The following is a 136,800-nucleotide window of genomic DNA, read 5'->3' on the forward strand; positions in this document are numbered from 1 at the left end:
GCAGACTTCAGTACATACGTAGCAAGCAGGGGTTGTGGTCACCACCGTTCCCGTGAAACAGGTCATACCCACAATGTAAAATCCCACTCAGGCTGCAGGACAGCCAGGGGCTGGGGAGGAGGCGCCGCTCATGCCACCCACAACCTTGCCTCCAGGGGAAGATTGGACCCAGGCACCCCTCCAGTGCCGCCCTCCTCTGGCATCTCCACTTGGTGGCAGTATTGGCCCAGAAGCCGAACTCCAGCAGGCAGCCGCCAACTGGCCCCTAAGAGCCGCTGTGGCAGCAACAGCAACTCTTCCCACAGGAAAGTCTGGGGAGTCTAATGCCCTCATTTCACAGGAAAACAAGGTTGGCCTGGGAGCCAGGATTCTGGACAATTAATCTGTAGGATTCCAGAACTCCATGATACTGTGATTTTTTTTTTTTTTTTTTTTTGAGACATGGTCTCAATCAGTCACCCAGGCTGGAGTTTGGTGGCACAGTAATAGCTCACTGCAGCCTCAAACTTGTGACCTCAACGTATCCTCCCACCTCAGCCTCCTGAGTAGCTGAGACTGCAGGTGCATGCCACCATACTCAGCTAATTTTTTATAGAGATGGTGTCTTACTATGTTGCCCAGGCTGGTCTCAAACTCCTGGGTTCGAGAGACCTGTTGGCCTCTGCCTCCCAAAGCACTAGAATTACAGGTGTGAGCGACCTATCGGGCCCGCTGTGACTTTTTTTAATCACCAAATTTGATTTTCTTATGGTTCTAAGATTCTCCATCTATGGGTCTGTGCTTGGAGAATCGTAAGATTCCAAGATCTTATGATTTTTTGTAGTTTCTAACCTCTGGGCTCAAGGCATCCTCCTGCCTCGACTGACTCAGTTCCTCTGCCCTATGATTCTGTGTTTGGGCGATTCCAGCATTTCACTGCCATTTCATGGGATCAGCCAGGATTTACCCCATGGCCAAAGGGAGAGGCCAAAGAGCTTCGACGATTCCCGGATTCCATCATCTCTTCCCCATGGGGAGGTCCACAATTCCCCACACATCACCAGGCCACCTGCAAGGAGAAGTCACCTTGCAATGAGAATGAGATGTCTCCTACATCATGCCCTAAGGGTGGTGGATGGCTGGGGGTGTCAAGTGAGAAAGACATGCCTGCTGGATCCCAGAGCTGACTTCCATGGATTACAGGAGCTGCCTGTGAGAACACACACGGCTCGGTGTGGTAAGGGATGTTCACGCAACATTGTGGGTCATGCTTCTCAAAGGTGGCATCCACGGCGCAGCGTGTGAAGGGCTCTGAGTCCACAGACATTCCTGAAAGGAAAGCGGTCCAGGGAGGCTGGGACCCCGGAGACCAGGGTGGGGCCTGAGGGCCCATTGCCCCTTCCACTTGCCTTGAGACCGGTCCTTCTGTCGAAGGAGGGGCTGACCTAAGGCTGCAGTTGCTTTCATCAGGTGGGATCTGGAGAAGGGTCAAAATGGAGCTCTCAGGCGGGTAGTTGAAGGGGTGACACCTGGGAAGAGAGTGATGTCTTGGAACAGACTGAACTTTATCTCAGAGGTTCCCCAAGCCCCTGCGTATGCACTCCAGGGAGCCTGGCTGCTGGACCTCATCCCACAGGGCAGCTCAGAGAGACAAGCTCATGAGGACCAGCTTGCGACCTCATTGTCCACAAGGACTCCCAAGTACGTCTCCCATCCTGGCTCGATCTTCCACCCTGGAGCAAGGAAGGGATGGCCTTCTGAGTTGGAGTCTTGCAATCATTGTCTTCCAGTCTTGGAGAGAAACACATATTCTACACATGGTGAGCCTCAGAGAGAGCCCAGCCCCGCTGTGCTGCCTCCGGGAGGTCTGGTCAGCTGTGCCTCCTCACTAAGCCTCCCTGAGCCTCAGAGAGAGCCTGGCCCCACTGTGCTGCCTCTGGGAGGCCCGGGCAGCTGTGCCTCCTCACTCAGCCTTACTGAGCGTTTCCACTCCCCGAACAAGGTGAAATTTGCTTCCGTCTGACCAGACAGTGCTTGGTGCAGCACTGGGTACAGTGCGCATGGTAGTCACTGTCATCGCTCGGCTCCAGGAGCCTTCAAGAAATCATCTCATCCGACAACCCATGTTTACCATAAGGGCCTTTTGGAGGCTGGGAGCAGGGGCTCACCCCTGTAACCCCACACTTTGGGAGGCCAAGACAGGAGGATGCCTTGAGCCCAGGGGTTAGAAACTGCAGTGAGCTATGATTGCACCACTGCACTCCAGCCTGGGTGACAGAGTGAGACCCTGTCTCAAAAAAACAAACAAACAAAAAAGAACCTTCCAGAGAACTGAGGGAAAGTGGAAATTTGATAAGAGATCTGGGCTGGAGAGAAGAGGCTTTTAAAGTATAAATATAATGGCAGGCTAAGAAAGATAGATACAGCCAATGGTAAGAAGCAGACAGGTAATTAGATTGGGCTGCTGGGAGGCGCTCAGGGAGACAAGCAGCGCAGGGGTGTGCCACTGTGAGGGGGAAACCGGGAAGCCCCCGCAACTGGTGTGCACAGCACAGGGGCAGAGCAACAACCTCTGCAGGCTGGACCTGCCCTGGGCAGGGGCCCCAGGGAGCCCTGTCCAGATAAACGCACAGCAGGAACCCAAAGCTGCAGATACACAGACCCCACACACAGCCTCCCACAGGGGGCAGGTGACCTGCAATCACAGCTCGCTGCAGCCTTCAACTCCTCGGCCCAGGTGATCCTCCCATCTCAGCCTCCCAAAGCGCTGGGATCACAGGTGTGCGCCACTGCACCTGGCCCATTGAAAGTTTTGACCTCAAGAACCCACTCCTCGTGGAAGAGGCGTTTAAAGAGTGACCCCCACAAGAAGGGTCCGGGAAGCTTCTAGAAGGGACCAACTTCCAGTGGAGCCGAGGGTGAGTGTGGAGGACACTGTCTTCTGACCCTAGACCACTACCCCGTCCGGCTGCAGTTCCTTCTGGGGTCCCTCAGCCAGATAGCCCCCAGAGCCTGGAACTCTCTTTCTGCCCAAACCCCTTCCCTGCTTTTCCCCACTTCTTTTTTCTCAAAGGAGGAAAATGAAGGAAGCAAAAGATAACCAGTGAGTGGCTGAAATCCTGCCTTGCCCCACCCATAACAGGGATTCACCGCCGCTGAGACAGGGAACTCGCTACCTCACACAACCTGCCCAGCACAGGCGCCTTCCCTCCTGGCTCATCCCACCCAAGCAGGGGTCTTCCAGAGCTCCTGGGGTGGGCAGCACCTCTCTCCCCAGAAGGACTGTTCTGGAAGGAGCACCTCCCTGGGCCCTCCAGTGGGCCCGAAAAGTTCCCTCCGGCACCATCCATACATGGGGAGTTTTGCTTCATCAAACGCGTGGCTGGCGGCTCAGGGCTCAGCTCCAGACCTGCCCGGCTGTCTGGCCTTCTCACACCACCCCTCTCTCAGGACCATGGCCCTTTCTGATGTCGGCTTGTAGGGTCTCAGCCACCTCCCCGACCCGCCTGTCGGAATGCGGGTCTGTGTCCCGGCCAACAGGGAAGTCTGTGGAGACAGGGCCGAGTCTCAGCACCCAGTCGGCATGCCCCCGGACACCAGCGCCCTCCCAGTCCCAGGGTCAGTGCTCAGGTGGGACTCAGACCTCGCAGGCTGGTCAGGGACAGCTCCCGTTAGGAGCCAGCAGAGGGCGCTTCCAGGGAGGCCCCTCACCTTCTGCTGCACCCCAAGCAAGGGACCAGAGGTGCTGTCCCAGCACCACCCGAGCCTCGAAGACACTCAGGGCAGCCCCTCAGGCCCCTGCCACCCAGCTGGGGTCACACCCTTGCTCACCGCTCTGCTCTCCACCCCACCCAGCCCAGCCCCACTGACTTGGCTGCTCAGGAGCGGAGGCTCCCAGGAGGCTCCCAGGGGAAGGAGCCCCGCCTGGTGCAGGCAGGTGCCGCGAGCTGGCCCCGGAAGCCCCCACTCGCTCCTCCACGCAGCCTGCCCCGGCTCCCGGTACCCTGAGGCACCTTGCTGAGGCCGAGTCTTCAGAAACAGGAGCACTCGCCCGAGAGCCTCTGCCTAGGGCCTCGGCCACTGCCCCTCCCTTCATCTTCTGCAGCCTGGGAAGCGGCTGGCTCTCAGTGTGCCAACTACCAGGTGGCACGGGCAGAGGACGGGGCCTGATGGGGGAGAAGAAAGCAGCCAGGAGGAGGGGCTTGGCAAGCCAAGGGGCAGGAGAGCAGGACGGAGCAGGCTGCGCTCAGTCGCCGGGTCACGGAGGCCCATCCTGCCTGTGGGCACGGCCGTGCCCATCCTCAGGTGGTCCTTTGTGTGTGCAGAGCTGCCATCCTCTGGGGGGCTCCCCATCACCAAGGCTCTAATCCCAGAGCCCCATTGCTGGGGAGGTGGGGGTGGCAAGAGTCTGCGTGCCTCAGGCTGCGCTGGGGCACCCACCCCACCCGCAGCCCAGGTTTCCCCCAGTAATGCCATAATTGGGTGGGATTTTTGCTGCAAGGCAAGGTCCAGAGGAGCACAAACACGCTCCCTCCCCTCCCCTCCCGCCCCCACCGCGGCTTCATTCCAGAGCTCTTCCCTCCTTCCCTCAGAGGGTAGGGGCCTGCAGTACCTCGGAGAAGGGGGTAGGCGGCTGGGCATGCGTAGAGGGAACTGGATTCCCCAGGCAGTGAGGAGCAAAAGGAACTTTTCTTCAGAGAGAACGGCTGTCATTCTGAATTCAGGAAGGGACCCCTGACATAGTCACCAGGTGACCCCCCAGGCCGGTGTCCCCAGGATCACAGGCTCCCTCTGCAGATGCAGAACCAGCTGTGAGTGGGGCACACCGTGGAAAGTGCCTGCCTTGGTCCCCCAGCCAGTGACACAGCTGAGGACAGACATCTCAGCCACCCCGGCCCTGAGAAGCTGCACAGAAGCAGCCCCATATCCTCCCTGCCTCTCCACGCACCTCCCTCCCGCAACACACACTGCAGCCGCGCTCGAGGCCTGGCCCACGGGCTGGGCAGTGCAGGATCCCCAGAGAACACAGCACTGACGAGCGCGGGGCTGCTCCTAGCTCTCAGAAGCTCCTGGAGCCTCCTCCCTCAATACCTACGCGGCAACCAAGATTCCTGCTGAGATTAGGTCACAGAGTGACTGCGGGAGGACCAGCCGCGGTGGGAGAGTGCCTCTCACCACCCCTGTTATCAGGTGCCCCGGGGGGAGACTGGGGACACTTCCCCTCCGCAAATTACAACCTCCCTGGGCTGCACAGGGATATGCAAATGACTGGGAGCTGTAGAGTGGGCTGGTCGCTGGTGACCTTGGGCAAGTCACTTTCCCGCTCTGGTCTCCCCTCTGTCAGCAGACTCCTCCAGCGAACCTCGATAATCAGAAATCCCTCTGGCTGAACAGGCTGCGTAGCCCGGGAACACCTGGAGGTCGGTGCTCCCAGAACCCGGGGCAGCGCTGCGCTTCCCCACAGACCCAGAGCGCCAGGGGCTTCCCTGGTGTAGGGAGGGGGAGAAAAATGGAGGGGTCAATCCCTGTGCCACACAGTCCCACTCGCCCCCAACTGTGACTCAGAGGCGCGTGGCTGCACCTTGGAGGTCCACCCGGCGGCTCTCCCCACTGCAGGCTGCACCCCTTCCGGCCTCTCTCTGTCCGCCGCACGCGCGGGCAGCCTGGTCTCAGGGGAAGAAGGAGTCGGTCCTCAGGCAGACGGGGCCAAAGGACGTGCACCCGACAAACGCTGGCTCGCGCCCCAACGCTGCGCCCGGGCAGGGTGACGGATGAAGGGAGCCTTAGCCCAGCCACCTCCAGGCCAACAGACGCAGGTCGCCATAGACCAGGGGCGGGAGGAGGACTGCGTGTCCCACGGTGAGCGCAGGGCGCGCGGGGCTGGAAACCGAGTACGCGGCCCCAGAGTCCTGAGGGGCGCGGCCCGGGAGCTCCAGGAGGGCGCCTGCGGACCGCGCAGCCCCGGGCCGGCCGCCTGGCCATCTGGCGCGCCCCAGCGCCACGCGCACACCTGGGCGCCCGCACACCCGCACGCCCTTGGGCACCCCCGCACCCACAGCCACGGGAGGGGGCCGCCGCCGCCGCCGCCGCCGCTCGGGTTCCCAGGGCCCCGCCCGCCCCGGCCCGCCCCGCCCGGGCCCCGGCCCCGGCGGGCGCCCCCCGCGGCGCTGCCCCGCCCCCGCCGCCCCGCGCCGCCCCGGGCCTCGGCCCGCAGCCCGGCCGCCGGCCCACCTGGCGCAGCGCCGCCCTCGGAGCCCGCGCACACCCGCGCACCCGCGGCCGCAGGAGGCCCCAGCGACGCCGCCGCGCCAGCTCCCAGGGCCCGGCCCGCCCCGGCGCTCACGCTCTCGGGGCGGACTCCAGGCCCTCCGCGCCCTCCCGCGCGGCGATGGCCCCGCTCGGATACTTCTTACTTCTCTGCAGCCTGAAGCAGGTTCTGGGCAGCTACCCGATCTGGTGGTGAGTGAGGCTCCTCGCGTTCGCCCCTGCCCCCGTGCGCCGCGCCCGCAGCAGACCGCCTCTCGGGCAGGGACCCGGCGGTGGCCCGAGCCCGCGCCCTCCTGCTCCCGCCCGGCGTGTCGGCCGCTCGCGGTTGGTTTTCCTGGACGGCCACGTTGGACCTGTTCAGGCCAGGCTGGGACGCGTGGGTGGCGGGGCTTCCGCAGACAGTGATTCCCGGGCGGGGGTGGGGGCGATTTCGGAGAAGGTCCCAGCTGCCCCTGGCGTCGGACGGGGCGAGCAGTGGGCTGGGGAGAGGCAGAAAGAAGGTCGGCACGCGCGGTCGCCGAGGCCAGGGGACAGGCGAGGAAAGAGGGCCAGAGAGAGGGAATTCGCTGGAGACGTTCCTCAAAAACCGTATCTTACACACAAACACACACACGTTTTAAAACAAAGTCGGTGAGACAAGACTGAACAGCTCGGAGCCGCGTGGTTACGTAAAGAAAGCTGGGACCCGGCGGGGAGTGGCGCAGAGCCGGCGGCGGGGCGCACTGGGGGCCCCTCTCTGCCAGCCCTCCGCCTGGGTCCGCCTGGCAAGGAGGGGCTGCTGGAGAGAGAGGTAAGGGGAAGCTCAGCGCCGGGTGTGAGGGACTCCAGGACCCTCAATCAGAAAGCTCTGGGCTGCGCCCTCCACGCCGGAAAAGGCGCGTTCCGTGAGACCCTCCCCAGCCGGGCGATGGAAGTGCAGACAAATCAAAGGAAGGGTCCCCAAAGGTCTCTCCCAGGCCTCCAGCCTCCACCGCACACATCCTGTGGAAAGGGAAACGGGGGCCACACTTTCCTAAGTGCTTGTGATCCCTCAGAGCCCTCACCAAGCAAGGGTCACCCCAGTTCCGAATTAAGGGCGCTCTGAGATACCCAAGATTGAGGAACACAAGTGGGAGGACTGTGGACACGCGGGGCCAGGCGCAGCGCTGTAGGACCCACAGTTGGAGAGACGCCTCTCCACAAGCATGCACACTCCCCCATCCTTCTCCGACGGCAGCCTGGAATTATAATAATTATGCCGAGGGGAAGGGGGGAGACCCAGCGAGCTGAGGTACATCTAATCCGATAATAATTTTTCTCTTCGAGATGGTTCAGGAGCGGGGGCTCCCGCGGTAGGGGCGCCGGGCCAGGAGCAGCCGGGCGGGGAAGGGGCAGCCCTAGGCGGCCGAAGGGCCTGGAAGAGGCCATGGGAACGCGCTTCAGGGACCCCCCCCTACCCCCGCGCGCCCTGACTTCCGCGTGCCCGTTTCCCGTGCAACACCTGCGGCGCTCGGTGGCCCACCTGAGCTCCAGGCTCCAGGCGCGCCTTGGGGCGCAGGGATACTGACAGGCGTCCAGACGGCCGCAGGGGGCCAGGGCAGCGAGTCCCCTGAGAGAGCCCCGAGGGCCGCCTCACGCACCAGGCTTCTAATTAGAACTCGCCGCCGCGTTCCTGAGCGCAAAAGGAAGCGCCTTCGCCCCCGCGCCCTTCCCATCAATGTCACCAGCCTCCTGTCAACCCCGCGCCCTAGGATCCTTGTCTTGTCGGCCCCGAGGGTTTCTAGCCTCCGTCCCCACCCACCTCATACCCAAGTACACCTCGCTTTCACCCGGGCCCCCTGTGTTCCGCCCCGAACGCACTCTGAGACACCCTCGGGACAGTCAGACATTCTTCAGGGGAGCCAGGAGGAGCAGAGAAGTGAAGTCCCTGGACTCTCTCCGCCCTCCCATCAAGAGACCAGGACAGCCCTTTGGCCACACAGGGAAGGGGGGCCTGGAACCCCACCTGACACTGACGGGGGTGGGTGGTGAGGACCCCTCCCCTGTCCCCACCCCCACTTTGTTCTCAGTAGGGTTCTCACACTTGGGGATTCTCTACTTCCTGAGAAGCAGCATCTTCTTCAGGGTTGCTGGCTCCCTGGGGACGAGACTGCCCCCTTCTTGATCCCCTCTCTGCCCCCAGGCAGGCTCTGGGGCGGGAGCAAGGACATGCCTTCCCCGGAGGGAGGGGGGAGCCTGAGTAGTACACAGGCACCCCAGCAGGGAGACTCACAGGACCCAGCGCTACAGGACCCCTGCTGCTGAGGGCCTGCAGTTTAATAGCGGGAAGCTTCTCTCTCTTCCTCTGCATCTTCTACCCAGCACAGTGTCTCCTTTCTCCTGCCTCCTCACATCCACCCCAGATTAAGCATCACCGGGGAGGAGGGGGAACTTGGCCCCTGCCAGGTGGACTGCTGGTGAGCCCCAGTGCAGCAGAGCCGGCTAGGGTGGGGGCCTCTCTCTAACCTGCGCCCCCAGCCCCTCCCGAACAGGCACCACTGGCCCCTTCGCTTCTCCGGGGGCTCCACCATCCCCGAACACAAAAGTGAAAGTGAAGGAGAATCTCCTCACCTGGAGAAACAAACCAGGAAACATCCCAAATCAGGGTAATTAGGCTTTCGAAGTCGGCAGAGGGAGAGGCAAAGGTGTTGCAGGGGTGGCCAGTAGCCCTGCTAGAGTGTGAAGGGCCACCTGCCTCCCCAGGGCTGGTGGCCCAGAGGTATCTTACACCACGCAGCAGATGCCAGTGGTCCCAAGGCCCAGTGGGTCTGAAATGCAGAGAGGTGGGCCTGGCCTGAGACTGAATGGCCCAGAGCTGTGCAGACATCCCGGAGAGTTCCTTCTGAGCTGGTCCAGCAACAGAGAAGAGCCAGGCAGGGGACCAGACAGGCCTGGGCACCTGACCATCTGCGTCCCATTAGGCCACAGACGGCAGGGACGAAGTGGCCCCGCTTCCCTGCACGCCCCTTCCAAGCTGAGTTCTCGGGAACCAGAATTCACAGAAGAGCCCACGTGGACAGAAGACAGGGCAGTTGAGCTGCAAGACCACAACCCCATCTGAGGATAATCCCCGTCGCCCGCCCTCCATTGTGCTCCCAGCACCTCTCCCTCCTTCTTCCCGTGTCTGGGTTAATGGCATCTTGTTATCTCCCCAGGGACTCCACCAGGACCCTAGAGGTCTGCCTGTGCCTCCTGCCACCGCCTCCTGAGGGTCCAAGCTTTGGGGCTGGGGACTGGATGTTGTTTATCTTTCAAGTCCCCCCGCGGCCATCACCAGACTGGGCTGTGGCAGTCCCGCCACGGCCCCCTCCCAATTCCGTTCTCAGTGGTGGCCACACTCTCTCCCCTGGGACCCACACCCTCCCAGCCACCTGGAGTTGCTGCCAGGCCTGGACATGGCTACCGCCGCCACCTGGCCGAGCACAGCAAGCTCTGTTCCTCACCTACGCCCGGTCTCCCTCTCAGGCCCTTCCCTCTGCCGGGCCTCACCAGCTCCTGCTGCACGGTGGGCTCCTGAGCCGCCTGCAGATGACCACCCAGACGTCCCAGGGAGGCACAGTGTGAGCCGTGCCCAGCCTTTTCCCTGCCCCTGGCCTGCTCCACAGCCTGGCTCATGCTCCCTGCAGGGTCCCCTCACGTCCCTCTGGGCCTCAAGCTTGTAAAACACATTGTGGCCCCCATTTTTATTGGGTCTCTCACACAGTCCTTGGCAGAGCATGTACGCCCTTTCAGGCCCCCACTCCCCTGCACGCTCAGGGGTGCAAACAACCTGGGCACAGGGCTCAGCCCCTTCTCCCACCCCTTCATGGGCTGGAGGGCCGGCACTCCTGGAAACCCTGCTCAGAGGCGTCTGCACCCCCGACCAGGAGCCTGGCCGGTGTCCTCAGTCCGGGTGGGCCTCACTGCAGTGGGAGACAGCCTGAGTGGAACGCGGGGCAGGTGAAGAGCGGCTGGGGTGGGGTGGGGCAGGAGCTGGGAGGCGGGGTGTAGAGAGGGAAGGAACCTGGCTAGAATGATGGGGCAGGCAGAGGTGTGCAGCGGGCGGGCAGGAGGCTGCAGCACGGCTGTTTCAGGGACTGAGAGGGGCCAGTTGGACAGGGCAGGGACATGGCCCAGGGTACCCCGAAGCTCAGATGGGAAGGGCCTTGTGACAGGAGGGATGGGTGCCACTCTCAGAGCCACTCTGCCTCCACGCTAGCGTGAGACATGCGCTCCTACCCAGGCCTGGCCTCGTCCCTTCTTCCTTCTCCCTTCCCTTTCACCTGTCTGTGTCTCTGTCTCTGCTTCTCTCTTGCCTGTCTCTGTCTCTGTCTCTGTCTCCGTCTCATCTGTATACCTTTGTGTCTCAGTCTCTCCCTGTCCATCTCTCTCTCTTCCTTGTCTCTGTCTGCCCGTCTGTATCTCTAGCTCTCTGTATCTGTCTCTGCCTTTGTCACTCTTTGTCCCTCTCTCCCTGCCTGTCTCTGTCACTGTATCTCTTTTCATCTCTGTCTCTTGTGTCTCTGCCTCTCTGTCTCTGTGCCTCTGGCCCTGAGGACAGCAGTCATTAGCAAATAAAACTCATGAAATGAGCTGAGTGGAGCCACCAGGCCAGCCCTTCTAGAGCTGTGGGCTCAGGTACCTGGGGGCGGCATTGCCCCTCAGAGCTGCCTACACAAACCCCTCCTGAGGGTAATGACCAGGAGTGGCCACACGTCAACTGTCTGCAGCCAGACATCAGCCCTGCATGACCGCCAGGGTCTGTAGCCACTGCAGGGACCCACAGCACCTTTCTGAGCGGAGCACAAAGCTCCTTCTGCCTGGAGCTCACATCACAGGCACTGGCTGGCTTGGGCCCTTGAGGCTGGCTGCCCCTCCAACCCCCGGGGCTTGTTCTAAGGGCATTTGCTTGGCATAGGCCTCCTGGAATCCTCTGTGGGGGATAAGCACATACAGTCATAGAGCCCAATCTTAGGGGTGGTGACCGCTGGGGGCTGCTTCTTCCCCCGGGTCCCTTGTGGCCACCAGCGGCTCTCGGGGAGGGAAGCCATGGTGTCCAGCAACCCTCCCAAGACGGCCAGCTCCCTCCAGGGACCCCGCTGGGGCTACTCAAGGAGGGCTTAATGTGAACGCTTGGTCACCTGTCCATGAAGAAATCGGAACAGAAATGGGAATTTTAAAAGGATTTGGTGACCTTGTAGTGGTTTGACAGTGCTCCAGTTATTTCTGTGGATTTTTATAATAATGGAAATTTAAAAACAAACCAGCAACATCCCTCTGTTGAGTCTCTATTCTGAGAAAGCCAGCCTGAAGCCACACCTGGAGTGATGGGGGCAGGGGGGGCTCTCCCTGTGTACCACCCCCTGCAGCCCTTGCCCATTGGAGTTTTGAACCAAACGTGAGACTTCTAACTTGTCCCCTTTAAGAGCAGTTGAAGGGCTGTCTGGGCTGCTGTTTCTGCTCAGAAGACCGCGTCATGTCTCTGAAGGCTGTTGGTTGGGGAAGGAGGATTAGACTCTGGCTCAAGGGATGGACTGGGGCAGAGGCTGCAGGTGCCAAGGAGGCTGGTTCTGGCTCTGGACTGGAGAAGCCCACTAGGAATGAGAGCCAGTGCCTGGAGCGGTGCCTGGGAGGTGCTGAGCTGCAGCCACCGAGGCTGAAGGGAAGGCCCCACAGACAGACAGGCTCTCGCTCTGTCACCCAGGCTGGAGTGCAGTGATGTGATCTTGGCTCACCACAGCCTCCACCCTCATGGGCTCAATCGATCCTCTCACCTCAGCCTCCCAAGTAGCTGGGAGCACAGGCGCACACCACCATGCCCAGCTAATTTGGTGTTTTTAGGTACAGGTTTCGCCATCTCGCCCAGGCTGGTCTCCACCTCCTGGGCTCAAGCAATCCTCCTGACTTGGCATTGTGAGTAGCTGAGGTCACAGGCTCACGCCACCAGGCCTGCCCAATGTTTCTATTTTTTGTTGAGATGGGGTCTTGCTCCGTGGTCCAGGCTGTGCACTTGAATGCTGGGCAGTCCCCCACCCCACCACTCACTGGGTTACAGCCCTGAGGCCGGTGAGGGGCACACGGTCTCTGCCTCGGCCTCCCTCCTGGCTTCCCCAGGTGACGCCCTGGAGGTGTCTCTCACGTTGCTGCTTCCACATTCCTTCCCCAGCAAAACGTGCCGCTGCCGCCCAGGGAAACTGGCAAGTGCGTGGCCGCGGGCACAGGAGCCGCTGCGCCTGCTGGGACTCGCTCAAAGTATGTGTCAGTAATCCCAGCTGGGCCGGCGGCAGGAGGAGGTGCCGGCTGGGAGGGCTCCAGGCAGGGCCAGGCAGCCTGGACTGGGAAGGGGCACAGACACCCGGGAGGGACCTTGGAGCCTGAGGTCCCGGGAACCCCGCCCCAGCTCACAAGGTACTCGAGCTGCCAAGAGTGGTCTCCAGGCAGCTGCAGTCCCACCACTGGGTGTGAGGAGAAACCAGAGCCCTGGGCATCTCCCGGGCGGGTGGGCACCCTCGGGCAGTCGCAGCCCTGGGCAGCTGGGAGGTTGTCCACCGACAGGCAAACCCCCTGAGCCTCCGGTCTGAGGGTGGAAGCCTAACCCCCACCCATGGAGCCAGTCTGATCTTAGAAAGACAAGGCTTGGGAACAGGATGTTTGCTCCAGTGGCCGCAGCAGAGGGGAAGCCCACCTGCCCAAGGAGGACCCTCCGTGGCAGAGACACCCCCTGCCCTGGTCCTCCACACTCTCCAGCATTTCGGCTGTGCCGCAGCCAGAGGGGTCCCAGGAGGCAGCCAGCTGGACTCAGGGCACAAATCGCATCTTGGAGGGGCGGCCCTGTCAGGCTGGCAAGTTGGATGCGCTGGGCCACTCTCAGGTCAGGAGGAGGCTGAGGTGACATCCAGCAGAGCAACAGGGCCTGGGAGCGGCACTCCTGTTCGACGCACTGCTCCCCTCCTGTCTCAGAGCTTCAGGTAGGAGAGGGGCCCCTTACCCCATTTGACAGATGGGAAAACTGAGGCCCAGGTTGGGGGAGAGCGAAATAGCAAACAGACGAGCGAGTGACGGGGCCCGGGCTGGAGCCCATGTCCACCTCCCAGGCCTCCTCTCCACACACCTGCGTGGAGTGTCACTGTGAGGTCCCCACACCCCCAGCAGACCTGCAAGCACAGAGGCGTGCCCTTGGGGCCTGGGTGCTCTGCGTTTGCTAAATTTTACTGCTGAAAGACACCAGGCCTGGACTTGAGAAACCTAAGAGCCTGCCAGCCTCAGAAGGACTTGCGCGGGAACAGTGGAGGCCGGATCTGGTGGGCACTCAGGACCCCCATCGCTATGTGCCTGCGAGAAGGGGCCGTGGCCACAGCCCCTTGCTTTGCCCTGCGCCTCCATCCACGGGGTTTAGGTAGCACCTCCAGTGCCACCACACAAGACGGGAAATTGCATGTGGGACCAAACCCAGCCGGAGAGGCCAGCGTGGCCCAGGCTGGGCTGGCCTGCCGCCCGCCTTGTGGTCCTGGGCCAGCCTCCTTCCTCCCCTGCATGTCACGGCCGTATCCCTGGCGAGCTGCCCGGCCTTTCAACAGAAGCGAGGGAGTGGGGAAGGAAAACGATTAGTGCTTGCGGGCTGCTGTGACTCCGGCCACAGGCGTGAGCCGTGGGTCTAGAGACTGGGGCCATTCTGCAAAACTGCATTAGTGTGTGTTCTGAGTGCAAGATGACAGCCTTTCAAAACAAAGCATTATTAGGAAAAACAAGCAGACAGCTTTAGTGGAAATCTGGAAGGAAAGATGAGTCTGTGATCTTACCAACTTTTTGTTTTTCTAAGGATAGCCACACTTTGTGTTCTGGTTTTGAAAACTCACTAAGCCTCATCTCCATTTCTGGGGCCTTCTGGATGATCACACGTGTGCATCCCCCAGGCCCCCGTGGTGCCGGAGCTTGTGGTCTGCTAGCTCAGCCCTGCCCTTCCTTCCAGAGCTGGGATTCCAGGGAGAGGGGACAGAGTGGGAGAGGCAGGAGATATCCAGGAGCAGGGGCAAGTTCCCTGGGGACACTGATTTTGTATGGCTGGAGGGATATCTGGCGTCCCATCCAGTTGGGTAGTTAGGATTCCAGCCACTCAGCTGGGTGGCAGCTGGACGTGGGAAACATGGACTCTTCCTGGGACACCGTGGTGTTGGCAGTGAGGGAAGAGGGAATAAATCCCTCATCCGGTGAATCACAGGCTCAGGGTACAAGGCATGGGGGCGGGGAGGGCGGGCCGGACTCAGCCTCTCCCGGGGGACAGAGCCCAGCCTTCCTGCCCCTGCTGTTCCCACCACCCAGAGGCAAGGCCTGGACCTCCCTGTGACCCAGATTGATGACAGGAAGTGAGCGGGGAATGACGGATGATGAGATCACCCCCACCCCAGTGCTCACCTGTGGTTCCTTGTGTGAATGACCCTCAGCGAGGACCTTCGTCCCTGACCGGACACTTGTTTGCGCGCCTGCAAAGCGTGGGAGAGGTCAGGGTGGAGATGGGAGAATTCACGAGAAGCCAGAGTGGGAGCCCCTGGCCCTGACTGCCAGCGGGGGCCATGCTTGCCTCAAGGCACCCGTCAGGGCAAAGGTCACCCATGAGCAGACAGGAGCCACGGACTGTCAGCCAGGGCTCAGGGTCTGGCCTCGCCCGTCCCTTTCTGGGCACCGGATGTTGTGCCTTTCTGTCCCCCACACGTACTTCAAGCATCTGCTAGACCTTGCTCTTTTGAGGACCCTTCTGACTAGAGGGTGGAGGTAGGTCCCTGACCTTGCAGGGTAAATATCAGCAAGGCTGACTCCCTGGAGACTGGGCTCAACGGAGCCCCCCAGGACGCTCAGAGTCCCCGTGAAGACAGACAGGGGGAAGGAAGCCATAGAAGTTTCCCCATCAGCCTTAGAATGTCTAAGCCAGAGGCGGCACTTGCTGAGTTCACGCAAGAGCTGGTTGTTAGGAGGAGCCTGGCACCCTCCGCTGCTCCCTCTACCACATGTGACAAACCTACCCACCCCTCCCTTCCACCATGAGTGGAAGCCCCCTGAGGCCAGCAGTGAACCCAGCACACATTCCCCATGGCACTCATGCTCCAGGGTGCCATCCTGGGAGGACCCTGATCTAATCCACGACTGCCCAGTACAGCTGGGGAAACTGAGGCTCTGAGAGTCCCAAAGCTGCAGGTGCAACAGTTAGGGTTACACCCTCATCCCCCTGGGTGGCCTCCTTGGGTGGAAAAGGGGCTGCATTGCGGACAGGAGGCCCTGTGATGTCCTGTGTCCTCAGCTACAAGGAGGCTGCCCAGGCTCTGTGTGACTGGTGCCATTTATCTCTGACTCGTTTATAAATGGGGCTTCATACACGTATTAGTCTATTCGACGTTGCTATAAAGGAATGCCTGAGACTGGATAATCTATAAAGAAAAGAGGTTTCATTGGCTCACGGTTCTGCAGGCTGTGCACGCATGGCACCAGCATCTACCAGCATCTGCTTCTGCTGAGGCCTCATGGTGGAAGGCAATGGGGGGGGGTACGTTTGTCACACGAGGCAGAGGGAGTGGCGGAGGGTGCTAGGTTCCTTCTAACAACCAGCTCTTGCACCAACTCAGAGGGAGAAGTCCCTCATTACCACAGGGAGGGCCCAGGCCATTAGCAGAGGATCCACCTCTGAGACCTAAATGGGTGGGGTCTACCAGGCCCCACCTCCAACACTGGGGTTCGCATTTCAACATGGAGGAGACACACGTCCAAACTACATGAACACACTTGAATGCCATTGTAGGCTCTTAGGGAGGCCGACATGCCAGCCCTGTTCTGCTGTGTTAGCCAGTGACCATGGCAAAGCTCCATTCCCTGAGCCTCGGCTTCCTGCTCTGGAAAGTCCCAGTGCCACCTCTCCAGGTCATGTGGGTTTCGGGGAGCCACATAACAGAGCCTGTGGGCAGGGCACCAGTGAGCTCCACCCAGGAGGTGGAGGCAGGTAAGGGGCTGGGTGGTGGCAGTGAGAGGAGCTGTGCTGGGTGGTAGAAGGAGAGGTGACCGGCTTCAGCAGGGCTTCCTTCCAGAGACAAGAGCGCTGGAAAGGTGGGGAGGCCCCAGGAGGGAAGAGGAGGGGCGAGCTCACTAAAGACCATGGTGGCCGGGATCGGAGGCTCACACCTGCAATCTCAGCATTTTGGAAGCTGAGGTGGGAGGATGGCTTGAGCCCAGGAGCTCAAGACCAACCTGGGCAGCATAGCAAGACCCCATCTCTATAAAAAATACAAAAATTAGTCTGGCATCATGGTACTCGCCTGTGGTTCCAGTTGCTTGGGAGGCTGAGGCTAAGATGGGAGGATCCCTTGAGTCCGGGAAGTCTAGGCTGCAGTGAGCCCTCAGCCTGGGCCACAGAGCAAGACCTCATGTCTGAAAAACTAAATTAAGGCCGGGCATGGTGGCTTACGCCTGTAATCCCAGCACTTTGGGAGGCCAAGACTGGCAGATCATGAGGTCAGGAGTTCAAGACCAGCATGGCCAACACAGTGAAACCCCATTTCTACCAAAAACATAAAAAGTTAGCCGGGCATGGTGGCTGACACCTGTAATCTCAGCTACTCCAGAGGCTGAGGCAGGAGAATTGCTTGAACCCAGGAGATGGAGGTTGCAGTGAGCAGAGATCACGCCACTGCACTCCAGCCTGGGCAACAGAGCAAGACTCGGTCTCAAAAAAAAAGTATTAAAATTTTAATTTAAATGTTATAATTTTTATAAGTTAAAATAATTTATTTTACAAATTAAAATATTATAATTTTAATAAAAGTTTACAAATAATAAAGGCCATGGTGATGGGCTGATGGAGACGGTGGTGGCCAGGTCCCTGGAGCTTACACAGCAGGATGCCCAAGGTGGTGGTCTGGCCCTTAGATCCTTCCCCTTCTCTGGGTCTGAGGAGCTTAGGTGTTGGAATTCAGAGGTGGTCAGGAAAAGCCAGTGTGAGCAGGGAAGGGAGAGGCAGGGTCTGCCGGTTCCCGGTTCTGCAGGACCCCAGCTCTACAAAAAATACAAAGCTAGAGAGCAGCACTGCGGCACGACACCGGCTAAGCAGACCCACCTCCCCAGTGTGAGCGTGAATGTCCTTTTCACGTTCCAAAGTCAGATCCGGGAGCCCAGGTTTTGTCGCATTTGATGCATCCTGAGAACGGGACCCTGGGAACACACGACCCTGAGGAGGAGGACTGGGTATCCCGTTCACTCGCCGTTTGCAAAGCCCGTCCCCGACTTGCTGCAGTGACTAGGCCCTGGCGAGACCCTGAGACAGGCCTGTCTGTCCCTTGCCCCAGGCAAGCCTGGCTCACAGGGTGTGGGAGGAGGAGGAAGTTACAGGTCGGGGTTTCCCAAGCATGGATGGATTCCGGTTATCTGCATTCTCCTTGGGTCAAAAACTTGGTTCCTAGGAACTTTTCGAGGTTGAGGTGGGGATAGTGCATGTGCGGTGGTTTAAGTGTTTAGGTTTTCTTTCTTGTGTTTTTAGAGACCGGGTCTCGCTCTGTCACCCAGTCTGGCTTAATCACAGCTCACTGTAGCCTTGACTTCCTGGGCTCAAGTGATCCTCCCGCCTCAGCCTCCCGAGCAGCTGGGACTACAGGCATGCGCCACCCCACCCAGCTAACTCTTGTGTCTTTTGTAGAGATGGAGTCTTGCTATGTTACCCAGGTTGGTCGTGAACTCCTGGCCTCAAGCAATCCACCTGCCTCAGCCTTGCAAAGTGCTGAGATCACAGGCATGAGCCACCGTGCCCAGCCTTACATTTGATTTTTTTTTTTAATGACCCAGCTGACTCTTCAAGGCCCAGGCGAAATCTGGCAGCCAGTGGGCCTCCCCTGCGCTGCTCCCTGGTACCTGCCAGCTTGCCAGCCTCCTCAGGCAGGCTCTGTGTGGCCCAGCCCTTCTGGCGGCCTGGTGCTGTCAGAAGGAGAAATCTCTCAGAAATCTCTCAAGGAACTGGAGAGGCCCTCTAGTCCACAGGAGGCAGGAGAACCCACCCGACCCCAGGTCCACAAGGGCCGGTCCAGGGAAGGGTCGCATCAGGGTTGGCAGAGGCCAGGGATACTGGAGCCGCCTCTGGGCTGGCAGCTGGCCACCTGCACCCTGGCCACATTCAGGAAGGTGGTAGGTGAGGGCTGGCCCAGGAGAAGGGTGAGAGGGGGACAGAGCTGGCTGGCTGACTCAGCGCCCTGAGGACGGAGGCTTCAGACTTGGGAGTCTCCCTCTCTGCTTTCCCTAGAGACCGGGGACAAGGCCACCCCTCTGAACCCCAAACCTGTGAGCTGAGGTAGCCCCGGCACCATGCTGGTCATGCTGTTCTGGGGGTGGGCAGAGTGGCAGTCCCCAGAGTGAATCCAGCGTCTAGCCATGGAGCTGTGCCTTGGAAGTGACCGCATCCCACATCCCCCGGGCAGTCCCTATTTTGAAAGCAGCGACCTGCAACTGCATTCCTTTGTCTCTCCTCATCCTGCCTCCAAGTAAACAAGACATTCAGCTACCCAGGCCTTTCCTTCTTTCTGACACCTTTGGCTCACTTCCCCAGCTGTGAGTCAGGCTGACCCCAGAGCCTAACCAGCCCTTCTCAGACACACTCCCTGGCCTCAGCCATGACACTCAGATGCTTGTCCCCTACAGCATTCCATTAGGAAGATTTTCAAACATCTGGAAAAGAGCAGCCTTTGGACATCAAAGCCTCGTCTCACCCCGAGGTCTGCCTGCTTTATCTCACAGCCGCTGCTCTCCATTCTCCATCTACCCATGTCACCTTTTTATGCTGACGTCAGTCTGCTCTGTCCCAAGCACTGCAGCAGGCACAGCCTGAACCAGCGCTGGATGGTGTTTTTGTTGTTGTTTTTGGTTTTTCTTGAGATGGAGTCTCGCTCTGTTGCCCAGGCTGGAAGTGCAATGGCACGATGTCGGCTCACTGCAACCTCTGCCTCCTGGGTTCAAGTGATTCTCCTGCCTCAGCCTCCAAAGTAGCTGGGACTACAGGCACGCGCCACCACACCTGGCTAATTTTTTGTATTTTTAGTAGGGACAGGTTTCACCATGTTGGCCAGGCTGGTTTCGAACTCCTGACCTCATGATCCGCCCACCTTGGCCTCCCAAAGTGCGGGGATTACAGGCGTGAGCCACCGTGCTCGGCGAGTGCTGGATGTTTTGCAAGTAACACCCCATGTGGAGTCACACCATAGAATGGGTGAAGGGGGAGTGTCTGGGTTCATGGAATGGAGGCACCTCACCTGGAGCAACCACCTCACTCTGGCTTAAAAATGAAAAGGCCCTTGTCTTGGCGCAGTGGCTCACACCTGTAATCCCAGCACTTTGGGAGGCTGAGGTAGGTGGCTCACCTGAGGTCAGGAGTTTGAGACCAGCCTGGCCAACGTGGCTAAATCCTGTCGCTACTAAAAATACAAGAAATAGTTGGGCGTGGTGGTGCATGCCTGTAACCCCAGCTATTCAGGAGGCTGAAGCAGGAGAGTCACTTGAGCCAGGAGAGGAAGGTTGCGGGGAGCCAAGATTGCGCCATTGCACTCCAGCCTGGAAGCCCCTGCAAGAGTCCTGGGTGAAGCGGACAGTTGGTCTCCCAGCCTCACCCTACATGGGCACCCGAGGCCCCTTTGCTGGGGCTCCTGGGCGTTCTGAGGTGCATGGGTTGAAAACCCTATGGGCACCTCTCTGGCCTGGTTCAACCTGTCTTCTCCTGTCCAGAGGCCTCTCTCCCATAGTCCAGGTCAGAAACAGCTGACCCTGGCCACCACACCACTGGGCAGGGAGCTTTCCTGCCACCCCCATGTGGCAGTGCAGACCATACCCTAGGGATCCCGGACAGCCATCCAGTGGTCAGGATTCAAAGAAAGAGAGAGGATAGGGGAGGGGAACAGAGAAAAAAAGCGCCCACCTAGCTACCTATATCAGGGGCATCAACCCAGCCTACATCAGGGCTGGCCTTCCTGGGAGCACTGGGATCTGCAGCATGGTGGAGAGGGTGCACACGGTCACCTGGGGTGGGGCACCTGTGTATAGTGAACGAATGAGGGAGTGAGTGAGCGTGTAGTGAACGAATGAGGGAGGGAACGAGCGTGTAGTGAATGAATGAGGGAGTGAGTGAGCGTGTAGTGAATGAATGAGGGAGGGAACGAGCGTGTAGTGAATGAATGAGGGAGTGAGTGAGCGTGTAGTGAACGAATGAGGGAGTGAGTGAGCGTGTAGTGAACGAATGAGGGAGGGAACGAGCGTGTAGTGAACGAATGAGGGAGGGAACGAGTGTGTAGTGAATGAATGAGGGAGTGAGTGAGCGTGTAGTGAATGAATGAGGGAGTGAGCGTGTAGTGAACGAATGAGGGAGGGAACGAGCGTGTAGTGAATGAATGAGGGAGTGAGTGAGCGTGTAGTGAACGAATGAGGGAGGGAACGACCGTGTAGTGAATGAATGAGGGAGTGAGTGAGCGTGTAGTGAACGAATGAGGGAGGGAACGACCGTGTAGTGAATGAATGAGGGAGTGAGTGAGTGTGTAGTGAACGAATGAGGGAGTGAGTGAGCGTGTAGTGAATGAATGAGGGAGTGAGTGAGCGTGTAGTGAATGAATGAGGGAGTGAGCGAGCGTGTAGTGAATGAATGAGGGAGGGAGCGAGCATGTAGTGAATGAGGGAGTGAGTGAGCGTGTAGTGAATGAATGAGGGAGTGAGTGAGTGTGTAGTGAACGAATGAGGGAGTGAACGAGCGTGTAGTGAATGAATGAGGGAGTGAGTGAGCGTGTAGTGAATGAATGAGGGAGTGAGTGAGTGTGTAGTGAATGAATGAGGGAGTGAGTGAGCGTGTAGTGAATGAATGAGGGAGTGAGTGAGCGTGTAGTGAATGAGGGAGTGAGTGAGCGTGTAGTGAATGAATGAGGGAGTGAGTGAGTGTGTAGTGAACGAATGAGGGAGTGAACGAGCGTGTAGTGAATGAATGAGGGAGTGAGTGAGCGTGTAGTGAATGAATGAGGGAGTGAGTGAGTGTGTAGTGAATGAATGAGGGAGTGAGTGAGCGTGTAGTGAATGAATGAGGGAGTGAGTGAGCGTGTAGTGAATGAGGGAGTGAGTGAGCGTGTAGTGAATGAATGAGGGAGTGAGTGAGTGTGTAGTGAACGAATGAGGGAGTGAACGAGCGTGTAGTGAATGAATGAGGGAGTGAGTGAGCGTGTAGTGAATGAATGAGGGAGTGAGTGAGTGTGTAGTGAATGAATGAGGGAGGGAGTGAGCGTGTAGTGAATGAGGGAGTGAGTGAGCGTGTAGTGAATGAATGAGGGAGTGAGTGAGCATGTAGTGAATGAATGAGGGAGGGAGCGAGCATGTAGTGAATGAATGAGGAAGTGAGTGAGCGTGTAGTGAATGAATGAGGGAGTGAGCGAGCGTGTAGTGAATGAATGAGGGAGGGAGGAGCTTGTAGTGAATGAATGAGGGAGGGAGCGAGCGTGTAGTGAATGAGAGAGTGAGTGAGCGTGTAGTGAATGAATGAGGGAGTGAGTGAGTGTGTAGTGAATGAATGAGGGAGTGAACGAGGAGCTCACTCTGCAGGCACCGACTGCAGGAACACAGGCTTGGGTGGGGGCTGGGGATGCCCATGGGGTCTGGTGCGAGGTTATGCACTCAGATGGGGGCCAGGCATGAGGGAGGGTGGCCAGGAAGAGGGAGGCCAGGTCTCCAGGGTGTGGATGTGCTGGGGACGCTGAACGTTGGGAGTCCAGTCCGGAGGCCAAACTGGTAGGATCCAGTGGACACATTGACAGGTGGTCGTGACTATGAGGAACCCTCTCCCTCCACCCACCTCCACCGATACCCAAAAGGACCTGGCGATTCCTTCCAATTGAGGTGTATTTTGTACAGCAAAATGGAAGCCCCTACGTCATGGCTCAATTCATTCTGATGTGAAGCACTCAGGTAACCAGCATCCCAGAACGCTTCGGCCAGGCTGGCGGGGCATAGCTTCCCTGACGACAGGCGCATTCCCTGTCTAACTGTCCCACTCAGGGGAGCCACGGGGCCACACATGAAGCATGGCTGGTGCCACTGAAAGACTGAACTTTACGTTTCTTGTATTTTAATTAATTTTAAACTTAATTGCATCAATGTAAAAGGCACAGGTGTGGAATGGCTTTCACCAAAGCAGAGCACAGCCTGGGAGCTGCTGCCATCTGGAGCCGTGGAGTGAGGTGGCCACGGTGCTGACCTTGCCCTCGGATGGGTGTTGCCTGCTCTTGGGCTCAGATTAGGGGGTTCGGAGGGCCCCAGGAGCATCTCATGGTTGAGCGCCCCTCCTCCCTATGTGCGCACCCGAGCCCAGGCCTTGGTTTCTGAGCAGCATGGCACCCTAGAGGCAGCCTTCATTTGTTTATTCATGCTCCTATTGATGGATGGTTGGGTGGCTTCCAAGTTCCTGCTCTCAGGCTCAAAGGCCTGGGAAGATTCCTGAACACGTCTCATTGTGGACACGTGTTTACATCTGGGGGTACATAGCCAAGTGCAGGCCTGTGGGCTGGCCAGATGGTCCTGAATTTCACAGCGATTTCTGCACTGGGTCACCCCTACGCCCCAGAAGCCAGGCCTCCTCCTCCAATCCCTGAGCCAAGGCCACCCCTCCTCCGGGCAGCCCCCACCTGACCCAGTCCCCGGCCTTGAGTCTGCCCGTGGCTCCAGGTCAGCCTGGTGTGAACATGGCCCGTGCAGTTGTGCTGGGCAGGAACCTAGGGCTGCGTCATTTCCTGTTGCAGATCTGGACAACTTAGATTCTGAGCTGAGTGTTGGGGATAGGGCCGGGCAGGGTCCTGGCCTCCTCATAAAATCAGACTTCCAGATAAGACATGTAGAAAAACACATGGATGATATCAAAACATCTAGAAAAAAATGAAATAGGCAGCACTGAGTGTTTGTTCAGCACAACATACAGGCTTAAGGGCTGGGCAGGGGGGCTCATGCCTGTAATCCCAGCACTTTGGGAGGCTCCGGCCGGAGAGTCGCTTAAGGCCGGAAGTTTGGGGCTGGCCTGGGCCACAGAGCAGGGCCTCGCCTCTACAAAATGTGGAAATGAAAGTTAGCTGGCTGTGCCGGTCCCTGTGGTCCCAGCAAATCTCAGGCTGCCGTGAGCCGAGATCGCACCGTTGCACTCCAGCCTGGGCAACAGAGTGAGATCCTGTCTCAAAACAAGTTTAGAAGGCATGGTTTATAGACATTATTTTAGAAGCCGTAGGGAATCTTTAATAGGGATTTTTTTTTTTTTTTTTGAGTCAGAGCCTTGCTCTTGTTGCCCAGGCTGGAGTGCAGTGGTGCGATCTCAGCTCACTGCAACCTCCGTCTCCCGGGTTCAAGCAGTTCTCCTGTCTCAGCCTCCCACGTAGCTGGGACTACAGGCTACCGCACCCAGCCTCTGATCAGGATTTTAAGTAAAAATTCTCTTACTTGCAAAATAAAACAATCATATTTCCTTCATGATGAAAGCTGCATCTCGCCCCCCAAATGCGCTGGAGCCCCCGGAGCAGGTCTGGGGCCTGCTCGTCTGTGCTGCCGTCCCAGTGCCACACTCACCGCTGGCTCTTGCCCTCACAGGTCACTGGCGGTCGGGCCGCAGTACTCCTCCCTGGGCTCGCAGCCCATCCTGTGTGCCAGCATCCCGGGCCTGGTCCCCAAGCAGCTGCGCTTCTGCAGGAACTACGTGGAGATCATGCCCAGCGTGGCCGAGGGCATCAAGATCAGCATCCAGGAGTGCCAGCACCAGTTCCGAGGTCGCCGGTGGAACTGCACCACCGTCCACGACAGCCTGGCCATCTTTGGACCCGTGCTGGACAAAGGTACGGGGTGGTCTCGGGGAGGGCAGGAGAGTTTGGAGCGGGACGGAGTCTCCTGCCTGGTGCTCCCTGGCATTCTCGTCTGTGCACACAGAGGGAACGGCGCCTCACACGGGCGCTGGGGTCTTTCCCTCTTACCTTGGGGAGGCTGGTCTGAGGCTGGAGCAGGACTGAGCCTGCGGGGTCATTCAGGTATCCCTCCTCCTTCTGCTCCCTGGAGAGGAAAGCAGGCGTTCTTAGGGTGATTCCACCGCCCCAGCAGCGGGGCTGCTCTCAGGAGCCAGGGAACAGGCCAGGCTTGCAGAGGAAATACACAAACTTAAAGACCCACAAGAAGGGAGAGGTTTGGGGACACCCTGAGGAAGAAAGAGCGACAGAAAGAGAGACAGACAGAGACACAGAGAGAGAGGAACGGAGAGATGGAGAAAGATAGAGACACGGCCATGCAGAGAGAGCAGAGAGAGAGACACACACAGAGACAGACAAACACAGAGAGAGACAGAGAGGGACAGAGAGACTGAAGGAGAAAGATACAGAGGAATAGAGAGACAGAGCCACAAAGATGCAGAGAGAGACAGAGAGACACAGAAATAGAAAGAGAGACAGAGTGACAGAGAGAGACACGCAGAGAGAAACTGAGACACAGACACAGAGAGAGACAGACACAGAAAGAGAGACAAAGAGTGACAGAGACACACAGAGAGAAACAGAGACAGAGAGACGCAGAGACAGACAGAACAGGCACAGGATTACAAAGTTGGCATGTTTTTTTAAAAAGTTGAAGTGAAATTCACATAACAGAAAGTCCACAACTTTAAAGTATTCAACTCAGTAGCTTTCGGTCTACTCACAGAACTGGCAGCCATCACCTCTGCCCAGTTCCAAAATATCCTCATCACTTGAAAAGGAAACCCATGCCCCTTTAAGCAGCCGTTCCGGTTCCTCACCCCTCCATAGCCCCTGGCACCCACCGCCTGCCTTCTCCCCTGGGACTTAGCTACTCTTCGGGTTTAAGAAACGGCGTCACTAAATACCTGTCTTTTGCACCTGGCTTTTTTCACTGAGCTGTGGAAAGTTGATTCGCCTGCACTGCCGACAGTTTCAGCACTTATGCCTGTTCCTGGCTGAATAATATTCCATTTATGGATAGTCTGCTTTGGTTTATTCATTCTTCAGCAGATGCACGTGAGCGTGGTCCCCACCTTCTGGCTGCTGTGAGTAACGCTGCTGCAGCCTTCTTGGACATACGTGTGTCTGAACGCCTGTTTTCACACCTTTTGGTGTCTGTATCTAGGAGTGGAATTGCTGGGTCACAGGGGAATTCTGTTTCACTTTGAACCTGGGAGGTGAATGCTGGAATGGGCTGGAACCATCACACTCCTTTTTCCACAGCGCTGCGCAGTTTTATGTTCCCGCAGCTTTGTCTGAGGGTTCCCGCTCCTCCACATCCTCACGGACACACTGTTTTCTGGGGTTTGTACTTTTCACTTCTAGCCATCCTCGAGTGTGATGTTGAACCTCCTGATTTCAGTGTGTGCTTCCCCGATGACTGATGACGCCAAGCACTGTTTCATGGACTTTGGGGCCATTCTTAGACCTTCTTCGAAATGTTTGGTCAAGTCCTTTGCCCATTTTTTTTTTTTTTTTTGAGACAGAGTTTCGCTCTTGTTACCCAGGCTGGAGTGCAATGGCGCGATCTCGGCTCACCGCAACCTCCGTCTCCTGGGTTCAGGCAATTCTCCTGCCTCAGCCTCCTGAGTAGCTGGGATTACAGGCACGCGCCACCATGCCCAGCTAATTTTTTGTATTTTTAGTAGAGACAGGGTTTCACCATGTTGACCAGGATGGTCTCAATCTCTTGACCTCGTGATCCACCCGCCTCGGCCTCCCAAAGTGCTGGGATTACAGGCATGAGCCACCGCGCCCGGCCCAGTTTGCCCATTTTTAAACTGGATTCTTTGTGTTTTCGTTGCTGAATTGTGAGTGTTCTTTATATATTCTGGATACTGGGTGCACATCAGAGGTGTAATTGGTGAATAGTTCTCTCTCATCGTGTAGGTTTCTTCATTTTCCGGAGATGTCCTTTGATACATTAAAATTAAATTTTTTAATTTTAGTGAAATCCAACTTATTTAGATGTCATACTAAAGCAAGAAATCTCTAACCTAAGGTCACAAAGATTCACATCTATGTTTTCTTCTAAGAACCTAATAGTTCATCTTTATTTTGAAGTGTCTGACCTAATATTTGTATAAGGTATGAGGTAGGAATCCAACACATTCTTTTGCATATGGAAATTCAGTTGTTCCAGTACCTTCTATTGAAAAAGCTGTTCTTTTTCCATCAAATGGTCTTAGCACCCTTGTTGAAAATCAATTGGCCATAGATATGTAGGTGTATTTCTGGACTCTCAATTCCAGTCCATTGGTCTGTATGTCCTGTCATCAATAACACACTATTCTGATTGTTGTAGCTTTGTGGTATGTTTTAAAATTGGGAAGAGTAAGTTTTCCATCTTTGTTTAAGATTCCAGATTGTTTATGGGGGGCAGAAAAAAAGACTGTTTTGGCTATTTCGGGTCCCTTTCAACTCTATATAAATTTTAGAAGCGGTTTTTCCATTTGCGAAAAAGAAAAGGCTGTTGGGATATTCTTGGGGATTGCATTTACTCTGCGGGTTGCCTTGGGGAGTCTCGCCTCCTTAACGATATTAAGTCCTTTAATCCAGGAGCTCGGGATCTTTCCATTTATTCATTTCTTTAGGTCTTCTTCCTTAATTTTTTTCTTTTTGAGGCAGGGTCTCACTCATTGCTCAGGCTGGAGTGCAGTGGTGCCACCTCCCAGGATCAAGTGATTCTCCCGCCTCCGCCTCTGAGTAGTGCCACCACGCTTGGCTATATTTTTGTATTTTTTGTTTTGTTTTGTAGCGATGAGGTCTCTCTGCGTTGCCCAGGCTGGTCTTGAACTCCTGGGCTCAAGTGATCCTCCCACTTTCCAAAGTGCTGGGATTACCGGCATGAACCACTGTGACAAGCTTGGAATTGTTTTCTTAATATTTTTTTAGATTTTTCTTTGCTAATATATAGAAATGCAACTTTTTAATCAAAAAATACATTTTTGTAGTTTTGGTCCTCAACTGTAACCCTGGTTAAGTTGTCAGCTTTGAGAAGGTTTCGTTGAGTCGCAGAATTGTCTGCACAGGCTAATGTCGTCTGTGGCTGGAGAGCACCGCATTCCTGCCTTTCTGATTTGCTTACCTCTAATTTCTTTCTTTCCTCATTGCTCTGGCTAGGACTTCCGGTCCCATGTTGAGCAGAAATGGTCAGAGCAGACCCCCTTGCTCCTGACCTTGGGTGAAAAGTTTCAGCTGCCTGCATGTATGGTATTGGCTGCAGGTTTTTCATTCTTTCTTTTTATTTATTTATTTTTAATTTTTATTCCAATAACTTTTGGGGCACAAGGTTTTTTTGTTACTTGGATGAATGGTTAGTGGTCTGCTGAGATTTTAGTGAACCCCTCACCTAGATCATGTACATTGTACCCAATATGTGGTGTTTTATATCTGGCTTCCCTCCCAGCCTCCCCCTTCTGAGCTTCCAGAGTCCATGATATCACTCTGTATGCCTTTGTGTGTCCATAGCTTACCTCCCACTTATAAGTGAGAACATAGGATATTTGGTTTTTTCACTCCTGAGTTATTTCACTTAGAACAATGGCCTCCACTTCCATCCAAATTGCTGCAAAAGACATTATTTCATTCCCTTTAATGGCTGAGTAGTATTCCACGGTGTATCTATACCACATTTTCTTTATTTTATTTTAGTTTTTTGAGACAAGGTCTCACTCTGTCCTCCAGGCTGGAGTGCAGTGGCACAATCTCAGCTCACTGCAACCTTCACCTCCCGGGTTCAAGTGATTCTCCTGCCTCACCCTCCCAAACAGCTGGGACTACAGGCACCCGCCACCCAGCCGCACTAATTCTTTTTTTTTTTTTTTTTAAGACGGAGTTTCACCCTTGTTACCCAGGCTGGAGTGCAATGGCACGATCTCGGCTCACTGCAACCTCCGCCTCCTGGGTTCAGGCAATTCTCCTGCCTTAGCCGCCTGAGAAGCTGGGATTACAGACATGCGCCACCATGCCCAGCTAATTTTTTGTATCTTTGGTAGAGATGGGGTTTCACCATGTTGACCAGGATGGTCTCGATCTGTTGACCTCGTGATCCACCCGCCTCGGCCTCCCAAAGTGCTGGGATTACAGGCTTGAGCCACCGCGCCCGGCCTAATTTTTGTTTTTTAGTAGAGACGTGGTTGCACCATATTGGCCAGACTGGTCTTGAACTCCTCACCTCAGGTGATCTGTCCACCTCGGCCTCCCAAAGTGTTGGGATTACAAGTGTGAGCCACCGTGCCTGGCCTCATATACCACATTTTCTTTGTCCACTCATGAGTTGATGGGCACTTAGGCTCATTCTGTGTCTTTGCAGTTGGGAATTGTGCTGCTGTGAACATATGTGTGCAAGTGTCTTTTTCATATAACGACTTCTTTTCCTTTGGGTAGATACCCAGCAACAGGATTGCTAGATTGAATGGCAGAATGACTTTCAGCTCTTTAAGGAGTCTCCGTACTGTTTTCCAAAGTGGCTGAACTGATTGACATTCCTACCAGTGGTGTATAAGCATCCACCACATCCACGCCGACACCTATTATTTTCTGATTTTTTAATAATGGCCATCCTTGCAAAAGTAAGGTGGTAGCTCACTGTGGTTTTGACTTGCATTTCCCTGATGATTAGGGATGTTGAGCATTTTTTCTTCTGTCTGTTGGTCATTTGTATATCTTCTTTTGAGAATGTGCACCGTGGGATACTACTACATTAAAGGCAAGGAAATAATGTCTTTTTCAGCAATTTGGATGGAGCTGGAGGCCATTATTCTAAGTGAAACCTTCTCGTGTCCCTTACTCACTTTTTAGTGGGATTATTCGTTTTTTCTTGCCGGTTTGTTTGAGTTCCTTGTGGATTCTGTTTATCAGTAATCTGTCAAACGCATAGTTTGCGAGTGTTTGCTCCCACTCTGTGGGTTGTCTGTTCACTCTGGCGATGATTTCTCTTCCTGTGCAGAAGCTTTTTTGTTCAATTAGGTCCCATTTATTTATTTTTGTTTTTGTCGCATTTGTTTTGGGGCTCCCAGTCACAAATTCTTTGCCTAGGTTGATGCCTAGAAGAGTTTTTCCAATGTTGTCTTCTGGAATTTTTTTAGTTTCAGAATTTTTATAGAATTATTTTTCCAGATCTCACTACTGGGTATCCACCCAAAGGAAAAGAAGTCGTTATATGAAAAAGACACTTGCACACGCATGTTCACAGCAGTGCAATTCCTGACTGCAAAGACGTGGAGCCAGCCTACGTGCCCATCAACTCATGAGTGGACAAAGAAAACGTGGTATATAAGGTCAGGTGTAGTGGCTCGCACCTGTAATCCCCGCACTTTGGGAGGCCGAGGTGGACAGATCACCTGAGTCAGGAGTTCGAGACCAGCCTGGCCAACAGACTTCAAGACTTAGACTGAAGTCTTTGATCCATCTGGAGTTGATTTAGTGTAAAGTGAGAGATGGGCATTGAGCTTCATGCTCCTACATGTGGTTTGCCAGTTTCCCCAGTAGGATGTCCTTTTTCCAATGTATGTTTTTGTTTACTTTGTCAAAGATCAGTCGGCTGTATGTATTTGGCTTTATTTCTGGGTTCTTTCTCTATTCTGTTCCATTGGTCTGTGTGCACACGTTTATACCAGTGCCGTGCTGTTTCAGTCACTATAGCCTGGTAGTATAGTTTCAAGTTGGGTAATGTGATACTTCCATATTTGTTTTTGCTTAGAATTGCTTTGGCTATTTGGACTCTTTTTTGGTTCCCTATGAATTTTTTTTTTTTTTTTTTTGAAACAGATTCTCACTCTGTTGCTTAGGCTGGAGTGTAGTGGAACGATCTCAGCTCACTGCAACCTCTGCCTTCTGGGTTTAAGCATCCTCCAGATTCTCCTGCCTCAGCCTCCCAAGTGGCTGGGATTACAGGCATGTGCCACAATACCCGGCTAATTTATTTTTATTTTTATTGTATTTTTACTAGAGATGGGGTTTCGCCATGGTGGCCAGGCTGGTCTTGAACTCCTGACCTCAAGTGATCCAACCACCTTGGCCTCCCAAATTGCTGGGATTACAGACTTGAGTCACCATGCCTGGCCGATTCTATATAAATTTTAGGATTGTTTTTCTAATTCTGTGAAACATGATGTTGGGAATGGTATCGAAGCTGTAGATTGCTTTGGGCAGCACCGTCATTTCCACAATATTGATTCTTTCTGTCCGGGAGCATGGGATGTGTTTCTGTTTGTTCGTGTCTGAGTTTTTTAAGCAGTATCGGCTGCAGGTTTTCACAAATGCCCTTTATCCGGTTGCCCCAGGTGGCAGTGGCTTTTGTTTAACTTTCAGAGTTTTCAAAGCCCCCCCTCGGATTGGCCACTGCTCCATCCCGAGAGAGTTCTGAGTCAGGCAAAATGAATTTTTTTGACCCAGACAGGTTAAAACAGACAACAATTCCTTGGGGAAAAGGTCCGCTCTGCTCCCTCCAGAACTATCTGGAGGTGGGTTCCCCTCCGCTGTGGGAACGCCAGCCCCATCTGTCTTCAGGACGTCACTGTCCCGGAGGCTTGTGGGCACCACCACATGAAAACACTGCTTGGCTCTCCCAGCAGGGCGAGGTCTCTGCTTCCTCGATTTGACGTTCGCTGGGTTACGGTGGCCCTTCGACTACCCTCCAGAGATCTAGCAGTGTTGGTACTAACCATTTGTGTCTAATTTTTGGGAGGGCCCTGGAGCTTCCTCCTGGGTTCCAGGCTGCGTTCTGTGAAAAGGACACCGATCCCACCACTTGATGGAGCGTCAAGGTTGCTTTGGGAGGCCAGCATGTAGGGTGGAATTGCATAGCACCATCCACCCCAGGGTGGGCCAGCGCAGTCCTGGGACACAGGGGACCACAGCTGTGCTGAGCATGTGGTCAGTAGGTCCAGGAGACCTGGGAAGCCATGGTGCTGAAGGAAGGGTGCTCAGACACAGGCGAGGAGGTCACTCTGGGAAAGTCCTCCCATGGACCTTGCCGTCCTGGGGATGCTGCTGGCAGGATGCCCAAGGCCGCAGTTCATCTCACTTCTCCACAAGTTGGCTGGTTCCCTCATTTTATAACAGACAACTCCAGATCTCTGTTGCTCAGGTTAAAAATCCTGGGCCCCTGGCTGCCACCTTATTCTCCGTCCTCCCTGCAACGGCATGAATGTCTGCGCCCCACCCCCCCTCAATACGTACATTGAAATCCTCACCCACAGGTGACTGGGTTAGGAGGTGCCTCTGGGAGGTGGTCAGGTCGCGAGTGTGAAGCCTTATGAGTGGGATCAGTGCCACTGAGGCTGAGGTGGGAGGATTGCTTGAGGCCAGGAGTTCAAGACCAGCCTGGGAGACACATCAAGACCCCATCTCTGGAAATATAAAATATGTTAGCCAAGCATGGTGGTGCATGCCTGTAGTTCTAGGTACTCAGGTATGGTCACTTGAGCCCAAGAGGTGGAGGCTACAGTGAGCCATGATGGCACCACTGCCCTCCGGCCTGGGCAACAGAATGAGACCCTGTCTCTAAAAAATTTAAAATAAAAATAGATAGGCTAGACACGGTGACTCACACCTGAAATCCCAGTACTTTGGGAGGCCGAGGTGGGCAGATCAGTTGAGGTCAGGAGTCCGAAACCAGCTAATATAGTGAAACCCCATCTCTACTAAAATACAAAAAAATTCACCAAGGGTTGTGGCGGGCACCTGTAATCCCAGCTAGTTAGGAAGCTGAGGCATGAGAATCACGTGAACCTGAGAGGCGGCGGTTATAGTGAGCTGAGATCGCACCACAGGCTCCCTCAGGAGTGTCCCCCACACTCACTCCTACGCCCTCACCCCACCTTGCAGCCTCCGCTCAGCCCCATGAGCTGATGATGCTGTGGAAGGTGAGCGTGGTCTTGCTCAGCCCCTGCAGCCAAATGCGAAGGAAGACCATGGTCCTCTGGAGTGGAGGGTCTGGCAGACCACGGTCCTCTGTAGGGGAGGGCCCGGTTCTGGGGACCATGCCATGCATGGCGGACTAGGAGAGTCTCTGTGCAGCTGACACTGCCTCCAGGGGTGGCGGGGCCTGGCTGAGGCCATCCAGGGGCAGAAGCCCTCCAGCATCCGGCAGTCCTGGCCATGCCCCAGCCCCCATCACAGGCCTGTGTTCTTCAGGCGTCAAGGCGGTTATAGTGGGGCAGAGAGTGGGGACGAGAGAGGGTCAGGCTTAGAGCCCAGGCACTGGTCACTGGGACGTCTCTGAGGAACACGTTAGGGTGTTTGTAGGAAAAGAAACCGGAGCGCAGGGAGGTTGGGTGGTGGCCTTCCTGTGACCTTGAGTGAGGAGCAGCTCACATCCTGGAGCATCAGCGCCTCATTTATAAAATGGAAGAAGACTTAAGCTTGTCAGACTACACAGAGCTGCTGGTTGGGGCAGTACCCAGCGCAGCTCACCTGGGCACAGCTGCCAGGGTGCACAGGGGTCAGGTCCCAGGGCTGTGCAGCTCATCCAGTGTGTTGGAGGGTGTGTGTGGCAGGTGGTGCATTGTGTGTACATGAGTGTGCACATGTGTGGGAATGTGGTGTGAAGTAGTGTCATGTGTGCACAACATGCACGTGTGTGGTGTGGGGTGTGTGGGTGTGGATGTGCATGCATGCATATGGTTGTGGTGTGTGCGTGTACACGTGGCTGTGGTTACATGCGTGCATGTCGCTGTGGTGTGCATGTGCGTGTGCCTGTGCGTGTGCATGCCTATGTGTGCATGTGGCTGTGGTGTGTGCATGTGTGTGTGCCTGTGCGTGTGCATGCCTGTGTGCATGTCGCTGTGGTGTGCATGTGCGTGTGCCTGTGCGTGTGCATGCCTATGTGTGCATGTGGCTGTGGTGTGTGCATGTACATGTGGCTGTGGTTACATGCGTGCATGTCGCTGTGGTGTGCATCGGTGTGTGCCTGTGCGTGTGCATGCCTATGTGTGCATGTGATACGGTTGCTGCCCGCTAGGATTCTCGGGCTGTGCTGCAGCCGGTGGTGGTGTGGAAGGAGACATGGTCAACACATACACTGCAGAAGGCCAAGAGGCACCAGACTGGCCCTGTGCCCTGTGGCTGCTGGCTCCAGAGCCGGGATGGGGTGCTTAGGGCTGAGAAGGAAGCAGGGATTTTTAGGAAGAAAGCAGGACCCTGTTGTGCTTGGAGACATAGCAGGTGATGGAGGAAGGCTGTGCTGCATGAGGTCAGAGGGGAACCCGCCATTCCCAAAAGGCCTGCTACCTTCAGGAGTCTTTAGGGTATTCCACTGCCCTGCAGAATGTCAGAGTGTCCCTTGCTTGTGGAAGTGGGGAGGACACCTGCATCAGCTCGCTGACTCCCACCCTGGGCAGCTGAACCCAGCTGGGGGCCAGGAGGAAGCTAGCCTCATGAGTCACACCATTCAGGAATCCTTGGGTCTGCCCTCCAAGCTGAGCCTTTGGGAGCCTGTGCTGTTGCTGTCTGGATTGAACTACTCCCATGGAAAGCACAGATCTGCACAGGTGGGAGTCCTGGTCAGCAGACAAGCGCTGGGGTCAGGCAGCTGAATGCAAACCCCAAAGTTGGTGAATATCACTGGGTCCTAAATCTGATGGCACCTCCAGCTGCTTCGAGGAGAGGCCTTTGAACGAGTCCTGCTCTGGAGCCCCTGAATCTATGGCCTAGGAGCCTGGTCATATACCAGAACGTCCTTCTTTTCATGGCTGAGTAATATTCCATTGTATGGCTAGACCGTATTTTGTTTATCCATTAACTCATTGATAGGCATTGGGGTTGTTTCGATTACTTGACTACTATAAATAATCCTTTTTGTGTGAATGTGTATTTCCAGTTCTCTCTGGCATATCCCTAGGAGCAGAACTGGGTCATAGAGGAACTCTGTGCTTAGCTTTTTGAGGAACTGTGAAACTACTGCACTGTGTGCCCCGTGGTGCCTTCCCGCCAGTAGGGTCTGAGGGCTCTGGGTTCTGTGTGCTCCGTGGTGCCTTCCCGCCAGCAGGGTCTGAGGGCTCTGGGTTCTGTGTGCACCGTGGTGCCTTCCCGCCAGTAGGGTCTGAGGGCTCTGGGTTCTGTGTGCACCGTGGTGCCTTCCCGCCAGTAGGGTCTGAGGGCGCTGGGTTCTGTGTGCACCGTGGTGCCTTCCCACCAGTAGGGTCTGAGGGCTCTGGGTTCTGTGTGCTCCGTGGTGCCTTCCCGCCAGTAGGGTCTGAGGGCTCTGGGTTCTGTGTGCTCCGTGGTACCTTCCCGCCAGCAGGGTCTGAGGGCACTGGGTTCTGTGTGCACCGTGGTGCATTCCCGCCAGCAGGGTCTGAGGGCGCTGGGTTCTGTGTGCACCGTGGTGCCTTCCCGCCAGCAGGGTCTGAGGGCGCTGGGTTCTGACATCCCCACCAGCACTTGTTCTTTTCCGCCTGTCGGTTTTGTTCTGGCCGTCTTGGTGGGTGTGAGCCGTGTGTCACTGAGTTTTCATTTGCACTTCCCTGACATCTGAGGCCACTGAGCATCTTTTCATGTGCTCATTGGCCACTTGCCTCTCCTCCTTGGCGTAACGTCTGCTCCATTCTTCTGCCTACATATAAATTGGGTTATTTGTCTTTTTGTCGTTGAGTCATAAGAGTGCTTTATATAGTCTGCATACAAGTCCCTTATCCAATATGTGACTTGCAAATATTTTCGCCCATTCTGTGGGTCATCTTTTCACTGACTGGATGGTGTCCTTAATGCAAGATTTTAATTTTGACAAATTCCAATTTATCAACTTGTTCTTTGGTTCCTTGGCTTTTGATGCCATATCTAAGAGACCATTGCCTCACCCAAGATCATAAAGATCTACTCTTAATTAAGTTTTTTTAAATAAGAATTTTACAGTTTTAGGGCAGGCGCGGTGGCTCACATTTATAATCCCAGCACTCTGTGAGACTGAGGTGGGTGGATCACTTGAGGTCCGGAATTCGAGACCAGCCTGACCAACATGGAGAAACCCTCTCTCTCCTAAAAATACGAAATTAGCCATTTTGTATTTTTAGTAGAGAGAGGGTTTCTCCATGTTTGTCAGGAGAGTAGAGACCATGCTGGTCAGGTTTAGTAGAGAGAGGGTTTCTCCATGTTGGTCATGCTAATCTGGGTGTGGTGGCACGTGCCTGTAATCCCAGCTACTCAGGAGGCTAAGACAGAATTGCTTGAACTCAGGAGGTGGAGGTTTCAGTGAGCCAAGATCAGGCCATTGCACTGCAGCCTGGGCAACCAAAGTGAAACCCCGACACACGCGTGCACACACACACACACACACACACACACACAAGAATTTTACAGTTTTAGCTCTTACATCTCGGTCTTTATTTTAATTTTCATAGACGATGTGAGGCAGGGATTTAGTCACAGTCTTTTACATGTGGAAATCCAGTTCTTCCAGCACCATCTGCTGCAGGCTGTTCTTTCCCCTTTGAATAGTCTTGGCACCCTTACTGCAAATCATTTGGCCCTAGATGTATGAATTTATTTCTGGGCTCTTTTTTTTTTTTTTTTTGAGACAGAGTCTTGCTCTGCGCCAAGCTGGAATGCAATGGTGCAATCTTGGCTCATTGCAGCCTCTACCATCTGGTTCAAGTGATTTTCCTGCCTCAGCCTCCCAAGTAGCTGGGGCTACAGATGCGCACCACCATGCCCAGCTAATTTTTTTGTATTTTAGTAGAAATGGGGTTTCACCATGTTGGCCAGGATAATCTCAATCTCCTGACCTCATGATCTGCCCGCCTTGGCCTCCCAAAGTGCTGGGATTACAGGCATGAGCCACCGAGCCCAGCCCTAAAACTGTAGGGCTGTTTATTCTATTCCATTATTCCATATGTCTGTTTTTATATTGTAGTTTTGTAGTGTTTTGAAATTAGAATATGTAAGTCCTCCAGCTTGTCTTTCTTTTCAAGGTTATTTTGGCTATTTGGAGGCCCTTACAGTTCCATATGAATTTTAAGATTAGCTCATCAACTTCTGCAAAAAAAAAAAAAGCTTAGATTTTTAGAAATTGCATTGAACGTGTAGATCAATTTAGAAAATATTGTTCTACTAATATTATGCCTTCTGGTCCATGAACATAGGATATCTTCCCATTTATTTAGGTCTTTAATTTCTTTCATGACATTTTGTAGTTTTCAGCATACAAATCTCGCACTTCTTTTGTTAAATGTATTCCTAAGTGTTTTACTCTTTTTGATGCTGTTGTGAATGAAATTGTTTTATTAATCTCATTTTTGGATTGTTTGTCACTAGTGTATAGAAATGCAAATGAGGCCAGGCGTGGTGGCTCATGCCTGTAATCCCAGTACTTTGGGAGGCTGAGATAGGGAGATCACTTGAGGTCAGGGGTTCAAGACCAGGCTGGACAACATGGTAAAACCTTGTCTCTACTAAAAATACAAAGACTAGCCAGGGATGGTGGCACATACCTGTAGTCCCAGCTACTCAGGAGGCTGAGGAACTAGAGTCACTTAAGCCCAAGAGGTGGAGATTGCAGTGAGCTGAGATCGCACCACTGCATTCCAGCCTGGGCAACAAAGCAAGACTCTGTCTGAAACAGACACACACACACACACACACACACACACACACACAAAACTCTGTCTGAAACACACACACACAACTCTGAAACACACACACACACAACTCTGAAACACACACACACAATTCTGTCTGACACACACACACACCTCTGTCTGAAACACACACACACAACTCTGAAACACACACACACCTCTGTCTGAAACACACACACACACAACTCTGAAACACACACACACACAACTCTGAAACACACACACACAAACTGTCTGAAACACACACACACACAAACTGTCTGAAACACACACACACACACACACAAATGATTTTTCATACGGATCTTATACTCTGTAACCTTGCTGGAGTTGTTTATCAGTTCTAATAGATTTTTTATTTGTGGATTCCTTAGGGCTTTCTACAAATAAGATAGTTTTATTTCTTCCTTCCAATATGGATGCACCTTTTCATCAAAACAAACAGCTTTCAGTCTTTTAATTCACTGAGTAGGGTATTAGCTGCAGGTAGGGCCATCTTGCTTTTAAACTTTATAGATCTAGGTGTGGGAAAAGCTTTGTTCACATAAATAAATAGATAAAATGGGAGCACTTAGTTGTCACGCACTGCTCAATTCTTTGACTTTTTCCAGTGTTATGTAGCCCAGACTCACATGGTGGTCTAGCATCAAAATGTTGAAAAGGCCTTTCAGTACGTGACTCAGTTAGGCGCTCCTTAAATCCTTAGAGTTTGTGGAAAACAGAATGGAAGGTGCCTGATTTTCCCAAGTCCCAGTCATTATCAACGGCTCCCACTCTTGGTTTCTGGGAGAAACTCCCTAGGGTTTGGCACGCTCCAGGAACATTCAGGAATCTCCTGAATCAAGAGCCAGGACCTCTGGGGGTCTCCCATGGGTCTATTATGTGACAGCATCCCTCTAGCACATGTCACAGGTATGCATGTGGTGCAGATATACACAGTCTGTCCCCTGGGAAAGCATGGAGATGCGCTCTGCCACATAGCACATGCTTAGAAAGGATAAATTAAGCAAGTGACCCAAGGACAATGGTGCATGCCTTGGGGAATCCCAGGAGGGCTTCCCAGGGGAGGTGGCCCCCGAGCTGAATCTTGAAGGATTTTCTTTCTTTAAAACACACATATCCAGTGCTTTCTAGGCACTATTTAAGTGTTTGACACGCTGTGGCCAGTTGAATCCTATTGCCCATCTGATGGGACCAGCACTGAGGTGGCCTTGCTTTACAAATGAGGAAACCGAAGCTCTGTGATGAAACAGAGACTTCAGCCTTGTCAGTCTGGCTCCAATGTCCCCAGGCAGCGGGGACAGCCCATATGAAGATTGGGACTGTGGTGGAGGTGAGCAGAGCCCCCAGGCAGGCCCAGCAGTGACAAGGCCTAGCTGGAAGGTACAGTTTAGGAATCAATGGAGGAGCCCAGAGCCCACAGGGAGGGCAAGTGCAGCCTGGGAAGAAGTAGAGGGTAGGACTCCAGAGGATGCCCCATCCCTGCGTCCCATTCGAGCATCCCTCCAGGCAGGGCAGGGATGGATCAGCAAGGTCACTGAGAATTTCTCAAGGGGGCTCTTGGATTAATGCCTCAGACTCTCCAGGGGCAAGTGGGCCCCAAAGTTGCCCAGGTCCTGCCCTAAAGTGCTGGGGTTGGGTGGGGGCGGTGGGAGCAGGAAGCTGCATTTCAGGTTGCTTTCCTGCTGCTGTGCTGGCCTCTCTGCAAAAGGCTGAGTTCCTGCTGCACTTCCAGCCTCCCTCCCATCCCACCCACATCCCCTCCACCCTCTCCTTCTCCCTTTCTCTGATCCTACTACCCCTTTCTCCTCCCCTTTCTGATGGAGGAACAGAGTCTGGGACCCCTCCTACCTCCTCATGGTTTAAATAGGTTTGAATAGGAAGGGGAACGTCCCAGCTCCTCCCGGCTGCCTGCCAAGAAGACTCCAAAACTCCTGGTGTCCTGGTGGCCCGGGAGGAAGGAGCCCGCTGGGGGCCTCAGAGAGAGGCCTGCTCAGGAGGCCATTGTGGAGGCCCTGGCCTGCCCCCTGGCCACGCTCTCCATAATCATCTGATTGGATTAGGGTCAGGGCAACCCTAATCATGTCAAAGGTCACCCAGGCTTTGTGGCAGGGGCCACAGGGTGCCTGGCCACCCCTGCCAAGACGGCCTTGTTGAACAGAGTTAAAAACCCCCGGCCAGCTGTGAGGAGAGGAGCCCAGCCTCCTGTGTGTTTACACGTGTGAGTGTGCACCCTCGTGTGTGCATCGGGAGGGGTGCAAATGTGTGCCTATAGTGTGTGCGGGCCTGTGTGTATGCATGTGTGTGTGCACGTCTGCGTGTGTGCCTGAGTGTGAACATACATGGGAAGGAGCTTCATATCCTCACACTTCCTGCTTTCAGGCCATCTGTCCTCTCCCTGGCCTGGGACTGGGGCTGGGGCCGCCAGACTGCAGCTGGGAGAAACCATCGGCCCTTGGAACATGAGGCTCCGCCACAGAAGCCAAACCTGGTCTCTGAAGAGCCCTCTCTTCTGGGGTCCAAAAGGAACAGGACATTCAACCTGCCTGGGGCAGAAAGCATTTGAGGAATTTGGAGTGCATGGAGACTGGGCACACCACATAGCTTCTCTGTCCCCTGCAGCAGGCCCCAGGCACCAGAGGGCTCACTTCCCTGCAGAGCTGGAGACACTCCTCTCTTGACCCTTGGCAAAGTGAAGCTAGCGAAGAAGACACAGGGACAGAAGCAGGGCAGGGGTGGCTGCAGTGGATGGAGCAGTCCAGGGCCCGGCTGCTGGGTCTCAGGCAGCTCGAGGTTCTGTGGAGAGCCTAGCCTGCTCTGGGCATGTGATCCTTAGCAAAGGGGAGTGAGGCCAGGAGAGGTTGAGCCCGGGAGCCTAGGGACACCACCTGTGCCCACACCCTCTGTGCCCTCCAAGTCCCAGTCCCTGGCACCTACCGGAGGGGTTTGTGGCTGGGCGGGGGGTGGGTGGGGAGGTATGCAATCTCTTATGCTTGTGAAATAGGTGTGCTTCCCACCACTCCGGTGGACACCTCCCAGAGGCCTGGGGTTTGCTTCCTCCCCAGTGTGGGCGGGGCCTGCAACAGCGGCTGCCCCACTCACACTTCACACATCACCCCTCCCCCAGCATTTCCAGTTCCCACCCACTGCCCTGGGCTGTGAACCTCAGGCCAACCGCACTCAAAGCATACTCAGGTTCCTGGTTACAGCCCAGGACCCCTCCAGCCCCAAAGGGTGGGGAGGGTAAAGAAAGGGTTCCTGCGCACCACCCTTGCTGGGTGCCCCGCAAGTCCCCCCATCATCTCCCCAGCGCCTTCCCCAGGCAGGAGACAGCCCAGCCTCCTCTCCTTCCCGCAGAACCCCCAGGAGCCCCTCGGGGGTGGTCCGAAGCCTCCCTGTGTGTCCCCTGCCTATAAGACCGGCACAGAGATGGGGCCTGCCTGCCAGGACAGGTGACACAGAGGGCAGCTCTTTAGGGAACCCGCGTCCCCAAATCCAGGTTGCGACCCCTGACCCCCCCATCGGAAAGTGTTGCCGTTTCAGATGCGTTGGGGTGGGGGCTCCCCTGGCTCCGGCGGCCTCTCTGGTGTATCATTAGCTCCCCGCAGTGGGAGGGGGACCCCGGCCGACTTCCCGCAGCGTCCGGCTGGGAGCACAATATCCCAGCGACGGCGACAAGATTAAGCACAAGGGGAGAGTGCAAATGCGCGGGCGGTTCACACGCCCTTCGCGGCGCTGCATTAAAGCGTCTGAATGGGGATTTCCCCTCGCGCCCGACGGCCTGGCGCGCGGCGCATACTTCCAGGTTGCTATGACTGGCCTGCGCCCGCCTAATCACCGACCAGGGGGAAATTCATATAAAATATCGCCGGCCATTGTGGGCCTAACTCGGCGTGACAGTGGCGCACAAAGCCGGATTCAAGCGCCCCAGCGGGTCAGCGCGGCGCCCGGCCGCGAGGGCCGCCCGGCGGTGTCAGGGGCCGCGGCCGCGCTGGGGCGCGGGCGGCATTCCGCTCTCAGGTGGCTCCGGGGCCTTTGTGCCGGCCGTGATTACCAAATGCCACCGCGACACCCCCTCCCGGCCGCCTGGCTCCTCCTGGGGCCGCAGGAATGAGGGAAGGTGGGCAGCCCCGAGGGGAGGCGCCCGGGCGCCGGCTCCGTCTCCGGCGGGGATGGGGGCGCGGCCTGAGCTCCCCGCGTGCCGGCCGCAGAGGGCCTTCGTCCCCCGTGTTTGGGCCTCGGTGGGGGAAGAGGGCCCATCCGTTGGCTGCTCTGGAAGCCTGCCGTGGCACAGGAAGGATTTTGCTTGTCCTTTGTCAGGGACGATGGTCCCCAGATGACGTTTGGGGTTACAGTGGCGGGTCTGCGAGGATGGCTGCAGCTGGGATCCAAGGCACCCCTGACTCAGCCCCTTCGTGGCAGGTGTGAGCACCAGGAGGGAGAACCCAATGCATTTGGGGTGGTCACTGTCCCCCAGCTCTGTGGGTCCGAGGTATGTGGTGGATGTGTGGTAGTCAAGCAGGGAGCAGCCTGCACACGGGGCCTGTGTTCCCTGTGACCCTCCCGACGCCTGGAGGAGAGAGGAAAGGGCTTGAAGATCAGGCAGGCTCCAGGCCTGTGGGGTGGAGCCTTTGCCCTGCAGACCTGGGGAGAGGAGCTGGCAGGAGTAGGTGCACCTGTGGGGCAGAGGGCATTTTTGTCACAGTGGAGGTGGGAACTCCCTGGCGGGGATTCAGCAGAGCTTCTCTGCTGGGCAGTGGGCAGTGTTGGGAGTCTGGACCCCCAGCGCCCGGCTGGACTGTCCAGGCCACCATGAGGTCCTTCCTCGGCCTGTGCATCCCTGCCAGAACTGGGGGTGTCCAGCCAGACAGTCAGCATTGCCAAGGGAAGAGACGAAGCCATGGGGTTCCAGGGGCTGGGGACAGCATTGGAGGGCCCCAGGAGGCATGGCCAGGTAAGCATGTATCAACATCAAGAAGCTGGCTGGGCACAGGCGGCATCCCTAGCTCCCAGGAAAGGAGGTCGGCTGCCCCAGGATGGGGCCAGAGAGGCAGAGCCATAGCCCCCTCCTGTCTGAGCAGCCCAGCCACAAGCTACCAGCAGCCAGGCCCCTGAATCCCAGAGCTTGTGACCAAGGTACCCACCTTCAGGAAGAGGCCAGGCCAGAGACCCAATGACCACTGCCCACTGATGGGGGGATGGCCATCAGCATGACAACCCCCCCCCACACCAACCGCCTTCTCCTCCTGGCAGTCTCCTATCCAGGGTCCCATACAGCCCTTACGAAGTCATGGCCAAGCCATGGCCAGCTTTGTCCATAGCCTCCCTTCTGGTCATAGCCCAGAGGAGGGGTCAGCACAGAATGCAATCTGAGCTTGAGGAATCTCACCCCAGTTGATACATCAGAATCACTGGAGACCCTTTAAGATATAGGTGTGCCCCCACCCCAGTTGAACCTGGGTCCCCAGGGCTGCCCTGAAGTGATTCATTGGCCCCCAGCCATGACCCTTGTTGGAAGCCTCCAGTCATAGTTCGCTGCTGGGCTTCCCGGAGGGGCCAGCCTGGGTGAAGCCCCTTCAGACCGAGCACGCTGCCTTTCCGAGGAGCTGGATTTCATTGTCCAGTGGTGGCATTTAACAACAATCCCCACCCCCTGCCCCAGAACTTTCTCTCCTTCAAGTTATGTTTGTCCCTCAGTATGCCACTCAGGAGTCCCCTCTGGACCAATAGGTACACCCCAGGAGCCCAGCAGTCCCAGGCTGTCCCTCTCCTCTGGCCCCGTATCAGCCCCCACAGCTGTTCCATAGATAGGCATGAGCCCTTGACCATGGGGTGGGGGCCCAGCCAGGCAGATGGGCTCCCTGTCACGTCGAGGCTCTGGCCATGGAGCACCAGCCATGGGAACACCCACTGAAGCTGCTGGAGCCTGTGATGATGGGTTGAGGGACCTCTCTTGGGACCCCTCTGCCTGGGCTCTGTACTCACTGCTGTGTAGCCTGGGGCCCATGGCTGACCCTCTCTGAGCCATCTCCCTGTTGGGGCCACTTCTCTCATTAGTTAATATAAGAAGAGGCTTGGAACTGCTTTTCCCACTGTCACCCCAGAGAAGGGCAGCCTCCATGCTGTGCTCCCTCAGCACCTACCTTCTGAGCACACAGCTTTCCCTGCTGAAATGCTTCCTGGGTGCCCTCCCCAAAGAAACATCAGCTCCAAGGGGACAAAGGCTGCAGCCTTCTTTGCCGCTTAGAAGACAGTCGCTGCTGAATAAATAGTGGCAGACTGAGCAGCTTTAGTGCAGTGTGAAGACAAGGATTTGGGAGTGATTTGGGCAATGTTCTTCCACATTTAAGAATTTGGGGCCGGGTGTGAACCCATCAATTCATCCCAGCACTTTGGGAGGCTGAGTCGGGTGGATCACATGAGGTCGGGAGTTTGAGACCAGCCCGACCAACATGGAGAAACCCTGTCTCTACTAAAAATACAAAATTAGCTGGGCGTGGTGGCTCATGCCTGTAATACCAGCTACTCGGGAGGCTGAGGCAAGAGAATGGCTTGGACCCAGGAGGCAGAGGTTGTGGTGAGCTGAGATCACACCATTGCACTCCAGCCTGGGCAACAAGAGTTCAACTCCATCTCAAAAAAAAGAATTTGGGACTGGGCACAGTGGCTCATGCCTGTAATCCCAGCACTTTGGGAGGCCGAGGCAGGAGGATCACTTGAGGTCAGGAGTTCGAGAACAACATGGCCAACATGATGAAACCCAATTTCTACTAAAAATACAAAAATTAGCCATGTGTGGTGGCACGTGTCTGTAATCCCAGCCAGGGAGGCTGAGGTGGGAGAATTGCTTGAACCTGAGAGGAGGAGGTTGCAGTGAGTTGAGATTGTACCACTGCACTCCAGGCTGGGCAACAGAGTGAGACTCCATCTAAAAAAAGAAAAAAGAATTTGGAAACGTACCCTCCTATTTGATGTTCAAAGGTCTTTTTCTGAAGTTATGATGATAGATCTTGGTGGATTTTATATATGTATGTATGTCTTTGTCTCTCTCAACAAAATAAAAACACTTGGTAGTCCTCTGTTAGTCCCCAAATGCTCTCTGATACTTGAAAAACCCATTAAATCCAAACATAGAAACAAAGGATTTATTAACATCCCTCTAGTCCAAAAGTTCTGAGATGCAGGAGAGAAAGTCACCATCAAAGCTCATCTCATGATTCCCTGCACCTGACAACATGCACTGCCCTCAGCTGTGCATCCATCCATTCACCATCACCACCCATTCATCCATCATGCATGATTCACCATCCATCAACTCATCCATCCATCCATCCATCCATCCACCATCACCACCCATTCATCCATCATGCATGATTCACCATCCATCAACTCATCCATCCATCCATCCATCCATCCATCCACCTTCACCATCCATTTATCCATCATGCAGGATTCACCATCCATCCATCCACCCACAATCACCATCCATTTATCCATCATGCATGATTCACCATCCATCCATCCATCCATCCATCCACCATCCATTTATCCATCATGCATGATTCACCATCCATCCATCCATCCATCCATCCACAATCACCATCCATTTATCCATCATGCAGGATTCACCATCCATCCATCCATCCACCATCACCATCCATTTATCCATCATGCATGATTCACCATCCATCCATCCATCCATCCACCATCACCATCCATTTATCCATCATGCATGATTCACCATCCATCCATCCATCCACCATCACCATCCATTTATCCATCATGCATGATTCACCATCCATCCATCCATCCACCATCACCATCCATTTATCCATCATGATTCACCATCCATCAATCCATCCATCCATCCATCCACCATCAACAACCATCATTCTATCCATCCATTCATCTATCTGCCATTTTTAAATCCATCATCCATCTATCCATCCATCTACCATCCATCCACCATTCATCTTCCTTGAATCTATCATTCATCCATTCATCCATCCATCAGCCATCCCTCAATCCATCATTTATCTATCGATCCACCCAGCCATCCATCTGTGCACCCACTACCCATCACCTCTCCATCCCAGGCCTGCCTCAGAGCTCATGTTGCCAAGCCTTGCTGTGTGTCCCCTTCACTGTCTCCCTTGTGAACTGTAAGCTCCCAAAGGAACGTGGTTTAGCACAGTCCCAGGCAAAAAACCTAACACACACCAGCAGATCCCCCACTAGAGATAGGGAAGGCTTCCCCTGGTTCATTCTTCTTACCAAGGCAAGGACTCTCTTGAAAGTGGGTCATCGAGACTGTTTTATTATTGCCAGGACAGGAACCCCTTCAACTTTCAGAAAGCCTAGCTTGTTAGAAATTTTATCATATTGAGCAGAAGTCCACTTTCTGGAGGATTTCTTACTGTGGTTTTTGAGAGTGGGCACTTTGTTTCTTATTCATCTCATATTCCTAGTTCAGCCTAGTGCCGGCTTATTAGGAACTCTCAGATCCTGGATGGATGGATGGTGGATGGTGGATAGATGGATGAATGGATGATGGATGGATGAATGGTGGATGATGGGTAATGGATAGATGATGAATGGATGGATGATGAAGGGATGATAGATGAATGGATGATGGTGGAATGGGGGATGGATGGATGATAAATTGATGGATAGGTGATGAATAGATAGGGCCAGTTGCAGTGGCTCACGCCTGTAATCCCAGCACTTTGGGAGGTGCTGGATGTTGAGGCAGGTGGATCACAAGGTCAGGAGTTCAAGACTAGCCTGGCCAATATGGTGAAACCTTGTCTCTACTAAAAATACAAAAAAAAAAAAAAAAAAAAAAGCCAGGTGCAGTGACAGGTGCCTGTAATCCCAGCTGCTTGGGAGGCTGAGGTAGGAGAATGGCTTGAACCCAGGGGGCGGAGGTTGCAGTGAGCCAAGATTGCACCACTGCACTCCAGCCTAGGTGACTCTGTCCCAAAAAAAAAAAAAAAGGATGATGAATAGGTGAAGGGTGAATGGATGGATGCGTGGTGGTGGATGGTGGATGATGGGTAATGGATGGACAATAGATGGATTGTGGATGCATGGATGGTAGATGTGTGGATAATGTATGGATACGGATGATGAATAGATGAATGGTGGATGATAGATAGATGTGCATGATGGACAGATGGATGATGGATGATGGATGGATTGATGTAGATGACAGATGATGTGTAGATGATGTGAGGATGGATGGGTGGTGATGGATGGTAGATGATGGATAATAAACGAATGGATGATGGATGGATGGATGGTGAATGAATAGATGAATTGATGATGGACAGATGGTAGATGGTGGTAGATGATGGATGATAGGTAATGGATGGATAGATGGATGAATGGCATGATAGATAAATGGATGGATGGATGTGGATGATGGGTGGATGAATGAATGAAAGGAAGGAAAGGTAGATAACAGATACTTTGGATGAATTCAGTAAATAAGTGCTAAATGAGACACAGCAAGTTTCTGGGAAAGATAGTTTTCGCAGGTGGAAGAGATCCCCTTACAGAACAATTTTGTTATATAGTTTCTTCTTTTTCCTTTTTCTGACCGCTGACTGCTGTGTTAGAATAAAAATCTTGGCCTGAATAGGGCAGGCCTTAGGTGGTTGAAAAAGTTCACCCAGGCTCCTCCTCAGGTGACTCGGCAAATTGCCAGCATTTGTGTCTAAGCACCCTGCCTGCCAGGAGCCTGCGTCCCATCGCAGTGGGGCCTCCGGCAGCCCACTCTCATGAGCGCACTTTCCTGCTGACTGGGATGATTCCCTGGCCTTCTGGGATGGCTGGTGCTGGTGCTTCCCGTGGGCAGGATGCCTCTGTTGTGTCAACAAAAGCAGAAACCCCTGACAAAGGTGTTTGTGGCAAAGAACCTGGCTTCTGTGGGCTGGCTGCCAGGACGGCAGAGCCTGGGTGTGAGTCCTGGCCTCAGGGGAGCCCGGAGTTGGCTCCTCTGTAAACAGATGACTCTGGGCAGTGGTTTGTAACCCGTGTGCTTCAAAGGCCTGCGGAAATCTGATCAGAGCAATGGGTTCTCTCTCCAGAGTGATGCCTGTGCTCCCAGACGCAGCCCCTCGTTTGCGCTCCCTATTTTGGGAGGGTAGTGAGCCACTGCAGCCTCTCCATAGAAACTTGGGTGGAATGCATCCTATAGGGACTCATCTCTTGCTGCTATGGCTGCCACGTGGGCATTCTGGGAGTCTTCCTTGCATTGTTTCAGGACATTTTTAAACTTTTTTTTATTTATTTATTTTCTTATTTTTAGAGATGAGGTCTCATTCTCTCCCAGGCTAGAGTACAATGGTGCCATCATGGCTCACTGCCACCTTGAAACCCTGGGCTCAAGCAATCCTGCATCAGTGTCCCACATAGCTAGGACTACACCTGCATATCACCACGCCTAACTCATTTATCTTGATTTTTTTTTTAAGAAAAAGGGTCTTGCTATGTTGCCCAGGCTTACCTTTTTATTTTGAAATAACTTTAGACTTACAGAAACATCGCAGGAGTGGCACTGAGGGCCTGAGTCCCCTCACCCAACCCCTGGCGCATAACCGTGCCAATCACTCAGCACTGAAGTGTGTTCTGTTCACACGCTCCAGACACCACTCAGCTTTCCTCCGTTTTTCTATCAGGATCCCTTTTCTGTCCCACAGTCCCACCCGGGGTCCCTTGCTACTTCTGGTGATGCCATGCCTCTGGCTCCTCCGCTCTGCCCTGTTTGTCGTGCCCCTGAGACCTCCGAGGAGCACAGTTAGGCATTTTGCACAACAGCCACCAACTGGGGTGGGTTTGACGTCTCCCAGCGATGGGATCTGTGGGCTGCGCATTTTTGGCCCGAAGACCTCGAAGGCTACATGTGGCTGGTCTTCATGCATCCTCCCAGGAGGCACACGGTACTGTGTGTCCCGTTCAGGCAAGGCGAACCCAGTCCCCAGTGTCAGCTGCCATCTGCCAGCCTTCTCCAGTGCACAGCTGAGGCTTTTCCCGTTGTGCTTGATCAACACTCCGAGCTGCTGCGGAACTGCTGACACACCTCAACGCAGGCTGTCCTGGCCGGAACACAGGGTCTCCTGCTTTTCTGGCCAATGGTCTTGCAGCCTGCAGCTTCTACTCTGGCCTGGTATGGGGGTGTCTGGCCTGGGATCCGAGCCTCCCTGCAGAGACTTCTTGTCTCACGACTGAATCAAAGGCCTACTCCACGGCTGTCTCAGCCTGCCCAGGAGCTCCACCTCCACATGTGACAAGAGGGGAAATCCAGGCTCAGCCTGCTGGTGACCGAACCGAGCAAGAATGAGCTCTTTTCTGTCCGAGTGGAAGCCCTGAGCACCACCGCCCTTGCCCCTAAGTGTGTCTGGCTGTTGGGGCTGTTTGCCTGAGTTCTGATAAGCAGGATCTCCAGGCCCTTGTTCTGGGAAGGGCATGGGTGAGGCACAGTGAGCCCTGGCCGCAGGCTCTGGTTCTCCCCTTATCAGAAGTTCAGGAACCAGGGAAGGGCAGGAGGGAGGGGCTGGCCTTGGAGACAGACTCCTGTAGAAGCCTGCTGGCGAGGTGGGAAGGCAGCCTCAGCTGGGGCAGGGTATTCAGGGTGTGGGATGCCCAGGCCATGTGGGAGTAAGAGAGTCCAGCCGGGAGGGCAGGTGGAGCTGTGTGCCATCCATAAGCTCTAGGAGCACCCAGGACATTCCTCAGCCCTGCCTCTCAAGCCTCCCTGGAAGGGAAGTGGGGCAGACGGCAGGAAAGGGGTGCTGACTAGGCGAAGGGACCACCTGAGTCCTTCAAAGAGCAGAGCAGGCACTTAGGCTTGTAAGCATAGAGAGGATTCATAGAGTGAATTCACGTGTGGCTCTGTATCCAGCCACACGTGAATTCACTCAGGGGCAGTGGATTCAGCAAAGGCCCCTCCAGGCCTGTCTGTGAATTGATCAGTTGTGTTAAGGAAGGTCAGGGGTGGGGGCTTTAAGTTTCTAGAGCTGCCTAGCTGCTCCCTGGGAAAGGGAACAGCAGAGGCTGCATGATGGGCCTGGGTGCCTTAGAGGGGCAAGGGTGGGCCTGCCTAGTTCCCTGACTCAGCCCAGGGCTCCTGCCCTTCACTCTGGCCCCAAGAAATATCTATGGGTTGGGCCTTGTGCTCCAGATTGGAAATAAAAGGTGAGCCAAACACAGTCCCTGCCCCTAGGGAGCCAGGGCTGGGGAGGGAGTCAGCGGACAAATCTTCCTGGCTGGGGAGGGGCAGCCAGATGTAGAGGACACCTGGCCCTGGCCACTCCCCTCAGAGCAGGCAGGGGCACAGCAGGTCCAGACTGAGCCAAGGAAGGCACTGGAAAGAGCCCCAGGTAAAGACAAAGGGCTGAGTGCAGCCTGAGGCTAGGGAGTAGCACTGACATCAGGAGAGGACAGAAATCCAGAGGGGGCTTGGAATGGCCAGACTGGTACCGGGCAACAACCTGAGCCTGCCGAGTGTGCTGCAGGGGACAGGTGTGCATGTGTGGAGGGGTGTGTGTGTGTGCATCTGTGTGTGTGCATCTGTGTGTGTGCATGTGTGGAGGGGTGTGTGTGTGTGTGTGCATCTGTGGGAGATGTGCATGTGTGTACATGTGTGTGCGTGCATGGGCATGGGCCGTGCATGTGGGGTGTGTGCATGCATGTATGTGTATTGTGTGGTATTCATGTATGTGTATGTACGTGTGTGCATGTCAGTGGGGTAGAGTGTGCATGTGGGTGTGTGTGTGCATGTATGTGTATTGTGTGGTATTCATATGTGTACATGTGTTGTGTGTGTTTGTGTGTGCATGTGAGTGGGGTGGGGTGTGCATTGGGGGTGTGCATGCATGCGTGTGGTATTCACATATGTGTTTGTGTGTTATGTGTTGTGCATGTGTTTGTGTGCGTGCATGTGAGTGGGGTTGGGTGTGCATGCAATGTGAGTGCATGTGTATAGTATATGTGGTATGTCTGCCTGGCATGCATGTGTGGGGGATGTGTAAGCTGTGTTTGCATGTATGTGTGCATGTATGTGTAAATGTGCATGCATGCATGTGGTGGGTATATATGTGTGCTTGTGTGTGTGATAGATGTACATATATATGCATATGAGTGATGTGTGCATGTGTGTGTGTGGTGTGCATGCATGTGTGTGTTTGCATGTGTGTGCATGTGCATCAGGTGGGGTGTGCATGCGTGTGTGGTGTGCATGTGTCTATGTGTGCATGCATATGGTGTAGGGAGGAAGCTGGAATCTGGCGGTGTCCATCCCTTCTAGGGGGCTCTTCATAGCAGGGTGGAAGATGGACCCACAGAAAAGAACCAGGAGGGGAAAATTGGCTGAGACACCCCAGGGCCACCTGGGAAGGCCAGGGCAGCCTGGGTGGCCAGGGCTGTTTCAGAACCGGATAGTCTCTGGCCAGCAAGCAGAGCCCTTCCTGAGCTGGTGCTGGGAAGTGGATACAGAAGAAATGGAGAGTTTTCTTCTGGGCTTGTGACTGGGTGCAATGGGTGTCTAGGCCTGATATGGACAAGGCCCTGGGGAGGGGACAGGACTGTTGGCCAATCCACAGAAGTCGACCAAAGCAGGCTCAAGGGGCTCAGGTGGCTTTGCCAGCAGCCAGAGGGACACTGATGCGACGCCACAGCCTCAGTTACCTTCCACCTTGTGTGTTCTTGGTATGGGGGAAAACGTGCGTTCTGTGTGCTGGCTGTGTGTGGATGCGTGCCGGGCCATGTGGGGGCGCCTGCGAGTGTGCACTCACTCACTCATGCCTTTCTGCCCCTGCCAGCCTGGGCCCGAGGGTATCACAAGCCCCAGGGGCTGCTCTGTCTGTCCTCTACTGGGCAGCCAGCAACCACCTGCCTGTGCCCTGAATGAAGCCATTCTTGCATTGCTATCAAGAAACACCTGAGGCTGGTAATTTTTTTTTTTTTTTTTTTTTTTGAGTTGGAGTCTTGCTCTGTTGCCAGGCTGGAGTGCAATGACCTGATCTCAACTCACTGCAACCTCCGCCTCCTGAGTACAAGCGATTCTCCTGCCTCAGCCTCCTGAGTAGCTGCGATTACAGGCGCGCACCAACGTGCCCAGCTAACTTTTGTATTTTTAGTAGAGACGGGGTTTCACCATGTTGGCCAGGATGGTCTTGATCTCCTGACTTCGTTTACATGCCTGCCTTGGCCTCCCAAAGTGCTGGGATTACAGGCGTGAGCCACCACAGAAGGCTGGTAATTCATAAGAAAAGATGTTTAATTGGCTCACGGTTCTCACCTGCACGGGAGGCATGGCTCTGGTTCCTGGTTCTCAGGAGGCTTGGAAGCTTCCAATCATGGTGGAAGGCAAAGGGAGAGCAGGCGTCTCACATGGTGAGGAGGGCAGAGCGGGAGAGAGTTGGGGAGGAGATGCCACACACTTTTCAACAACTAGGTCTTGCAAGAACTCACTTGTAAGTAATGTCAAGGATAGCACCAGGCCATGGGACCCACGCCCACGACCCCTTCACCTCCACCAGGTCCCAGCCCGTCCCCACGACCCCTTCACCTCCACCAGGCCCCAGGCTGTCCCCACGACCCCTTCACCTCCACCAGGCCCCACCCCAGCCCTGGGGATGTCAGTTCAACATAAGGTCTGGGTGGGGACAAATATCCAGACCTTGTCAGCCCCATCCGCTAGAGGATGAAAGCTTCCTGCAGGTCCAGGTGGCAGAGGAGGTCACAAGCCCCTACTTTCTTGTGACCCTGAGAGGACCATTGGGGGCCTCTGCCAAGGAGGAGTGGGGGACACAGTGGGATGCAGCCGTGTCCACCCCACCCCCACCTTCTCCCGTGGGAGGACCCTGGCGGCAGGAGAACCCCAGGCCTCCTGCTGTCCCCGTGAGAGGGCCCCGGAGCTCCCTTCTCCCTCCTGCTGGCTGAGGCCCTGGAGGGGAGAGAGGTCAGAGCCAAGGAAAGGTGGGGCTCAGAAGCAGAGACATGGAGGGGCCTTCCCCAGGGCACACGCAGCTCCCAGAGGCCAAGCTGAGGCAGGGGGGCCCCGAAGCACAGGTGTCTTCTCCTAGGTCTGTAAGAGCCCCACTCAGCAGCAGGCCGGGTTCTTTCCTGGCCGGCTCCCTGCTGGTTCCCCGGCGCAGACTGCAATGCTTAGCAAACAGCAGGCACTGCGTTCCTTACTGTGCTGGAGGGTGGGTCCAAAGTGAGTGCCTGTCTTCTTATTTTTATTTTTTGAGACAGGTTCTCACTCTGTTGGCCAGGCTGGAGTGCTGTGGTGTAATCGTAGCTCACTGCAGCCTCCAACACCTGAACTCAAGTGCTCTTCCTGCCTCAACCTCCTGAGTAGCCAGGATCACAGGCGCCCAGCCCTGAGCGCCTTTTATCAATGACAGCAGGGCCTAACCAGGCCCAATGCCTCTCCTCCTGCCCTTGCAGAAGTATCTGCATACACCCACCCCTAGGACACAGCACATTCTCTCATCCTGGCTGGGGAAGCCTGGCTGGGGACCTGGCCTCTGCAAAGCCCAGGCCACCACTCATGCCCATCCCTCTGGCCCTGGCCACCTGAGCTTCCTCCTAAGTTCCAGCCCTCTCTCACACCCTTCTGCACAAGCAACGCCACTTCCTCATCTTAGCTTCCATTTCCCTATTTGGGGAAGAAAGAAGCTGAGTGCAAGGACCCAGGCAGCTCCAGTGCCAGCAGCAGCAGACACCCTGCAGCCCTCCAAGCTGGGGGCAGGGGCATTTGGGGCACTGGGGCTGGCCCTGGGGAGGCGGCGCTGGAGGCCACTGGTCTTCAGAAGATTCCAGAAGAGGCAGCCCTGCCTCTGGGCCATGCAAGTGCCAGTGTTTGGGGTGAAGGAAGAAAACAGCAAGAAGCGGGGCAGAAGTGGGTGGTGTGTGGGGCGGAGCCACACTCTGGGGTCTGCACCCCGGGCTGTCTGGACAGCAGAAGGATGCGGCTGTCTGGTTTTCCTGCCTTTGTTCAGCCATGTGACTATTCTGAGGTCCTTCATGCTATTTTTCTTATTATTTGTAAATTGAATGCTGTTATGGACCTGCCACTGTTTTTTAGGCATCCCTGTTGATGGACATTGGGATACTTCCAGTTTGGGGCTTGTGTGAACATTTGCTTATGAGTCTTTGCACAGACATGGGTTTCTGACGGGGCAAACTAACTTCTAATGGCTGGTGAATGCTTGCCCTTGAAGACACTGCCAAAGTGCCTCCCAAGGGGCCCGCGCCTTCCCCTCCCTCCAGCCTCGAGCAAGGGTCAGGATCTGCCTCCTCCACGTCCTTGCCAACACTTGCTACTCTCCATACTTGGATTCAGCCGTCCCAGTATGTGTGGGGCAGCCCCTCACTGGGTTTCGATTTGCACATCCCCAAGGTGGGTGATGTCGACCATCTTTCCAGGTGCACACTGGCCTGGTGCCATATATATATATATTTTTTTGAGACAGAGTTTCACTCTTGTTGTCCAGGCTGGAGTGCAGTGGCATGATCTGGGCTCACTGCAACCTCTGCTTCCCAGTTTCAAGAGATTCTCCTGCCTCAGCCTCCCAAGTAGCTGAGATTACAGGTGCCTGCCACCACGCCCCGCTAATCTTTGTATTTTTAGTAGACACCAGCTTTCACCATGTTAGCCAGGCTGGTCTCAAACTCCTAACCTTGTGATCCGCCCGCCTCGGCCTCTTAAAGTGCTGGGATTACAAGCATGAGCCACTGTCCTCAGTCCTTTTTTTTCCTCAAAGACAGGGTCTTGCTCTATCGCCGAGGCTGGAATGCCATCATACTTCACTGCTCCTGGGCTGTAGCAATCCTCCCACCTCAGCCTCCTGAATAGCTGGGACTACCGGCACACCACTGCACCTTGCTAATTTTTAAAATCTTTTGTAGAGATGGGGTCTGGCTACATTGCCAAGGCTTGTCTCAAACAACTGGGCTCAAGCAATCCTCCCACCTCAGCCTCCCAAAGGGCTGGGATTACAGATGTGAGCCACCACGCCCAGCTGTTTGTTTTTTTAAAAGGGCTGGAGTGCAGTGGTGTGATCATCACTCACTGCAGCCTTGACTTCCTGGGCTCAAGCGATCTTCCTGCCTCAGCCTCCCAAGTAGCTAGGGCCACACCCACTTGATATTTTTAATTTTTGAAGAGATGGGGTCTTGCTATGTTGAAAAGTCTGCCCTGGTCTCAAGCAGTCCTCCTACCGCGTCCTCCCAAAGTGCTGAGATTACAGGCATGCGCCACTGAACCTAGCCAAAGTTGATTGTTAAAAAGGGCCTGCTGCCAACGTCCCGTCTCTGGCTTCTTCTGCCGCCATGTCATCTCTTGCACACACTGGTTCCCCTTCACCTCCCCTTCCCCTTCTGCCACAAGTAGAAACAGGCTGAGGCCCTTGCCAGAGGCAGCTGCTGGAGCCATGCTTCTGTGTAGCCTGCAGATCGTGAACCAAGTAAGCCACTTTGCCTTTTCCACCATGCAGCCTCAGGAGCTCCTTTAGAGCGATGCAAATGGGCTCGGACCCTGCCCTTCCCAAGTCCGGCCTCGGCCTCGGAGCTGAGCCCTGCTAACGCTCTGTCTCTCCTCTCTCTGCAGCGACCCGGGAGTCAGCCTTTGTCCACGCCATTGCCTCAGCCGGTGTGGCCTTCGCGGTGACACGCTCATGTGCAGAGGGCACGGCCGCCATCTGTGGCTGCAGCAGCCGCCACCAGGGCTCACCAGGCAAGGACTGGAAGTGGGGTGGCTGCAGTGAGGACACCGAGTTTGGTGGGATGGTGTCTCGGGAATTCGCCGATGCCCGGGAGAACCGGCCAGATGCCCGCTCAGCCATGAACCGCCACAACAACGAGGCTGGGCGCCAGGTAGGTTCACGGCCCGCAGGGGTGTGGGGAAGAAGGAGCCTCCTCAGCGGGGCGTGTGCCCTGGTTCCTTTGGGCATCCTGGTGAGGGAGGATGGTGACCAGGCCAAGGGTCTGCTGGACTCTTGCCTGGGTGTGTAACGCTTTGCACTAGCCAGCTGCACAGAGTGTCCAGTGCGCTCCTCGGGATGGCAAGCCCACCTGTGGACTGGGGTGGCCAAGCCCGAGGGATGGGGCGAAGGCCTGGTCCACAGGAGCCCCTCACAGCCCAGGAGGGAGACTGCCAGGCAGCCGCAGAGATGAGGGGAGCTCTGCAGTGAGGAAGTGCAGGCACTCAGGTGGCCCGATGCCAAGGACAGCTGGCAGTTACTTAGGAGGAGGGAGGCTGGAGGTCTGGGAACAGTACGGCGTGCAGTGGAACGAACAGCATCTTGTTGTGGAGAGGCCACCCCAGACCAAGCTGTCCGAAGTTCCGTGAGCCTGTGTCTTAGTCTGTCTGTGCTGCTACAATGAAATGCCATAGACAGGATAATTTATAAACAATGGAAGTTTAATACCACAGTTCTGGAGACTGGGAAGTCCAAGGTCATGGCACCAGCGCATTCCTTGTCCAGTGAGGGCCTGCTCCTCACGGATGGTGTTTCTGTGTCCCTACCCGGCAGAAGGGTACAGTTCTCTCGGGTTCCTTTTTTATTTTGAGATGGAGTCTCGCTCTGTCACTCAGGCTGGAGTGCAGTGGTGTGATCTCAGCTCACTGCAACCTCCACGTCCCGGGTTCAAGTGATTCTCCTGCCTCAGCCTCCCAAGTAGCTGGGATAACAGGTGTGCACCACCATGCCCAGCTAATTTTTGTATTTTTAGTATAGCCGACATTTCACCACGTTGGCCAGGCTGGTCTCAAACTCCTGACCTCGTGATCCACCTGATTCAGCCTCCCAAAATGCTGGGATTATAGGGGTGAGCCACTGTGCCTGCCTGCATCTGGTGTTACTTTTAGGAGGTCATTGTTTTAGGCCATTCTTACACGGCTATAAAGAAATGCCTGGGGCCAGGTGATTTATAAAGAAGAGAGGTTTAACTGGCCCACGGATCTGCCGGCTGCACAGCATGGCACCAGCATCTGCTCAGCTTCTTGGGAGACCTCAGGGAGATTACACACATGGCAGGCACATGGTGGCAGGCACGTCACATGGGCCAGAGCAGGAGCAAGAAAGAGAGCGTGGCAGAGAGGTCGCCACACAGACCTTGTGTGAAGGCACTCACTACTATGAGGACAGCACCAAGCCACTCATGAGGGACCTGGCCCCATGACCCAAACACCTCCTACCGGGTCCCAGGCCCAACACTGGGGATTACACCTCAACATGAAATTTGGAAGGGACACACATCCAAACCATATCAGGCACTAATCCCCCTCACGACGTTCCACCTCACTTGATCAAATTCTAAAGGCCCTACGTCTTAATGCTGTCACCCTTGAGGGTAAAGATTTCTGTTTGTGGGGAGTGGGAGCAGAGCCTCGCTGGAGTGCAGTGGCCCTATCTCAGCTCACTGCAGCCTCCACCTCCTGTATTCGAGTGATTTTCCTGCCTCAGCCTTCCGAGTAGCTGGGACTATAGGTACATGCCACCATACCCAGCTAATTTTTTTTTTTTTTTTTTTTTTTTGCTACGGAGTCTCTCTCTGTTGCCCAGGCTAGAGTACAATGGCACGATCTTAGTTCACTGCAACCTCTGCCCGGATTCTAGAGATTCTCCTGCCTCAGTCTCCTGAGTAGCTGGAATTACATGCGTGCATCACCATGCCCAGCTAATTTTGTATTTTTAGTAGAGATGGGGTTTCACCATGTTGGCCAGGCTGGTCTCGAACTCCTGACCTCAAATGATCCACCCGCCTCTGCCTCCCAAAGTGCTGGGATTACAGGTGAGCCTGTAATCTTCATAGGTAAAGATTTTAACCCATGAATTGTTGAAGAACACAGCAGTTTGCAAAGAAGGACTTAGAATATCAGTGGACGACCGAGGGTGGGAAGATGGCTGACAGGCAGTGACAGGTGTAAGGGCCAAGAGGCATCCATGTTGGATTTAGCAACATAGCAACAAGAATATGGCAGCTGCCCTTGACTGTAGAATCAGGGGTCACAGAGGGGTGAAGAGTGAACAGGGGACATTCACCTTTCAACAGTGAGGAATTAGGTAACTCAGACTAATCTTCCTCCAGAAGAGAACTTCAGCGGCAGGAGGAGCGTAGAAAGCGCCCTGTGCAGTGTGGAGTCCCCACATATATACAATTGCCCGGTTCACGATACACGAGGCTGTGCAGTTTGGGCTTTAGGATCAGGAATCAAAATAGTACCAGACTTTTCAGGAGCAATAATGAAAGCTAGAGGAAAACAGAGTAGTCCAGGCACGGTGGCTCACGCCTGTAATCCCAGCACTTTGGGAGGCTGAGGCTGGTGGATCATGAGATCAAGAGTTCAAAACTAGGCTGACCAACATGGTAAAACCCCTCTCTACTAAAGACGCAAAAAATCAGCCAGGTGTGATGGCACACACCTGTAGTCCCAGCTACACGGGAAGTTGGGGCAGGAGAATTGCTTGAACCCGGGAGGCGGTGGTTGCAGTGAGCTGAGATCAGGCCATTGTACTCCAGCCTACACAACAGGAGTTGATTCTAACTCAAAAGAAAAAAAGAAAAGAAAATAGAGTAATACTCACAATTCTAAGATGTAAAAATGATTTTAAGCCAAGAATTCACTTCCCAGCAAAACTATCAATTAAATGGGATAGTAGAAAAGATTTGGTTTTAGACATGACATTTCATAAAATTTACAAGGCCTTTTCTGGGGGCGGGGGACAGCATCTCCGTAAGAAGATGAAATCGGTAGAATAGCTGATGTGTTTGGGCATCTTGAAGAGAATATTATGTAAATAAGGGAGAATTTGAGGCTGAATCAGTACATTAATAACAACAACTACAAAAAGTCATTTAGGAAAAGAAAAATTATAATGTATCACTTGTCTCCGCAAAGTATGACATCTAACGTCATCCCAATACCACCAGTGAATATATGATGTGAAATGAAGCTAGTTTTTAGGCAGGAGGGGTTGGTGGTTGGAGTGTGCATCAGTGTGGTAGAGTAGGGAGAGAGAACTAACTACCACCCGCCACGGTGAGAGGCCAGTAAATAATGCCTAATGCTGAAAAATCAAGAGCTGTCAAGAGAAATGTGTTCTTAGAGTTGTAGACAAAAGGCTGCATGTGGGACCACAATTGCTGTTTCTCTAAGCTGGTCTTGGAAACTATTGGGCTCCTTAAAGTATGCACCTTATATATCTTTGATCCAAAGTAAAACTAAAACAAAAGAGGAAATAAAATGGTATTAGATAAACTAGACAGATGGTGGGGGTGGGTATGCTACTCTACAGATGCCCATAGGAAACAGTGAATATCAGAGGGAGCAGTTGAAGAAGGAGCCAGAACGGGATGAAGAGGAGGCAGGATTGGGACCCAGAGCCCAGCTGAAGCCTTAGATTAGAACTGTCCAATAGAAGTAGAATGGGAGCCACAAATGGCTTGTACATTATTATAATTTGTCCCACAGAGACACATAGATCATTATAAATTTTCTAGTAGCCACATTTAGAGTAAACAGGTAAAACGAGTATTTTTGGTTTTGTTTTGTTAGAGACTGACTCTTGCCCTGTAACCCTGGCTGGAGTGCCGTGGTGCAATCTCTGCTCACTGCAACCTCTACCTCCTGGCTCAAGTGATTCTCCTCCCTCTACCTCCCAAGTAGCTGGGATCGCAGGCACCCACCACCATACCGAGCTAACTTTTGTATTTTTAGTAGACACGGGCCTCACCTCAAGTAATCCACCCACCTCAGCCTCCCAAAGTGGTGGGATTACAGGCGTGAGCCACGTGCCCGGCCAGAAACAAGTATTAGTAGTAAATTTGATTTGACTCAGGATAGCCAACATGCTATCATTTCAATAATGCAGTCAGCATCAAAATTATGAAAGAGCTGGGATGCAAGAGGAAAGGTCCCAACACTGCGTTCCTCTTCTTCTACAACCCCGTACAGTGACCAGCTTCCTCGTTACTCATGCTCAGTACTCCTGCCTTTCCACCCAGCCTACACACCACCTCTGGGCAGCGTGCCTGCGTCCTCAGGGTCAGAAGGAGCACCTTTCTCCCCTGCATCCCTGCACTTTGCTGCGGCTCTTGGTGTGTGACATCCCACACTGCAGCTCAGTCCTGCCTTCACTCCACCCTAGACAGTGTAGAAGTACTCAGCTAGGAGACGCGGAGAGGGGAGCCCCCCAGGCCCGGAGCGGGGAAGGCTTGGGTCTGGCAAGGGAGCAGGGACCAGCAGCTGCACCATAGAAAGGGGGTGGCCCTGGGGCCCTGTCTGGGAGTCTGCCCCCTCTGCCCGGGCTTTATGGAGCACGAGGGCTGCCGTTGACGTGTAACGCTGTTTCCTCGGGGGGGACGCACCCCTGACGCTGGCTCCCGCGCGTGCCCCGCAGGCCATCTCCAGCCACATGCATCTCAAGTGCAAGTGCCACGGGCTGTCGGGCAGCTGCGAGGTGAAGACATGCTGGTGGTCGCAGCCCGACTTCCGCGCCATCGGCGACTTCCTCAAGGACAAGTACGACAGCGCCTCGGAAATGGTGGTAGAGAAGCACCGGGAGTCCCGCGGCTGGGTGGAGACCCTGCGGCCGCGCTACACCTACTTCAAGGTGCCCACGGAGCGCGACCTGGTCTACTACGAAGCGTCGCCCAACTTCTGCGAGCCCAACCCCGAGACGGGCTCCTTCGGCACGCGCGACCGCACCTGCAACGTCAGCTCGCACGGCATCGACGGCTGCGACCTGCTGTGCTGCGGCCGCGGTCACAACGCGCGCGCGGAGCGGCGCCGGGAGAAGTGCCGCTGTGTGTTCCACTGGTGCTGCTACGTCAGCTGCCAGGAGTGCACGCGCGTCTACGACGTGCACACCTGCAAGTAGGCGCCGCCCGCGCCCCCCCCCGGACCGTGCGGGCCCTGCCTGGGGTGGGCTTTTCCCTGGGTGGAGCCAGACACTCAGCAAACGGGACTGGGCAGGGCTCCTCCCTGGGGGCGGGGCTCCTCCCTGGGGGCGGGGCTCCTCCTTTAGGAGGCGGAGCTCCAGGATGAGGCAGGGCTCTGCATAGGCTTTTCCCTGGGGTCTCCGGGTTGGGGGGAACACGGCCACTCCCGCGGGGACAAGGCACCTCCCATTGGGGAGTGGCTCTTGGAGGGCGGGGCACTTGGTAGGCTTCTACCAGCACGTGGGGGTTCTTCTGAAGGAGGCGGGGCTCTGGGATAGGCTCCTCCCTGGGGGCGGAGCTCTTCCCTGGGAGCACTGTTCCATGGTGGGCGGAACTTCTGTCTGATGAGGCAGAGCTTCTCCTGACCCGGGCGCGGCCCATTCCACGCAGACTGTGACTCTGGGTGGGCGTGACCTGCATAGGCTCCTCCCTGTGGGTGGGGCTCCGGGAAAAGGCTCCGACGGGGGCGGAGCTTCCGTCCGCCGGTGGGGTTCTTCCCTGGGAGCCGCCCTCTTGATTAAGGCGTGGCTACTGCAGGATTCCGGGCTCCAGAGCAGAGAATTCAGCCCACCAGCCCCCTTCTCCCCAACCCGCTGTAAGGTTCCATCCACCCCTGTGTAGAGCCGGGAATGTTCCCTGAAGCGAGTCGGGTCCCCAGCCCGTGACTCTGAGATCCGAGGGCCCCTCTCCAAGCGCCTGGCTTTGGAATGCTTCCGGCCCGCGGAGGCCTGTGCCACCCCTTCGTCGGCCTGGGATTTGACCACCCACCCGACCAGGAGCCCTACTGGGGATAGCCTGCAGCGTCCTGGGAGAGGACGGGGCTTCGTGGGGGCAAGTGATCGAGGCCCTCTCACAGAGGCCCCCCCCCCCGCCCGGCCTCCCACGCCGCGGGCCCTCCTCCCAGGGAGCCGGCCTGCTGCGCCCCAGGTCCCGCCCGGCCCTGCGCTGCTCAGCTGCGCCCCCTTCTTTGCAGCTGTCCGGCTCCTCCTCCCTGCCCTCGGGTCTCCCCACCTGCACTTCATCCAGCTACAGGAGAGATCAAAGCCTCCGGTCCCATACCTCCCTTTCCTCCGTCTGCCCACAGCCCCTCATAAGGGAAAGATAGAAAGAGGGGTCCAGCCCCCCAGGCTGCCCAGAGCTGTTGGTCTCACTTGGGAGGTTTGGGGGTATTAACCCCCCACTGTGCTGCTCGCGGAGGTCCCACAGCCCTGAGATGGGCTGGCCTCCTTCCCTGCCCCTGTGGCAGGACTGGAGCAAAGGTCCGCTTTCCTGGAGCCAATGGCCTGGTCCCTCCTGATGCATCCAGAATGAATGGGAGGCCACTGAACCCAACCGGCCCATATCCCTGGCCTCCCTATGGCCAGCGCCGCTCAGCCTCTGCCACTGTGAACCGGCTCCCACCCTCGAGGTGCCGGGAGCAGACGCGACCAGGCGGGGCGCCCCAAGAGCCCAGAAGAGGGGACGCCACCATCCTCTGCCTCAGATTCTGTGTTTTTGGTTGTAATGTATCTGATGCTGCTATATCCACTGTCCACTGGAGTTAGATGAATAGATGTGTTGTGTTTTGGCGTTTTTTTTTTCTTTTCTTTCTATGAAAGAAATTTAGTCATAGCTTGAGAGTTTCAAAGAATGGGAAAAGTGAAAAAGGGAACCAGCCAGCAAGGCTGTGGTCTAGGCTGGATTCTGGGTGGTGGGTCAGCATGGTGTCGAGAAAGTAGAGAAGATGCCCACTCAGGGGCTCAGGGCCTGGGTCTGGGGCAGGAGGAGGCCCCAGGGCCATGATGAGCAGGGGACCTCCACAGCTGGAAGTCCAAGGGGAAGGAATAAGGATAGCCAAGCCGAGGAAATGAGGGAACGGCCATTGACACCAAGGCCTGGAACAGGGTAGAGCCTCTGATGGGGAGAGCAGCAGGCACCTGAGGCCCCAAGTAGGCAGCCCTAAGGGAAGGGGCTTGCCCAAGCCCCCAGCGAGTCAGTAGTGCTGTGGGTCGCCCACTGTCTTCCCTCCCTCAGAGCCCGCACTTACTCAGCTGACACCCCAGCACCAGCTATGGATGTGCCCCCAACTCTCTGGGTTTGAGGACGGTGGCCTGGTAACCGGTGGCCTCTAAGTGTGGGGTTGGCTGGATCCCAGCAGGACCTTGGAATGGGGCTGGCCATCAGTTCCTCAGAATCCTCACCTCCTGGGCTGGGCACAGGGGCAGCCCTGCCTTTGGGACCCCATCTCCTCTCCCCAGCTGAGGAAGGCAGAAACAGCCCCTGGAACAGGCGAGCCATCCGGCCCATGGGAGCCCTCACGTGACCTCACTAGGGGTGCCAGGCGATCCTCTGGAAACAGGCAGCAGAGTCCCAGGGCTCTCGAGGCCATGCCTTCCCCGTCCCAGCCCCACCCAAGATCTCCGCTCCACTCTCTGCCCTCCCATGGCTGCCTTGTCCCTGTGCCCACCTCTGGGCCCTGCCTGGATGCCTAGCCAGACCCTCAAGGCAGTGAATGCCAAGGGAAGAAGCCATAGAGGCGGGGAGGCCAAGAGCAGCCAGCGCACCTGCTTGAGGGCTGGGCCCAGCACAGCCTCCATGCTCAGGCCATTTGCATGCCTCTAGTGGGGAGCCAGGCCTGCAGAGAACAGGAGGGTCTGGCCATCCCCCCGATGCCCTGTGGTAAGAAGGGGGGGGTCAAAGTGGCCCCAGGGGTGGGGCAGGTGCACCAGCATCCTAGGCCTGGAGGCCATAGGAACACAACCCCCAGGCCCCAAGAGCCAGAGAAGAGCCAGCCTTGGGCAGGGACAGGACCCCTCCAGGAGAGGCACCTGCCATCCCAGCCCCTGAGGGCACAGGGCCAGGGCCTGCAGCTCAGGCTGGGCAGAGGGGCCTGAGGAACTGCTGACCTCCCTCCCCACACCCTGGCCCCAAGGCACCTACATGGCTGGCCCACAGGACACCCTCTCTAGGCCACACCAGGCCTGGCTGCCCTCTCTGGGTGCCATTTTCAAGCTAGTGCCCTTGCTCCTGGCTTTTGTGATGGGTCCACCAGAAGCCTGGCCTTCCCAAACATGGTCCTGTGCCCCATCCAAATCCCTGAGGCTATGGGTCCAGCCCAGCCCCCACAAGGGCCCTGCTCCTCTCTGCCCCAGGTCCGGTCTGTCCACCCACTCAATGCCCAGGGCCTCCTCACGGTGCGGGCGCAGCGAGGCCACACAGCACCCACGGAACAGGAACATACCGCCCTCTGCCAAGAGAGCCCTGCTGGCTGCACAGGACTCCTGCCCAGGCCTGGCCACTGTGAAATCCCTGCCCACGGGAGCCACGCAGAGCCTCATGAAGCAGAGACCCCTGCTCCAGGACAGTTAAGGAGGCCAGGCCCAGGAGGGGCTGAGGGCTGAAGTGTGGCCGCTGGGGGTGACTGTGAAGAAGGGGTGCTTCTCCAGAGCAACCAGCCAGGGGAGCACAGAGCTGCCAGGGCCTGTGAGGGCCACGGGAGAAGGGACCTGGTCCAGGACTCTGGAGGCCCAGCACCCCTTCCCCTCATATCCCTAAGCCTGCATCTGCCTCCATGCATCCCTGAGGTCTGGTGGGCACCACAATATCACGCCCAGCCACGGCTTCACTGGCTGGGACTGTGAGGCCCATCCCAGACAGGTTTCCCACTGCTCCAGGCAGCCCTGACCCTCCACAGGCAGAGCCACTGGAATTCCCCAGTGGGCCCCGGGGGCCGCTATGCTGCTGTCTACTTGAGGGAGCCAGTGACTAAGGGCGCCGGACCCCTGTTCCCTGTGGCACTTCACCAGTGGGGGCACCCCAAGCCTGCTCAACTCGCCAGGCCTTCCTGAGCAATAACCATAAGGGGTCAGTCCTTAAGGGAGGGCGGCACCCCACAGGAGCCCTTGGTCAGCTCCAGTGCATGGACACAGTGCCTCTGAGTCAGGACCCAGGACAGAGCCACCCTAATTGGCACCTACTGGGCCCCAGTGTTGGGGGCATTGCAGATGAAAGACTCGGGAGGCGACTGGGCAGGCAGAGGGTGTGAGAGCGTGGGCACAGCTGCCAGGTCACAGGGACCTGAGGACTCAGCGTAGGCTGGGGTGGGAGCCCATACCCAGATCCCAGCCAGGGCCACCTGGGGGCTTGAAGTTGAGGTCAGCAGAGAGGTCCCCAGCACCCAGGCTCTGTCTCCACGGCTGAGGCCCAGAGGGGACAGTGCTGGCCCAACAGGCTGCCGGAGGCTCGGGGGTATCTGGGTGCAGGGCCCAAGGTTTCCTTGCAGGCCTAGTGTGAAGGACCACCATGAAGATGGTCTCAGCTGTCCCCATCCCCACCGTGGCCTAGCACAGACAGAGGGCAGACCCCACAAGGGGTCCTGGATGTGCCTCAGAGGAATGGGGACGTGCTGGTCTGCAGCCCCTGGGGCCATACAACACAGCCCAGTTTACAGGCGAGGGGGGCTGGGAGGTAACACCTTCAACTCACCCTCCTTAGGAGCGAGCCCCGCCCATGCCTGGGCCTCAGTTTCCCTTCTATGCAAAAGACAGTGACCCAAGGGAGGTCTTCCCTCCCAAGGGCCTGCTGGCCTGGGCTGCTGCACCTGGTACACGTCCTCCCTCACCTGCCAAGGGCGGGCATCACCCCAGGAGCCCCAGCTCCAGCCCCCAGCCGGCCTCAGAAGCCACCCCCCAGGGCGTTTACAGCCCATCTTGCCCACCCGCCGGCAGAGGGAGGAAATGCGCCTGGTGGGCCTGTTCGCAGGTAGTTGAGACAGGACAGGAATAACCATATAAAAGGCCCGGAGGTGGGGGGGCCCCACCCCACCAGGGCGCCTGGCCCAGCCCCCTGCACATCTCACCCTCTGAGCTTTGAAGTCCTGGAGGGGTGTGGCTGGCCCCCGACCTTGGGCACCCCCCACACACTCCCCCTCTCTCTGACACTCCTCTCCAACACCTACTTTCGGGATCCTGGGGCCTCAGTTTCCTCCCTTAAAGGAGGAGCCTGGAGGCCGCCAGCCAGCCTGGCCTCCCCAGGACACTGGGAACACAGTAGGCAGGTGCAAGGCCAGCTCTGGGTCCCCATGCCCGACACGAGGTGGGGGTGAGGCCCCACTTACTGACTGCTCCATGTGGGTTCCCAGCGCTGAGCCTGGGCTGGGTGTGCCCCAGAGCCCTGCCAGCCCTGGCCCTTATCCCGGCTCCGTCATGGGTCCTCGCTGGGCCCTGCTGGGTGGGTGGGCCCTGAGAAGTTCATCAGTGGAGATGGCCCTCCCTCTCAACCGGGTTCCACACCCAGCCTAGCCCCTGTAGTGTGGGCCTGGCGTCACCATCCTCCAGTGCGTGGGAGAGGAGAGGGCAGAGGGCAGGACCCCTGAACAAGGTCTGGGCCTGTCAGTTCCCAGGAGAGCAGCTGCTGCCACAGGAGTTGACACAGCCCAAAAGATGGCCTCGGCTCAGGGGGTCCCTGCCCTGTCCCAGGTTGGAGTGGAGTCTGTCACGGCCTGCAGGGAACTCCAGGACACAGGCTGAGCAGCCAGGAAGGAATTCAGGGCTTCCCTGGAGGCCCTGGGGTCGTCAAGAAGGAACATTCTAGAAGCGTATTGCTGGGGGAAGGGGAGGCCTGGGGGACACCACTGAAGCGGAAAAGAAGCTTGGACTCGGGGGTGCCACACTCCAGACACCCCCTCCAATGACCAGGGCATTGCAGAGATGGAGTCAGACCCAGCTTGCCATCCAGGCCTCGATATGCCTGTCTGCATATGGGGTGGATTGTCTGAGACATGGCCAGGCCCTGAGCCCTGAGCCCTGGCAAGGCTGTCCTGGGCTCAAGTCCCCCAAGAAGGTGACCCTGTAGCCTCATTCCCTGGAGACTTCCTCTAGCCTGGCCCTGGAGGATGTTTCAGCTGGGTGGGTACCTTTGCCCTTTTCCCTGCAGATAGCACCAGGAATTACAGTCAGGGTCATGCACTTAGAGCCTGGCATCAGTAGAGCAGGGTACCCAGGTCACTAAGCCCAGGGTGGGGCTCAGTGGGTGGACTGTCCACCCTCCACTGAAGCCTGGAGTGAGAAACCACTAGAGAAAGTCCACGGGGAGGGCCAGAGAGGGAACCCCTGGGATGCTGAGCCAGCCTCTGCCCTCTGCCCAAAGCCCTCTTCCCTCTGCCAGGCTCTACCCCTGCCCCTGCCCTCTGCCAGGCTCTGCTCCTGCCCTTCCACCTGCACCTTGCCCTTCCTAGGCTACCAGCAGAGGGTAGAGGAGGTTGGAACACCCTGGGCTGCTGGCGCAGGTAACACAAGCACAGGCGCAGGACCCTCAGCCTGGACTGAGCTGGGGGTGTGCCCCACCCTGCCCCACCCTGGGGTATGAGAAGACATATCTGCCCTAGGGTCTGGGAGACCCAGTCTCACCCTGGTCCTGGCAGAAGCAGCTCCAGGCATCCCCCTGGGATGAGTCCTAGTGCCCTCTCCCCTACAGCTGTGCCACTGCCCCTCACAGGCCCCAGCCCCTCCCCTAGACAGCTCAGCCCTCTTTCCCGGTCTCCTCCCCTCATGGATCCCCCTTTCTGCCTCTGAACCCCTCAGGATGGATGCCTCAGCACAGGGCACTCAGGTCCCTGCCAGAGTCCTGAGTGGGTCTGGAGCCCTGGGTCCCAGGGGTGTGACCTGGAGCAACCACCACGGTTTGAGGGGCCAGGTCAGTGTTCCTGCAGAACTGGGCTGCTGTCAGTGGCTGCCTTCAGGATTATCTGGGAGAGCTTCCAGGAGGAGCTGAGCATGGGGACACTTCCTAGGGCTCCCACATCCTCCTGTAATTCTAAGATTGCATCACTGCGGATGCCATGGAAAAAGTGGGTCCCCTTGGCAGCAGGGGCGCTCTCAGAAGGGGCCCAGCTGAAGCCTGGGAGCCACCACCCGCCTGCCCGGCCAGGATGGGAGCTCAGCAGAAGGTGCTAATTGCTGTTTAGCTCCAGGCTGACTCCTTGCTCTCTTTTTGTCTCTCTCTCTTATTTTTTTTTTTAATTTTATTTGAGCCTCTAGAGCACACAGTAAACAGTCATTTGGCTCTCGGGGCCCTGCAAATTGGTGTTTATGGTGCGAAGATCAGGAGGACCTGTCCACCCAAACACAGGCTGGGAGGGAGGAAGCAGGGGTGGGACACCCCACCCAGACCCAGCTCAAGGGAGCCTCCTTCAGACCGAAGAGCCTGGTCTGATAAGCAGAGGACAGTGATTAACCCAAGAGAGCTTCTAGGAAGAGGCGAGGCATGGGCCGCAGAAAGACCGCCTCCAAGGCAAGCTGCAAAGCCTCCACCATGCCCTCAGGTGCCCCTGGGGAGCTCTGCCCTCCAGGCCAGCTGGGATCAGAGCTTCCTAGCCGGGTCCCAGCCTAGGTCTCCTTCCAACAGCACACCTCTCCTGCCCACCCAGTGGCCAGCTGCAGAGTAACAAACTGGAATGCCAAGGCCCAGCCTCTAGGCAGGAGCAGGAAACACAGAGCACATGGGAGGGACGTGGGGCTGGGACAATGGATTTCCCCAGATGTCGCCTGGTCATTCAGGAACCTCAGTCAGGCAGACTGTGTCCCAGAGCCAGTCCCCAGGCTCCCGTCTTATGCTGCCCAGACTCACCCCACCATGGCAGCTGGCCAGGAGGTCAGAATGGGGTCACCCTCTCCCCACTCTATCCAAGACCTGGCATGAGATACCACCTTGCAGTTCCCTCCTCATGGAGCAGGCGGCCTGCAGCACCACCACCGAAGGCTGGGAGGACATGGGAGGTAAACATGGGACCATCGGGAGAGAGCAGGAGGGGCACCGTCTGCGAGTAGTGGAGCCAGAGTGCAGGGGGCATGTAGAAGAAGAAATGTCGCAGGCAGGACAGTGCGGGGAGATAGTGCAGGGAGAATACCGCAGGTGGGATAGTGCAGGGAGATAGCGCGGGGAGAATACTGCAGGTGGGATAGTGCGGGGAGATAGTGCAGGGAGAATACTGCAGGTGGGATAGTGCAGGGAGATAATGCGGGGAGAATACTGCAGGTGGGATAGTGCAGGGAGAATACTGCAGGCGGGATAGTGCAGGGAGATAGTGCAGGGAGAATACTGCAGGTGGGATAGTGCAGGGAGATAGTGCAGGGAGAATACTGCAGGTGGGATAGTGCAGGGAGATAATGCGGGGAGAATACTGCAGGTGGGATAGTGCGGGGAGATAGTGCAGGGAGAATACTGCAGGTGGGATAGTGCGGGGAGATAGTGCAGGGAGAATACTGCAGGTGGGATAGTGCAGGGAGATAGTGCAGGGAGAATACTGCAGGTGGGATAGTGCAGGGAGAATACTGCAGGCGGGATAGTGCAGGGAGATAGTGCAGGGAGAATACTGCAGGTGGGATAGTGCAGGGAGAATACTGCAGGTGGGATAGTGCGGGGAGATAGTGCAGGGAGAATACTGCAGGTGGGATAGTGCGGGGAGATAGGGCAGGGAGAATACTGCAGGTGGGATAGTGCGGGGAGATAGTGCAGGGAGAATACTGCAGGTGGGATAGTGCAGGGAGAATACTGCAGGCGGGATAGTGCAGGGAGATAGTGCAGGGAGAATACTGCAGGTGGGATAGTGCAGGGAGAATACTGCAGGCGGGATAGTGCAGGGAGATAGTGCAGGGAGAATACTGCAGGCGGGATAGTGCAGGGAGATAGTGCAGGGAGAATACTGCAGGCGGGATAATGCAGGGAGATAGTGCAGGGAGAATACTGCAGGTGGGATAGTGCAGGGAGATAATGCGGGGAGAATACTGCAGGCAGGATAATGCAGGGAGATAGTGCAGGGAGAATACTGCAGGCGGGATAGTGCAGGGAGATAGTGCAGGGAGAATACTGCAGGCGGAATAGTGCAGGGAGAATACTGCAGGCGGGATAGTGCAGGGAGATAGTGCAGGGAGAATACTGCAGGCAGGATAATGCAGGGAGATAGTGCAGGGAGAATACTGCAGGCAGGATAATGCAGGGAGATAGTGCAGGGAGAATACTGCAGGCGGGATAGTGCAGGGAGAATACTGCAGGCGGGATAGTGCAGGGAGATAGTGCAGGGAGAATACTGCAGGCAGGATAATGCAGGGAGATAGTGCAGGGAGAATACTGCAGGCGGGATAGTGCAGGGAGATAGTGCAGGCGGGATAGTGCAGGGAGATAGTGCAGGGAGAATACTGCAGGCAGGATAATGCAGGGAGATAGTGCAGGGAGAATACTGCAGGTGGGATAGTGCAGGGAGATAATGCGGGGAGAATACTGCAGGCGGGATAGTGCGGGGAGATAGTGCAGGGAGAATACTGCAGGTGGGATAGTGCAGGGAGATAGTGCAGGGAGAATACTGCAGGCAGGATAATGCAGGGAGATAGTGCAGGGAGAATACTGCAGGCGGGATAGTGCAGGGAGATAGTGCAGGCGGGATAGTGCAGGGAGATAGTGCAGGGAGAATACTGCAGGCAGGATAATGCAGGGAGATAGTGCAGGGAGAATACTGCAGGTGGGATAGTGCAGGGAGATAATGCGGGGAGAATACTGCAGGTGGGATAGTGCGGGGAGATAGTGCAGGGAGAATACTGCAGGTGGGATAGTGCAGGGAGATAGTGCAGGGAGAATACTGCAGGCAGGATAATGCAGGGAGATAGTGCAGGGAGAATACTGCAGGCGGGATAGTGCAGGGAGATAGTGCAGGGAGAATACTGCAGGCGGGATAGTGCAGGGAGATAGTGCAGGCGGGATAGTGCAGGGAGATAGTGCAGGGAGAATACTGCAGGCAGGATAATGCAGGGAGATAGTGCAGGGAGAATACTGCAGGCGGGATAGTGCAGGGAGATAGTGCAGGCGGGATAGTGCAGGGAGAATACTGCAGGCGGGATAGTGCAGGGAGATAGTGCAGGGAGAATACTGCAGGTGGGATAGTGCGGGGAGATAGTGCAGGGAGAATACTGCAGGCGGGATAGTGCAGGGAGATAGTGCAGGGAGAATACTGCAGGTGGGATAATGCAGGGAGATAGTGCAGGGAGAATACTGCAGGTGGGATAGTGCAGGGAGATAGTGCAGGGAGAATACTGCAGGCAGGATAATGCAGGGAGATAGTGCAGGGAGAATACTGCAGGCGGGATAGTGCAGGGAGATAGTGCAGGGAGAATACTGCAGGCGGGATAGTGCAGGGAGATAGTGCAGGCGGGATAGTGCAGGGAGATAGTGCAGGGAGAATACTGCAGGCAGGATAATGCAGGGAGATAGTGCAGGGAGAATACTGCAGGCGGGATAGTGCAGGGAGATAGTGCAGGCGGGATAGTGCAGGGAGAATACTGCAGGCGGGATAGTGCAGGGAGATAGTGCAGGGAGAATACTGCAGGTGGGATAGTGCGGGGAGATAGTGCAGGGAGAATACTGCAGGCGGGATAGTGCAGGGAGATAGTGCAGGGAGAATACTGCAGGTGGGATAATGCAGGGAGATAGTGCAGGGAGAATACTGCAGGTGGGATAGTGCAGGGAGATAATGCGGGGAGAATACTGCAGGTGGGATAGTGCGGGGAGAGAGTGCAGGGAGAATACTGCAGGCGGGATAGTGCAGGGAGATAGTGCAGGGAGAATACTGCAGGCAGGATAATGCAGGGAGATAGTGCAGGGAGAATACTGCAGGCAGGATAATGCAGGGAGATAGTGCAGGGAGAATACTGCAGGCAGGATAATGCAGGGAGATAGTGCAGGGAGAATACTGCAGGCGGGATAGTGCAGGGAGATAGTGCAGGGAGAATACTGCAGGCAGGATAATGCAGGGAGATAGTGCAGGGAGAATACTGCAGGCGGGATAATGCAGGGAGATAGTGCAGGGAGAATACTGCAGGCAGGATAATGCAGGGAGATAGTGCAGGGAGAATACTGCAGGCGGGATAGTGCAGGGAGATAGTGCAGGGAGAATACTGCAGGCAGGATAATGCAGGGAGATAGTGCAGGGAGAATACTGCAGGCGGGATAATGCAGGGAGATAGTGCAGGGAGAATACTGCAGGCAGGATAATGCAGGGAGATAGTGCAGGGAGAATACTGCAGGCGGGATAATGCAGGGAGATAGTGCAGGGAGAATACTGCAGGCAGGATAATGCAGGGAGATAGTGCAGGGAGAATACTGCAGGCGGGATAGTGCAGGGAGAATACTGCAGGCGGGATAATGCAGGGAGATAGTGCAGGGAGAATACTGCAGGCGGGATAGTGCAGGGAGATAGTGCAGGGAGAATACTGCAGGCGGGATAGTGCAGGGAGATTGTGCAGGGAGAATACTGCAGGCGGGATAGTGCAGGGAGAATACTGCAGGCGGGATAGTGCAGGGAGATAGTGCAGGGAGAATACTGCAGGGAGACAGTGCAGGGAGAATACTGCAGGGAGATAGTGCAGGTAGAATACTGCAGGAGGGATAGTGCGGGGAGATAGTGCAGGGAGAATACTGCAGGTGGGATAGTGCAGGGAGAATACTGCAGGTGGGATAGTGCAGGGAGAATACTGCAGGCGGGATAGTGCAGGGAGATAGTGCAGGGAGAATACTGCAGGCGGGATAGTGCAGGGAGATAGTGCGGGGAGAATACTGCAGGTGGGATAGTGCAGGGAGAATACTGCAGGTGGGATAGTGCAGGTGGGATAGTGCAGGGAGAATACTGCAGGTGGGATAGTGCAGGGAGATAGTGTGCGGAGAATACTGCAGGTGGGATAGTGCAGGGAGATAGTGCGGGGAGAATACTGCAGGTGGGATAGTGCGGGGAGATAGTGCGGGGAGAATACTGCAGGTGGGATAGTGCGGGGAGATAGTGCAGGAGGGATAGTGCAGGTGGGATAGTGCGGGGAGATAGTGCAGGGAGAATACTGCAGGTGGGATAGTGCGGGGAGATAGTGCAGGAGGGATAGTGCAGGTGGGATAGTGCGGGGAGATAGTGCAGGGAGAATACTGCAGGTGGGATAGTGCAGGAGGGATAGTGCAGGGAGATAGTGCAGGGAGATAGTGCAGGTGGGATAGTGCAGGAGGGATAGTGCAGGGAGATAGTGCAGGGAGAATACTGCAGGGAGATAGTGCAGGGAGATAGTGTGCGGAGAATACTGCAGGTGGGATAGTGCAGGGAGATAGTGCGGGGAGAATACTGCAGGTGGGATAGTGCAGGGAGATAGTGTGCGGAGAATACTGCAGGTGGGATAGTGCAGGGAGATAGTGCGGGGAGAATACTGCAGGTGGGATAGTGCGGGGAGATAGTGCGGGGAGAATACTGCAGGTGGGATAGTGCGGGGAGATAGTGCAGGAGGGATAGTGCAGGTGGGATAGTGCGGGGAGATAGTGCAGGGAGAATACTGCAGGTGGGATAGTGCAGGGAGATAGTGTGCGGAGAATACTGCAGGTGGGATAGTGCAGGGAGATAGTGCAGGGAGAATACTGCAGGTGGGATAGTGCGGGGAGATAGTGCAGGAGGGATAGTGCAGGTGGGATAGTGCGGGGAGATAGTGCAGGGAGAATACTGCAGGTGGGATAGTGCAGGAGGGATAGTGCAGGGAGATAGTGCAGGGAGATAGTGCAGGTGGGATAGTGCAGGAGGGATAGTGCAGGGAGATAGTGCAGGGAGAATACTGCAGGGAGATAGTGCAGGGAGATAGTGTGCGGAGAATACTGCAGGTGGGATAGTGCAGGGAGATAGTGCGGGGAGAATACTGCAGGTGGGATAGTGCAGGGAGATAGTGTGCGGAGAATACTGCAGGTGGGATAGTGCAGGGAGATAGTGCGGGGAGAATACTGCAGGTGGGATAGTGCGGGGAGATAGTGCGGGGAGAATACTGCAGGTGGGATAGTGCGGGGAGATAGTGCAGGAGGGATAGTGCAGGTGGGATAGTGCGGGGAGATAGTGCAGGGAGAATACTGCAGGTGGGATAGTGCGGGGAGATAGTGCAGGAGGGATAGTGCAGGTGGGATAGTGCGGGGAGATAGTGCAGGGAGAATACTGCAGGTGGGATAGTGCAGGAGGGATAGTGCAGGGAGATAGTGCAGGGAGATAGTGCAGGTGGGATAGTGCAGGAGGGATAGTGCAGGGAGATAGTGCAGGGAGAATACTGCAGGGAGATAGTGCAGGGAGAATACTGCAGGTGGGATAGTGCAGGAGGGATAGTGCAGGGAGATAGTGCAGGGAGAATACTGCAGGGAGATAGTGCAGGGAGAATACTTCAGGCGGGATAGTGCAGGGAGATAGTGCGGGGAGAATACTGCAGGTGGGATAATTCAGGGAGTGGGGATAGCATAGGGCAAAAGCCTAGGGGTATGGTATAGGGGATAGAGTAGAGGAATCGTTTAGGGGGATAGCGTAGGGGAACAGAGTAGAGGAATAGCATAGGGGTTGGAGTAGGGGGTAGTCTAGGGGCTAGTCTAGAGGGATAGCGTAGGGGATAGAGTAGGGGTATCGTGGGGACCGCAGAGAGGAATAGCTTGGGGGATAGTGTAGTAGGGGATATCGTGGGGGATAGCACAGGGCAATAGCATAGGGGATGGAGTTGGGATAGCGGAGGGGATATTGTAGGGGTCACAGTGCTGTCGGGGTGCAGAGGCACCGTGCTGCGTGTCCGTGATGGTTTGTGTGCTTTGTGCCTCGCACTTCATGTGGGGATCCTGCACACACAGAGCCGTGGTCACCCTCCCTGTTTTTGTGTCACTCGGCCTGCCTCAGGTGGAGGGTCAGTGGGCAGGCTGTTCCCCGTTAGTGTGGGCACTTTCCTGGGCAGGGGCTAACAATAGGTGGCTCTGCTCAGGCCATACTGGCCCGTTACTGCCCAAAGGTGTGCAGCCGGCCACCACCCACTCGGAGTTGCTTCTTTGAGGGCTGGTCCAGGGTCAGGAAGGCTTGTCGTCTGCCTCTGTCCCCTCTTCTGCCGGCTGGGTCCGATCAGCAGACCCACCTTTAAGGCCTGAAGCCCATCCTGGCCCCTTGGACATCGTGGCCTGCCATGCAGTACAACGGGCCTCCCCAGGCCCCCACGCCACCAGCCCAGTGTGGTCCCTGGCTCCAGGCTCCAGGCCATGTGCCTAGTCAGCAAACGGCAAACGGGGCCCCCAACCAGCCTCCAGCGTGGCTGCTGTCTGCACCTGCATGTCCACTGCACCGGTGCGTTGGCTGTTTAGATCTTTCCCAGCTGTTGCCAAGGGTTCATTTCTCTCCTCGATCACAAGCCCCGCTGCATACCAGGTGCACAGGGCCTCTTCCCACCACCTGCCTACTTACTCCAGCTCCGCGGAGGCCTCTGGGTCTGGATTGCAGCCTTGAGAGGCCCACATGGGTGCCCAGGCTCTGGGCTGGCGGCTGTCCTGCGGGCCATGGTAACACTCTGTCACCTCTTTGTCTGTCATCTTCCCACTGGGGCAGAGGGGCCAACACTCCCTGACTGTTTCAGTTTGTCTTTCTGCTGCTTCTCCTCCAACCACCGTGTCCCTCACTGCGGCCAAGCCCGGGGCATACGCTGCGAGGGCAGCGCTACAGCCGTCCCCTGCCCTCCATGCAGCGCTACAGCCCTCGCCTGCCCTCCATGCAGCCCTACAGCCCTCCCCTGCCCTCCATGCAGCCCTACAGCCCTCCCCTGCCCTCCATGCAGCCCTACAGCCCTCCCCTGCCCTCCATGCAGCCCTACAGCCCTCCCCTGCCCTCCATGCAGCCCTACAGCCCTCCCCTGCCCTCCATGCAGCCCTACAGCCCTCCCCTGCCCTCCATGGAGCGCTACAGCCGTCCCCTGCCCTCCATGCAGCACTACAGCCCTCCCCTGCCCTCCATGCCAGCCTCCCTCATGGGGCCACCCACCTGCTGCATGCTCCTGCAGCATCCAGAACTTTCCACGGCAGCCCTGGCCACTCCCTCCCTCCTGAGAAAGGGTCCCCTGGTGTGGGTGTGCAGCTGGGCCTGCAGGTGATGGGCAGGGTGGCCACGCAGTGGCCTGGGAGCAGTAGGCAACACCCAGACCCCGGGGTGAGAGAGGAGCTGGCACAAGTAGGCCGGGGCAGGCCGGGGTGTTCTGGTGTCCCAGAGCCAGTCTCATCCTCCCAGTGGGGACACTGAGGCCCATCTGAAGTTCAGGGTGTCCGAGAGAGTCTCCTTTTCATTGAGGTCAGAGGGTGCTTCCTGAAGGACCCAGCCATGAGCACGGCCCCTGCCCAGCCTGGCTCCAGGCTGCAGTGACTGGCATGGGGGGTGGAGGCCCCTGGGCATGGTTCTGCCCACCCCAGCAGCACAGGCCTTGGGCACAGGTGGGGCACAGGTGGGCGGGTGCCGGCAGCAGATGCTGGGGAGACAGCAGTGCCTTCAGCTGGGCTTTTTAATTAACCTCAGCCGCCCCTCCTGAAGGGCCCCAATTAAGTGAAGAATGCGCCGCAGAGTGAGGTCAAGCTCAGGGCGGGTTTTAATGAAAGCTCCGTGGCCTGGGCAGGAGCGCCCCCGCCTGACTGCCTGCTCCCTGGTTCTTGTGCCGGGGGCCGCCCACCTCCTCCCTCCTGTCAGGCCGCAGACCAGGCGGCCCCTCTTTGAGCCACCATCCCGTTGCTGGCACAGTCCCACCCGAATGCTGAGCGTCTATGGTGTGTCCAGTGCAAAGGCAGACAGAAATCACACAATGAGTAACCAGGTCAGCCGTGCAGATGCCAGGAAAAAAGCAGGTGAGGTGAGGCACAGAGGGAGACAGAGAGGGCCGGGACACCATGCTGGGGACAGGACCTGCAGGAGGTGGGCAGGGAGTACCCCTGGAGGGCGGGCCCTGGGGACAGGGGCGGCGGCCTGGCTGAGCAGCTGAGGGTCGGCCTGTGGAAGCCCGCATGCAAGAAATCGAGGGCAGACATGTCTCCTGAGAAGATATAAACAGTAGCAGGTACCCAGAAAGACGCTCCAATTCATGAGTCCTTCAGGACACACAAATCAAAACCACCAGGAGACATCAGGATGGCGGCTATTAAAGAAACAAAACAAGTCGCTGGATGCTGTGGCTCACACCTATAATCCCAGCTACTCAGGAGGCTGAGGTGGGAGGATGGCTTGAGGCCAGGAATTGGAGCCCAGCCTGGGCAACATAGTGAGACCCAGTCTGTACAAGAACAATAATATTAATTAACCAGCATGGTGGTGCGTGCCTGCCACCCCAGGTCCTCTAGAGGCTGAGGCGGAAGGATCACTTGAGCCCAGGAGGCGGAGGTCGCAGCAAGCCAAAATCACGCCACTGCACTCCAGCCCAGGTGACACAGCAACACCCTGTCTCTAAAAAAATTAATTTTTTCAAAAAAAGGTTAAAATGATAAGTCCTATGTTATCTATATTTTGCCACGATTTTTTTTTTTTAAAGACAGGGTTTCACCATGTTGGTCAGGCTGGTCTTGAACTCCCAACCTCAGATGATCCGCCCACCTTGGCCTCCAAAGTGCTTGGATTACAGGTGTGAGCCATCACGCCCGGCCAACCACAATTTTTAAAATGAGAAAAATTTGAGGACAGAGGGCTGTGGGTATGGGAGGCTTTCAGCCGCACTCAGCAGAGCAGGAGCTGCATGGGGCTTCTAAGCAGAGACTGACACCAAGGGCCTGGCTCCCCACAAGACCCCCACACCCTGCCTCATGTAGTGGGGTGTGCCCCAGGACCTTGAGCCACATATTCACGGGTCCCAGCACCAGAGCCCTTGCATCTGACAACAGGAGAACAGCGGCTGGGGAGGGCTAGCAGGCAGGCGTGTGCGCCCGCCTCAGAGCCACCAACTTTGCTCGGGGCAGCTTCACATTAATCACCACTGCAGGGCCAACATTTTCCACACCTGGCTTCCTTTAGAGGCACCTGGCCTTGGGAATGATGAACAAGGGAATTGAGGGTCTCTTCCCTGGTCCCTGTGAGCACTCTCCTCTGCCCCAGCCAGGCCCCCCGCCCCCCCGCAAACCTGAGCAACAAGCACTCCCACCCCAACAAGGCTTGTGCTGGGGGCTCCCCTTGGTTCTTCTGGAGATTCAGGGTACAGCATGCCCAGGAAGGGAGTAATTTGATCCCAGCAGCCAGAGTCACTGTGGCAACAGGTGACATCAAAGCCCAGCAGCCCTGAGCCTCATATAGAACCCGACCTGCTGCCCAAGGTGGCCCAGGCGGGAAACACGTGCCTGGCTGCACGGTCAGGCGGCTGCCTGCAGAAACCCAGGAGCCTGAGGCCGTGTGGGCAGACAGCGCATGCTGGGGTGCAGAGAGGGGTGTCTGAGGAACCCCAGTGCATTTAGCACCAGATACTTGACTCTCCCAGCCTTGGCACCTGGCCTGAGGGAAGGAGGCACAGCGGCATCCCGGGGTGGCCACAGGAAGTCACCACAACCCGGTGGCTCACGACAGCAGGGAGTTACTTCCTTGCAGCCCTGCAGCCAGAAGCCCCACACTGAGGTGACCAGGGCGTACTCCCTCCAAAGGCTCTGGGCAGACCCCGCACAGCCTCCTGGAGCTCCTGGTGGCTCAAGCACCCAGGCGCATGGCCACACACTCCAGTCTCCACCCTGTCCTCTCATGACCGGCTCCCCATCTGTGCACCTCAGATCCCCCCCTTTCTATTAGGTGGTCCAGGGCTCACCCTAGTCCAGGATGGTCTTCACGTCACTCACAGAGGATGTCTGTGAAGAAGACCCTGGTCCCACAGAAGGTCCTGCTCTGAGGCTCCAGCTGGACATGAAGTGGGGTGCCCACCCCACCCCACCACAGAGCCTTTGAGGTAAACCCAGGCACTGACACCTCATCTGAGACCTTAGAGTAGAACCAGGTTGCCAGGAGCCCAGGGTCCTGCTTCCCAGAAGCTGTGAGAGGCCATGTATGCGGACTGCCATTTTAAACCATTAAGGTGTGCTGGAACTTGTCACCAAGCCTTGGAACGCAGATGGGGACCAACAGTTCCCCTCTCCCCAGACAAGATACAGGCTGTTCAGAACCCAGTGCCTCTGCTGCAGCTGCTGTGTCCTCTGGGTCCTGTCTGCCCTATGCAGAACAAGATCCGTTTGCTTTTCTTGTTCTTTTTTTGTGGGACACAGAGTCTCGCTGTTACTCAGGCTACAGTGCAGTGGCGTGATCAAGGCTCACTGCAGCCTCGAACTCCTGGCCTCAAGTGATCCTCCCACCTCAGCCTCCTGAGTAGCTGAGAATATACATCACGACACCTGGCTAAGTGTTTAATGTTTTGTAAAGACAGGGTCTCACTGCGTTGCCCATGCTGGTCTCAGATTCCTGAGCTCAAGCCATCCTCCTGCCTCAGCCTCCCAAAGTGCTGGGATTACAGGCTGAGCCACCACTCCTGGCCACTTTTTAATGTCCTTTTCTGGAGTGATGAAAAGGTCACTGCCCTACAGAAGTCCCCAATATCGTTTTGAGATATTACTGCTCTGTGTAGCCCCCAAGCTGGGGGAGTCACACTCAGAGTGAGTCTGTGATGCATCCTGGGGACAAGGCCCCCAGCCAAGGTATGCCTCTCCTGCTAGCCTCTGCCTGGAAGCTTGGCAGGTGGAGAAGCTCCGAAAGAGAGGTACAGACCCCAGCCCCTAACACCTAGAGGTGGGTCCCAAGAGAACAGCTTCACCCACGGGGAGCCCAGCAGGCACCTTCACAATGTGCCTCTCCCTCTCCCCGATCCCTGGGGGCCTGGCCCCTTCCTCACTCCTGCCCCACCACAGGGGTTGCCATGGCCCCATGCCCCAATCAGCCTCCTGCTGGTGTCCTCATCACACCTCCAGGTGGCACCTCTGTTGCACCCACCTATGGCCCTCATCTAGATGAGACCCCTGCCTTTCACCCACACAGCCCTTTCCAAACAGGCTCATTCAGCTGTTCTCTAAGGTTAGAGGGAAGCTCCCCAACCAGCATTCCTCACCAACACCTCTCCCATCTCTGACTTCCTACCACACAAGGCTCGCCCTAAACCAGCCTTACTTGATGCCAACGTCTCCCAGCAAGCATAGCCTTTCGTCAAGTCTGCTTAGCCTCTTGTATGCCCACAGCAATGGCAGCTCACTGCCAGGGTGCTCCCGCATTTGGAGCTGCAGTCTGTTCTGGGCTGGCCACTGCCGCTGGCCTGGCTGTCCCTTACCACAGACGCCTTGTCTGTCCTCCAGTCTCTGGTTGCCCCAGAGAGCACTGGCTCAAAAAGGCTCTAGTGTGAAGTAGCTCCATGCCTTCAGCCGTGTCTCCTGGAAGCCCTGGGCCAGGACCCAGTGCATTCCAGGGTTCTGAGCTCAGATACAGGTCTCGACAGTGGCAAGGAGACCCCAGGCAGGACTCAAACCATGGGGCAAGTTGGCCACCTGACAGAATCCCAGGTTCTGATGTCCAGCCTGGAAGGAGACTGGGAAGGCCCTCTCCCCCTCCCCCAAGACCCCCCCCTGGGGTCTCAAGGCTCAAGTAGCCATGATCATGCCACCGCACTCCAGCCTGGGTGACAGAAGGAAGGAGGGAGGGAAGGAGGGGGGGGAGGTACTAGGGTGCAGACTTGGCAGGCAGACAACTTGTCAAAGTCCCACAGGAAGGGAGTGTCTAAAAGTAGGTAGAGGCTCAGTCAGGGTCCCTGAGTCCAGGACAGGGCAAAGGTCATGAGTGCAGGCAGGGACCACTCTAGCCAACAAGCGGGGTCTCACCAATGCCAAAGACAAATGATGCACGGGCCAGAGAAACGGCACCATCAGCCACCTTCAGACTCATGGCATGTTACTTTGGGGACGCAGGGTGTTTTGTTATCCTGATGGGGGCAGGGGATCGGTGCATGTATCCAGAGTCAGAACGTCTTTTATTTTATTTTTTAAATTTTAGAACCTCTTTTGTTATTAGCATCTGAAACGGTAAGAGCAGACCATCTCTGTGATTTCAGTTGATAAGGGAGTATAAACAGTATTTCCGGCGGGGCATAGTGCCCCTGCACTGCCAGCACCTTGGGAGGCTGGGTTAGGACGGTCACTTAATCCCAGGAGTTCAAGACCAACCCGAGCAACAAAGGAATACCCTGTCTTTAAAAAATTTAAAAAAAGAAAAGATTTACAGATTTCATGCAACAGCTCTGAGATGAAAAGGTCTGAGATTTCAGCAACAAAAACCACACATCTTGCTAATACTGCTTTCTGGGAATGCTGTTTGCATTCAAGATGGGAGGAAATGCTCGATGTCACTCAGAAGGAGTGAAGAGGAGCCAAGATGTGCTTTTCTGCAACCCCACCCCAGGGTGCTCACCTCACCGGCTCCCCACTTGTCTATCCGGGAACAAGGGGCTGGAACCAGACAGAAAACAGTCCTTGCCCCAAGGAGCCAGCCTGCCTGGGAAAACAAAGTACCCAAGAGCTAGGCCAGGGGAGGGGCATGTACACCTCTGGGCTTCCATTTGAGGAATGGAGGGCTGGTGTGAGATGGGGAAACTGAGGCTGAAGTGAGTATAAGGGGAAACAGGTGATGTTTCAAAAGGACCAGAAGTCAGAGGACTATGAGCTTGCTCCCTGGAGTTGACAGAACTCAGCTGTAATCTCCTAAGCCACTGTGTAATGCAGGCAAGCCCACAGGCCCCCACCACTGACCACTGGGTTCCCAAATGACCCCAGACCCCAGCCCAGGCCCAAAAGCAGGGCAGGGCTGGGCCACCCTGCGAGGGAGGGCCTCTTCCAGGCCCACACAGTCAGAACAGCCGTAACAATTCCTGTGGCATGCTCGAGGTGTGACCAGCCAGAGGGTAGGCTTTGGGTAGGGGTCTGGGCAAGAAGGAAACAGGGCGGGGCAGAGGGGAGGGCAGGGTCCTCTCCTCACCCCACCCCCCAGGGAAGTCTCAAAGGGTTGAGTTCTTCCTGCCACAGGTCTTGGCGGTTGAGTGCTGGGACTAAGCCCTGAATGTGAGGAGGAAGTAGACTGGTGGCGGCAGCGCCACCCCGCAGAACATCCTGGCATTCTGCAGTGTGATTCTCCAGCTCTAGCCTGCTGAGTCTCCCAACAGAGAGAGCAGGCAGAGCAACCATGTGGGAGACAGAGTGGGGCAGGAAATCCCAGAAAGGTGAACTCTGTCCCAGGTTGCCTGCTGTAGTAGTGAGCTTCCCATCACTGGAGGAATCCAAGATAACACTGCACTTTGCAGTGGCACCAAAGTGCCTGTTCCCCAAGAGACAGGGCGGGGTGGAGGAAAGAGTAAAGGTGCTGGCAATAAGCAGATTTGGGCATGGAGTAATCAAGCTCCAGAGGGGTTCCATCCTGGCTGTGTGACATCGGGTAAGCGTGAGACCTCTCTGAACATCTGTAGCCTGGCTCAAATGCCACACACTTCACAGCCCTGCATACAGAGGTTGATTCAATTGCCTGCCGGGACTGGGGTGGGCTGGAGTCCCCTTTGCCTAGCCACACTGGCTGCCTACTGGGCCTCCCACATGGGTACTCCTGCTCCTTTGCTCCAGCCAGCCCATCTAGCCACCTTCCCTAGAAGGCCAGCCCATTCTGTTGCTGGCATCCGTCTCTTAACTGGTTCTTGGGTGCAGCCGCCCTCAGAAGAGAGAAGCCCAGCCCCACCTGAGCTAGCATCTTTGAGACTGACAGCAGAGGCGGCCAAGAAGGCTAGAGGGTCACTGTCTAGCCTGGCCCCCAATCCCCTCCCTCCAGCCAGCTCATCCCGCCCCTCTTGGCTGAACCTCATCTGATCTCAGGGACCTCTGAGAAGAGAGAAAGGGATCCTCACAACTTAGGCAGTGTCAGGGGAGTACCAGGGCCTCAATTTCCCCAAGAACTCACTGCCAGACACTTCTTAGCTCCCTAGCAGGTCTCCTTCCAGGGACAGAAATCTGGGTGTGATGACCTGGGCTGCTCTGCACCTGTCTGGCCTGAAGATATCACCTTTGCCTGGGTGGGGTGGGGAGGCCACGCCAGGAGCACAGAATCAGCAGGAAGGGACTTTTTATTATTTTCAGACAGGGTGTCACTCTGTCACCCAGGCTGGAATGCAGTGGCACAGTCCTAGGTCACTACAACCTTGAACTCCTGGGCCCAAGTGATCCTCCTGCCTCAACTTCCCAAGTAGCTGGGGCTACAGGTGCATGTCACCATACCTGGCTATCTTTGTAAAATTTTTGTAGAGATGGGGTCTGATTATATTGTCCAGGCTGGGGAAGGTACATTTCTTAACCACAGGAATCCATTTTATTACTTTTTAAACTGTGCATGTATCTGACATACTCTCCTGTCTGTATTTTTTCACATTAAAAAATATATATTTTTTAAAGGGGCCAGGCACGGTGGCTCACACCTGTGAACTTTGGGAGGCCAATGTGGGTGGATTGCCCGAGGTCAGGAGTTTGAGACCAGCCATGGCCAACTAGAAATACAAAAATTAGCTGGGCATAGGGGCAGGCGCCTGTAATCCCAGCTATTCCAGAGGCTGAGGCAGGAGAATTGCTTGAACCCAGGAGGTAGAGGTTGCAGTGAGCCAAGATCATGTCACTGCACTCCAGCCTGGGCAACAAAGCAAGACTACATCCCCCACCCAAAAAAAAAGGGGGGGAGGCAGGCTCTGGTTCTCACACAATCCCCTCAGTAGCACTGGAGCCATTCCTGGCCACCCTCTGCCAGCAGAGAACCAAAGCCCAGGCTGGGGTCCCCTCAGCCCTAAAGCGGCCATAACCACATGTAACCCCCATGAAATGTCTGCACATGGTCCAGCTCCGGCTGAGCAGGGCGAGGCAGCAAAACCAGAAGGCCCCAGAGGCATCCACGTCCCTCCCTGGGCTTTCCATGAGCATCTGAGATGCCTATAGGGCGGGAGGCAGATGTCCTTCTTCTACATAGACAGCTCTGCTGCAGCTTCACAGAGGTGAGACTTCAGACGGGAGCCCCAGGCAGAGAAAAGGACTGAATTTGGGGGGCAGGAGGGTCATCGCTTCTGGGGACCTTTGCAGCCTCCCCAGGTGCAGCCCCAGTGGAGACTCCGGCCATCGCAGCCTCCAGAGGCAGTGAGGATGCCCTGCCCAAGGGGCCAGGAAGGTAGGTGGGTAACGGGGACAGCGGAGGGACGCGGGAGGCCTCGGCCTGGACGAATCAGGATGCTTCCCGACCTCCACAATACCCAGGACACTGTACTGCACGGACGCCCTCCTAGCAAGCCCAACCCCACAGCCGCACAAGGGAAGAGGGAAGAAACCCGGGGGTGGTGGGCACAGCCAGGCCTCCAGCGCGCGGAACAGAGAGGCTGCACCGGTCCATGTTCCCTTCCGACCGGTCCAGGAGGGGTCCCTGACAACCAGGGCTCCTCCGCCTCAGGCTGGATCTCAGCGGAAAGGCCAGCTCATCAGAGGCCGTGCGACATCCCCTCTGGGCAGCCGTCCTCGACCCTGGGCCCCACCCCCACGGCCCCGTTTCCCCCGCGGGTTTCCAGGCCACCTCCTCCTTTGCTTCACCCGTGGCCGGCTCCCCGGGGTCTGCTCCTGGCCCAGGCGTGACCCCGCTCGAGTCACTGCGGCCGTCGGGGCGCCGAGGCCAGTGGGGGACACAGCAGGCCTCCCGCCTTCGGACGTTCAGTCGTGGACCCGCGAGTGCCACAGGTTTCCACAGGGCCGGGGCTCGCGACTCCGCGCAGCCTGGGGGCTAGGAACCCCAACCCCGGCGAGGGGCACCTCACACCCACGTCCTTACGCGGCCCCTGCGGGCTCGCGGTGACTGCCGCGCCGGGAAGGAGGAGGGTGTCAACCCGGCCCCGCCGCTCTAGTTCCTGCAGCAGCAGCCCGGACCTCAGTCACCGAATCTGTGAAACGGGCGGGAGGGAGCCACATGGTGTCTTCTCGGAAACACACAGGCGCAGGCGCAGGCGCAGACGGGTGCGCTCGCCCTCTCCTGGGCGCGCGCGCGCGCGGGGACCGCGGCCCGGGGCGGGGCGTCCCTTTCCCCGCCCCCTTCCCCGCCCCCTGCAGCCCTCCTGGAGTCAGCGCGCCTGCTCCGCGGGCGAGCGGTGGGAGGAGTTCCCTGTGTCTCCGCCCCTTACCCGGCGTGCTCTGCGTCCGCAGGCGCTGACGTGGCCGCCGTCAGAGCCGCCATCTTGTGGGAGCGAAACCAACGCCTGGCTCGGAGCAGCAGCCGCTGAGGTGAGGGCGAGGGGCCCGGGACCGTGTGGGCCGCGGGCAAGTAGGAGCCGGCGGGGGCAGGGGACTGGCTTCGGGGCGACTTGAGGTTCGCGAAGAGCACCTCGACCCCCGCGGCGGCGGCGATAGGGCCGTGCCGGGGGCGGACGAGGACGGGCCGGGCTGAGGCTGGGGCCTGGCCGGGGTCGGGGCTGGGCCGGCAGGCGGGTCGGTGGGCCCTTCGCGCCCCTCACAGATTCCCGACGTCGCTCGCGGCCCCGTGTCTTCCTCTGCCCGTCCCTGCCCGCGCCCTCGGCCCGGAAGTCCGCCGGGACTCCGGGCTCTTCTCCAGGAAGCCTGGGCTTCCTGCTTCCCTCACATCTGCCCTTTTCGTCTCTCGAAGCCGCTCGCGCGTGGAGAGTTGGGGTTAGAGGCCGCGGGGGCCGGTAGGGGCCGTGGGGCCTCCCCCACCCGAGCACGGGCGAGCGGGTGGCATCCGGGCGGACCCCTGCCTCAGGGACCGGGAAACTGAGGCTCGGACGGCCCCAGGCGCCGTCAAGGTCACGTTGGTGGTGGGGGCTTGCATCTCCGCCTCCCCACTCCATCCAGTTGGTGTTTGCTCTGAGGGCGGCACCGGCTGGGGGGCGGTGAGAGCGGGCGGGCAGGTGGATGGGGACCCCGCGCCCGGCTCCGGCTGCGTGGACTTCCGGGGGAGTCCGGAGTGCCTCCCTTCACACCCGTGAGACCCGTGGCTTCCAGAGGGGCCGGTGGATCTTTGCTTTAACCCCAGGGTGGTGCCTTGGCGGCGGTGGATGATAAGAAGCCTCTTCTGAGCTGGTGAATCTTTAACCTGCCCGCGGAACGACCTGCTCGCAGACTCGGGGCCGCGGAGGCCGGGCACAGCCTGCGTGGTTCCGGGGTGAGGCTGGGCTGGACAGCCGTGCGCACCTGGTGTTAGGTCACCGTTCCGACGGCACCTCCTGGCGCTCTCGCTTTCTGTCCAGGCAGCCCGTTGCTGCTTTGCAGGAAATGAGCAGAAATGCACCCGGAATCGCGGGCAGGAAAGAAGGGCGGCCGGAGGCTTTGGGTGGTCCCCGAGTTGATAGCTGTGGAGTTGGTGCACTGCCCCTGTTGGAGGGGCAGTTGTAGTTCTCGTTTCAGAACTAGGGGTCAGCAGTTTTTTTGCCGGCTGTTGCAAGGCTGGTGGTTCTGGCGTTTTCCGCGGTGTGTTTGGGAGGATTGTGAGATGCCGCGGTCCAGTTTGTTGTGTGGCCCCTGTGGCCCTCTGCCGTGGCGATAGCCATTTTCTAACACTTGTGACTGCATGGATGGTGTTCTGACTTAGTTTGCATTTTCGGTAGCACTGCCACGGTAGCCAGAAAGTCCCGAAATGCAGTATTACTATCTGGGTCCAAAGTTGAGAGGAATTGAGTAGTGTAAATGTTAGTCACACATTTGATTGGCCACATTGTTAGAAGTCTGTTGTCCACGTTACCACGTGTTGGTAGACCGGAGAATATCTGTCACTGCTTTTCGGGTGTATCTTGTTGAAAATAAATCCAAACCACTGCAGTAGGAATCTGTTGTTGCCTGTGAGGCAGATGTTCAGATTTACCAGTTGAAAAAGATTTGAAACAGTTGGTTTGGACAACAGCTGAGTCACACAATGACTGTGAGTGAAAAGCAAAAACTGGTTCTGTGCTCCTCACAGTTCTGGTTTTGTACATCATGTGGTCTAGCTATGCGCTGTACCTCTTGCACAATATGGAGAGGACATTCAGACATCTTCCTTCACCTGCTAATCTGCCCCTACGGACCGGACAGACTTGAAACTACTATAGGAAGGTGCATTTGGCCTTTCCTTTTTCACTTCAGTAAACTTTAATGTGGACTGTCAGCTGCTGCGGTTATCACAGAAGTAGACCTAAACCAAGAGAAAAAAACGTGTTGTGCAAGTTCCTGCGGAGTAGTATACGACTGGTTTCAGAGAGTTGAACATTTCTTTTTAGATTCTCCAAATTAAATGTCTCCTTGGTGTGTGGATTTAAGCTTGCTCTTACTCACAGGCCAGGCGCACCAAGCTTTTCTACACACTTATTCATGAGCTGTGACCATTCTCCTGAGCAAGAGGCTGAAGCCAGCCTCTTGGGCTGGCAGGTCCATGCTGTTTCTCATAAGCATTCTGTCCCCTTGACCTTTCACCTTCATAAATTCGAGGGTGAAAGGAAATAGAGTGCACTGTCAGAGGTAATTGGGAGAGAAACATGAAAAGGCCTTGCAGTAGGGTCTTAAATTATGACGACTTTGTTTTCTGTGTTGTGCGTGCTCATTGGCGTGGATGGTTGGTAGGGGTATCCTGCCCATAGTGTCTGAAGTGGTCTTTTGCAAAAGGTTTGGCCTCTTCATGTTGGGATTCCTGGACTTGTCTTCATCCTCAGGTTCCCATCCTCTTGTGGTGGTTGTAAACTCTCTAAGGCAAAGTTGCACTCATCGCTTTACAGCTGTGCAGCCACCTCACTGTCTTGGAAGGTACTTTCACATTCTCAGGTGGGTCAGATGACCTTGTTAGCAACTTGACAGACGTGTCCTGGATGCTCTTTGTTGCCAGGAAGCTCTCAGGTCCTCCCCCAGGGTCCTGTCTCAGTCTCCTACAGGGATGCAGAGACAGTGAGGCTGGCTGATTAGCCATTATGTGCTTGACCAGTCTTGGTTTCCTGGTTCTTATAAAGTGGTAACAAGGGCTTGCAGCCGGTTGTCAGCCAACATACAGGGAAGGGTGGTGCTTCTTACAGGCCCTGATAAAAGGAGAAGCCTAAATGAAGAGAAGAGTCAGAGAAAGCATAAAAGGCAGGCAGGTTTCCACAGGCACAGCAATTGAGAATAATTCTGTTGAGAAGGCAGACGTTCTCCCACACCACTGAGGCCCAGGGCTCACTGCTAGTGTCCAGCATGAAGTGAACAGGAGACTTGATTGCAAAATACTTATCTGGCCTGCCTCCCATTTCCTGGCATACAACTACTAAAATACTTGGAATCTCCAAAGTGATGATGTCTTTTTGTACAGTTAGTTGACTGGTGACGGGCAGCCCCTACGAAACTTTTGGGTGGGGCTGGTCACTGGGCCAAGGCAGAATTAGGGAGTTCCAAGTTTCAGCCCACCCTGCAACTTTCAGGAGTGGAGACGGACTGAAGATTGAGCTGGTCACCAATAGCCCATAATTGAATCAATCACACCTATATCATGAAGCCACCCTTTTGCCTTCAGTAGTTAACAGCATCTACAGCCCTGTGTTTCCACATCTGTACAAAGGAATGTTAAGAGTGAACCACAATTAAGTCAACCACACTTTGAAACAGCAAGAAATTCCTTGTTGATGGGGAATACCCAGAAGGCTTGCCTGGGCTTTCAGAGAGCTTCCAGATAGCTGAATTCATGGAGATGGAGGTTACTGGAGGATGGCACACCCCGGAGGGCATGATAGCTCCACGTCCCTTCCCCCATACCTCGCCCTATGCATGTCTTCCTCTGTATTCTCTGTAATATCCGTTATGAAAAACCAGTAAACTTCAGTGTTTTTCTGAGTTCTGTGAGTCACTCTAGCAAATTGATTACCCAAGAGGAAGGAGTTGTGGGAACCCTGATTTATAGTCATCCAGAAGCACAGGTAAAAAAACTTGGGGCTTGCAATTACCTCCAGGTAGACAGTCAGAATTGAACTGAATTAAAGGACACCCAGCCAGTGTGTCCTGCAGAACTGGCTGCTTGGCATGTGGGGAGAAACCCCTGCTCATGTGGTGTGAGAAGTGATCTATGTTGTAAGAGTGTGTGAGAAACCAAGTTTGGGTTTTCCTCTGTCCTCAGAGTAGTATATTTTGAAAACCTTCTAAGCAGAATGTATCAAAATAGATTTTATTCCCTAAAGGGATGCAGCAGGCTAGAAAGATTGATTTCCATGCTTCCAGTGGTAGCAAGGCTGATATGAGACATCTTTCCATTGTGTCCTACAGGAAGTTATTTTTGCAGTACCACATACTCCACACGGGGAACTTAATGGTTCTAGTTCTCAGATAATATACTGAAGATTTTTAATGGGTGCTTTTTAAAAATACTATTAATACATCTTCTGGCAGTTTTGGTGGTGACATTTTTCTTAAAATATTTATGCGAGCCAGGCTCTGTGCTTGACACTTGCGTAGTCCAATCTGCTTGGGAGGCTGAGGCAGGAGAGTGGATCACTTGAGTCTAGGAGGTCAAGGTTGCAGTGAGCTGTGATCACACCACTGCACTCCAGAGACAGGGAAAGCATAAAAGGCAGGCAGAGTGAGACCTCCAGCTCTTAAAAAGAAAAAAAAGTTTTACCTGCTCACCAGTTGAGGGTGCCTGGGGGCAGGTTTAGAAAACAGACTTTGAAAACACATCCCTCCCTCCTGTGGTGTTTGACACACTGAGCTGCCACACTTTTGACTTCAGTAGTTAACAGCAGCTACAACCCCGTTTTCCACATTTCTACAGTCAGAAGAATGTTCAGACTGAACCAGATGCAACAAAAGTTTTTAAACAGCATGAAATTCCTTGTTGACATGATAGATTTTTCCTGACAAAGTAATTTTTAGGGTAAGCATGTCTGCAGATGTGTATGGTTGGTCTCCATCAGCCCTACGGGCCTGATAAACATTCTTTTGCCATTGTTTTCTCCTCTCCTTGGTGGTGAGTCACTTGTGCAGTGCCCAGCGGAAGACGGTGGGAGGCTGGAGAGGAAGGCCTGTTCTGGGCAGAGGAAGCCCTACTTGATGAGCATGAGGCTCCACGGGGGCAGGGGCTGTGATGGTGAGTGCCACACAGAGCCACCGACACTGGCAGAGGGAAGGCAGGGAGATACCAGGACCATCCAGAAGGGGCAGACTGTCGTTTGACAAGTGCCATGTGTGCAGAGATGTGAAGGAGTGGCCTGGGGCAATCGGCTGAATCCCTGAAGTGGATTCGCTGACTGACAGGGTTTGGAGACCTGCCAGGAGCAGGGTGCCTACTGGGTGGGAAGCCTGTTGGGGTGTTCAGTGGCCCTTGGGGATGGGGGTCTACAGTCCCCAGAAAAGGAATTTGGGGAATTGGGGCGGGGGGGCAGTTTTGGGTGGCAGCACTGCCACTTTTGGCAGCAGCAAGAACGCTTCCTGTCTGACCTTCGTGTAGGGGGGATCATCTAATGTCCTAGAGCTGACCTCTTATGAATATGAAGAAAAAACATTTTCGTGCATAGTTTTAAAAGGTGTTCTGAAGTTTCCAGGGAAAAAAAATCACCGTATAAATCAAAGATGACTGTGTATTGTCTTCAGAACCATAGTGAGTTCGGTTTCCAGAAGGAAAAGCTACGGTAGTTGCTTCATGGACACAGCTTGCCCTTGAGGTTGGAGGTGCCAGTGCCTGAACAGCCTGGTGAGGATGGTTCTCTGGCCACCCTTGGTCCTTCCGCGCGGGTGTGAAGTCACTTGCCTTTACTCTCCATCGCAGCATAGTTGGGGCAGAGCGGTGGTTCTCTGCCATTGTGTGAGTGCTGGGATGCTGTTGCTTTATTTCCCTTTGGGTTGCCAGAGGCAGCATTTGGAGCACAGTGTGGGCACTGTTGTGGACCAAGGCAGCTTATTGCAAAGACCTGATCTGCGGCAGCCGTGGGGCAGCTCTGAGCAGAGCACCTGGTCACATGGCTGACTGGTGTGCTGAGAAGGCGCAGGAGGAGGCTGGAGACAGGGTTCTTGCCCTTGGAACAGGAAGGAAGCTACTCGCATCATAGTGGAGAAGGCCTGTTGGGTTTGGGAGGGGGATTTCGGCAGCAAAGCTGACTGTCAAGGGGCAGGAATTGGGAGGAGGGTCTAAACCTTGAAGAGAAATGTGAGGTTGCTGTGTGGGGGCCGCCATCATCTGGAGAGCAGGGCAGATGCCAGCGTGTGTGTGAGACCTGGGTCACCTGAGGGGAGGTCATCGGTGTGTCCCTGGGGTGTGCTTTTCTCTCACCTAGGTCAGGAGTACAACCAGAAGCGAGGAGTTCCCCAGAAGGGCAATGACTTCCCAGGGCCTATGAGGTGTGTCCCCATCTCTGTACATGTCTGAGTGACCGGGGTGGGCTGAGGTGGCAAGGTGCTTCTCCTCCCAAAGCTGGGGGGAACCTCGTGATGGCTCCCACTTCATTGTTGCACTTTGCTTTTCTTTCCTCTGAAAGAGCAAGTCTTTGGTGTTTCCCCTCAGCCCTCATTTTAAAAATGAAAGTTTCCCGAAGGCAGAAATCAAGTTTTAGGCATTGTGCAGCTGCCGCATTAATTTTCCTTAACCTGATGCCGAGAAGCTGCAAGGGCCCCACCCGCTCTGAGTGGTTGGAGGAAGGAGCAACTTGCTCTTCCAGTTTATGACACCAACACCAGCAGTGTGCTGTTCCAGTTCCCCTTTTTCTTCAAGCGGTATGGAAAGGGACCTTCAGGGCCCTGGGTCCTGTGGGGCCATGTTCACCTGGAACAGTGCCTGGCAGTAGCTCAGTGCCCAGCATGTCTGTAGTGAGTATGTAGTTCAAGGAGTGAATTGGCAAAGCTGAATAAATGAGATTTACTTCCCAGCAGAAGTCACAGGCTCCATTACCCCTCTCTTCCTGGGTTCTTGCCACTCTCCTGAAACCCAGGGTAGCATTGTCACATCAGATAGCTCCACGATGTGTGTGCTGACCACGCTGAGATGGGCACTGTGGACTCAGCCTCTGGTCATTGCTGGAACCAACGGCCCCCATGAATACACTGGTAGCAGCTGGTTGGGGTAAGGACACTAGTCTTGCCCTCTTGGCTTGGTGCTGTGCCATCACACAGACACTCGCTGTTCAGCATGCACGGAGGAGAGTGAAGCACAAGGGCCCAGGTCCCTGGGATTGCCTCCCCTCAGGTTGGGAGAGCCCTTGGGCATGGCATAGACGCCTGGCAGAAGTGGGCTGGGTCACGCTCCAGGGCGTTGGCACCTCACCTTGAAGTTGGGGTTATGGTCGGAAGTCCTGTGGAGACAGGGTCTCCTCTGAGGACACCAGACTGACCTCAGACTGCCGGTACTTTGGCCCTGGGGATGGGGCTGGTTGAAGTACTCTCTCTGTGGCTGTCACCTGCAGGGAGAGGTGGGGACAGGGGTGCTGTTTCTTGGCTGTGCGTTGCAGTGATGAATCCCTGCAGGTTTTGCATTCTCAGCTTATGTTGTGAGTTTCAATGTTGTGAATTTCAGGGCTAATACGGATTTGTGTTTCTGGTCTTGGTTTTCCCAGTGGCCAGTCCGTCAGCCACTGCACTGAGGGCCAGGTGGAGGTCACCTGCACCCTGCCTACCAGAATAGAAGGTAGGCCCCAGGCTCCTTCTGCCCCTTCCATGTCCTTGTGTACGCATCTCCAGACAGAGCTCACTCGAGTGCACAGCTGCAGGGAGGCCAGGAAATGTAGATTTCATTCTAGAGAGCCTTGTGCTCAGTGACAGACCAGAGTCCCATCACTGAGAGAGCAGGGTTGGGGCAACATAAAGGACTGGACAGCGTTTGCCGTGATGCCATGTGCACAGCCAGCACAAGTCCCTCATTGTAGTTGTGGTCAGAGGTCATGAGACACTGCCTTCAGCAGCCCTGGGAGCCCACCTGGTGTGGGCTCAGAGCTGTGCATCTGCAGATTTCAGAAGGACTTAGCTTTGGTGGGGTGCCTTGAGGACAGTTAAGTAACATTTCACAAATACCAATAAGGAAGAAATACACAAATGTGCAGGTAGTCAGTGGGCAACGGTTGTTTGGTGTTCACATTAGCTATAGTCCCAGAACTCAGTCCATGAGGTGGAATCACAAAAATGGAATTCATTTCTAGCCGTCAGTACACACACTGATTTGATATAATCACCTTGAATTTTAAGCTGACGGTGACCTAAACTAAATTTCCCTGATTAGCCCACCTGAAAGTCAGACCTAATAGATAATGCCCCTCACTTAACTCAAGGCCAGCAGCAGATGTGTTAGAGGGGACCCTCGTGCCTGGCAGCCCTCGTCTCCTAATGGCTTGTGGGATCACTGTGTTGAGTTGTAATGCCTAATGAGCTCCTAGAAAAACATTCTGAAACTTTTGTTGTGAAAAACAGAAGACTCTCAGTGGAACTGGCCTTCAGATGCAGGCCTGAATGAGAGTTCTAGGATGTGTGTGCCGCTCTTTTGTCTCAATCTGCATGATTGCAAATCTCTTCAACCTGATTGGGTCTTTGGAGTGTCTCAGTCATGTGTCTTCTCCTCTGAGTGTGCCTTTTGATTCGCACCTGTGTCACAATTGTGCCAGACTGTGAGATGTGTCTGCCTCTCGCTGGTATTGGCACATTTAGTTTTCCCTTTACATGAGTTTTAGTAAAATACTGACAAAATGTAATGTATGCTCAGTCACAGAAAAATGTCAGGCCTACAGAAATGGAGCATTTGCCTGGCGGGTAGAATGATGACCATAGGCTTTATTTGGCTGGTATGGTAAACAAGTATTTTTGTGTAGGTGAGAATAAATTGTCATATTGCATTTCATTTTAAAGACCCCTTAAAATGAAAATCAGCATGTGGGAAATACCAGGCTTTCAGGAAATTGATCATCTACACAGTATGTATGACTGATGAAAGGCCGTTATTCTTCAGAAATACTTAAAATGTTAGGTAATGTACATGAGTCCCTTTGGGAAGTCATCAGCTTTGTTAACAAAGTTAACAAAGTTCCTCAGGTTAGATAGTAAAACTGAGATTATTAACTATAAAGATGTGTGTAATTTTTATGTATCTTTATCAAGATGTATATAAATTAAAGTCAGTGAACTTGACTTTAATAAAATATATTTTTTGGAGATGGAGTCTCGCTTTGTCACCCAGACTGGAGTGCAGTGGGGCAATCTTGGCTCACTGCAGCCTCTGCCTCCCCTGTTCAAGCAATTCTCCTGCCTCAGCCTCCTAAGTAGCTGGGATTACAGGTATGCGCCGCTACGCCTGGGTAATTTTTGTATTTTTAGTAGAGACGGAGTTTCACCATGTTGGTCAGGCTCGTCTTGAACTCCTGACCTCATGATGTGCCCGCCTCAGCATCCCAACGTGCTTTGATTAAAGGCATGAGCCACCGCACCTGGCAATAAAAGCTTTTTTAAAAAGAACTCTGGGTGGGGTGCATTGGCTCACACCCATATTCCCAACTGCTATGGAGGTCGGGGCAGGAGGATCACTGGGGCCCAAGAGTTCAAGACCAGCCTGGGCAGGATAGCAAGACCCTGTGTCTATAGAAAATATTACAAATCAGCCAGGTGTGGTGGCATGCACCTGCAGTCTCTGCTACTTGGGAAGCAGAGGTGGGAGGATCACTTGAGCCCAGGAACTCAAGGCTGCAGTGGGCTGTGATCGCACCACTGAATTCCAACCTGGGTGACAGTGAGGCCCTGTCTCAAAAAGGGAACTCTGGATGTTACTGTCTTTCCACGTAAGCGGAGCACATTGTATGAGTCCTGTTTGTAGACGTCAGTCAGCAAAACAGAATCTGGGACCTGGAGCTTGTTTGCCCTGTGTTGGAGGTTGGAGGTGTCTGTCTTTTTCTTGGTTCCTGTCAGTTCAGGTCACTTAGAGATTCTGTTATATACGCCAACTCTGACGGATTGAGGGGAAATGATCAACCTTTGCCTTGTTCCTTTCCGTGACTCAATGTCAAAGCATCCCTGGGGTCTGCAAGGGACCGGGAACAGTACTGGCTGGAGGTCTGGGTACAGGCCACAGAGGCGCTGGCTCCCCTGTGCATCTGAACCAGTTTGGTTGGATCCATTCATAGACACAGAATGGATGTTAACTCACAGAGCTATATTTTCTCCCCACCCCTGTTCAGCAGGCACAGTGAGGTGTCAGGGACTGTAGCTGCCAAGAGTTGACTGTACTGTTTCCTGGTGTAATGCCTGAAGGCCACCTTTACCATTGGTCTCTGGTCCTCACTGAAGAAAGAAACATTCTTCCTAAAAGACCTTTCTTCCTCAGAGTTGGAGCCCACAGCATGGTTAGGAAAGAGAAGTAGCCACTGGAGGCTCGTGGTGTCCTCCTGCTGTGGCCCACTTCTCACAGTGTGAGGGGTCACGTGTACAAGCAGGAAGGCTCTGAGAAAGCCAGGGTTTGTTCCTACCACAGAATAATACCGATGGACCTGAAAAGCGGGTTTTGGCTTGTATTCGGGGACTCTGGTGAAGGAAAGGTTGACAGCACCTGGCCTGGGCATGACACAAGTTAGGACCTGTACCAAGAGGCCCTGGAATTGAGGGCGGGGGTTGCTCTGGAGCCTTTCCCCCACTGCAGAGACTCTGATGGGTCTTGACCTGTCACAGAAGCAGTAAATGGTGCAAGGGCTGCCAGGTCCAGGGTCCTGTGGGGATGCTGGTATGTGTCGAGGCACGATGTGCCAGCCACCCTCTGCCCATGTGTTCAGCGGGGCCGCAGATGTTCTTGTGAGTGGGAGAGACCAAGCTCTCTGTGTGCTGATGTCTGACACCGGAGACTTGGGGCTTGTTCTTCCTGATTCCACCATTCCATTGCAGGGCTGCTTCCCTCCTCTGGGGGCTCAAACGCTTTGGTCTGTTAGTAAAAAGTAAAAGTCACCATGGGGAGGGGCTGGGACTGCTGTCATCATGAGCCCTGCTGCCTGCAGGCTTCATGGTCTTCTGTGCATGGTTGGCAGCAGGCATGTGTGGATCATGGACAGTCCTGGGGTTGAGGGGGCTGGTGGTGGTGGGGTGCCCCTTCCCCTAAGTGCCTGGATGTTGGTGTCAGTTCTCCCCAATGCCATGCTTCAGTAGCCATGGCAGACTGGTGCTGCCTCTACCCAACTGGCAGGTGACCCTTATTCCTAAGTCCCTGCTGACATGGTTTCCTAGGTTTATTCCTTCAAGACTTGTTAACTTGTGCAGTGTGGTTTGGCCTTTGACACCACACGCCCTTGACTCAGCTTTGCAGCACCTCAGCAATAACACAGCATCAGGACTCCGTAAATATCACCCACCATATGTTTTCCTGGAGTAACTCATAAAAGGCCCTCTTCGTTCTGTTTCATGCTTGGGTTTTTCCTACGAACCTGTCATTAGTTTTTCCCCATTGCCCAGAGTTGCCCAACCCCATAATAAGAACACGTAGGTGGCATGTCCCATTCTTGCAGGGTCCACTTCCTGCTCCAGTCTGAGGGGGTTGGCTAGGCTGCTGCTCTCTCTCCACGTTGCTGTGGGCTCACATCCTCTCTCTGGATTCCTGGGGGAGCCTCTTGGGGAGGGAGCACAGGAGAGGTCTAAGGCCCTGCAGTTTGAGAGTTATCTTCATTCTCCCCTGAGACTTGTTGGATACTTTGGCTGGGTATAGAATTAAAGGTCATGTTCTCAGGGTTTTGAAAGCACGGTTTCAGAGTCTTCCATTTTCTGGGGCTTTGAGGGTGTCATTTGCCCCTGGGCATTCTGGAGTCCACGGTGCATCATCAGTGGGTCTCATTTAGGTCCTTGGCTTTGCCCTTCGACCCTTTCAGGCTAGAGATTCTTGGGCCCCTGCTCTGGAACACTGAAGAATTTCACCCCGTAATTTCCTACGTTCTTTCTTTTTAGAGTTTCTGTTAGTTGATATCTTAAGTTACTTCTCATTTTCCTTTTTTACTTATTTTGTTGTTGTTCTGCCTTCCGAGCACCTTCATTTGGAATTTTCCTTTTCAGCTATTTGTGTATCTATCAGGTCTGTCTCTCTCTCCTTTTCCTTTGTTTAGTCATCTTTCTTCAGTCTCCTCTCTTGCTTGCCTGCTCCAGATTCCATTTACATTTGGGTCTCTTATGTTGGAGGTCTTTCAAAGGCAGACAGCCCTGTCCCTTTGGGGGGCCCTCCAGTTGCATGTGTGTGGATCTGCTGGGGCATATAGAAGTCTCAGGAGTTGTTCTGGAATCTCATGGCTCAAATGGGTTGTCACGACTCAGCACAGGCCTAAGCCCTGGTGCAGCTGCTCCCCTGGACCAAGCCTGTCCATCCCTTGGGCTGCATGTGGCCCAGGACAGCTTTGAACCTGACCCAACACAAATTTGTAAACTTTCTTAAAACATGGAGATTTGGGGGGCGTTTTTTGGTTTGGTTTGGTTCGGTTCAGTTCATCAGCTGTTGTGTTAGTATATTTTTTGTGTGTGGCCCAAGACAATTATTTCATTGTGGTCCAGGGTAGCCAAGATTGGACACACCTGCCCTAGACAGTCCCAGCTTCATCCCTTGGGTCCCAGGTGGTCCAGCTTTCTCTGCCTGGTCAATGATTAGGTTCAAGGTCTTCCTCCCTTTTCTCTCTGTCTTCAAGGCTTGTGGGTGATTTTGGTGTCTTCACTGGCAGTGGTTGCAGGAGTGGACTGAGAGGCCGTGTTTTCAGTCTCTTTTGTGCTTCATGGGTGGTGGTCTTCCTCTGGGCTTAGAAAACCTGGCTGTCCCTGAAAAGGAAGCACACTACAGTGAAGGTCCTTATAAATTTCAGAATTCACTTTTTTTAAAGTTTCAGAATAGGTGACATGGTTCAAAACCAAGAAAAAAGTGTCCAAAGGATACTAATCCAGCTTGAAGGGGTTCTGCAGGTCATCTGGGATGATGGCAATGTCAAATCAGAAATTGGTGGCCGGTTTATACCCACTGAACAGCACGGGCACATGTGGGCTCTCACCAATGTTGAGAAATGGAGAGGTGTCACCTTGCAGTAGGGTACTGGGGTGAGTGGATGAGAAAGTACGTCACCAGCAGACAGTCATGGCCGTGATTCAACCAAGAAGCCTCCTGCATGTGGAACCCCGGTGGAGGAAGTCTGATAAGGGGTGGGTGTGGTCACGGGCTCCTGGCATGTTCTCTGGAAGGCAGAAGCCTTCCTCACTGGGGATAAGCCTCCTACGGGTGCACTGAAGAGGCAGCCAGTGTTTCAGAGAGTGACCAGTTTCTTTTCTAAAGTCTCTGTTTGGAATAAAAACACCTGATTCATGAAAGTGCCCACTGGGTGGTGAGGCCAAGGCCTAGCAGCTTCAGTGTCCTTAGAGAGGTGTCCTGGCAGTGGAGGCCCTTCCTGCTGGAGTCTCTGCAGAGCTCTTGATGGTGGGTGCCAACCGACATGATTGCTGTCCCTGGTGTTTATGTTCTGAGGGAGCCCCCTACCATTGCCATGTGGGGCAGACATGGCATGCATGCCCCATCCAGGCTGTGTCCTCAGTGGAACTGTTCCCCTGAGGGTGTCCAGTTGTGCCTGGCCTGGCCCTGTGTGCTCTGATCCTTCTGAGTGTGGGTGGTGGCACAGTGAGTGGTGCTCTCTAGTCCTGGAAGGTTTGTGTTGGGGTGTAGAGCAGCCCTGCATACACCTGGAAGCCAGTCCTCAGGTAGCCAGCTTCGCCTCCTGCATAGGCTGGGATGAGGCAGCCTTTCTGGCCATGCAGCCTTGGGGATGGCTTCCCAAGATGAGGGCAACAGCTTCTCAATTCCTGATTCAGCCATTTTCCCTCAGCACCCATCCTCAGGTGGATTTCGGGGGCTTGGGAGGCCGGGCTCTTTCCCTGTTTCCCTGCAAGTTTCCAGGAGGTGGGGTGAGGCAGTTGTGCATCCCTGGGTGAATGGGCTCTGAGCAGCTGCTGCTGGACAGCACAGAACCAGACATGGAGCACCTTGTCTCTCCAGGTGTCCCTGGCCAGTGTCCTTCCACCTGTCCACAAGCATGGGGAACATCTTCGCCAACCTCTTCAAGGGCCTTTTTGGCAAAAAGGAAATGCGCATCCTCATGGTGGGCCTGGATGCTGCAGGGAAGACCACGATCCTGTACAAGCTAAAGCTGGGTGAGATCGTGACCACCATTCCCACCATAGGTGAGGCAGTGGCCAGCAGGGAGTGGGCTGGGGTGGGCTGGGCCGAGGTACAGAGCCTCACCCTGCATCCTGCCCGCAGGCTTCAATGTGGAAACCGTGGAGTACAAGAACATCAGCTTCACTGTGTGGGATGTGGGTGGCCAGGACAAGATCCGGCCTCTGTGGCGCCACTACTTCCAGAACACACAAGGTGAGTGGCTGGGGCCTGGTCCCATGGGTCCTCCTGCTTCTAGAGAGGGTGGCCAGCCCATAGATGTGGCAGGGGGGCTGTGTTCCCTTGACCGTTTAACACTGGCTGCTCTGCAGGCCTGATCTTCGTGGTGGACAGCAATGATAGAGAGCGCGTGAACGAGGCCCGTGAGGAGCTCATGAGGATGCTGGCTGAGGATGAGCTCCGGGATGCTGTCCTCCTGGTGTTCGCCAACAAGCAGGTAGGTGCCCGGGTCAGCCTGGGGAATGTGAGGAGCCAGCGTGATTTCCTCCAGGGCATCTGGTGGTAGGGGTTGTTGGAAGCTGGTGGGGTCCCTTTCTCTGTCCCAGGGACATCCCTTCCCACCAACCCTTCCTTCCCCCAGGACCTCCCCAACGCCATGAATGCGGCCGAGATCACAGACAAGCTGGGGCTGCACTCCCTACGCCACAGGAACTGGTACATTCAAGCCACCTGCGCCACCAGCGGTGACGGGCTGTATGAAGGACTGGACTGGCTGTCCAATCAGCTCCGGAACCAGAAGTGAACGCAATCCCCTCCCTCTCACTCCTCTCACCCTCTGCTTTACTCTCATGTGGCAAACGTGCGGCTTGTGGTGTGAGTGCCAGAAGCTGCCTCCGTGGTTTGGTCACCGTGTGCATCGCACCGTGCTGTAAATGTGGCAGACGCAGCCTGCGGCCAGGCTTTTTATTTAATGTAAATAGTTTTTGTTCCCAATGAGGCAGTTTCTGGTACTCCTATGCAATATTACTCAGCTTTTTTTTATTGTAAAAAGAAAAATCAACTCACTGTTCAGTGCTGAGAGGGGATGTAGGCCTGTGGGCACCTGGCCTCCAGGAGTCGATGTGTTGGGAAAGCCGGGCACGCTCTTGGCTTTAGAGCTGTGTTAAAATCCATTTTGGTGGTTGGTTTTTAACCCAAACTCAGTGCATTTTTTTAAATAGTTAAAAATCCAAGTCGAGAACACTTGAACACACAGAAGGGAGACCCTGCCTAGCATAGATTTGCAGTTATGGCCTGGATGCCGGTCGCCAGCCCGGCTGTTCCCCTTGGGAATGTGAGGCGGTGGCGCGGCAGACCGCGATCAATTCTGCATGGTCACAATAGAGATCCCGCAACTCGCTTGTCCTTGGGTCACCCTGCATTCCATAGCCATGTGCTTGTTCTTGTGCCCCCATGGTTCCCAGGGGCCAGGCTGGGAGCCCACAACCGCCCCCACTCTCCTGCAGGCCGCCCCGCCCACCTTCAGGCAGCCTGTGGGAAACAGGGCCTCACCTGTCCCTCGGTCAGCATGTGGCCAGAGTGAGTCCGTCATTCCCACTGCTCGTGCTCGCTCAGACACTTTGGCAGGATGTCTGGGGTCTCACCAGCAGGAGCGCGTGCAAGCCGGGCAGGCGGTCCACCTAGACCCACAGCCCCTCGGGAGCACCCCACCTCCGTGTGTGACGTAGCTTTCTTTCCCTCAGCCTGCAAGGGTCCGATTTGCCATCGAAAAAGAACCTCTACTTTTTTCTTTTGTATTTTGATAAACACTGAAGAAGCTGGAGCTGTTAAATTTATCTTGGGGAAACCTCAGAACTGGTCTGTTTGGTGTCGTGGAGCCTCTTACTGCTTTCAGTACACGATTGGTAATCAACCGTTTTGTATACTTGTTTTCAGTTTTCATTTCGACAAACAAGCACTGTAATTATAGCTATTAGAATAAAATCTCTTAACTATTTCACCGGCTCTCCAGTGTTTCTGCACAGGCAGACTGCCCCCAGGAGACGGTGGGTGGAGCGGCCAGCTTTAGGAGTGCAGGTGACTGCGTAGGGCCACCACCTGAGTCCACATTCCCTCTCCTGAGTGTGCAGGAACTTCCCTGTGTCTGTGTGAGAGGCTCTTCCACCACGATTGCCCACAGTAACCTTGCTGCTCTCTGCTTGCAGTCCTGTTGGGCCCAGCCAGTGAGACCTGGGCCATACAGGACAGGAGTCAGCAGGCACTATATAAGACCTCAGCCTCCCTCCCTCCCATCAGCCTGCTGGCTGTGGGGCTGGGCCACTGCCAGCATACATGGTGCTTTGTGCCAGCCGGGGAATGGTCCCTGCCTGAGTGGGCACAGCCCCCACCTCTCCTCAAAATGTCATGAAGCAGAGGGCTGCCAGTCTGGGGGTACTTCTATGGGGTGTAGCCATCAGCAGGTCCAAGGTCTGTGTTCTGTTGGGCAGAGTCCCAAAAGGTGAGGATGTCCTGGCCAGGTGGCCCGACCTTCATCCCCCTTGACAGTGCCCAAGACAGATAGTGCCATCTCCACTCCAGTGGCTATGTGAGGGCAAGGGCAGAGGTCAAAGCCACAGGAGCCACACCTTGGCCAGGGCCCTAAGGAAGTTTTCTGAGACTGCAGTGAGCCGTGATCCAGTCCAGGTGCCCACACATGTCCTGAACAGCCCTGACTCTTCTCAGGGTCAGGCAAACGGGACACCTAGCCCACTGCCCTAGAAGAAGCAGAGCTGAGGGTTGAGGCAGCTGGGTCTTGGCAGGCAGGTAGAGTCCCCAAACCTCACTCAACTGAGGTTACCCCTCCAGACTCTGCAGTCCTTGACCTCACCTGTCCCAGGTCCCCACATTGCCAGCTGAGCACCCCTTTCCAGGGCCTCAGCCCTCCCTGGGTATGGGTAGGGTTTTGGGCACCCATGGGAGGACTGCATTCTTGGACGTTAACGAAGCATTAGGGCGCAGCTCCATCCTGGGATCTCGTTAACTCCTGATACTGACCTTCCAATTAGGATGATACACCTTTCTTTTAAAATATATTTATTGAAATATAGAGTCAACGTAAGGAAAAATAGAGATCACCGTATTTGGCCACAGGTAGATTGCTCATAGGCCCATGGCTGCTACAGCCATGAGCAGGACACGGGGAGTCCAGCCTCTACGGGTACCTGTGGGCAGGCTCACCTTCGCAGGGCAAGCCAGGGGCCATCCCTGCTGTGCGAAACCTGGAGGTCTTCCAGGAAGCTGGCTGCTCCAGAGCTAGCTGTGCAGCCTTTACCCCACAGGCTGGTGCCCAGAGCCACTCCACAGGAGCAGCCTCAGGTCTCACCCACACAAGGGGCTTTCCTGAGGCAGGAGGCAAGCAAGGTGAAGGGAGAGTTCCAGTTCCCACAGTAGCAGTGAGCAGGGTCCAACCATCAGACTTCAGAGTCTGTCATGCCGCCTGCAAGATGGGCTCCTGTCCCCACTGTGTCCCCGCTTCCTCCTCTTGCAGCAGGGGAAGTCGGAGTCACAGTCATGGTGGCAGTGCCTGGGCCTGGGAAGACCAAGGGCAGTCACTCATAGAGGTGGGGGTCAACCAAACCCCTACCCCCAAGACATGGGCCAGGGCATACTTCTCGGGAGATGTGGGAGAGGTGGCGGCCTCAGCTGGTCGCCTGTCTCTGTCTTTCTTTTTCTCTTTTTTGTGTTTCTTCTTTTTCTTTTTCTTCTTCTCCTTCTTGCTTTTCCTGTGGCTTTCAGAGCTGGGAGGGTACAAAATGCGCCTCAGAGAGTGAGCACAGGCAGGTCCCATCCAGGAGATGAAGCCACCACCCACAAATGCATCTTTAAATCAGTTAAATGAGATTACAGATTTCGCTCCTCAGTCACGCAGTCACATGGCCACTGAGACAGATGCAATATCCCTATCTCGACTGCATGGCCCTGTTCCACTTGAGCTGTGCCCTTGCAAGGTGACACCTTCCTCGTACCTGCACCCACAGGCCACTCCTGGGGTTACAGCCCAGGCTCATTACCCAGGAAAATCCCTCGAGGTGCCACCCACGCAGAAAAAGGCTCCTGCCCAGGTCATGAGTGCCCTCCTACAGCACAGCCCCCAACCACTGCCATTACTTAGGACCTCCCTTCAAGGGTGACCCGAGAAACTCCGCTGGGGAAAAACCTAGGAGTAAGAGACAGGAAGGAAAGTAGGGCAGGCCACCGCCAAGGCCGGTGCGCAAAGAGAAGCTGCCACCTGCCTGCCTAGGAGCCGCTCCAGTCCTCCCGAGATCCCCCGGGGCGGCCTCACCTGCTTTCAGTCTGAACCTCCGCCCGTGGCTTCCTCCTGGCCGAGGCTGCTGAAGTCCCGGGCCCGCCGCTCTCCACGCGGTGGTGCTGCAGATGAAGCGCGCTCTGGGGAGAAGTGTGCGGGCCGGCCCCACACCACGCCCCGCAGCGCCCCAGGGAGCTCCGTGCCATGCCGTGCCCTGCCCGTCCCACCCCTGTGGGCCCCGATGCGATCAGGCGAGGGGTGGGGGGTGGTTACCGTGAACACAGACAGCCCCAGTTTGGCGGCCTCCTTGTCCTCTCGCGACAGCGCCACGCGGCCTGCGGAGCCACTGCAGTAACACAGCGATCAGGACAGTCCGGCAGGGGCCCGCCTCACCCGAGTAACCGAGCCCACACAGACCCTCCCTCCCCACGAAACCGGCCCACACCTGGTGCTCCCCAGCCCCAGCAGCCGGTCCACGCCCTTCTCCTCGGGGTCGCCTCCTTCCCGCTTGCAGACCTCCGCAAAGTCCTGCAGGTGGGGGAGCAAAGGGAGCTCTCGGGACGGCCCCACACCCACGGCCCTCCACGCGCCCCCACCCCGGGGAGTTACCTCCTTGCTCAGGCCCGTGGGCTGCTTCTTCACGTTCTTGTAGCCACTGAGAGGAAATCGAGGCAGGCGTCAGGGGAGTGAATCTCTTCCCAGCACGCGTCCTCACCACTCCAGCCTTCGTCCTGAGGGCCCCGCCCGAGCGAGTCCCCGCAACTCCGCCCCCGCCCAGCCGGGCCCCCAGCCTTCACCCCCGGCCCCAACCAGCCTCCGCCGCGCGGTCCCAAGCCCCGCCCGCTGCTGCCCGCCGACACTCACAGCGCGGCCAGCAGCGCCTCGCGCTCCGCCTCCCGCACGGCTGCCAGCTCCTCCTCGCGGCTCGGGCCCGCGCACGGCGCCCGGCCCTTGGCGTACCAGGTGAGGTCGCGGCCCTTCTGCCAGCGGCCTACGGGCGCCATCAGCGAGTTGCCTGCGGACGTAGGCGCCGTGAGTCCAGCGCCCGCCAGGGAGCCCGGAGCCCGGAGCCCGCCCGCCGCGCCCACCCACCCAGGTAGTTCTCCCGCTGCTTGTCAGTCTTCACGTCCTCCCAGTTGAACTGATCCTGACCGCCGCGCACGCCTCCGCGACTGGAGCCGAACATGGTGCTGGGGCGACCGTGGCCTGCGGCCGGCGACCTGAGACCCCGGACCCGCTACCCTCTACCGTCGGACCCTGGGCCGACCCCGCCTCCGCGTTGCGCGCCGTAACGTCACTCTTGAGCCCGCTCAGCTTCGTCCCGTGCGCCTGCGCAGCGCACTGTCCCGGCTCAGCGCTCTGGGCCCCGGCGGAATGCACCGCCCTCGCGCGCCTGCGCACTGCTGCACCGGCCCTGCCCGGCGGGGGAACGACTTTGAACTGGACGTTTAAAAAGGATTGAAATGGGCCGGGCGCGGTGGCTCAAGCCTGTAATCCCAGCACTTTGAGAGGCCGAGGGGGGCGGATCGCTTGAGGTCGGGAGTTCCAGACCAGTTTGGCTAACATCGTTAAATCCCGTCTCTACTAAAAACACAAAAATTATCTGGGCGTGGTGGTCCACACCTGTAATCCCAGCTACTCAGGAGGCTGAGGCAGGAGAATTGCTTGAACCCGGGAGGTGGAGGTTGCAGTGAGCCGAGATCGCGCCAGTGCACTCCAGCCTGGGCGACAGAGGGAGACTCTGTCTCCAATAATTGGAAAAAAAAAAAGGTTAAAATGGGCAGGACAGGAGCGCGCTTAGTCCCAACGGGACTACGGGAGGATCACTTGAGCCCATGAGATCCCTGTCTCGTTTAAAAAAAAAAAAAAAAAAAAAAGAAAGAAAGAAAACTCCTAAGACAGGCCTAGCTAACACCATCAACTGGTTGGTCACCGCCGGCCGCGATTCCGTATGGGGCGCCTAACAAGGGAATGCCCTTAATGATTTGTGCAGTTTCTGAGAATTACCCAGTGAACTTGTGGATGAAAAAGCAGCTGCCCAGGCGCCCTCAGAGCTGGTCCTGTCCCCGCTGCGGTAACTGAATGTGCACATGTGAAATCCTCACCCCAAGGCGCTGGTGTTTCAGAGGTGACTAGGTCAAGAGGGCAGAGCCTTCTTAAAGGGACTCCAAGGGCTTGTGCAGCTTTCCACTGCGTGAAGGCGGCGGGAAGGTGTGGATGGGAGACCCCGCAAGGGCCAAGGCAAGGAAGGCTCTGAAGCCTCAGCCTGTTCCCATATAAATATTGAACTAGAAAAGAATTAGCGATATAGTCACAGTTATTCCTATAATCATAATCACATATGCATATGTAATCATATATATATATACTCAATATAACCTTTTAATTTTGCTGATGATTCTCGGGCCATGAAGCATGGAACTGAAGTAACATTGTGAAAGAGGTGACCCTAGAGCAAGGTGCTCTAAGCCCTCTGTCACACCTGCTTAAGGGCTGCTGGAAGGCACCTCGGCTGTGCGGCAGCGCCAGCATTAGCGCTGGGAAAGCGCCCGCTGTTTAGCCAGCTAGGGAAGGAGACGTCTGACATGTCTCCTCCCTTGGAGGACTTAGGAGAAAACTCTGCTCCCCGCAAGCTCTTGCGGTAGGCCTGGTGGCTGTCAGGGAGGCCTGCAGACATTCAGGGGCTTAACCGTCTCTATGCTGTGCTGTGCCTCAGCGGTGACGTTCCATGGCTACCTTCATGTTCCGCTTCTGCACCTGGTTCCTCTTCTTGGATTAGAATGAGTAAAAGTAACATAAATTTTAATGTCTTTGTTCTTTCTCGACAAGTATGAAGAAGTGCTGATGCATTAGGTTTTCTCCTCGCCTCCTCCACTTTAAGGACCTGGGCCCCGATCTCCAAGACACGTGATTTACCTGACCCTATCACTGACCGCCACTGCCTCACCCTACCTACCCGGCCCTCTGCTTTGTACTCAATAAAAGTCAGAGTGTCCAGCCACTCGGGGCCACTGCTGGTCTCCATGTATACTGGTTAGCAGTAGACCCCTGGGCCCAGACTTTTTTCTATCTCAGCATCTTGTGTCTTTTATTTCCAGTTTCTCATCTCTGCGCCAGTAGAGAGGGGCTCAAAGGACCCTATAGGGCTGGACCCTGTAGGAAGAAAGTGTGCAGTCTGGAAGAGACCCCTCACTAGAACCTCAGCATGCTGGGCACCCTGGTTTTGGACATTGTGGCGTCCCCCTGCTTCCCCCTTCACTTCATTCCCAGCGCTGACCGAGAAAGAGTCCCTTGGCTGCTCTGTGACCTGGGCAGCGATGTTTTCCTCTGCAGACTGAACCCGCGCAGCAGCCTTGAATGTTGCCAGGCACAGATGAAAGCATCTAGGTTGTTTCTCAAAACAGAAACTGGACCCAGCCTGAGCCTGCTTTCTTAAACCCTCATAAAAACTTCATTCTCCAACTCCCTCCCCGCGGATATACCTAGAGAACATTCATTTCACTGCCCGTGGAAGAACTGCTGCAGTCCGCTCTGTACGGAAGCTCTCGATAAATGCTCTGAGCACATCACCCTGGTGTGCTCAGTGTTTCTGTTGAATCCTAACCGGCCCCACCTCAGGATGGTGTGGGGCACTCCCTTGTGGGAACCCTCCTGCCACGACTTTTGGGGCAATTCCAGCCACAGGTTGAACTGGGTGAAAACACAGGTCTAGTGTCCAGAACTGTGCGAAATCTGTTTCTCAATGACCCAGCCCATGGGTCAGGCTGTTAGCACACCTGGCAGACGGCCCACATCTGGCTCATCCATCTACTCAGCAAGTACCAGCTGCCGTACGCCCCACTGCGGTGCTGCCTGAGTTCACATCATGGAGCAGGTGCATGGAGAGGGCAGAGCAGCAGGCCACATCCAGGCACACTGAAGGCCACTGGTCAACTCCTGGGAAGGCTCCCTTGGGTGGAGGGCATCATCTCCTGGGTGCTGGTACGGCTTGCCACATCAGGGTGGACTTGGCCGACGTGGCAGAGTTCGGCTGTGGAGTCTGACCCCTGACTGGATGTCAGGTATGGTGAAGGGACAGCAGGGCCAGGTGGACATCAGGCAGGAGTCCAGGATGGCTCTGAGGCTGGTCTGGGCAGCTATGAGGATGCAGCCACTTAGCAACATGAGGACCAGGTTTGTGGGGAAGAGACCAGGTCAGTTTTGAGCCCGTTAGCCTGACAAGCCATAGGCCACAGGAGGGGTTACTGGGGTGGAGGTGGCATGGCCTGCCTGCTGGGTGGCGGCATTAAGTCACAGTGGTGCCCTCTATGTAGACAGCAGTGAAGCTGGACCCAGGAGGGTGGAGGTCAGGGAGCAGAGGGGTGGTGGGGGTCCCGGGGGAGCCCACTAGAGCAGGAGGAGGCTGGGTACAGTGGAGGAAGGGCCAAGTGAGTCCACAGTACAGCCAGGCAGCCAGCTCTATATGCCACAGGGATTAAGGCCACAAATTCAGAGACGGGGCTCCATGGAGCCTGTTCAGGAAGTAACCCCGCAAGGCAGAATCCCAGGTGGCCACACGGCCCATCCACATGAGGTCAGCCACTGCCAGGCCACAGGGCATCCCTTCCCAGGCAGCCACACAGCCTATCCACGTGAGGTCAGCCACTGCCAGGCCACAGGGCATCCCTTCCCAGGTGGCCACACAGCCCATCCACGTGAGGTCAGCCACTGCCAGGCCATAGGGCATCCCTTCCCAGGCAGCCACATGGCCCATCCACATGAGGTCAGCCACTGCCAGGCCACAAGGCATCCCTTCCCAGGCAGCCACACAGCCCATCCACATGAGGTCAGGCACTGCTGGGCCACAGGGCCGGAGTCCCAGGTGGCCACACAGCACATCCAGGTGAGCTCAGGCACTGCCGGGCCACAGGGCCAGAGGACATCCCTTGTAGACTCTCCTCAGCTGAAGGCCAGAGGGATGGGAAAAGGGCCAGGAACAAACTTAAGGGGCAAGGGAAGGGCCTGCGAGGTGGGGACGCTGCCCAGTTCCTCAGTTGGCAGCACTGCCATCACAGGACCATGGCAGAGCACACTCCCACCTCCCCGGCAATTCCAGACCACTGCAAGAACTCCCTGTTGGGCACCAGGTGTCAGAGATAGCCTGCCAGCTGGGATCCAGTAACACCCCAAGACAAGGACAGGAAGCAGTCTGGGCCCTCAGCTGTCCCAAACCCCGGCTGGTGCACACATGGAAGGCACCCGCACATCAGCAGGAGCCAGTTCTGAGGAAACCCGGGCTGGTGTGCACGTGGAAGGCACCCGCACATCAGCAGGAGCTGCTTTGAGTGAAACCAGCCTCTGGACAGATGGAACAAGTCTGTGGTTCCCCCTGGGCTGTGTGTAACCCCATGAGGAGTCACAGACAACCAGGGCTGACTGCTCCTCTGGGGACCCTCCCAAGGCAGAAGCTTCCCAGGAGCAGTGTGAGAATGCAGGCCCAGGGCAGGAGCTGCGGGCTATGTCCATGGGGAAGGGTGGTCCTAGGGCTGCCCCACCGAAGCTGATGCCTTGAGCCTGGAAAACCCAGCCCCTCCTAGGAACCAACCTGAGGCCCACTGTGCTGTAGCCCTGGTGCCCCTGAGGCTGGGAAGGCAGAGCTTGGTGTTGGGTGCTGCCCACATGGTTGTCTGTGTGCCACAGCCCCAGAGCAGTGTCCAAAACCCTCAACCCTTGCCCCGCTTGTCCACGGAGCCCTCTCTATGCTTGAGCTGGTGCTTTTCAGGGGACAAGCTGCCAGGCTGGGGCACACACCAAGTGAGAAGACAGACACAGACACGGACTCCAGGTGGCAGCTTTGAGAGTGGGAATTTAAGAACCGCTCTCCCATCTTAGCAATGTCCCGGCGTGGCTGGAGCCACGGTCACTTCTTGGTCTTGGCCCAGAACTGTCGGTAGCGCTCCACATCAAAGTCATCACTGAGCTCCTCCTCGTATTCCTTCGTCCGCTGGAGCTGAGCCTCACGCCTCCGCAGCCTGGCCCGGCGCTCCTCAGGAGTCAGGGTGTCCAGATCTATGGGCATCTGCAGGGGACAGACCAAGTTTCGTCCATGTGGATGGAGGGACCTTGAGAGCTACTGAAGTGACAGCCCAAGGCCTTCCTCTCGACTTGTGTCTTCCATCCTATGCTAGCTTCATTTTCATTCTACTGGTCTCTCTCTTCAAAGCTTTCAATCTTTAAAATAAAATATTCTGTGTTTTCCCCAGATTTGATGTTTATAAAAACACACAAGGCCAGGCATGGTGCCTCATGCCTGTAATCCCAGCACTTTGGGAGGGTGAGGTGAGAGGACTGCTTGAGCCCAGAAGTTCAAGACCAGCCTAGGCAACACAAAGACCCCATCTCTTGTATAAGAGCTAAAGAAAAAAATGAGACCCCATCTCTACAAAAAAGTCTTTAAAAAAATTAGCAAAGCATGGTGGTATGCACCTGCAGTCCCAGCTACTGGGCAGGCTGAGGTGGGAGGACCACATGAGCCTAGAGAGTCAGGGCTTCAGTGAGCCGAGACTGTGCCACTGCACTCCAGCCTGGTTGACAGAGCAAGACCCTGTCCCAAAAAATAAATTTAAAAATAAAAACACAGGCCGGGTACGGTGGCTCATGCCTGTAATCCCAGCACTTTGGGAGGCCGAGGTGGGTGGATCACGAGGTCGAGATCAAGACTATCCTGGCCAATGTAGTGAAACCCCGTCTCTACTAAAAAATTACAAAAATTAGCTGGGCGTGGTGGCACGTGCCTGTAGTCCCAGCTACTCCGGAGGCTGAGGCAGGAGAACTGCTTAAAGCCAGCAGGCAGAGGTTGCAGTGAGCCAGTATCATGCCACTGCACTCCAGCCTGGCACCTGGCAAAAGAGTGAGATTCTGCCTCAAAAAAACCAAAAAACAAAAAAACACACTAGTGGTTACTCCCCATCTAATGTTGGTGCTTAGAGGCAGTTTTGGATGTCACCCTCCTCCACTTCTCCAACAGCCACCTGCTCCCCCGACTCCTGTCATGTGGCACAGTGACCACAGCCACATTCCCTCCTGAGGCGAATGGCCACCAGCACTCCCACCACAGGCCCGCCCCAAGCCTGGCACCTGGAAGCACCTGGCAAGAAAAGCTTACCGCCAGCATGCGCCGTGGCTCCCTGTAGCGGATGTGGACGGTCGAGCCATCCTGTTTCACCAGCAGCACGGGGTAGAGGCGTGCATAGGCCTGGCGGCGCACACGAGCAAATGAGGCCCTGCTGCTGTCGGCCCGCCAGGAGGATGTATGCAGGCAGCGGAGTGCAGACCCAGTGGCCTTCACAGCGCTGCATCTTAGCAGGCTGCAGATAAACATGCAAGCGCTGGTCAGCCGACACTGCCGCAGCAGAGTCCCAACATGACTGAGGCTGGCCGTGATGGGGCACTGCCAGGCCACAGGAGACACTACCAGAGCTGGCATATGCCAGGATGAGCCTAGTTTCCTGAGGAGCCGCAGGCTGTGGTCAGAGCCGCTCTGGCTCCCTAGCCAGGAAGAGGCTGCCAGACTGAGTAAGGGCACGAGGCTTCCAGCACAGGGGACAGTGGACAATAGCTGGGACAAGGGAGGCTTAGAACTACCGTTTCCTGCTGAAGAGAGGGGTTCCCTGGGGTGCCCCTAACAGCAATCCCCAGGGACCTGAAAGTTCATGCTTACCCAAGCAAGCTACCCACTGCCGCCATTCCTCCTCAGAGCCCCAGTGGCACGTGGAGGTGGTCAGTACAGGTCCTGGCGTGCAACCTGCTAGGCAGAGAATGGAGAGATCTTTTTTTAAAGGAAAGTTCTTCCACCTAATGGGTTCTCATCAAATCCCAGCCCAGGATGTAGCCACAGACCCCAGTATACCTCCAAGACACATGTAATCTCCATGTCACTCACCAACCTCTCCGCTTCTGTCGCTGTGGAGGGGCCTGATAACACTTAGACTTCTCAGAACCGCCTGTAGTGGTGTTTCCAAAAGCAGAAGTTGGTCACTACTCCCAAAGATTCTGGAACAGTCTGCAGCAGGGCCTAGGCTGTCTGTTCTGGCCGTTACGGAGTCTGGGAAACCTCTCTGAATGGACTGTAGCCTCAAAAGTGGAGCTGGGCTCATGGCTCATGCCTTGGTTTCTTTTCTTTTCTTTTTTTTTGAGATGGAGTCTCGCTCTATCACCAGGCTGGAGGGCAGCGGGCCCAATCTTGGCTCACTGCAACCTTCACCTCCCAGGTTCAAGCAATTAACCTGCCTCAGCGTCCCGAGACGCTGGGACTACAGGTGTATGCCACCATGCCTAGCTAATTTTTGTATTTTTAGTAGAGATGGGGTTTCATCATGTTGGCCAGGATGCGCCTGACCTCATGATGCCCACCTTGGCCTCCCAAAGTGCTGGGATTACAGGCGTGAGCCACCACGTCCAGCTCATGCCTTGCTTTCTAAGGTCATTGCTAGTTTTTATAAACACCCAGCGAGGCAAGGATGGTCATGTTACAGGAGAGTGGAGGCTCAGGGCTGCTTTGCTGTGACCTGGATTCCCATGGGAGGTTGTGCTGTGGTGTCCGAGGTAAAAGCCCAGTTTCCAGTACTCAGATTCCAGGAGATGAGGCTGCACGGAGGCCGAGCGCCCAGCTCCCTCGGGCGTACCTCTATCTCTCACACCAATGAAGGACCTGAAGACAGGTCCTGCTGCATCTAAAATGGAAATCCTGCTCTGTGTCCTATGCCCACATCCCTCTCTCTCGGTCTCACCAGCACAGGAGCCTGCGGCTGGTCCAGGAGGGTCTTCGGAGGAAGCTCCCTCTCCCTTCCCGCTAGAACCCACGGGGATAATGGCCCAGGACAGATGCAGCCCCCGTCCCCTTCCCTGCCTCCCTCCCTCCCTCCCGACTCCACGGGATACAGCGCCCGTTTCTGCTCCCAGCCACATGAGGTGCCAACCTGCGGCCGCTTCTGTCGCTGCGGAGAGGCCTGATAACAGGCGGTCCGGACTTCCAGGTAGGAAACTAAGGCAAAGACGAAGACACGCATAAGGTCACGGCACACTCACCGCCTTGCATGCTGCGGCGCGCAGCCAAGACGTCACTGGCAGACGCCGTGTCGCGCGGTATGACGTTTCCCGCGGCGGGGCGAGGCAAGAGTGGGCGAGGCACGAAGATCTACCCCCTATTGGGCGGGGCCGGCGCTGTGTGACGTATCATGGGAGCGGAGCGAACCGTGCGTGGGCGTGGTCTGTGCGACGCTGTGGCGTACGAGGACCGAGGTGGGCCGAGCGGTGGTGACCTCCGTTCCTACGGGGCCCACCGGGGCGGGCAGGCGGGGTTGAGGGGGACCCCCGGGATCGAGGGAGGATCCAGGAGGGCTGAGGGAGGATCCGCGGGGCTGAGGGAGGATCTGCGGGGCTGAGGGAGGATGGGGGGGAGGGAGGATCCGCGGGGCTGAGGGAGGACCCAGGTGGGGCTGAGGGAGGACCCAGGTGGGACTGAGAGAGGATCCGCGGGGCTGAGGGAGGATCTGCGGGGCTGAGGGAGGACCCAGGTGGGGCTGAGGGAGGTTCCAGGGGAGCTGAAGGGGACACAGCAGACGGACTGAGGGAGGACCCAGGGGGGCTAAAGAGGGACACAGCGGGCTGAGGGGGATCTGACAGGCTGAGGAGGGATCCGTGGGGCTGAAGGAGGATCCGAAAGGCTGATACAGCGAGGCTGAGGGGGGATCTGCAAGGTTGGCGGGGGCCGAGGAATACCCTATTGTTCACCACAAAATGAAGTCATTTGTGTCACAACATAATGAAAATGGAGAGGGGAGGGCCCTAAGGAAGCTGCTGCCACACAGTTCGGAAATGCCGGCGAGGCTCGCTAGTACCTTGTGAACAGAGCTTCTTCCTGCCATTTCCACTGGCCGGCAGGATTCTAGACGAGATGCCTGGACCAGGGCAGGCGGAGAGCATCGCTTATCTGTCCCAGCAAACCAGGGTTGCTTTGTGCAATGCATTCCTGAGACTAGGACCTTTGTTTAGTGAAAGTTACAGATGAGGAATGTGATCACTTGTTCAGGGCTGGAAAGGACAGGAGGCTCAGGCTGAGTGTCTGCAGTAAGAACTGTTTGCAAGGACTTTCTGAAAACCCCACAAGAAACCCTTTTGTGTCCTTCGCGGGTCTCCTACTTGGACAGAATTTAGACCATCTTTAGGACGGCAGTAATTCAGATAAGATGCTCCAAATAAACACGTCCAGTAATGGCAGCTCCACCAATGAACTGAGGACAACTTTGAGCTTCGGCATTGGGCCTCTGGAACCAAGAATTCTTTCTAAGCAGCTTCTGTGAACCTGTCCCTTTCGGCTAATAAAAAGTTCTGTTTACCCTTCCCTTACCAGGAGTTCTGGTGGCTTGGTGTTGTTGACAAAAAGAATCAAACTCTGTAAAATATTTTAAGAGATTTATTCTGAGCCAAATATGAGTAACCATGGCCTGTGACACAGCCCTGAGGACAGAGGTCCTGAGAACAGGTGTCTAAGGTGGTTGGGGTGCAGCTTGGTTTTATGCATTTTAGTGAGGCATGAAACAATCAATCAAATACATTTAAAACCTACATTGGTTTGGTTCAGAAAGGCAGGACAATTTGAAGTAGGGGTCGAGGGTGGTGACTTTCAGCTTACAAGTAGATTTAAAATTTTTCTGGTTGAGGATTGGTTGAATTTACCTAAAGACCTGGGATTAACAGAAAGGAATGTCTGGGTTAAGATAAAGCATTGTGGGGACCAAAGTTCTTATTTGCAGAGGAAGCCTTCAGGTAGTAGGCTTCAGAGAGAATCGGCTGTAAAATGTTTGTATCAGACTTGAAGTCTACGTAGATGTTAATGCCAGGGAGGTATAATGAGGCGCATCTGACCTCCACTTCTCATCATGACCTGAACCAGTCTTTCAAGTCAAATTTTAAGAGTTCGAGGTCAGGCACAGTGGCTGACACCTGTAATCCCAGCACTTTGGGAGGCCAAGGTGGGTGAATCACTTGAGGTCAAGAGTTCAAGGCCAGTCTGGCCAATAGAGTGAAACCTGATCTCTACTAAAAAAATACAAAAATTAGCCAGGCATGGTGGTGTGCGCCTCTAATCTCAGCTACTCGGGAGGGTGAGGCAGGAGAATTGTTTGAACCCAGGAGGTGGAGGTTGCAGTGAGCAGAGGTGGCACCACTGTACTCCAGCCTGGGTGACAGAGCAAGACTTTGTCTCAAAAAGAAAAAAAAAAGAGTTCCTTGGCCAAGGAGGAAATCCATTTAAATGGTTGGGGAGCCTTAGAATTTTATTTTTTATTTTTAGTTTACATTTGATTTAAAAAAAACTTCAGCCAAATTAAAGTTTAATTGGACAATGAACGATTCATGAATTGCGCAGACTCCAGAATCACAGCAGATTCACAGAGACTCCAGTGCGGCCACATGGTGGAAGATATGGAGACAAAGAAAGACAACTGACGTACAGAAATCGAAAGTGACGTACAGAATGGCTGGGTTGGTCACAGGCTGGCGTTTGCCTTATTTGAACACGGTTGGAACACCACAGTGTGTGAATGAAGTCCAGCCTCAGGGCTGGCCGAAACTCTGCTATTGCTACAGCTGCGCACTCCTGTTAGGTTTTGAGTCTATCTATTAAGCCGGGTTGCAGTTCCTCCATAAAGACTCCAATATGGAAGTACAAAGTCCTTCTCAGGCCATGTTTAGTTCACTTTAACAACTCCCCTCTTTTGGTCATTTTCTGAATTTTGAGAGATTGACCAAAACCTTAGTTATGGTTGTCACTATCCCCATTGTCAGTGCAGTCATTCGCTCCTGAAACCCACTGGGAAACAGTAGAGCCGTAAGTTTCCAAAGGTGGGAACAAGGATTGAGTAGAAAGTACCTGCTTATGCTGGAACATCTGTTTACAGGAGAAAAAATCTGGGCTGCTCTGTTCTAGGATTTGTGTGTATCCTTCAAGTCTTGGTCTGATTATGTTGCCTTAACACAAATGACTCCATTTTAGTTTGGTTTGGCCTGTTGGGACCTCATGCATGAGTCTGAAACAGTGGCCTCTCATAAATTTGTTTTAAAAAAGATTATCCCTTTTTGGTCAGGTTCTCACTTAAGCAAGAGAGTGACTAATACTTAGGGCCTTAGCACCTCTCTCTGTTGCCATCATGTTGGGTTTCTGGGGTCGGCATTCTTCGTAGGTTATGGTATCCTCGTGGCCACATACTTCTTTAGCTCTTTCATTACAGTTGAAGAGAGACTGTATGTTCTAGAGATGGCTGCATGCAAACATTTACAGCCTTTGAGACTACAGCACACCAGGGAGACTACTATTATGACTATTGGGAGTTTGGAGTATGTTCCTTACCCAGGGTCCTCATAAACCAAACCACCTAAAATAAAATAGATTAAAGAATGAGCTAGATGAAGAGTCCACTCGCTTGACCAAGTGGTTTTTTTAATTGATCTCCTACAACTGAATTTGTATAATCTACATTTAATGTGTTCCTCCATGGACCACAGGTGCCAACGTTGGCACAGGGATTTTTCTGTTTAGCTAATTCTATTATTTAGCATAACTTTCACAAGAGAATTTAAAGTCTGTTGTGTAACGATAGCCTTTACAGTAGAATCTGCTCGAGAGCCTATTATGCGGAATACATTTCTAACCATTGCCCATTTTATTCTAAACCAGAAAAAGGACCTGACAAATGATGTCCTTCTAGAAGAGTGAAGGCCTCCTGGCAATGTTCTCTTTAACCCACGATGTGGACTAAGAGGAGCTTTTACTAATTATGAGGAAATGTGTATGTGCTGTTCAAGTTTTTTTTTTTTTGCCTACATTGGACCTTCATCTTTTATCTATCAAAGTATAAGATTACTCGTGTATAAGGCTGGCTGCAAAATCCTTCACAAATAAAAGTATACCCTATAAGTGAACATAATAGAATCCCTTTTCATTTCTATTGTTCATAGCGGCATAAACAAGGAAAAAATATTTGAAGATAAGAGTCTTATGATAGTACAAGTCTTCATCTGTGATCTTGGGAAAAGCTGTTCACATCAAGGATGCCATCTTTTTCTGGGGAGAAACTTCCCTGGTTACTTTTACCTTAGGGATTCCAATGAGTGTACCATTCCACAAGTGTGGAGGGACCCTTCTCAGTTGTTTGATTTGGAACCCAAGCTTCCAAAGTTCTGCTGCAGTGTGGAAGACAGTCTTTCTCTGATGTTCTCGGAAGAGTCAGTCTTCAGGTTCTAGATTGTGAAGGGGTTGATCGTCCTCAGTGAACCGTAAGAAGTTTTCTTTATCTGGTGAAAATATACTCTGGCATAATAATTAGCTGTTATAACATAAAACATGCATTGAAAATGACAGTAGAATGAAATCCCTTTGTACATGATTAGATGACACATCAGGTGGCCAAATGTACCTGAAGTTTTGATGACCTTCCCAGGAATATGGAACAAAGCATTAGTTTTGCTTTTTTTATTGTTTTTACAAGAATCATCTACTTATTTTACAGAGTAATGATTTAAATTGAGTACATTGGTGCTCAGTACATATTTGACATTAAAAGTAGTTGTATCAGAATAGGCATCAGAACAATACCAGCTCATCTTACACTACTACAAAATATTATTCTGTCTGATCATTTAAGTGTTAAAATCCTGAGAATGTTATACACTGAACAGATTAGGTACTACCTTAAAATTAAATCTCACTTGGAAAAAATCCTTTCAAAAATGCTCTGTGGTACAAATCACCTATGTATTAAGCATGAGTCTGACGTTATATGAAGAGTTTAAACAAATATATCAATTACACTTCGGTGGCTCTTAAAACAGGTACCAGTCAGGTTCAAGGGCACACTTCCCCTAAGTTGGGGTTTTCAATTGCAGCCACCACTCTTTCTTTGTCATTTATCTCCTTATTGATGTCTTCTTCTGTTGAGTGGCTTCCTTCAGAAATGTAGATTTCCGACTTATGTTTAAATGGTAAACATGGCTTAAGTTTTAAGCACAGCTCCATAGGAGTCACCAAATATCAATGCGGTACTGTGGTGTCACCTTGATAATAACCACATAGTCTTGTTCGTTTATCTTCTGAACTTCCACACAACTTTCCATTGCCAATTCCAGTTCTTCTAAAATATTAGGCTTTTCTGGGTCTGGGATAGTTTGAATCAAATCATAAACCTCTAGCACTTTCTCTTCCATGATCCAGGGCTGCCAGGCAGCTCCCTGCTCAGAGAGGTCTGAGAGCCACAGGACTCTGCTTGTGTCCAGGAGAGCAGCCCAGATGCCCCCTCCATCCTCAGCTCTGCCATCCCTGGTGACTGTGGAAGCATTAGTTTTAAACAGTTTTCACAATTTATAAGTCAACCACGTCAGTATATTCAATTTGGATTATTTTATCTTTTCCATGATGAGTCATAAAATACAGAACCTTTAATAACAAAAGCCTTAAGGCCCAGGAGGAACAAGGCGGCCGTCTTGGCTCTCCGTGAGTCATGCTTAACATTGGACTATGTCCTCTTGAATACCAGTTGTTTCTCCAATTTAGGGCACAGCACTGATAACTAGTGGGTTAGACCTTGGAGCTCAAATTGCATATCTAAACAATTTCAGTATTGGCTGGTCTAACATGAAAAATCTGGCAAAGTATTTTCTTCATATTTAATTAATTTTTTCTTTTTTTGAGACAGGCTCATTCTGTCACCCAGGATAGAGTGTAGTGGCATGATCTCAGCCATCACATTGCAGTCTCCACCTCCTGAAGGAGGATTGCTCCACCTTCAAGCAATCCTCCTGCCTCAGCCTCCCCAGTAGCTGAGATTAGAGACTCATGCCACCATGACCAGCTAATTTTTGTATTTTTAGTAGATATGGGGTTTTGCCATGTTGGCCAGGTTGGTCTTGAACTCCTAGCCTCAAGTGATCCACCTGTTTTAGCCTCCCAAAGTGCTGGGATTACAGGCATGAGTCACAGTGCCTGGTCTGGCCACATTTTTTGACAAACATCATGCAGGAATTTCTTTCTCCCAAATGGGGAAAATAATTTTGGGATTTGACAAACCAGATCAAACCGACTCAATCCTGGAACTTCCTGACTCTTTAAATTACCTCAAACAAGGAAGATCTATTGGTCATAGAAGCCATCACTGCAGATTATAAGGCACAGATCTTGTTACGTCGTGTACAGTTCTTTAAGACTCCAATTATGCCAGTAAAGAAACTTAATGGTTGTGGGTAGAGAGTTGTTCAAGATCTTTGCATGATAAACAATATGGTTGCACCTCACCACTCAGTCGGCCCAAACCCCCATGCTTTGCTGACCTCAATCCCAACTGATGATAAGTTCTTCACTGCAATTGACCTGTACAGTGTATTCCTTAACCTCAGGTCTGCCAGGCCAGTCAAGACCTTTGCTTTCACTCGGGAAGGCCAACAGTATACCTGGACAGTCATGCCCAGTGCTGCACTGAGAGCCTGTCTTACTTCCAAATTCTAAAGGCTAACCTAAAGGGTGTCGCTTTCCTCCTGGGTCCACTTTACTGCAATATGTGATGACCTTCATTGTTCTCCCTCAAGGCAGCATGTGAGGTGTACACCCGTTAAAACTCCTAGCTCCTAAAGGCCTTTAGGTAGCTAAGGAAAAATTACAACTGGTAAAAACCCAGGACAAATATTTAGGCCACCTAACTTCACAAAGTGGACCACACTCAGACCCAGATTGCATACAAGACATTTTATAATTCCTGAAATCCAGAACTGAACACCTGCTCTGTGGATTTCTTGGGCTTGCTGGATACTCAGGTCTTCTATTCTGGCCCAACCCCTCTGCCGAAATCACCAAACCTGACCCCATTGTTTGCGAAGAGCCACAAGATGTGGCTTTTGACAAGCTAAACAGGGAATTTTATTAAATCCCCCAGTCTTGGGACACCCTAATTATCAACTGCTATGGTCTAAATGTTTTGTCTCCTCCAAAACTCATGTTGAAACTTAATCCTCAGGGTAGCAGTATTGAGAAGTATGGCCTTTAGAAGGTGATTCTCAGGAGGGTTCTGCTGTCATGAATGGGTTAATCTATGCATGGATTTGGGGACTAATGGGTTAATTGATTATAGGGCTATCCTGGGAGTGAGACTGCGTCTTTAGAAGAGGAAGAGAAACACCCTCACCATGTGATGTCCTGAGCCTCCTCCCCCAGGAAGGCCATCAGCAGACACGCCCTCTTGATTTTGGACTTGGCAGCCTCCAGGACTGTGAGAAATAAATTCTTTTCCTTTACTTATTACCCAGCCTCAGGTATTTGGTTACGTCAACAGAAGGCTAAAGCAACTCCTCTTCTTCTCTTGATCTTAGCCAAAAGGCCAAGGAGCAACACAACCCACTTCTTCCTTTCTGTACATGAAAAAGAAGGAAGCAGCACTTTTAACTGAAAAGCATGCAGCTGGGCATGGTTGGGGGGCTGAGGTTGGAGGATCACTTAAGACAAGAGTTTGAGACCCCCCTCTAAAAACATTAAACATTAGCCAGGCATGGTAGAATACCTGTAGTCCTATCTACTTGGGAGCTGAGGTGGGAGGGTCATTTGAACCTGGCAGTTGGAGGCTACAGTGAGTTATGATCATGCCACTGCACTCCAGCCTGAGTGACAGAGCGAGACTCTGTCTCTAAAGAAAATTGAAATTAAAGTGTTTTAAAAGCATGGAGATCAGTATATTCCCATAAGAGACTACAGTGAGCAGTGGGACCTGGGAGCTTGCGGCTCTCCCTGTCTGAGGGCTATCCCTGCCAACAGCCTGTGGGTCAAATGCACCGAAGACATCGTCAGGGATGTCCTTGCACCTCTTTTGTGGCCCACGCTGTGGAAAGCCTCTCAGTCTCATCGTACTCAGCACTTTCATTCTAGCCACCTGACTTTTTATGAGGTCCTTCTGTTACCCACTCCCCATATGACTGTCTCTTCCTGTAATAATTTTAATTCTTCTACTTTCTTTCCTCTCTACTCCGGGGCGAGATGCCACGACTGTCTGATTTTAATGGATCATCTTTTTTAACTCCCCGAAAGGATTTCCAGAAAACTCCCCTGGGCAACGCGAAGCTATCCCGGTTCACAGGATGGTCTCTTGCTTTGCATTTGGGAAAGCAGCCCCTTGGCCGCCAGCCACCTCAGCCCAGCAGGCGGAGCTATTTGCCCTCACTGGAGCCTGCTTCCCCGCTAAGAGGAAACTGCTTAACCTTCATACAGACAGCAGGCAGGCATTTGCAGTTGCTCATGATTTTGGAATGTTGTGGAAACAGGTTTCCTCACTTTCATAATGAACCTTATGATTTGTTAGATGCAATACAGACACCTGCTGCTGTGGCCATGATGAAGGTTCCAGGCCATTTGAAACCAGACTCTGCGGAGACCAGAGAATGCCATCTTGCTGAGAATATTGCTAAGAATGCTGCCCTTAAGAGTCCTATTGATTAACCGGGCACACTGGCTTATGCCTGTAATCTCAGCACTTTGGGAGGCCGAGGGAGGCGGATCACAAGGTTAGGAGCTCGAGATCAGCCTAACCAACCTGGTGAAATCCCACCTCTACTAAAAATACAAAAATTAGCCAGGCATTAGGAGGGTGAGGCAGGAGAATCACTTGAACCCAGGGAGCAGAGGTTGCAGTGAGCCGAGATCGCTGCACTCCAGCCTGGGCGACAGGGTGAGACTCCATCTCAAAAATAAATAAAAATGTGTGATCATGAAAATGAAGACACTGTAATCTGTCAATGATGTATTCGGACCAGAAACCCAAAGTGATGGTAACTGAGAGGAATTTAAGTCCTAAGTGTTGGTTGGGCTAGGTGAGAGCCTGATCAAAATCGGTAAAAATTGTTTTAAAAAATCGGGGGAGGCCAATGTTTTGGACTGAGCTCTTGCATTAGGACCCAACCAGACCAGACCAAACCAAAATCAAATCACTTATGTTAAAGACACATAAGTAAATAGATCCCAAAACAGACCAGTTTTTCTTCAGTCAGCATAAGGAAGTCCCCTTACAAAAGAGTAACTAGAAGTAAGCTAAGGTAAGTAAGCCTTTTCTTTTTCTTTCTTTCTTTTTTTTTTGTGGTGGGGAAACCCCTCAAGAACCAAGGCAAGGGTCTGCGGCCTCAGTCTGTTCTCATATAAATACAGAATTATAAAAGAATTAGAGACATTGTTACAGTGATTCATCTATATAATCATGAAATAATCACATAGCTATTCACATGTAATCATAAATATACATATATACAATCACATACGCTTTAGTTTTACTAGTAAGTCTCAGGTCGGGAAGTATGGAACCGAAGTGGCATTGGAAAAGAGGGGACCTTAAGGCAAGGTGCTCTGAGCCCTCTGTCCCGCCCGCATGAGGGCTGCTGGAGGGCGCCTTGGCTGTGCGGCAGCGCCAGCGCTGTGAAAACGTCCGCTGTTCAGCCAGTGAGGGAAGGAAACGTCCAAGATGGCCGAGGCATCCCCTTCCTTGGGGGAGTGAGGAGAAAACTCCGCTTGTCCAAGCCCTTGCGGTGGGCCTGCGGCTGTCGGGGAGGCCCGCAGACGCCGGGGACTTCACTGTCTGTGCGGTGCTGTGCCTCAGCGGTCAAGCCCCATGGCTGCTTTCAAGTCCTGCCTCTGCACCTGGTTCCTCTTTCTTCTGAGATAAGAATTAATCACAGTAACATAAATGTTAACGTCCTTGATAGTCTTGACAAATATGAAAAACGTGCTGACGCATTAGGTCTTCTCCTCGCCTCAGCTTCTTGAAAATCCTGAGCCCCTGTGTCCAAGGCACGTGACTCTCCTGACCCTGTCACCGACCCCCATTACCTCACCCTACCTACCTGCCCCCTGCTTTGTACTCAGAAAAAGTCAGAGCGTCCAGGCACTCGGGGCCGGACCCCACACTGGGTAGCAGCGGACCCTGGGCCCAAACTCCCTTTTCTCTGTCTCTGTGTCCTGCATCTTTATTTTCACAGTTTCTCATCTCCACACCTGTAGAGAGGGACTCACAGGACCCTGTAGGGCTGGACCCTATAGTTATCAATCTGTTACTTTTCTTTTTTTTCTTTTCTTGAGAAAAAGTCTCTTTCTGTTGCCTAGGCTGAAGTGTAATGGTGCAATCTCTGCTCACTGTAATCTCCACCTCCTGGGTTCAAGTGATTCTCCCGCCTCAGCCTCCCAGAGAGCTGGCACTACAGGCGTGCGCCACTACGCCCGGATAATTTTTGCATTTTTAGTTGAGACAAGGTTTCACCATATTGGCCAGGCTGGTCTCAAACTCCTGACCTTAGGTGATCCATCTGCCTCAGCCTCCCAAAGTGCTGGGATTACAGGTGTGAGCCACTACACCTGGCCCAGTCTGTTGTTTTTCTTTTTCTTTTGTTTTTTGAGATGGAGTCTTACTCTGTAGTCCAGGCTGGAAAGCAGAGGCTTGATCTCAGCTCACTGCAACCTCCACCTCCCAGGTCCTGGTTCAAGCAATTCTCCTACGTCAGCCTCCCAAGTAGTTGTGATTATAGGCAGGAGCCACCATGCCCAGCTAATTTTTGTAGTTTTTAGTAGAGATGGGGTTTCACCATGTTGGCCAGGCTGGTCTTGAACTCCGAGCCTCGTGATCTGCCCGCCTCAGCCTCCCAAAGTGCTGGGATTACAGGCATGAGCCACCATGCCTGGCCCAATCTGTTATTTTTCAATCTTTGTTTCTTCATTCTCCTCACCTTATAAAACCCACGCTCCTGCTAGCTCCCAGACAGGGGCTTTTCTTCTATTTTGTAGAATGCAGGCTGCCTGAATTCATGAATTACGAATAAAAGCCAAGACCAATGACTACATATGACATAACTTTGCCTGTGACAGTGAACTTTCCCTTTTCTGCCTAAAAGGCTTCTCCTTGCCCCACTCCCCCAGTGCAGCACCTATGGTCCCGTTACAGTGAATCCCAAGTTTCTCTGCAAAGAATCAGTATGACAGTATGTTCAGCTCTCTTATTCCTTAATTCTCTATTTAAAGCTTAACTTCCTTGTAATTCCAGTAAACAACCTTCTCCACCGGTTCTAATCAGTAGTTCGCCTCTGTTCCCCCAGCCCCCTGCTCCATTCTGACTCATCCCGGCCACCTGCTCCACTGACCCACCCGTAATCATCCTTCCCACCTGCCACTCCAGCTCGGACCCCTGCTCTCTTTAAAACAGCCAGTCAGGATTAGTCTAGCTTGTGAGGTCTACCCCTAGCCAATAGGGTACGATGCAGCAGTAGGGAAGACCCCCCCCCCAATCAGGCAGAAGTACCCTTTCCCCCCTTGTCCAAGCATTCGGCCGCCATTGTTCCATCCCTACACTGCGCCCTTCTATAGAAGTAAACTGCCTTGCTGAGAGGACTTATGGAGTGCTATTTCTTTTGAGGCACTGAAATTTTACTTATAACAGTCTGACATAGCACATGTATTCCAGGTTGCAATCCCTTGCCCAACAAACTGTTTTATTATTACTATTTAAAAAACTAGAGACGAGGATTTGCCATGTTGCCTAGGCTGGTCTCAAACTACTGGGCAAGTGATCCATCCACGCTGGCCTCCAAAAGTGCTGTTCTCTACCACGCCTGGCCCCAACACATTTTTTTTTTAATTGTTTTATTTTTTAAAGTCTGAAGTTTTTTCTTGCCGTCCTGCAGTTCAAATTCAATAAATCTTTTTTTTTTTTTTGAGACAGAGTCTCACTCTGTTGTTCAGGCCAGAGTGCCATGGCTCAATCTCAGCTCACTGCAACCTCTGCCTGCCAAGTTCAAGCAATCCTCCTGCCTCAGCCTCCTGAGTAGCGGGATTACAGGGGTGCACCAACACATCTGGCTAATTTTGTATTTTTAGTAGAGATGGGGTTTCACCATGTTGGCGGCTGTTCCTGAACTCCTGGCCTCAGGTGATTGCCCATCTCAGACTCCCAAAGTGCTGGGATTACAGGCATGAGCCACCATGCCTGGCCTTCAATAAATATTTTTTTTAATTTTAAAGTAATTTTTAGAAATAGGGTTTCATGGCCAGGTGCAGTGGCTCATGCCTGTAATCTCAGTACTTTGGGAGGCCGAGGTGGGTGGATCACCTGAGGTTAGTAGTTCAAGACCAGCCTGACCAACATGATGAAACCCCATCTCTACTAGAAATACCAAAAGCTGGGTGTGGTAGCAGGCGCCTGTAGTCCCACCTACTCGGGAGGCTGAGGCAGGAGAATCGCTTGAACCCAAGAGGCAGAGGTTGCAGTGAGCGAGATCACACCATTGCACTCCAGCCTGGGTGACAAGAGTGAAACTCCGTGTCAAAAAAAAAAAAAAGGAATAAGGTATCACTTTGTCGCAGACACTGGAGTGCAATGGCATGGACACCGCTCACTGCACCCTTGACCTCCCAGGTTCAAGCGACCGCCGCACGTCAGCCTCCCGAGCAGCAAGGACCACAGGCATAGAAACGTTTTTAAAGCTTTTGGAACAGAAGGGGTTTCCCTATGGTGCCCAGGCTGGTCTCCAACTCCTGGCGTCAAGTGATCCTCCCACCTCGGCCTCCCAAAGAGCTGGGATCACAGACGTGAACCCCGCACCCGGCCACATTCCCAGGTTAACTGTTTTTGAAGAGTGGCCTCTCTGATGCTCAACGCAGGCTGACACAGGTCCTCCCTGCGGGTTGAAACGGGCCGGCGGGGTCGTCGGTCAGTTAGGTCCCTGCAGGGTCGATGGAGGGCGGAAGCGGCGCTGTGACATAACCGGGAGGCGGAGGGCTGGCGCAGCGCTGTGACTCAGCGGACGGAAGCAGCGCCCATGCCGCACCGAGGTACTCCTCTGAGGGACAGGGCGGTCAATGTACGGAGTGGGCGGGGCCGGCGGGTCGTGACGTCAGTACGCGCTGGGGGGACGCGGGCCTGAGCGGCTGGGAGGGCGGCGTGGTGTGCGCCCCTCCGGGCGCGACAGGCGGGCGCGGCGGTACCGTAAGCCCTTGCTGGCGGAAGCGGGGCCGGTGCGGCACTGAAGTACTTCCCTAAGGGCGGGGAGGAACGACACGTGGGCGGGACCGGCGCCTCATGACGTCATTCTCGCGCGCGGGCAGAGGTGGGCCGGCGCAGCGCTGTGACGTAATGTAGCGGACGAAGGTGGTGGCCCCGGATGTTGCGGCGCCCGCTGGCCGGGTTGGCTGCGGCCGCCCGGGTCCGGGCCCCTCCGGACGGTGAGTACGAGGGCGGTACCGAGGGTGAGTCGGTGCCTAGGCGACGTTGGCCCCTGCGCTTTGCAGGCGCCCAATCTGCGCCGCCTCCGGAGCTCCTCCTAGCCGGGATGCCCTGTGCTGCGTTCACCTGTGGGCCCTGAGAACTGGGGACCTTTGGAGGGCAGACGGGCAACGCAGCGGAGCCCCGGTTCCCGAGGGCGGGGCGCTCCTCCTCAGGAGCTGGGCCAGCCAGGAGTTTTCGCAGTGTCAGGCGGCTCCTCGGCGCGTAGGAGCGCACGGTGTCTTCCCGACAACAGGGCGCGCCGCCAAAGAGAGCAGCCAGGAATCCCTACCGCCGGGCCCGGCGGTGTGCGCTCCGGTTCCCACCCCACCCTGCGTGCCCGGGGGTCCTGGGAGGATGGAGCCGGTTACTCCGGGGCTCCTAGGATTCTGCGGGCGGTTCTTGCCTGCCCTGTGGCCCGGCGCAGAGACAGAGACTTCGGGAAACAGCAGGCCTTCCCGACGTCTGAGTGCGGCATTTGGGGTTCTGATTCTCCCAAGGCCAGAGTCCGGGTTGGGGTTCTTGAAGCTGCCCAGCTGCCGTTCTTGAGCGTTGCCTTAGAAGTATGCCCCAGGAAGGACTGCTGTGGGAAGCAGGTGCCTCAAAGTTGATTTTGACCGTGTGTGTGCTGGGCCTGGGTTTCGCCTCTGCATGAAACAGGCCGGCCGATTCTGGGGCCCCGGGTGGGTTCTGCTCTGCTGTCCTTGGGCTCCTGGCCCTTCCTTTCTCAGGCTTGCTCTGCCCGTTGCCTGGGGTTAGTTTCGAGGACCCTGTGGAAGACTCAGCCGGTTTTTCTTTCTTCTTGATGGACAGGCCCAAACGGCCGCGCAGCATCGTGGGCCTTCAAGGGTCTGTGGCTCTGGAGGGCCTGGTTTTCTCAGGAGGTAGAGGAACATTTCTCTCCCCCTGGGGAAAAAAAAGTGAAAACGAAAGCGCCCTGGCTGCTCCTGGTGCGGTCGGGTTTAAAACAAGGTTGCAGAAGGCTAGGACACGTGCTAGCCGGATGTGTGCCCAGAGCCTCTGCTGCCACAGCGGCCGCCTGGACCAGCAGCCCAGAGCCCAGGCCCGCGTCTGATGGCTTGCATCTTACTGAGAGGCCAGGCGGGAGCTGACTTCTCTCGGTTCTCAGAAGGTCGAGCCCTCTATTAGCATCTCCTGGAAGAGTGGGCCGAGGGCGGGGTGGTGACTGTGTTCAGTCCTCCGGATGGCTGGAAGCCAGAAGGAGGAGATTCTGCCGCCAGAGCAGGAAGTGCCTTTCTAGTAAAGCAGCTGCTGGGGCAGCATGGGGAGCCCATTCCAGGGAACGTTCTGGCAGAGAGCATTCCGGAACATGGATCCGTGCCAGGCTCCCAGGAGACCTTCCATCTCGGAGCTCCTGTGGAGACCATGTGCCTGGCGGGTCCTTACAGTTGTGGGTTGTGTGGCTTATTGCCAGGCAGCTGGATGGAGTTTGCGACTGTGGGTTGGTGAGAGTGGAGGACACAGACTGTTGTTTGCTGGACTGCTTCCCACTGCCCACAGGAAGACACCTTTGGCACGTGTGTTCTGCTCAGGGCAAAGTCAGGTTCTGTGGTTTCCATCCCAAGATTGCACGAGCCATGAGGCCTGGGCCACAGCTTTCTCTTTTGGGTGTGCTCTGTGGTGACCACCCTGCCACTGGTCCCTCCTCAGGCAGGCAGGCAGGCAGGCAGCTTGTGCCCCCGCCCTGTCTCCAGCAGTGATGTGGCTGTAATTTCGAAAGGCCTCCACCCACTAGCTGTCTGCCCTCTGCACCCCCTGGCTGGCCAGGACCCCGGTGGTCTATGTATTGTGCCCTCATGCTTGGCCACACGTGAACTCAGGGGACCTAAGAAGAGCAGATTGTTGGGCTGCCCAGAGTTCTTGGTGGTCGGTATGCTGCATGTGCCTTGTGCCCTGTGCTGGGTGAAAGTGGGCACAGCTGCTCAGGCAGGCAATGCCCTTGGCTCAGCTGGAGCCTGGACCCCTGCCTGGCAGCAGCTGAGTGAACTGGTGTCTTCTGCTTGTGGGCCCAGCCTCACCTCAGTAGCTTAGCACACATACCCTCAGGAGGGAGGAGGGGAGGCCTAGAAGCCTGGGGGGGGCGGGTAAGGGCAGTGCAGGGGCAGCACCTGTGGAGGAAGCAGGTAGGGGTGGGGCCGCCAGCATCGGCCCTCTGCTGAGTTGCTTCTGTTGGTGTCTCTGATCGTTGCTAGGGCCCTGCGGTGAAAAGACGCACCTGCCGCTCACTGCTTGCAGAGAGAAGGGGGAGATCCCCAACCCAGGAGCCAGAGATGGGGCTCCAGCTACCCCAAAATCCCGGGATTTGGAAGTGAGCCACAAACTCCCCAATTCCTGGGTGTTGGTTGGAGACCAGAGTCTGGTTGTGGTTTGGTGGGATCCTCAGAAGATGTGGATGTTCCCCTTCTGAGGACGCACACAGGATGCTGAAGCTCTATTTCTTGTGGTCGGTTGACCCTGGTCACCCCTGTGTTTCCTTACATATGGATTTGTAGTGACGTGGCATCTAGGTTCAGACTCTAAGAGCTTGGAGGCAGGGACTATGGGGAACTGGGCAGGACTGGCCTCGGGGCAGCCCTGTCGGGCCCACCAGTGCTGTGCTTCTGTGGGGTGGTGGGGAGGAATGACCTTGAGGAGGGCCAGCTCACTGGAGTGACGGGGCAGAGGCTTACATGGGGTCCAGCCCACAGAGCCATCTGGGTAGCCCTCCCATACTAGGTCCTTGAGGTGCAGGATCTAGCTCTACTTTTTCTCCTTTGTATTGGAAAGGTCACCATGAGATCATTGAGTGTTAATTTCTGTGATCTTGGTGCATTAAGTAAGTGTGTAGCAATTGCTGGACGTGTCCTGAGAACTGCACCCCTTCCACCCTGGCGAGAAGCAGGGGCTCCAGAAATTCACGCAGGTGTCCTGCCTCATTGATGGTGGGAGGCTCGGGGGCTCCAAGCTCATTCGTTGTGGGAACAAGGCTGTGGGGGTTGCAGGGCTTGCCAGCTAGGAGAAGCCGAATGGGTGAGAGCCCTGGCCACTGCGGTGCGTGCTGGTGGTTGGCTGGCATGTAGAGGAGGTGGCAGGGCTGGGTGAGCAGCAGGAGCCAAGTTAGTGGGGAGGCTGGAGCCAAGTGCAAGGGCCACTTCTGTGGGTGGGAGAGCCAGGAGGGCATGGCGGGCATGCTGAGGTGAAAGTGACATGTGCTTGTGACAAGAAGCCCAGAAGAGGCAGGAAGGAGGGAGGAGTCACTTCCTTCGGAGCACACGTGGACTTCTGGGTGGGTGCACTGCAGTTCCCTAACTCCTGAGTCTTTTTACTGGTGGTCTTGTGTGTGTGTGATCAATGGCATGTATGTGTGTGCATGTGCAGGTACATGTGTGTGCGCATCTGCGTGCATGTATGTGCTCTGTGTGTGTGTGTGTGTGTTTACGGTGGTTCGTGCACACATCCTGCATACCTTTGTGCCTGGGAGTGGCACATGTGTGGTAAGTGCCCCATGCATGATGGAGTTTCGGCGGTGGTGCCTTTGTGAGATTACCTTGGTGGCCTAAATTGGGGATTAGGAGGGCATCCTCAGGTCCTTCCTACTGTCTGCTCCTCTGCCCGCAGGCAGCTGTGCCCCAAGCAGGAGGAGGCCATCCATCCGTGCCTTGCCTGAGTTGTGTCCAAGGTGTGTGCGTGGCCAGGGGTCCTGTCCACCTCCCTCTGCCCTGGTCCCTGAATGCAGCGGCAGTGCGCAGCTCCTCCCCTCAGCTCTGCTTCCCACCCCAACTCAAAGATACAGCCCTGGCCCTGTGTGCATAGCTCACGTAGGCTGTGTGGGCAGGGCAGGTGCAGGTCTTGGGGCAAGAACTGGAGCTGTCTTTTCCTTCCTGCACAGCTGATACCAGGTAGTCGGGGCTGCCTCCCTGCAAGGGCTGAGGGCCAGGCCCCCTGGGGATTTATTCCTGGCTTAGAAGGGCGGGACCAGAAGCAGGTGTGGTGGGGATTAGGGATTCAGCACCCCCAGCTCTCAGTCCAGCAGACAGACCCGCCCCAGGCTGGCCACAGAGCTGCACACCAGCAAACAGGTAGGCCCTGTTCCTGGGGAGGACCCCCACCAGGCAAAGGCCAGTTCCCAGGCCCCACCTGACACAAGTGTCCAAGCTAGGGTACTGTTTGCCTTCCCCTTGGGGGCAAGTGGGGAGGCCTCCAACCCCCTGCTGGCATTACCAACATCACAGCTAGGAGTCCCAATTCCAATGAGAACTTCCTGGAATGGGTATAGATTCAGCAGACCTTGACAAGGCCATATCTGCAGGGCATGGTGCCAGAGGACAGAGGCAGGGCAGGGACACTTCCATCCCAGACCTGGCAGCCCAGTACTCAGCACCGTGCGTGAGAGCCAACGGCCAGGCTCCTGGGTAGGTGGGGGTCTCACGACAGGCTCCCAGAGGGCTTGGAGGTGACTGCATCAGGTGGGGACGGAACCGCTTGCCAGGGACCCCTGGGGAGGCTGACAGGGTCAGTGGGTTTCAGAGATGGTGGTTTCAGTGGGGGCTTCCCTGCGGAGAACCCAGTAAAGCTGGCCCTGTGTTCATCTCCCGTGTGCCCAGAGCCTGGTCTGAGGGCTGCCTTGTGCATGCTGGACCTTCCGAGGTAACAGAAAACAGAGCTCATGGGGATGCACACCCAGGCTCTCAGGAGACTCTCAGGCCAGCGTCTCCATCTGCAGGTCAGCCCTTTCCTGCCAGGAACTCAGGAAGGCAGGGGCAGCTCAGCGGGGGTTGGGAGGGGCCCAGAGGACCCACTGCTATCCTCTCCTCTCACAGCCTCTCATCTCACCCCTAGGCATGTCGGGCCCCCGGCCTGTGGTGCTGAGTGGGCCTTCGGGCGCTGGGAAGAGCACCCTGCTGAAGAGGCTGCTCCAGGAGCACAGAGGCATCTTCGGCTTCAGCGTGTCCCGTGAGTGCAAGGCACCTGCGGAGGGGTGCATGGACCTCAAGGCTGCTGGGCAGTCCCAGCACTGTGAGCAGGCCAGGAGCCTTTACCCAACAGGCACACCCACCCTGGGGACTGTCCCCTCTCCTATACACGCCCCCTGCACATGTGCACATACACACACCCACACACGCCTGCACCCTGGGGACTGTCCCCTCTCCTGTATACTCCCCCTGCATGTGTGCACATACACACAAACAGATGCACACATGCCCTGCACCCTGGGGACTGTCCCCGCTCCTGCACACCCCCTCCACACAAACACACACACCCTGGAGATTTTCCCCACTCCTGCACACTCCCCCCCCCCCCAGCCCAGTGCATACACGCCCTGCACCCTGGGGACTGTCCCACTCCTGCACCACCACCACCAGCCCCCCTTCCCCCCCCCGCCCACAGAACCTGAGGCTATTGCACTCCTATCCCGTGTGCCTGTGTCTCCCTTCCCTGGGTCTGTTGAGTACTGATAACTGTGCCACGGTGCCTTTCGGGGAGAACCCTCGCCCTGTAGCTCCTGTGCCTTCCCCGACGGGTGCTCCACTGGCTGCCTGCATCCTGCAGCTCAAGTGCTGTCGGGACTGCAAGAGAAATGCTGGGTGGGGCAGTGGGCTCTGAGCAGTCCCTGATGGGTGACAGGTCTCTCTGCCAGATACCACGAGGAACCCGAGGCCCGGCGAGGAGAATGGCAAAGGTGAGTGGGGTGGGGCCCTGTGGCTGGAGCACCCCCGGTGTGAGCGGGCTGCTGGGCCCTGTAGCTCTGTCACTGTGCTGCCCATCCCCTGCCCCATTGGTCTTCATCTGTGAGAAGGGTCCCTGCCTCCCAGGGCCAGTGAGCTCAGTCAGGGTGTCAGCGCCACAGCACGGTGTCACCTGCATTTTGGGTTCAGTGTGAAAGGCCAGCCAAGGCCTGGGGTTGTCTTCCCCCCCCTCCCGCCTAGGCGGCCACAGTGCTGCTGTCCCCAGCTCTACCTAGGCTTGACACTTACCAGCACTTTTGAGCTGTCTTCTGGTAAATAGGGCTACTCTGCCTGCCTGATTCGAGACAAGGGAGTCCCCTCCCGACAGCACCCCGCCCCTAGCCACGCAACCCAGTGGTCTCCAGTCCCCCACCACATTGCCCCCTCTGTAACCTGACGGTCTCCAGTCCTGCTCCCCTCAACTTCCCCCTGGAACCCAGCAGCCTCGAGTCTCCGTCCGTGAGGAGAATGTGGGCACCTGGCAGCACTTGAGGGGTCCTCAGGCATCTCCCCAGCAAGCGTCTGACCAAAGCAACCTTGGGTGGGGGAGGGGCCTGCGGTGTGCCTGAGTTGGGGGCGGCGGGCCCCTCCTCTTCCCCAGATTACTACTTTGTAACCAGGGAGGTGATGCAGAGAGACATAGCAGCCGGCAACTTCATCGAGCATGCTGAGTTCTCAGGGAACCTGTACGGCACGAGGTGGGCCTCGAGTGGGCTCCCGGGGTTGCTGTGGACAGCAGGGGTCCAGGCAGTGCCTACTGCCAGCCCGCTGTCCACACCACCCGCCCCATGGTCTGAGTGTGGCCCAGGGCCAGGCTCCGTCTGTGGCCCTGTGGTGGCCCTTTTCACAAGAGTGCTGGGCCCGGTCCTGCCACCGTACACTGTCCTGGCAGGGCAAGGGGTGCAGAGGACACCTTGTGCTCACTACAGGCACCTTGGGGCGAGGGTGGCTTCTGTTCCCTGTAGGTGGGGTGGGCCATGGGGGTAGCAGGCTTGGGGTGCTCCTGGAGGTGCCGTGGGATGCTGGGTCTAGGCCAGGCCTAGGCTCAGCTGTGGGAGGAGAGAGCTGGGCCCTGGAGGGCCTGAGCGTCCCTGAAGCTCCTGTAGGCATCCTGCTGACCTGGCACCTGCCCCCAGCAAGGCGGCAGTGCAGGCGGTGCAGGCCATGAACCGCATCTGCGTGCTGGACGTGGACCTGCAGGGCGTGCGGAACATCAAGGCCACCGACCTGCAGCCCATCTACATCTCCGTACAGCCGCCCTCACTGCACGTGCTGGTGTGTGCCGGGCAGGTGGGGGCTGGGGGCCAGGCTGCGCCAGGCTCTGACCACCACCCCCTTTACAGGAGGAGCGGCTGCGGCAGCGCAACACTGAGACAGAGGAGAGCCTGGAGAAGCGGCTGGCTGCTGCCCGGGCCGACATGGAGAGCAGTGAGTGTGCAGCGGGGCACGGGGCATGCCAGGAGGGGAGTCGGGGTTCTGAGGCCTGCAGCACCAGGGACCCTGTGGGTCCCCAGACCTCCCGACACCCGGAGTCCCTGTGAGGGTCGTCAGGCCTCCCAACCATCTCCCAACACCTGGAGTCCCCATGAGGGTCCCCAGAACCCACTCAATCACCAAAGGTCTCATTGAGGGTCCTCAGATCCTCCTCTGTTACCCAGAGTCTCTGTGAGGGTCCCCAGATCCCCCCATCACCCAGGGTCCCCTGAGGTATCCCCGACCTTGTAGCCCTAGGGGTGTCAAGTGCATCCTCTTACAGTTGTCACCTCTCCTCTGGGTCTGACTGCAGTCCACAGGAAGAGGGCATTTAACTTTCTGCTCTGTCTGTAGAAGACAGTGCTGCCCCTAGCCAGAGTCCTGACGGGTGCTGGTGTCCAGGGTCTGGGGCTCCAGAGAGCAGAAGGGGTGCCTGAGAACAAGGCCCAGGGGGCAGCCCTTCCCCACGCTGCACGGGCCGGGCTAGGCTGGAAAGCTGTCCCACAGCCACAGCAAGGACAGCTGCAGGCCAGTGGGCAGCTCTGGGGTCATGTGGGAGCTGGGGTGGGGCTTTGTTGGTTCACTGTGGCCTGACCCCGGCCCCACCCCAGGCAAGGAACCGGGCCTGTTTGATGCGGTCATCATTAACGACAGCCTGGAGCAGGCCTACGCGGAGCTGAAGGAGGCGCTGTCTGAGGTGGGCCCCATCCTCTTGCCGACCTGGGCAAGTCCAAGGGGAGGCCTGGGGCCAGGGCTTTGTTGCCCACGAGGCCACTGAGATCAGATGGGACAGTCCTACCCAAGTACTGGCACGAGACACCATGGTCCACCATGGAGGGAGCGCAGGAGGCCTGGCCCTTCCTGGATACCAGCCCTCCTGACCCTCTTCCTCACTGCAGGAAATCAAGAAAGCTCAAAGGACCGGCGCTTGAGACTTGCTCTTTCTTCTCCGTAACCCGGGTGCATACGGGATCAGGGCAGCAGCACTGAGCAGCCCCCTTGGCAGGCCCTACGGCAGCTCTGTGCCCTTGGCTGGCATGTGGAGCAGAGGGGATGCATCTCCCATGGTTGGACCATGCTGGGGTGACCCCAACCCAGCCGCACCTGGCTGTCCCTCAAACGCTGGACCCGGGGCTGACATGCTAATAAAATAATGATTGGATTAGAGAGTCCATAAATGAGTGGGATGTGGCCCAGAGGTTGGTGTGGGGCCCGTCGTGATCCAGCCCCCAGGCCTGAGGAGGGCTGCCAGGTGGGCTCTGCCCAGGCATCTGTTTCCTGCTGGACACGCAGGCAGGGAAGGTGACGGGGCCAGTGCCAACCCACTTGGTGGGCCAGCAAGCGGGGAGCAGGCAGCGGCTGCAGGTGCCAGCCTGAGGCTGCAGGGGTGGGTCCTGGGGGCTCCCTCCTGGTTCCTGAGCTCCTGTGGGTCTGGCATGGGCCACAGGTTCCAGGAGAGGCTCCTGAGCCCTGGCAGCTGGAGGTTCTAGAACTCACGGTCTGGGGGCCTGAGGGAGATGCCTGAGTGGAGGGCAGCTGCCCCTCCCTCCTGGCCCTGGGGCCTGTGTGTTGCCTGTGGGGAGCTGCCGGTCAGGCCGCCTCCCTCCCTACCTCCCCAGTGCTCCCTCCCCCAGCCTGCTTGTCTCAGGCAGCACAGAGCACTGCTGCCAGCCACCCCTAGGGTCAGCCCCAGCCCTGGTCTGAGCCCAGGTGAGGTGCTCCTGGGGTGGGGTGCAGACAAAGATGAGCGACCTGGATGGGAGAGAAGGAGGAAGGCAGGGCACCCGGCCGGAAATGGGGGCGGGGAGCAGAGTCCCCGCCCAGAGCCCAGACGCTGGCTGCCGATACTGACCAGAGCCGCCCGAAGTGGGCGGCAGGGCAGGGGAGGGGAGGTCATGGGCAGCCCCCAGGGCCGGTGGACTGAGCTTCTGAGGCTGGGGCTGGCCTCCGACCTGCTTGGGCCTGGAAAGCCTTGCCCGCCACCCCGCCCCCCAGGACAATCAGGGATTCAGACCCTGAGGCCGAGGGGGGAACAATGGGGCCCTTGAGGGCCCCTCCCCCAGCCCCCATTGTGCTTGGTGGCGGGAGGTGGCCCCGGCTCTGCCGAACACCCTCGGGGAGGACCAGCATCCAAGCAGGTGGAAGGGCTCAGAGGAAGACTGGAATTTTCTGGCCTGGAGAAGGTAGGGTGCTGGGGCCCATGTGTGCACCGCTGGGGGCTGTTCCCCAGGGGACAGCCTCATCCTGTGCCCCTGGCCTCGAGGCACTGAAGGAGGGAGGGCTTCCTGAGGACCAGCTGCAGGAGGGGCACTCCTCATGCCTGCCGCCCCTCCTGGGCCCCGCTGTTCCATGAAGATGTTGGGGTGGCCCCCCACTTGATGTCTGTGTCCTTCAGGCCCTGCTGCCTTCACCGCAGGGTGGGTGCCAGCCGGCAGGGTCTGGTCTGGGACAGCTGGCAAGCGGGAGGGGTGCCTTCAGTACCTCCCCCAGCAGCTGGGGCCCTCAGACAGCAGTAGGGCTGGCCTCAAACACCAGCCAGCTGCAGTGTGTCCAGGCCCAGCCCCCCACCCTCAGCAGCCCCCTGGAGGTGAGGATCTCGGCCTGCCCCTTGTACAGACAGACTTGGGGCCCTGCTCAGCCTCTTCCTTGGAGGCCACAAGCCACTCTTTAACAAGCACTAACCATGCATTGGGGCCCAGCCTAGGCCTGGAGCCCAGCAGACCCTGTGGTCACAGAGCTGACCCCAGTGCTTGTCAGTGTTGTCATTAACTGGGTGGAGGCCCCCCTGGGGTGCTGGGGCAGGCCCTCAGTGCAAGGAAGGGGCAGCATGGCTGAGGAGTGGGAGGGTGGAGCACCCCAGGGCTGCTGCACAGGGAGGCCACATAGTCCAGGCCCAGGGCTGGATGGCGGTAAGCCCAGGATTCATGGCTGCTGGGCTGGGTAGGAGGTTCAGGAGGGAAGACATGGGTTCCTGGGCTCTGAGTGGAATGGGTGGAGGGCAGGGACAGCCTTAGGAGGCTGGGGAGGGCATCAGCCCCTTGCTCCCCGTGCGCATAATCCCCAGAACTCCATTTTTGGAGGGTGTGTGGCTCAGCTCCAGGCCTGCACAGCCTTGGAGACCAGCCTGGGGGAGCTGGCCAGGGTGCAGCGATGACACACTCCCACCTGACCTGGGCCCGGCTTGCCCCTTGGTCCACCTTCAGGAGAGGAACAGCCCCTTGCCTCTAGGCCTGGCAGTTGTGCCTGCTTGGGACCCTGAGGGAAGGGACCCATGCATTCACAGCGCCACCAATGCCAGGGAGGAGAGAGCTCCATGGGGTAGGAAGCACCAGTCTGGATGCTCCCTGGCCCTGGCAGGGGCTGGGGACCCCACAGATGCACAGCCCCACGCTACATTCCTCAGTGTCCCCTCACTCCCCTGACGTTCCTGAGCACTATACCCATCCTCCGGGGCTTCTGGGGCTCTGGTCAGTTCAGGAGCTGTTGCAGGCCGACGCTTGGAGCCTTGGGGACACCATGCCTTCCTGGGTCTCAGTGGTGGTGGTGGGGCTCCCTAAGGGAGGCATGTGGTGAGGCTGAGGCAGAATCGGAGGGCTCATGGCTGTGTGAGAGTGAGTGTGTGAGCCCACCTCCATGTTGAGCTGGGGCAGCAGTGTGCATGTGGGAGTGTGCACGGTGTGTGTGCCATGCCTGTGTGCGTGTGGGGAGGAACACGTGCTGTGTGTGCGTGTGAAGGATGTGTGGCGACAGCTTGTGCCCACACCCAGCGGGGGGCTTACAAGCTGCACAGGCAGGACAGCGAGACCTGCCACAGAGCTGCTGGGGCAGAGTGGTCTGAAGGGAGAGTTCCAGGCCTGGGGCTTGGGTCCTGGGTGGCCGAGCTCTGTGCCTCCCTCTGGACCAGGGCATCCAGAGGAGCATGGCTGAGGCTGCACTCCAGGCTGACTATTCCAGGGCCTGGGCTGTCCAGGACCGGCAGCTGGGGGCCCAGGCAGGGACATGGAGGATGGAGTGCAGGAGCTGCCACCACAGGGGAGGGGGCCTGTCGGGCTGAGGGGTGAGGAGACATTGAGGCCTGCGGGTGGGTGAGCGCTGTAGCCCCCTCTGCGTGAAGACTGCCCCCACACAGCCCTGCAGCAGAGTGGAGGGGTGGGAGGGGACCGTGCCTGCAGGAGCTCCAGGGAGGCAGGACAAGCTGAGGTGGGCACTGTGCAGTGCTGCAGGATGAGGTTGTCAGCAGGGCCTTGGCCCTCGGGAGGAGAGGGGAGGGGTGCTGGCCCCCAGTGAGCCAGGCCTGGGGTTTGCAGCCTGTCTGTGCACAGGTCCAAGAGAGATCTCACCCCAAAACTACACCTCCAGGGTACCCAGGACGAGGATTGGTGGGGAGGGGCTTCAGCTTGGCTAGAGCTGGAGGCGCCTGTGGGCTTCAGAGTCTGTGAGGAGGCAGCTGCTGGGATTAGTAACGTGTGTGTGTGGGGGGGGGGGTAGAGGGGTGACCGCAGGAGGCCACCATCCAGGATGCTGCCTGGCCCAGGTGTGGGAGTGGTGAGGCGTGGTCAACCCCGGGGAAGGCTGTGGGAAGTAGAGGATGTGGGCATTGGTGGAGGGCCAGGGTCTCACAGGGTTTTAATATTGGGGACCAGGGGCTTGTGAGGGTTCGCTCCTAGGCCAGGGTGTGAAAGGGGACCTCACAGTGGGGGTGGTCTCACCCTGGTGGCATGAGGGGCTCACAGGAAGGGCTTCAACGGGGTGCATGGCAAAAGCCAAGGGGCTCACCATGAGGGCTCACAGTGAGGCGGGGTGAGTGGGGGGGCCCACGGGGAGGCAGGAGGGTGGGGGGCCCACGGGGAGGTTGGGGGGTGGGGGGGCTCACGGGGAGGCCGGGGGGGGTGGGGGGCCCACAGCGGGGGCCACCTCTGGGAGGGGTTTCAAGGCAAGCAGGCCCAGGCGGAGGCCGCCCTTCTGCAAACCCAGCTGGGCAGCTCTGGCTGGTGTGCTGGCTCCTCAGGAGCTGGGCCTCCTCCTCCATCAAGTCCCTGCCCACCCTGGGTCTGAACACTGGTCCTGGGGCGCTGCAGTAGGAGCCCCGCCCCACCCTGCCCGGGTCTGCAGTGCAGGGTCAGGGCCCAGGTATTTCCTTCCCCTGCAGGCCCTCCGAGGGCAGGCTGCACAGGGCGGGTGTTTTTTGTAGTTTAGGCCGCCAGGCAGGCACCATGCACACAGCACAGTTCACCAGGCGGGGACCCGGGGCAGGCTCCTCCCCTCCCTGAAAACGACGGGACCCCAGCGAGTGGCAGGCCCTGTGCTGTTGCTTGTCCACACAGTCCAAAGCA

General features: G+C 55.6%; 6 protein-coding genes, 3 long non-coding RNA genes and 2 pseudogenes across 53 annotated transcripts in view; 6 read left to right on the top strand and 5 right to left on the bottom strand.

Annotated features, from left to right (window-relative positions):
- Positions 1-702: 702 nt before the first annotated feature.
- Positions 703-4,483, bottom strand: LOC144580336 (uncharacterized). Its single transcript, XR_013529640.1, has 2 exons — positions 1,425-4,483; positions 703-1,308 (listed from the first exon to the last, which is right to left on the bottom strand). It is a non-coding gene; the product is annotated as an uncharacterized LOC144580336 (long non-coding RNA).
- A 1,753-nt stretch (positions 4,484-6,236) lies between these two features.
- Positions 6,237-61,368, top strand: WNT3A (Wnt family member 3A). Its single transcript, XM_008985662.5, has 4 exons — positions 6,237-6,438; positions 23,857-24,098; positions 54,465-54,730; positions 59,260-61,368. Exons 1-4 carry the CDS (start codon positions 6,368-6,370, stop codon positions 59,737-59,739), a joined length of 1,059 nt encoding a protein of 352 aa, XP_008983910.1. The 5' UTR covers positions 6,237-6,367; the 3' UTR covers positions 59,740-61,368.
- Positions 61,369-76,832: 15,464 nt separating this feature from the next.
- LOC144580422 (uncharacterized) lies at positions 76,833-77,764 on the bottom strand (annotated as a pseudogene).
- Positions 77,765-83,829: 6,065 nt separating this feature from the next.
- Positions 83,830-99,675, top strand: ARF1 (ARF GTPase 1). The gene is made up of 5 exons (XM_002760826.7): positions 83,830-83,887; positions 97,560-97,744; positions 97,824-97,934; positions 98,051-98,175; positions 98,320-99,675. Exons 2-5 carry the CDS (start codon positions 97,597-97,599, stop codon positions 98,479-98,481), a joined length of 546 nt encoding a protein of 181 aa, XP_002760872.1. The 5' UTR covers positions 83,830-83,887; positions 97,560-97,596; the 3' UTR covers positions 98,482-99,675.
- Positions 99,676-100,734: 1,059 nt separating this feature from the next.
- On the bottom strand, positions 100,735-103,240 carry C19H1orf35 (chromosome 19 C1orf35 homolog). The gene is made up of 8 exons (XM_002760832.7): positions 103,057-103,240; positions 102,829-102,979; positions 102,574-102,619; positions 102,410-102,492; positions 102,238-102,310; positions 102,001-102,086; positions 101,327-101,455; positions 100,735-101,247 (listed from the first exon to the last, which is right to left on the bottom strand). Exons 1-8 carry the CDS (start codon positions 103,148-103,150, stop codon positions 101,136-101,138), a joined length of 774 nt encoding a protein of 257 aa, XP_002760878.2. The 5' UTR covers positions 103,151-103,240; the 3' UTR covers positions 100,735-101,135.
- A 4,549-nt stretch (positions 103,241-107,789) lies between these two features.
- MRPL55 (mitochondrial ribosomal protein L55) lies at positions 107,790-111,064 on the bottom strand. 14 transcript variants are annotated; one of them, XM_035281351.3, is made up of 5 exons: positions 111,031-111,064; positions 109,886-109,946; positions 109,664-109,747; positions 109,109-109,310; positions 107,790-108,022 (listed from the first exon to the last, which is right to left on the bottom strand). In XM_035281351.3, the coding sequence occupies exons 3-5, from the start codon at positions 109,687-109,689 to the stop codon at positions 107,864-107,866; spliced, it is 387 nt and encodes a 128-aa protein (XP_035137242.1). In that variant the 5' UTR covers positions 109,690-109,747; positions 109,886-109,946; positions 111,031-111,064; the 3' UTR covers positions 107,790-107,863. The 14 variants fall into 14 exon arrangements, with proteins under 14 accessions (XP_035137242.1, XP_078213287.1, XP_035137244.1 ...); XM_078357161.1 differs by having other exon boundaries at positions 109,664-109,750; XM_035281353.3 differs by having other exon boundaries at positions 109,853-109,946.
- A 143-nt stretch (positions 111,065-111,207) lies between these two features.
- On the top strand, positions 111,208-114,924 carry LOC144576560 (uncharacterized). Its single transcript, XR_013529927.1, has 2 exons — positions 111,208-111,243; positions 114,680-114,924. It is a non-coding gene; the product is annotated as an uncharacterized LOC144576560 (long non-coding RNA).
- A 235-nt stretch (positions 114,925-115,159) lies between these two features.
- LOC108589200 (uncharacterized) lies at positions 115,160-118,288 on the top strand. Its single transcript, XR_008478006.2, has 2 exons — positions 115,160-115,278; positions 118,119-118,288. It is a non-coding gene; the product is annotated as an uncharacterized LOC108589200 (long non-coding RNA).
- On the bottom strand, positions 115,705-116,473 carry LOC144580424 (cytosolic iron-sulfur assembly component 2A pseudogene; annotated as a pseudogene).
- Positions 118,289-124,146: 5,858 nt separating the features above from the next.
- GUK1 (guanylate kinase 1) lies at positions 124,147-132,629 on the top strand. 32 transcript variants are annotated; one of them, XM_078357155.1, is made up of 11 exons: positions 124,147-124,228; positions 124,769-124,864; positions 127,887-127,947; positions 128,578-128,680; positions 129,108-129,221; positions 129,894-129,948; positions 130,615-130,692; positions 131,131-131,269; positions 131,338-131,422; positions 132,079-132,164; positions 132,367-132,629. In XM_078357155.1, the coding sequence occupies exons 5-11, from the start codon at positions 129,110-129,112 to the stop codon at positions 132,397-132,399; spliced, it is 588 nt and encodes a 195-aa protein (XP_078213281.1). In that variant the 5' UTR covers positions 124,147-124,228; positions 124,769-124,864; positions 127,887-127,947; positions 128,578-128,680; positions 129,108-129,109; the 3' UTR covers positions 132,400-132,629. The 32 variants fall into 32 exon arrangements, 27 of the variants coding, with proteins under 27 accessions (XP_078213281.1, XP_078213277.1, XP_078213283.1 ...); XM_078357151.1 differs by having other exon boundaries at positions 129,907-129,948; positions 130,596-130,692; XM_078357157.1 differs by lacking the exon at positions 130,615-130,692.
- Positions 132,630-133,572: 943 nt separating this feature from the next.
- Positions 133,573-136,800, top strand: part of GJC2 (gap junction protein gamma 2) — a 9,043-nt gene continuing 5,815 nt past the window's right edge. Inside the window, exon 1 of the mRNA XM_002760835.6 lies at positions 133,573-133,650. The gene's annotated coding sequence lies outside the window, so the exon portion shown is untranslated. The remainder of the gene's footprint in view (positions 133,651-136,800) is intronic.

This window comes from Callithrix jacchus, chromosome 19 (genome assembly GCF_049354715.1).
Source record: "Callithrix jacchus isolate 240 chromosome 19, calJac240_pri, whole genome shotgun sequence".
NCBI classification, from domain to species: domain Eukaryota; kingdom Metazoa; phylum Chordata; class Mammalia; order Primates; family Cebidae; genus Callithrix; species Callithrix jacchus.

What these genes read in the sequence shown, in the direction of transcription:
- WNT3A (XM_008985662.5), top strand. Translation starts at nt 6,368, where the DNA reads ATGGCCCCGCTCGGATACTTCTTACTTCTCTGCAGCCTGAAGCAGGTT. An exon ending in GGCAGCTACCCGATCTGGTG is followed by an intron (nt 6,439 to 23,856) that starts GTGAGTGAGGCT and finishes TTGCCCTCACAG; the next exon opens with GTCACTGGCGGTCGGGCCGC. An exon ending in TGGACCCGTGCTGGACAAAG is followed by an intron (nt 24,099 to 54,464) that starts GTACGGGGTGGT and finishes CTCTCTCTGCAG; the next exon opens with CGACCCGGGAGTCAGCCTTT.
- ARF1 (XM_002760826.7), top strand. Translation starts at nt 97,597, where the DNA reads ATGGGGAACATCTTCGCCAACCTCTTCAAGGGCCTTTTTGGCAAAAAG. An exon ending in CTACTTCCAGAACACACAAG is followed by an intron (nt 97,935 to 98,050) that starts GTGAGTGGCTGG and finishes GCTGCTCTGCAG; the next exon opens with GCCTGATCTTCGTGGTGGAC. An exon ending in TGGTGTTCGCCAACAAGCAG is followed by an intron (nt 98,176 to 98,319) that starts GTAGGTGCCCGG and finishes TCCTTCCCCCAG; the next exon opens with GACCTCCCCAACGCCATGAA.
- C19H1orf35 (XM_002760832.7), bottom strand. Translation starts at nt 103,150, where the DNA reads ATGTTCGGCTCCAGTCGCGGAGGCGTGCGCGGCGGTCAGGATCAGTTC. An exon ending in TGGGGCTGTCTGTGTTCACG is followed by an intron (nt 102,087 to 102,237) that starts GTAACCACCCCC and finishes CTTCATCTGCAG; the next exon opens with CACCACCGCGTGGAGAGCGG. An exon ending in GAGGTTCAGACTGAAAGCAG is followed by an intron (nt 101,456 to 102,000) that starts GTGAGGCCGCCC and finishes GTACCCTCCCAG; the next exon opens with CTCTGAAAGCCACAGGAAAA.
- MRPL55 (XM_035281351.3), bottom strand. Translation starts at nt 109,689, where the DNA reads ATGGCGGCAGTGGGTAGCTTGCTTGG. An exon ending in GCAGTGGGTAGCTTGCTTGG is followed by an intron (nt 109,311 to 109,663) that starts GTAAGCATGAAC and finishes GTTTATCTGCAG; the next exon opens with CCTGCTAAGATGCAGCGCTG. An exon ending in AGCCACGGCGCATGCTGGCG is followed by an intron (nt 108,023 to 109,108) that starts GTAAGCTTTTCT and finishes TGTCCCCTGCAG; the next exon opens with ATGCCCATAGATCTGGACAC.
- GUK1 (XM_054248305.2), top strand. Translation starts at nt 127,999, where the DNA reads ATGCAGCGGCAGTGCGCAGCTCCTCCCCTCAGCTCTGCTTCCCACCCC. An exon ending in AGCTGCACACCAGCAAACAG is followed by an intron (nt 128,348 to 128,577) that starts GTAGGCCCTGTT and finishes CCATATCTGCAG; the next exon opens with GGCATGGTGCCAGAGGACAG. An exon ending in GGGAACCTGTACGGCACGAG is followed by an intron (nt 130,693 to 131,130) that starts GTGGGCCTCGAG and finishes ACCTGCCCCCAG; the next exon opens with CAAGGCGGCAGTGCAGGCGG.